Source organism: Lottia gigantea, assembly GCF_000327385.1.
Source record: "Lottia gigantea unplaced genomic scaffold LOTGIsca_3, whole genome shotgun sequence".
In the NCBI taxonomy this organism is placed as follows: domain Eukaryota; kingdom Metazoa; phylum Mollusca; class Gastropoda; family Lottiidae; genus Lottia; species Lottia gigantea.
In genome coordinates, this window is record NW_008708986.1 from 5346841 (window position 1) to 5469869 (window position 123029).

The 123029-nt window shown below is 34.1% G+C and overlaps 5 protein-coding genes across 5 annotated transcripts; 4 read left to right on the forward strand and 1 right to left on the reverse strand.

Moving 5' to 3' along the window:
- Positions 1-55630: 55630 nt before the first annotated feature.
- On the forward strand, positions 55631-56426 carry LOTGIDRAFT_153477 (hypothetical protein; the record flags this gene model as incomplete). Its single annotated transcript, XM_009057362.1, has 2 exons — positions 55631-55876; positions 56364-56426. 2 exons carry the CDS (start codon positions 55631-55633, stop codon positions 56424-56426), a joined length of 309 nt encoding a protein of 102 aa, XP_009055610.1.
- Positions 56427-59562: 3136 nt separating this feature from the next.
- LOTGIDRAFT_153478 (hypothetical protein) lies at positions 59563-60273 on the forward strand (the record flags this gene model as incomplete). The annotated part of the gene is made up of 2 exons (XM_009057363.1): positions 59563-59859; positions 60232-60273. The coding sequence occupies 2 exons, from the start codon at positions 59563-59565 to the stop codon at positions 60271-60273; spliced, it is 339 nt and encodes a 112-aa protein (XP_009055611.1).
- A 4128-nt stretch (positions 60274-64401) lies between these two features.
- On the forward strand, positions 64402-65960 carry LOTGIDRAFT_153479 (hypothetical protein; the record flags this gene model as incomplete). The annotated part of the gene is made up of 2 exons (XM_009057364.1): positions 64402-64668; positions 65811-65960. The coding sequence occupies 2 exons, from the start codon at positions 64402-64404 to the stop codon at positions 65958-65960; spliced, it is 417 nt and encodes a 138-aa protein (XP_009055612.1).
- Positions 65961-79501: 13541 nt separating this feature from the next.
- On the forward strand, positions 79502-91575 carry LOTGIDRAFT_153480 (hypothetical protein; the record flags this gene model as incomplete). Its single annotated transcript, XM_009057365.1, has 4 exons — positions 79502-79762; positions 89441-89609; positions 90358-90417; positions 91145-91575. The coding sequence occupies 4 exons, from the start codon at positions 79502-79504 to the stop codon at positions 91573-91575; spliced, it is 921 nt and encodes a 306-aa protein (XP_009055613.1).
- Positions 91576-93722: 2147 nt separating this feature from the next.
- On the reverse strand, positions 93723-105444 carry LOTGIDRAFT_153481 (hypothetical protein; the record flags this gene model as incomplete). Its single annotated transcript, XM_009057366.1, has 10 exons — positions 93723-94019; positions 94476-94661; positions 94909-95192; positions 95436-95600; positions 96081-96156; positions 96466-97179; positions 99652-101413; positions 101952-102211; positions 103972-105174; positions 105274-105444. 10 exons carry the CDS (start codon positions 105442-105444, stop codon positions 93723-93725), a joined length of 5118 nt encoding a protein of 1705 aa, XP_009055614.1.
- Between the last annotated feature and the right edge of the window lie 17585 nt (positions 105445-123029).

The following is a 123029-nucleotide window of genomic DNA, read 5'->3' on the forward strand; positions in this document are numbered from 1 at the left end:
CCACAATCACTAAACTCAACCACTGTCAAGAATAGGCCCATGGCAGTATTGCAACATCCTGATAAAACTGAATCATGCTAATGATACTTCCGATAAGTTCGAGTCAACCAAGCTCATTAATGAGATTTCTTCAATCAAACTAGATTTGATCAGTTTAAGTGGTATGGAGACAATGGTCTTTTCAACCGTTTTTGTACTTTTAAGGCCACCATATATACGAGAGTCGACCCCTTTTCTCCCGCCATTGCCAGCCAATTGCTTCGAGTGTTGCACCCGATGAACTAAAGTAGACGGACAACGCCAATCAGTGTACAATGAGGGGAATTGTGCCATGACAGCGTTAATAGCTTACTTTTTCGATTTCCAATTGTCGAGGAATCTTAACGTGTATTGTCTGAAGCAACAACTAGACATGTCAATCGCTCCGACCTGCATCGCTGACAAGGGGAAACCGAGTTGAATAAAAAAAAAAAGGGTATCATCTCAATCTATACCAGTAAGTAGAAGTAAGGACTTATGTGGCATTGGCATAATACATTACATGTGCCTGACACTCATGGGCTTGATTTAGAAGAAACACAGCTTCAGATGACAGCACTTCCACGCACTGGAAGACAATGTTGGCATAATACCAAGAAATGCTTTTCTACTTTCTCGTATATTATTTTTAGAAAAAAATCTCAAGGACACACTCGTTAAGTTATTACATGGATGTTCAAAGTTACCATACTTATCGTTTTTATGGTGAAAATGATACAAATTTGCATTTTCTTTATATAGTTTTCCATTTCCAATATTCGTAATTATTACATTCCATTACATCCTATGTACTTTATTTGTTTATAATAGTTACCATGGAATGCTTATAACATGTTTCTCTTTCAACATTACACAATACGTACGGAGTTTTTGTACAATCTTATTAAAAACAAGTATGTCTTGAGATGAAATAATGAAGTTTGTGTGACAAGAAGTGGAAAGTGTATTAGTTATTTTCTAAAGTATTTTAGATATTTTCTTACAAGCTCTTTTTTTTAAACTTTTTTTTAAAAAACAAAATGGATTATATTGATACTAAGAATGATGTAACATATTTCTTTTCGTTTAATTTCCTTCTTTTTTTAAAAACTGGCTTCAAAATTTTGTGCAATATTAAAATATTTTAGAGTTTTCAAGGAAGGAAATTTATGGTGACGGTTATGGTCGGAAATATAATGCTTTTGTTCTAACATGATAAGCTTAAGGTCATGATAATTCCTTAGTTAAGAGAATTTGGCAAACGCGAATTGAGATCTGGTAGGTAGGTACGACTACCATTCGACTACCTATCTAAGGAAAAACCATGATCAGAACGAGTTTGGAAGAATGAAGGAGATCGAGTAACTCGCGCCACACCATCCAGGGCCGAGTTTCACCGCCATGTCATTCGACCCGACCAGATCTAACGTAGAATCAACAACCAAACCAACAAAACAGAATCATCAAATTTGAACCAATCCAACTACCAACTACTACGACTACCAACAACTACCTAGTTTGCGATATCAGCATCCGCTGGAAGCGAACGTTAACTTGTCATCTACCTACCTACCTACCATTGAGATCTGAACCTAAGTTTGGCTTTATACAATCCTCAAATGAAGTGATATGCCTTTCATAAACATTAATGCCTGAGTTTAAGAAAATATGTGGGGGAACGGCACTCCTAGTCTGAATCTAATCATTATTTCCGACTTTATAAGTCAATTGAAATATGTTGAAGAATCTGGTCTCAATCATTAAAACTTCTTCTAGCTATTTCGAATTAATTTTAGATATTTAAAAATCTGAGTTGACAGGAAATTTGCAACACAGTCCTCTCGGCAAATATATTTTGTTCTTAAATTCTTTATAAACCCCATTCCATTTAAAATCACGATTTCTTTACAAGTATTGTCCCGCTGGCGTGTATTTGGTAACTTTATTGGTTCACCACAGGCATTGACATGGCAAACTGAAGCGTTTAAGATTTGTATCGATCATCCCTTTCATGTCAAAACCTTGTTGGTTTAAATAGCATTACATCAGCGCAACTGAAAATGACAGTTACATTGGACATTTTAAACGTTGAAAAATGATGAAAACATAATTTGCACATAATGAAATGTGATGAATTGAAATTTGGTAGAATGGAAATCGAAAATGGCCTGTTTCTGAAAGTAGACTATGCTGTAAGTATCAATCAAGATTAGCTGAGAGAAAGCATAGCTTCATTGTTGAATCCTTACTTCCTCTAGCTCAAGTTTATACGCATGTCTACGCAGTTCTATCCTCGTAGTGTCTTATGTTTACCTATTGCATTTCTCAACGTTACCGGTATCTGACCCTATCGCATTCTCTCAAAAGTACTACTGTCAACAAATAAATCATGAAAAATATAACCATACATGTGACGATGTAGTTAATGTTTCTTACTTTCCTTTATAAAACATCTCGTGTGCCATCGAGATAGGATCCAAGAGCGAGCAAAGCTGTCTGAAGATGTTGCCTTCATTAGCTCTGAGCGTCAAGTGAAATACAGTCTGGATTTGATTACCTGATAAACTTATTTTAAACCCACGTAATGACATTAGAGGCAGTTTTATTTGTATGGATGGGCTTTGGAGCAGGTATTTACGTGTAAATTGCAAGAGGAATTTAGGATAAGGTGTTATATATGACTCTTGTAAACCCCAATACGTTAGACAAAGAATGGTCAGGATTGTTAGAGCTATTTAACACGATAGCCATGTCACTGCGTCAAACATTAAACCCACAAGATTGGTATCATGGAGTAGAGTGAGATAACTTGGAATTGGTTGTACTCGGGTCATTGTTCGGTTATACATCTATACATCTGGTTAAACTTGGTTATCTAGGCTCTGATTCGCTGTATTCTTCATATCAAACAAGGCTTGGTCTTCTGTAGCGTCTAACAATTACTGACAAGTTCACTTGGAGAAAGAGTAAAATAGCTGACAAGTGATAATTTGAAATTGAAGCTTCTAGTAATAGATCTTCAATATCTAGGCATGTCTTGTCTCCGTCTACTAAGCCTTTTAATGTCTGTACAATTCTTATTTGATTTCCATGCCTGGTAGGTTTATCGAAGTAGTAGTAATGAACTCGCCTTGAGTCATTCTGTTAACTAACTGTCTCTATTTCACTCTTACATGGTTATTGGATGAGTATTAGGTCCAAGTCATTACGATTACATTGAACAAAACAAGGTGAGATGTTGTATGAATGTTCAATGTGTTATTTTGAATGATCTTTGATACAGTTTCCAATGTGTTATTTTGAATGATCCTATATACAGTTTCCAGTGTGTTATTTTGAATGATCCTATATACAGTTTCCAATGTGTTATTTTGAATGATCTTTGATAGTTTCCAATGTGTTATTTTGATTGATCTTTGATACAGTTTCCAATGTGTTATTTTGAATGATCTTTGATACAGTTTCCAATGTGTTATTTTGAATGATCCTTGATACAGTTTCCAATGTGTTATATTAAATGGTCCTTGATACAGTTTCCAATGTGTTATTTTGAATGATCCTTGATACAGTTTCCAATGTGTTATTTTGAATGATCCTTGATACAGTTTCCAATGTGTTATTTTGAATGATCTTTGATACAGTTTCCAATGTGTTATTTTGAATGATCCTTGATACAGTTTTCAATGTGATATTTTGAATGATCCTTGATACAGTTTCTATTGGGATAATGTGAATGATCCTTGATACAGTTTCCAATGTGTTATTTTGAATGATCCTTGATACTGTTTCCAATGCTTTATTTTCGATTGATCTTTTAAGGAAAAAAAATGTTAAGTGTTTGGCTTATTGTTTGGTCTGTTGTTACTCATATGCTCACTTCACAATGGTGGGAAACGGACAGCTATCTCTGCGATACACTCATCTAAGTTACACCTTTGTGAGCTACAGTTACGAATCTGAGGCGTCTATATGTATAGTAATGCATTGATCTACTCACATTTGATGTATCTATATCGTATGTGATAACTGTTGGAAACGCCAATAATTGTGATACATCAAACTATAATTTGATACATCGATGTGAAAGAAATTTGAGTAAGTAATAAAAAAGTAATAACATTTTGATTTATCTTTGGAGATTTGATTTATATGGAAAATGTACATTGTGTTTACCTGGAATAATTAAAATACTTAAGAACAAAAGATACGAAATATTGATCTTTATGATACAATGGATAAGCTATTGGAGGAAATTGTTTTAACTTGATGGCTATAAGGGTGCATTGGGTTGTGTAAAGAGTTCTTAGAGAATGTTATTTCTAATGCAGTTCATGTCAGAATGTTCGATTTATATTTGGCAGGGTATAAGCTAGTGGTCTGATGTGTGACTATGTTTTGTTAATGTAAACTAATAACAATTTGAACCATGATTACCATCTGAAAGGGATGCCGAGTTGACAAACGCAGTCTGAGAGTGGTATTTATAGTGGTGTAGATATAGTGACTATGTATCACCGGGTTAGCAATACAGGAATTTTCATAGCAGGTATCAATTTCAGCAATGCTTCGAACGATTGGTGAAATTCCTCATGGTGACAGTCTTGTACACCAACCGAGTCATCGGTGTCAAATAAACCATTTATATGTATTTGACATATATATTGAATTTAGGAAAAGTATACATTACATATAGTATGCATTATATATATATGACTTTTATATTGGAATCGCGGTCACCAGATCGATTTTGTATCGAAATAGATATGTTGATAAAAGGTTGGGACAAGTGTATCGATGATCTCATGCCAAGGTCGTTGTTGTGTAACGAGTTGATTGTAATGAAACAAAGGTTTTCAATCAATTCATTGTGCAGTGTAAATGTTATGGGATACGAAAGTATTTGTATATTTGTGTCAGTGAGCACCGAATAGGTTGTCAAAAATGATCAAAGTTATGTCATACGCTAAATGATTCTTCAGCTAAATTTTATTTTCAATTTAAAAAATGTCAAGATGTCGTCAAATATATATCTTTAAATGTGCAGTTTCCTGGAAATTGTTTGTTTTGGCTCAATGGAATCGTTTAATTTCTTGGATGTGTATCGCTAGAAAATAACCTTTGGCATTGTCATGCAATTTCGAGTTACATTTTCCGACATTGATAAATGTTTTCTTTTTTACACAAGAAAAGGGGTCTCCTGTGTTCATAAGTTCTTCGTAGTCATTAGGTTTGCATGCAAGCGGTGACAAGAAAATTCAATTTACAAGAATTGGGGTTTTGTCGTAGAAAATAACTGTAAGAAAGTTAATAACTTTATCAGAGTTAGGTGAACCTGATTAAACTTTCCTTGGAAATCAGTTTGTTGCTTGGATACATGTTCAAAGAAGTAATGACCTTTTCACGGGCAGAAAAAAAAAATTAATTTGCTGTCACTTTTGTATTAAGGCAGGTTAATTCAGTCTTTTTAACATGGTTACATTGATTGTGATTAGGTTATTAGTTTATCTAATTAGATTTGAGCTCATGTTTGTCACATCATGTCAGATGTTATCGTTCAAAATAGCATGTAATTTGATATTGTCACATCAACCTCCTTATCCATATCAACGTCTGACTCTGTGTGTGTGTGCATTGGACAAATGTACCGTAGGATCTAGATGAACCAAATCCACGAACTCCCACCCTCTTGAAAAAAATGCAGGAGAACGTATGTTAAACAGAAATTATACAGCGGACAGAAGTCCATGGGCCCCACCTATCTAGTTGAGCCTATATGACTAAGTTGTAAGAACTTGTAGCAGATATGGGTGTAACAGAATCAGCGACGGTGCCAGACGGGTTTGTGCTTTCACGAGTTCACCAAAATACTGTTTCAGATTGTTGGAACCCATTGAACATTGAATTCATATGTTATTTAAAAAACTGAGTTAAAACGCATTTTTAAGTAATGGCCATATAATATATAGCAAAGATTGTATTCGAAATTTGTAAAATTTTGCAACAAAGTAAGTCCTTTTTCATAGTCAAATTCCTGAAAAACCATCATTAATTATTTGAAGTTTTTAAAACTCTATTGTTAGTATTTTTAAAAATCCATTAGTCTCTTGATAAGGTTTTTAATGAAGCTTTTTAATTGAATCAATTTTTGATCAATATCTTTGATTTAGAAATCCATTAGCCGTACTAACAATGATTAGTACATAGTTCGACGCCGTATCAGATGTAATTAACTCTTATTTAATCACAAGCCATGTTCATTTTGGTTAGTTTTTTTCTTCGTCGTTCAGCAGAGTATTCTATATACTATTGCTTTACAGCATCTGAGTTGCATTAGGTTCTTGGGTTAAGTCAGCATACCACGTATAGTCAAATGACACCCATTACTATTTAACCTAATTTTAAATGCCACATTAATTGAATATTATATATGCTGTGTACTTTACTGCATCAGGTGCAAAAAGAGGGAGGGGGTGCCCGGCAATGAGATAAGTCGCTAATTAAGATAAGGGAGACCGAATTCAGTATTAATTTTGAACATGGACTAAAAACACAGCTTCGGGTAATTTTGAAAGAGTGAAACTGCCTCGCTAGCAACAGCTACCTCAGTAATTCATATGACATGAACTGAATGGCAAGGTAACCCAACCTTTTGCCTTATTACAGACACAAGTGGGTGATATTTAAGGATAGATTTGAAATATACATGAACAAGGAATAAATAAATTCGCATTTTAATTCAATGGTTGATAGCAGTTTTTTTTTTATCAAATCAGAAGTTATTTTAGGCAGCACAGTTCATAATTGATATTCTACATTTTGCTGTATTCTCGTTGAAGTAATCATTAAGATTGTTTTTTTTTCTTTTCTTTTTCTTTTTCTTTGATTGGATTAAAGATAATTAGTGAAATACATTGCTTGAGAGCACAAGGAGACATGGACAATAAGGTTCAGCAGAATTTAATAAAAGTGTCTTCGTAATTTAAAAACGTGAGCCATCATTATCGAAAACTGTCGAGAAAAGGATCATTTTAGGCCCGGTCACCTGTCCTTAAATTGATTGAAAAGCATTGGTTTGTCGTCCTGTTTTTATTATTACATGTAGATTATTTTTGGCGTATGGTTAACGTTCTATATCACCTGGTTCTGTCAATTCTGATTTCCTTCTTTGAGTCTGTTAATTGTAATCATTGTTGCATTCAACTTAAGGTTTTTGTATTTCCTGTTATGTGGTACTTAACATTGAGTCATGGTAATATTGACGAACATATTCGATTTTTTTTATAATAGAATTAGTTTTGATTGGTTCAATGCATTCACTGGTGCCTGTTGTCTTCGGGTTATTTCCATGTATCACAGGACAATAAAGTCGACCAGTTAGTGCCCATAAATTATGTCAGATTAGGCAGAATTCTCTAAATGTTGGCAATATTTTTCTCACATTTTCGCGTTTGTTAGACTGTTGGGAAATTCTTGAAGCAGGTAGATGGCTACATGTCGTTCTAGGGTCAACTGATTACGATGTATATTCGGCATGATTTTTGTAAGCCCGAAAGAGGCAGAATGTGGCGGCCACAATGAAGCGCACGAAAGTAACCTATCGACCAATTACTATTTCTTGATGATTTGGACCGTTATTGTCCCCTCAACATCACAGTCATTGTAGGGGAATTGGTCGGGATCTGTCGGAAGGGGGCTTTATGATGATTGTCACAGAATTTATTCCGTCATTAAGCATGCAAAGTTATAACAGCCTGATGTTTTTCCTTATTTGGTTGTTTCTTGTATCTAGCACCAAACGCAGTAGAGAGGTTTTACGTGAAGTCGTTAACAACTAGCATCTGCAGTGGTTTCATTCGTGATGAAAGATATTTACGTTCTAATCTGGTAGAAAATATGCATCACGTCTCTTAGGCTCACACCGACGCTAAAACGTTTGGTTTTGGTTCAATCCTATGTCAAGTTATTCTCTATCGGTTCAGTGCCTATTGTAAACCTGTTTACCTAATCTAAGTGGAAGATAAAGAAGTTACTAGACTGAAATTGAAGACGAATTTCAATGAGAGATTGATGTGACATTCCGAGATTTGGTTAGACAGTAAATTTCATTTCTCTCAACTATTCGGGATAATTTGATATGGACAGTTTAAGAATAGATCAGGAAATGTTCATTTTATAAATTGTTACATGGACTTGGTCGTTGTATCGTAAACGGTGACATATTGTGCTCATAACATGCAGAAACTTGAAAAGAGAGGACGCATTCTATTTTGCACTTTACTTTTTTTGTTTGAATTTTGGATTATGGTTTTCTAAAGGAATTTGTCGACTTTCTTCTTGTGTTTTAGTTTGCTATTAGTTGGTGGTTTGATTAAATATTAAGACTTTGGATGTTGCAACCTTGACTAGTTCAATAACCTGCAGTTTTTCAGATTTAAAGTGTTTCCAGTTCTAGCCTTATCGATCATTTTGTATTTTTAAGGCTTTTGTTTGAATTGAAAAGCCACCCCCGTGTGAATAACCCGAACGTTATTGAACCTAGAATTGTTTAATGGAATTTCATCAACGCTTTTATAAGGAAGCAACTGTATTAATATATCCTTCGAAATATATTCTATTAACGTAAGTGTACTATTTCTGCCATCAATACATGCATTAAATCAAGGTGTAAGCAGTTTTAAATTTCTGTATTGCTGGGTATTATAACTTTGTCTCCATTTCAGAAACACATTTCGAAGACGTAATGTGTGCTATAAAATACATATAACCATAAGATTCGATCATTACCTAGATGAACAAAGTGTTATTAGCAGTTTTTTTACTTGTGAAAGTCAGAACATTGGCGATTAATTAGTGTTGATGCAATACGTGTAATCACAATAAGTGTCGGCACAGGAACGGCGCTTATCGACAGCCAAGCTGGTACCATCATTTAAGATCAGTTGAACCGTGGAGATTAAAAATTGAGTGCAATCGTATTCAGAGGACTAACTTTCACAGTATCAATATGATAACTCGAAAACCAACAATCCGTAAGACTCGTAGACGTTCTGGAAGTCGAGCAGCGTTGCGTCGGTGTTCTGCTCCAACTCTTCTACGACCAGCCCCAACCTTTAATTTGTGTAGATCGGATACTAACATTGCCTGTCGGTTTTATCCGGATACTAATCACATATCATACCGTACATCTACTTTGGATAACCTTTTCAGTTATCCCAATAGTGCTACTGGAGAAGCCAAAACAATTCTGAATACAAAGCCGAAGGTAAGTCGCCGTTTTTGATGTAAATACATTTGCATTTTACATGTTTTTTCAGTTCAATACACTATAAACTCCGAACGAATGGACTCCTTTTCTCCTTTGACCTGACGGGGAAGTCGGGAAACAGAGGACTTGTCAAGGATTTAAACACTTTGACATGAAATCTGTGGCCCTATCAAACTTAAAAATGATGCTCTTAGAATTCAGGTGAAGTCCAGCTGATGGAAATTTTAAATTCTGCACTGTATAATTTTGTTACAGGCACTGTTTAGACTTATATAGAGCTTTACAAACCTGTTTTGTTTAATATTTTATTAATCTTCAAGGATATATTGATTTATTTCGTAGAACATTGTCTTCTTAGAATCAAAACCAAATACAATACATAATGCTTAAATACTTATTTCCCAATGTTATACAAACTAAACCATTGTAATACATTATTAATACAATATTAAAGATGAAACCAGACATTACTCCTTTTTGGAGTATCTAAAACATTTTTGACTGAAGAAAGGTTCCCGACAACCTGCTAGGGCGTTGGAATGACTTCATTTGTTTGGTTATATGGAAATAAAAGGTTGGGGTTCTGATATCGTTCTGGTGATTGGTCATCTTTATCAATATTCCTGTAGAACCAACAGTAATTGGGACGTATAATCTGAAAAAGATAAATGCCAAAATGATTGACGAAGGACCTTATAAAAATAATTGTTTCTTGCTATGCCAATTTTCGTTAATGTAACCTCATTCCTTTTAAATCTAGCTATATTTATTAGAAAGTTGTGATTTTTTTTGTATCTCCATTCTTGACGGGATTAAACCCTAGACCTCCCAAGTTTATCGAGTAAGCTTTGGACATACAGAACAAACGGGCTCCTACACAGCCGTCAGAACAGCAGGACATTTTAAATGCTTTCGCTAAATCATTGTCTTTCAAGAAGCCGGATTTATCTCATTGTTAGAGATCAGATCTCACATCGTTTCATTATAGGTAATTGATAAAGGATCAAATAAGATGGAACACAGTGTCTGGGTTAGGTAGATAGTCAATACTCAGGTCATATCGTGGTCAGACTTGTTTAACAGACTTACTTACTCTGGGACTTATCTCCATTTCCTGCATCAATCTTTGAGTAGAAGATTAACTTTAAAACAATAGAGACGTTCCACCGATAGATGAACGAATTGTTTGATATGGGTATTCAATGTTCATTTCGCATGTTATCCATGTACATGAAATAAGAAAATAGGATGGATGAAAAAGATAATTCTCGAATTTTAACATTATTTTGTACAATATTTACAATATAGTAACAATTTAGCATATATTTAAATTAATTATCGGGACTGACTGAAAACACTTTTAAACAAAGATATTACAACCTTATGCAGTCGTTTAAACAACAAAAATGTGAAAGTAGCACCGAACTCTCAAACCACATTTGGCAACTTAAATTGAAAAATAATAATTACAAAATATCCCGGTCCATTGATAGCAGAGCCAAAGCCTACATCGCGGTGTGGCATATTTCCCCACTCAATATGAAGTACGTATTTCATTCTAAAAAATCATTTTGAAATTATCTGATACATTTAAAATATACAGTCTATCCGTGTATTATAATCTACTAAATAAAAGTGGATTGACCTGTCAGCTTTATGGATGTTTGTCTAGCTGTATTACGTATCAATGAAGAACACATTTGATATTGAAAGTAGCTTAATGAACTTACTAGCGGATTTTTCTTTTATAGAAAGGATTTGAAAATAGAATAATGGGTTTTCAGAAACTATTGCATGACAATATAGCTTAACAGAAAATCCATAGACAGATATCCCATTATTGATGAAAACATTATGTGATAATTCGTTTTCAAGCTTTATTGGAAATGATGATCTCAAAGAGATAGGTCAATAGAATATAATAAAGCTAAGCTCTTTTGTCTTTAAGATGATTTACGGAGTTTCCTTTTATTTGTTCATTTATCTTGAAAAGAAATGCACTATGTACGAATTTTAACTTTTCGAGGGCCAATTGAATCGCTTACATGATAAATAGAATGAAGAGTTTTACGGTCAACCTTTTTGCACCTGATAGAGCTAGTTAACACGGGTAACTCCATTTTATGTGGAATTTTCGATTTTCAACAATACTGGTATCTTTAAAGGCCAATCGTACCTCAGTTTCAGAAACGGGAATTTGTTTTAGCTAAGCTAATTCTGTGTCCAGAATTCAGAGTTTAAAAATTAGAATGACTCCTCGTCTTTTCTTGAGACTTCACCATATACAGAAAAGACGTATAGAAATGGAAAATAAAATTTCCTGTTTGAGGTATATTTGAAGGGATTAAATGCGATTTAAGTGCATTTCCAGTACTTCTGATGAATATTTACATATATTCAAGAACAAAAATCAACATGGCCATGAAGGTGCAGTCTGTAGCATGATTTATTGTCACTCCCGAACGATTACCATATTTAACGTTCTTCAGTTTTCCAGGTGTAAATGTTTAATTAATTGATAATATATGAATGCAACGTATTTGTCATTAATACTCTGTTGACACTTTCAACGTATTTTAGTTTTATTATATCTGACCTATAATTACTTTATTATATCTCACCTATAATGACTGTATTATATCTCACCTATAATTATTTTATTATATCTGACCTATAATTACTTTATTATATCTCACCTATAATGACTGTATTATATCTCACCTATAATTATTTTATTATATCTCACCTATAATGACTGTATTATATCTCACCTATAATTATTTTATTATATCTCACCTATAATTACTTTATTATATTTCATCTATAATTGCTTTATTATATCTCACCTATAATTACTTTATTATATCTCACTTATAATTACTTTATTATATTTGGCCTATAATTACTTTATTATATTTCACCTATAATTACTTTATTATATCTCACCTATAATGACTGTATTATATTTCACCTATAATTACTTTATTATATCTGGCCTATAATTACTTTATTATATTTCACCTATAATTACTTTATTATATCTGGCCTATAATTACTTTATGATGTCTCACCTATAATTACTTTATTATATCTCACCTATAATTACTTTATTATGTGTCACCTATAATTACTTTATTGTATCTGGCCTATAATTACTTTATTGTATCTGACCTATAATGACTTCATTATATCTCAACTTTAATTACTTTATTATATCATAATAACTTTCCACTTCCCCGAGGAATTCATCTGCATCTAATATCTGACTTTTTTTTATTGTTTTAATTAGTTTTAAATAAGTTGTTTAAACTCTTCTGATCGAACAACTTGAAGCAGAAAATTAGATTTCGAGTAGATGAAGACGAATGATAATTCGCCAGAATGACCTTAGACCCAACACTTCATTCGAAAGTGGTAATGTTGTATTGAAGGAGAATTGAAATGAATTAAAACTTTGGAGTGACTAATACCACTGTTTTTGCCAAAATGTTCCTACTGCATGGTTGCATCTCATTTCATTTGTTAGATCTATTGCATCTACCGATTGGTTTCATCGACAGGGTTCTGTCCACTATAATTGTTTAAAGTTTTTTTTTTTAAAAAAATAACCATTTCCGTACATTGTATTTATATTTATATTTTGCTGTTTGACAAACCAGCGTTGCAGCTCAACACGTGGCAATAAAGGTTTTTCTTCTACATGTATCTGTAAATTCCATCGATTGCGAGTATCCTTAATGTCAGGATGACATTTTATTTAAAGACTACAAATTGTTGATTCTCTCCCTTGAATTACTTTACTCAACCACACGACATGAATAACATGAATGGAAATTGATGAACAGGAAATGGAAGATGGAGTATTATGTGTTACTAAGCTGCTCTACCTCATCAGCCATGTCACCGACAAGGGAAAACAGGACTGAAAAGATTACCTTGTTGCACTCCTTACCCTTATGTTTGCCCTATGACAGTCTTGCGATTTTAATATTGATGCCAAAAGGTCACAACGGGTTTATGATTGGTTACAATACGTTAGAGTTAAAATTTTCTTTCTATTTGACCGTTGTGAACCATTTATCAATTCCATTTGTGTTGGTTACTTTGTTGAGATATGAGAACTGTCTTCAAACAAAATAAAAAAAATCTACAAGACTAAAAAAAAATATACACTTGAAATTCAAAGATCGATGTCCACACTGCAATTTACTGTGGAAAAATAATCACTTACTTAACAAAGATTTCTTCGTTGTTTACTATCAGGTTATCAGTCTTCATGAGTACATTACTAAGTGAAAGGTAAATTCTATATTTCATTCGTTGGGAAACAATGGTCAAAAATCCGAAGTCGCAAGCCAAATCAGGTAGTGTTATGTAAGAACAAGATAATAACAGCAAGAAGATGGAGATTACATAAATGTTTGAGAGGGGTAATATTGGCAAAGTCTGTTCCGTAATCCTTGTCATAATGTATATTTTGGAGTATATAGAATTAAGATCGTGGAATCGATCTTTCCATTTAAAAAGTCATTGTATATTTTTTGCCTTTTTAGACTCTATCAAATTAATAACACTTTGATTTCGAAATCAAATATGTTGTTGAAAAACCCATTTAATCATAGCCGTCAAAAACAGACCGCATGGGTAAAATAGTTGAGAAGCCATTCTAACCTTACACTTAGACGTGTCTGAACTCGGGTACAGAAAACACCTGAATCAGAATCTATAGGTTTTGCTAATGGAAATATTTCAGAATGATACAGCTATGTAGGAATATATTCACGCCTAACAGAAGTAAAATATAATTACTCACCCTCAGTTGTAATCGTCTGTAAACCAAGTAAATACATTGACAATATAATACCAATTAATAATTCAATGTCAGTTTTATTTCAATGTTCAGCTTTCTTCTTATTTGGTCTCAAGAGACTTTCCAATTTACTTTTAAATGCAAAGACTTTTTTCTCATGTTTTCTTTCCTTATCTTTGATAAAATTGCGGATTGTTTTCCATCACTTACATGTACTCTTTTGGTATCTTTGGTATCCCCATTTCTTCAATGGAGAAGTATGTGTCAGTTTAATGAAACTTTGAATTGTAAATCATTTCGCCCACTGTTCAACAATATATGATGAATGTTTTGTTAATATTGTGAAGTTAATTTAAGTTTGGATTTCTCATTAATGTTAGAGAAACATTCATCAACCATCAAAGAGTTTCCAGGTTCAATAGTTAGAATTGTTTTGTTATCAATTGAACATATTTCCAACTGTAGTAGTATAGTAGTAAGACCTTTCTTACCTTACAATCAAGATAACTTATCGCAAAATCCACCTTTGACGTACACATGTCAATTTACTGTGTCAAATTGGCTCATCCAAATCCATACTTTACGTCACCTTTTGCAATGCGTATTAACAAAGTAAATTACAGGCTCCGGAAAACCTCCCAAAGTTTAATTTATGAATACTATTCAATTGAAACCTCGACTAGGCAGTATGCTCTAAATTATACAAACTTCATTTGAAATTGTAGACATATGACTTTGATATGTTTAAAATAGCAGGAATCGGAATCAAAACAGATCATTTTCAGAAAATTGATAGGAGGAATCCGATTGAAATAATTCTATAATGTCAACACGTAAGAACTTAGCTATACTTTATGTTTTTCTCAGTACGTAATAAACCATAATTCTTACGCTTTAGCTATAAATAAGTGAGATTTTATCGCGGGTTAATTTTCATTCACAGAAAACTGAGACTGTGCAATTCTTTTCCAATTGCACCACAAATCATATGCCACAGATGTATTAGGAGTGTAAATGACTATAAATGTAAAAGCATTACTATAACGTAACAGCTGTGACAGCGCCAGCCCCCGAGTCTGGTCAAATAGGGGACAGACTGACTCAATGGGGTACAATAATTGGAGTTGCAAACCATTTTGGGATAGGAGCAATGTACCTTCGATGGCGCCTTCACTGCCTCATAGGGACAAGGAATAGTATACAATTATAACATCGTCACAAAACAAAAACACGGGTAACACCGGTATGAGATAATAGTTATTTTTGACCATTCTCTTATAAATCTAAAGTATCGCTAGGCGAGATGTCATATTGTCTGCCTAATGTAACAAATGAGTTACACTAGTTTCTGGTGAACTATTGGTCTGCACCTATCTAGTAATGACATTTAAGCTATAAATTTTCCCTTTGAGATATCAGCTGTTTTTTCATTAATTATAAATATTGGTAAATAAAACTGGAACGCATGAGTTATCGTCATCTTCACAATGCCAAGCTTAGTCTAAAACTCTAAAAACCACCTTTGTGTCACAGAAGTTTGTAACTACAGCGATTTGATTGGATTGTACGGAAGTACAGCCAATAAAAAGCTTGATAGTAAGTCTGTAAACTATAAGCCATAACGTTAACAGTCTTTCTGTCGATTGCTCTAATTGGCTGCATTTGCTTGTGTACAATCCAATCAACTCGCACCATTCTGTGATATACAAGAAAGGTGGCTATTATAGTCGATGTATAAAACTCGTAATAGTTAGTAATAGCTTGATAGTGTGAAGATAAACGAGTTAACGTAGTTTACGTCACTTCAATTTAGATATTCTGTCTCTTGACATGACAAAAGCTGCTTCTCGTTCCGAACTGGTTTGTGTCTTTGTCTCAAAGCAATTGAGACCCCTTATACTGTAGACAGTAATTTAAAATAGTCCATTGACTTCAGCCTCATTGTTTCAGTTCCCTTGGCTGCAATTCATTAAAGTTAATAGCCATTGACTGATGTTAGTTAAGGTAAGGCATACACAGTACTGAATGATCAAAGAAGAGTAGAGTATTTTATTTTGTTAAAAGACAGGTTAATTAATTTCCATCCCGGTATAAACCACTTTTACTATCAAATGATAAAAATTATAAAATGGAATAGTTGGTTGAAATGTGATAATAATGGCTAGAAGTTTGAAAAGCTTTTACTTGATAACTCTGATTCTCAAGTATTAAGTGTGGAATTAAAGCTACCATGGTATACTAGAAACTTGGAGAATATTACTGAGTCATCGAATTTTAGAAACAATGAATTAAGAGATTTTACGGCCAACTTTTCTCACCCTGAATTCAGCTTTTCAAACAACTTTCGTTTCTTTTGTTTCGTGGATACAACATTGTTATTTGTAGGTAACGCTTCCCTCTTTTAAGCGGCTTTCCTATTCTATGCGGTTGACTGCCGTATGTAACATTGGTACAACAATTATATATTTCAGAACATAGCTCTTACTTCATGGCAAATTTGCTAAGCGAAGAAGAAATTTTAACGTTTTTTTATATCATTTGGTCTGAATGTTATTTTTATGATGGAATATTATTGATGTGTTTAAAATATATAGATACACAAGATCCATAAAAGAGAAGAATTTTATCGAATATCATCAAAATATCAATATGTTATAGCTTTATCTATCGGCTAAATCAAACTTTACGATGTATTATTGAAACTTTGCGATGCAGAATTAGAAGACATAAAACTATTCTCTGTTATTTTAAACATTAATGTATTTGTAAAGAAAAGTATGGTTTGATAGTAATCAAGCATGGATATTTCCGCTCACCCGGTCCCATTTAAAGCACACGAACAGCCGCTTTTTTGTAGGTAGAATAAATAGTCATAGGAACTATACAGACTTAATTAACAATGTGTTGATACTACTAAAATCACATAAAAATAGAAAATGGCTGCTCTTGTTTATGTTTTGAATTGGAGCAGAAATATGTTTGCATGACTACAGCTGTTACTGCAGTGACGAAACAATAGAAGAAAGGTTTGTACTCACAAAAATTTTATTTCAAATTTTTTCTCGGGGCACTTCCTCGAAGATGCCGAATTTTGCCCCTACCATCACCCTGCCCCAACCCCAATGTCTAAATGTTGGCGCCGCTACTGTGGAGAATCCATAGACAAAGTATGGCGTCCAACTGAAGTCCGGTCTCCCGTATATATTATCATTTGGATTTATTCCAAAACAAAACGACGAAGTAAACGAGCTTATAATGCCATGTTGGCTGAATATATATAATTTATGATATCAGGAGTAAGTAAAACTAACCTTCCTTGATTAATAATATTGATTTGTATATTAGTGTATTTTTCAATATTATAAAGTATATTTTCAGATCTTATACAAGCTTTAGGGTGCGGAACAGTTTCGTAGTTGTAGTTGTAGTTTCGTTTTGGTGATCATAGACAGTCCTGTCTTTGTTTTGGTGGACTTGTTTTTGAGGTTTGAGAAATTCTTTACTGAGCGGTTGCTTTGGAAAAATGCCGGACAACTTTACTCGATTCGTTGAAATCCAAAAAAAGGCCAACCTGAGAAGTTTGTTTACAAGGGAAGGTAAACGCGTTAGTTCCATCATCGAAAGTGGGGATGCAGAACTTTTAAAAGTTATTCAAAATAAACTGGTGGATGCCCGCACTATTAATCAATCAATAGTTTTTAGAAAAAAAAACAAACATCATAAATTTCACGAATGGTCTTAGTTCCAGTTGCTTACAAGAAAAACTAGTTATTTTACATGTCGATTCATCTGGGTTGTTCATATGGTTTATTATTCTATAACATTAACTGTGTTTGGATTTATAACCTTCGTATTCCACACAGATACGGCCCACTATAAATTCACGCACGATCGTCTTGTACGTAGGCGTTCGTTTAAGTTCTGGGGCCAGGATTCGACTGAAATTGGTGTGACGTGGGCCCGTGTACGAGCATCAACTTCCGAGCTTATCTACATTTATCACAAGTAATTTCAGCCAAGAATGACCACATAGACTATAGCTATTATATTAGATTAGATCGTATACTCTGATAAATACGGCGATGATGAATAATTATGAAATAAACAATGTTTTCTCCAATACGTTGCTAAACCAGTTGAAGAGTTGAACCGGGTGTTTAGGAAGAACACGCCTGAATACACCAAACCATGTTTTACTATAATAGATATCGAATTCAATATATGGACTTAAGATACACATCTGTTCCGGTATTATATTTCATCCAAATTTATTCAGCATGAAATACAATAGATGCATCTATTTTGTACTAAAATTCCCCTTCACACCTCTTCATTTTGAAGGTTAAAAGGACGTGGTCTGTTAGTAAACCACTGCTATGTTATTGGATGGCCACAAGTGACGCTTAAACTGATAAATGTGTCGATAGTATTTGACCACCTTTACATGTGATTCTCTAACACCCATTATCTTTGAATGTCAAGACCACCCATTGAAATAATTGTTATTGCAAAATAGACACAGACATAATCTGATGAAGATAATTTAAGTAAAATCGATTATTCGTCAACACCAGCCGTATTGGGTTTGTGATACTACAAAGTGAAGTACAAAACCACATAATGCATAACTTTGAGCACTGTAGGGTTAATCCATGTAAACTGGAAGGTGTATCAAGACATCATACTTAAACATCATGGTTTGTTTGGTATACACATGGAACGATCCGAACGGCAAAATGAAACTCGAAAATCTACAAAAATCAAATCAATGAACTATTCATGTGAGTAAGTATACAATAACGAATATTAAAATAAGACAACCGACACTTGGCAAAGATAATAATTTAACCTTTTGCCACTGTAAATTCAAATCGACAAAATTCTACCCTGCGCAGTATAATTTTGATTCTTTATAGCCATTACACATTTGGCAGGTCACCATATCACCAACCTTGAACCTATGAGATATATCACACAAATGTATCTGGAATACAATACCAGTCTTGGGCTTTGACACGGTCGAGAAGAACCTGAATTGTGTTTTTAAAAAGCAGCTGAACTTAAACCTTTAAATAATTCGATGGTTTTAAACATATAATATATTTACTAGCTCACTTGTGTAGTAACCATCTTTATCAACAGATCGTCAGCAGTTGTAAAGTTCAAGTAACATTTTTAGCACAATGGAAAAAGAGTTTAAAGATAAAAGATTATTTTAACTAATACTTTTCAACAACAAATTTTTAACTGTCACTTTTGCTCAATGTTCAATTACGCAGGTTACACAAATGTCACAATCACTCATTTTGGAATTGCAGAAGAAGGCAACTCAGGGTAAAACTTTGCTATCTCACTAAAGACCTCCACCACGATGTTTAACATTCACGATAATGAGGGTCTGTTGCAGTGTCAATTAGGGCGTTGGATTTTTGCATAACATCACTTGTTTCATTATATCTAACAAATGACGTTTGTGGGTTCGAAAATCAATCGCTGTGTGAAAGACCGATGGCTTTGAATAAGTGATCTTTGCTCATAATTCCAGTCGACAAAACTAAGTTGTTATCCTTGTAAAACACAGTTGTTTCTTTCTTTTTTCTACGACTTAAGGAGTACGCTTCTCGTTTTTTTTCTCTCACTCTGTCTAACTGTCACAATGTCGTATTCTGAAAAGACGAAGCTGAGTTCACCAACTGTGGAATTTCTGGAGCTCTGGGATCAAAGTATCAAATATTTTATGACTCGGCTTCCTAACTGGCACATTTTCTATGATTGTGGGAGTACTGAGCACACTACCTATTTGACTTGTCGAATGGATAAATGATTTTCTACCTTTATGCTCAACTAGAAACTATTTTAGATATTTACTTTAGTGCATATTTTTTTATTTTGTATTTTGTTTCTAGGGATAGGGGCCCGTTGAATTGGTTCAACTGATCTCATGGTAGTTGAGCTATGGCTTATGTTGTCGTATATTTGCTTTTAACATGATGTGTTGCCAAGTTCAGTTAATCTCAATGTTCTGATTATATCTTTCCAATGACAGTTGTCCAGCAGGGTCGATGAAAAGAGTAATAATCCACTGACAGTGAAAAACGAAGTGCACTGTGTCTTATAATTGAAACCTAATTATGGAGGTTTAATTGAAATAGGTATCACGAACGCAACAACATTAATTTCGGTATATCTTGATATTTAAGATTATATATGACCCCGACCTTCTGAAAAACACTCGATCATTACTTCTTAGGATACTTTGATAGCTTACTATGCAGCCATCTTTCAAAATAGTGGTCACTGATCCTTCAAATACCAATTCGAACATCTTGTACAGTACATGTAGATGGACCAGAGAAATATATTTTGCTTACGATTGTGTATTGCCCATGCAGACTTGAACTTGAATTGCTTACCATGTCTGGAAAACTGGCCTACCTAGTGATTGTTCAGAATATTATTGAGTAATTGAGGAAGCAACACGATCTGTAACTTAAAACACACCACCGATTTGTTATATTAATTAACTTCTATCTGGTAGCGTAATGATAACAAATCACTTTTAATGAAATCTGGGTCCATAGTCAATAACAACCTACATGAGAAATCATCAAGATGATTTGCAGATGATTATCAATATAAGAAGACACAGCAAAACTCAAAAAAAGAAGTTTAATTCCACGCCAGACCAATTTGATATCTGTATCTTACTGTATATAACTGAAAATGCTCGACATCTAATTAAAATTAGATCAAACTTTCGTTCCGTTTTTTATTAGCTTTTATTTTCAATTTAGCCACTTAAGTTAGCGTCTAACGATAGCCCTCTTGAACGTTCTTCAAGTTAACCCTTTGACCCGACTATGACAGCTGCTTTAATCAACCAAATTTCTGCCCTCTTCAACTCTGGCATTTTTTGCAAAAGTAAACTGCGAATTAAAAATAGCGGTCATAAAATCCGAACGTATCTCACATACATTATATAGGTTTTTAAACGCTTCAAGTACACAACCAGTACGCAGGTGATCGCAGACACACTAAGAGTAATGTGCCCTCACACCATAGCGATGAGCAGTTCAAATTGATCTTAAGCATTCGCAGAGAAACATGTTCAGTATATCCGAAGTTAGTCTGCATGCTTCCTACGTACCTCAAACCTATCAGTTCCTTTAATTGGCTACTGTGCGTACACGAACATATTTAATCAAACGACCTCCTTACTTGATATTCATGCACCAGTTGTCGCTATACAGGCGTTATCTTACAAGGTTTGGATGTAAGTTGTGATAAGTGGCACTCCTCACACATTCTCTCTCTTATTGCAATAAATGTTTAATAAACTCCATAGTTTTCATTACTTTCCTGTGAATGTAGGAGATTGTATTGGATCTTATTTTGACGACATAACTACAAGCAGGGACTGTCGAGATTACTTTCTTCCAAAGTAGATAGGTAACCTGTTATTCTTGAAACTATTAAAATTTAAATGGTTAAAAATACATTTCAAGAAGGTGTGAGATTTCTTTAAAGGACGTTCATGATATTCGTCTATTTCTGATAAGCAAATGTTACTACATTGGATATCAAGATCTTACACGGCAAAATCGTCTTGGCTGGATTTGAAATTTGATTTTTTTTTTGTGACACAGCTAAATTCAAGGATAGCAGCACACGCCTGTTTCGATTCTTCTATGCCTGTTCAATTCTTGCAGCACACTATATTGGGTTTGTTCTTGATTGTTGCGATATAACTACAAAAACAGCAACACACTATACTGGATTTTTGTATTGGTTATTGGTTAGTACTACAATAACCCCAGGGAGAGCAACACAAAAGATTGTATTTGCTGTTGATTGTTGGGATACAACTACAATAACTACAAGTACAGCAACATACAATACTGGGTTTGGCGATAATGCCTGTAACACGAATGGAATTCATTTCACGAACAGAAACGCACTAGATGGAATTGGCATAGAGTCAATTCAGGGTTTTGTAAAATTGCACCGAAGGACAGCAATGGCTTGTACAAATCAACCTGTCTCCACTAGAAAATGTGATATGTATATCACTGCCAACCTTACAGATTCTGTGTGATAGATTACTTCATTGATATGCTATTACATGGTTTAATGATAAATAGAATCTATTTTCGTGTCCTGGAGATATGGTAGTAGATCTGGGCAATAAATAACACTTCCAGAGATACTCTCCCAGCAAATGTCATAGAAACAGTTGGAAACCGGCAACTGATGCGCCAATGATTACCGCGACTGGAACGTCACTAGCTTATTTTTAATCGACATGGCTGTTAAGGGATGCCTGTGATTTTAGATTTGGATAAAATTATCGTCAATTTCTAATAGTATGGAACACGAATACATATTTTCAGTGTTGGTTGTAAGAAAACATTGTGATGATTGAGAAATGCAGAAATGCTTTATGTGTATACTGTGACACAAATGAAGAATTGCTATCTGATTTGCTGATTTAGTATGGGATTCATAATGTTCTTGAGTGTTGATATAAAAGACGGAATGAATAAGTCTTTTCTAACCATTTTAGTATTTAAATGCATAAAGTGTTATCATTAAAACTTACACATCAGTGAATCTTCCAGATTATAATCCCGTTTGGTACTTCATAAATTAATAATGCTTTGGGATCGATTGTTTTCAGACACAAATTTCAAAATATCATCGCGATTATTCTTGTGGAGATTGGTTGGGTGTTTAAGTGATACCTCGATGCTTGTGAATTATAACGATGATCAGATAATGCTGGGTTAATGATTTGAAATGATATTAAACTTCCTGTGTGTGTGTGACGTGATCTCGGTTGGCCAAATGATGACGTGCAATGTATAATAAGGGAATTTTGCCATAACAACGGCTTTACGGCTATCTCGATTTCCAACTATCGAGTTATCTATGATATGTACAGCGTATAGCATGCAGGAGCTTTTCATTTAAGCCTCTTCGCTACAACACGTGTGTAAAATTTGTATGCATTACCGCAACCTAAATAGTGGTTTTTGACGTGTTTCAGTAATCATTTTCTAAAAACAAAATGTTCACTCGTTCTAAAAATCAGATTTTACTGATCGATGGCGTGACATTTTAAATTAGCTATCAATGAGAGGTGCTAAATGAATTATATCATAGTTGACTCTAATACATGGATTTGTATTCTAAGATCGTATTGTTCTTTATCATCTTTACATGTATTTGATTAACGTCTTAAAACATTATGGTCGTAAGAAGTTATTTCACTTCCTCAATTTTGTCACGCCACAAGATCAGGATTTTTGTCCACGTTTTGGGATATTCACATGTGTATTATTTCAATATATGGCGCGCCACTAGATCCGACGTTTTGTTCACGTAAGGAATATTCACATGTGTATCATTTCGATCTATGACGTGTAATTGAGAGACTTACCACAATGGATCCGTAACCGATACATTTGAAGTCATAATTAGATCGTCTATAGCAACTTATAATCAATTCTGACTGTTCTTAATCGATGAACAATTTACTACATTCATTTATGTAACTTCATTGCCTTAAATGTGAATGCATTCAGTGATCGTGGGGACAAAGATTATGTACTCTGCTTAATTTTGATATGTTTTACGGATATACTGCCGTGTTGGATAATTATTACATCTGAATCCAGGATGCCTGGTCACGTGTCATATTCTTAGTACGATCTTAATGAACGAATCAAGATTACTGTTCGTATTAGAATGATTTAAGGACTTCGTGAACATTGCGGAAAGTGACGTTGGTGTTGTTTTATACTGCGAATTGCCAAGAGTGTCGTATCAATTTTAACACTTTTTTGTACTTTCCTTATACATTTGTCATCTTTAGCGTTGGTTTATAAACGTAATTTCATCGGAACAATGTGTTTTCACTGAATAGTTTTAGAACGTCGATGTATTTGGAACTACGATATTGGAATTCGTAACTTTGGAATTTATATAGAATTCACAGTTTATTATTGGTTTCAAACACTGTTTATTGCATTCCTTAACTCTTAAATTTATTATTTCCATGTCAATTTAACTCCGTGTTTAGATATCCACTGAATACTGCAAAACGCAGAGTTGACTAACACGACATTGTCACATTGTCACCCGCATAGAAGAGAAATATACTTTACTAGTGTGTTAATTATCGGGTTCTTTTGTGTACATTTTATAATTACAAAGAATATCTTGAGTATATACTAAACACATCTAAATTATATGAACAGATAAATAACACACCATGATTCGGACAGGTACAACTCTGCGCCGTAGCCGCAGAAGGCTTAGTGTAATATCTATACCGGCTCAATCAAGAAGGGGTTCAGCTCCTACAGTCCTTCAAAGAACCCCAGCGGCACCTATAACTCATCTGAAGGTATCGCAACCAGATAATATGTCAACTTTGTCACCGGGAACTAATATGCGAGCCAAAAGTGCATCATTTTGTCTGGATATACCGGTAATAAGGATCACTCAACCTGCACCAGTCAAATATGTGAGTATTAGCCAGTTTATATTTAGACAGAAGATCCCGATGAAGTAATCTTTAGTAAACTAGGTAAATGGTCCAAAGACATACATTGGCATTAAAAATCATCTAATTTTATTAAGTAAAATAATGTTAATGTTATTTGATTGTATAATTATATACTATATAAAAAGTTTTATAAGGCAACGATGAAGCAAAATGTGAATGGGTCGGCAACTATTAGTTAGAAATGCAGCCATCTTGTAAGTGGACATAAAATATATTATTATGTTATTGTGGTCTGGTGTTAGGTTGGTTACGAATTCTCTTGAGAGAGCTGCGTCATTTCCGGTTAACTCTTTTTGGGATTGTAGGAGCCGCAGGCATCGGACGGAGAATTGGAATTGTCCCCGATATCCATAAAAGGCTAGAAAACTTTTAAACAATCCCTTTAAGTTTTTGTGGGATAAGTATAATAGCAATGCGGCTGTAATTTGCTCTGTAATTCTGTCGTCCCTTTACAATGTTTTGCTTGAAGTGTGGGGTTTGACACAACATTTTTCATTATTAACAATATATCTTTTTAAAAACTTCGTAAAGGCCTTACTGAACATCTCAGTCCATGGCCCTGTGTACTAAATAGGGGCTGAGATTATAACGATAGCACATTTCAGCACTTGGAAAGACCAAAACGTGATGGACTACATGCACATCTCAAAGGAATGAAATGTGTGTTGGCTTCTAAAGATTACTCATTTGTCGCAATTTACTCAAATAGCATAACCTTAGTTTTGAATAATATTGAAAAGAGATAAGAAACATACAAATAATAAGGGTAATTTTGTATCTAATTATAAACGAGTTATGAACAATTTGACAAAGACGATAAGACACCACCAATGCAGTCAGAAATGAAATGAAATGAATGGAGATTTACGTCCTATTTTTCGGCTAATGAAGACGGAATGCAGCCAGAGAAGAACCTTTTTTTCCAGAACAACTTTTATTCCAAGATTCACGAGTACGTCGTAACTTTGTTTTGCATAAACAAGAAGAATAAGTAACATTAAACATTTCTCTTTCAGCTCCCATTACCCACTTACTACCGTGAATCCATTAGACCGACACCTTAGATCATTTCATTCAGGTTTAAATCTAATTTTTAATCTTGATTTAGAACATAGACAACAACAATTGTTTGATTTGCCGATAGAATTACATTTGTTATTGTGTCTAAAAGAAATATAGCTGTTTTGACTGCTAAGTGCAATAAATTAAACCCGTTTATTTAGTGCGTGTTAATGACACGTCAATTGCAATTGCATTAACAGTTCTAAGAATTAAACTGAGTGGTCTTAATGCATGTTTTCTTTTAAAGTAATTTTTAAACCTGTTCAGAAAGAATGCCATAACTTGTTACTTTTTTTATACTTTTTTTATACTTTTTCTAATTCTATTGATGTATTTTTTATAAATGGAAAGAAAAGGCGACTCGTCTGTTTAAATTTCAAACGCAGATAATTCTGGACACACAAGTCTCTTTAGCTTGGCTAAAAAAATTGCCATTTCTGAAACTAAGGTATGATTGGTCCAAAAAATCTGTGCAAAAACAGTGGTTTTGAAAAAGGTAAAGAAAACCACTTCAAAGTTTTATTTTTCTTACCTCATGTAGAAAGAACATAATTTAAGTTGGTTCATGGTTACATTAACTGTAATGGTGTCGTTCGGGGAACTGAATTTAGGTATAGTACATTATAAGCCCATTGCAAATTATAGACCGTTTGTACATTAAATTCAATGACATGTCACGCAATGTTATATTTAAAACAATTCCTTCAAGCCTTTTATTAAATTGCTTTTAAATTATTCTTAACTGCTTTTCAGAGAGCTCAAAGGACGGTAGACCAGAATATCCAAAGTAATTAAAATATTGAAAATATATTGTATTCCAGCAAAATCATAACGTGATATATTTATCAATGAAAATATCAAGATACAAGATACACCATCTAACACCGACTCATAAACGATTTTAAGAACTAAAAAAGAATATAATTTTCTCTGACCCAGGACATTTTTAAACCAATGTGGTTTGCATTTTGTGTGGGGAAACTCAACCAGTTACCAATTTCAACTGTAGATTAAGTTGGACAATTCTAAAACCTGATTTGGTTGTCTTTCCTTTACAGGTAACTAAATATAACTGATTTCGTACAGGCATCGACAAACCTATTGACATATTGATTGTAAACGACTCTTCTTAATGTTAAAACGATTTTATAACAGTTTTTGTATAATCCATTCTTTTAAGAGTTTATTACCAAGCTCAGTTCAATCTTTTCAAATGATTTAATCGAGCTGGTATATTGTTCTTCGAGGTGATTTTTATCGAGTCTCAATTACATATGACTTAATGATTTACTTATAAATTTCGCCTACTTATAATATTCTGTGATTCCAGCTCTTTTAACACTTCCCACTACTTTAAGCTTTGATCTTATACGTATGGTCGCCTTTCAGAACCAATTTGTATCAATGCAAATCAGAAATTAATTAAATATGAGGAGGGTATTCTTATAGGGGCAATATGCAAAATTTTCATTATCACGTCGTAAATTATGCCCGAAAATATTTCTATAGTATGCTATTTATATCTGTGTTTCTACTTTCTACTGAATTTGTTAATTAAAAACGGATTAATTAATTCGTTTTAACGAAATAATTAATTCGTTTAAATAATTATTTCGTTTAAACGAAATAATAATAAAAAGTGTTGAAAATTGCGCTTAAGGGGCTCCGTAGATTTCAATCCGTACAGTAATTTTTTAACAGCTTCCAAACAGCATAACGAACTTTAAAAGTTTACGAAAACTTTTTGAATAGTTTTTGCGTTAAAGATTTAACGGCTGGACTTATCTAAAACTTCCAGATATGTTAAAGTTCTCACAAATTTGATCAAATGTTTTTTGGTCTACAAAAAAGCGGAAGGCCTTTTTAATGACTGTTATACTGTAGCAACTCTCCGTGTTGTTTATACAACTAGCTCGTTCAGCATAAGAATGATTATTCGAATAGTATTGATTGAAGGACTTGGAATCTTCTGAAACTATGGTTGACATGTCTCCATGTTCACAATTAGCTTTGAAATATTACCTTCAAAATGCTAAAAGTTGTTTGCTATGATTCTTGGCAATTTGAATATTATTTATTTAGTTTCATCTTTTCATATCAACACTGATCGGCTACCAAAGATCTCCAAATTGGTTTCTCTTTTGAAAACTATATCAGGAATATCAAATAAATTTTAGTAATGCTTTTGCTTTTGTTTTGCATATGCCGGTAAGTTTCGTGGATAAAATGGTGAATCGATAGAATTTAAAACGACTCCAGCAGGCTAAACGGATATTGAGATCTGCAGGTGCTTATCAAACTCTGTTGCTGTCGAAAGCGAAATGTGGAGCAATTACCTTATTGACAGGTTATTGACAAGTTTGTCAGTAGTATTATGCACATGGATTGTGCCTGAAGGTTTTACTTCTGTTGAAACATTCCAGATAAATATTTCATTCAAGTTTCCAATAACGGATTGGTTAGTAAATACTGCATTTTGAATTTTTAATTCTTGTTCAGACTAGGTATGACAATTGTAAATCGAATTGTTGGGCAGTTGAAAGTCGTAGTATTTCGAAGCCCTCGATTTACACGAAATTTTACCACGCTTTGGCTGGAGGCCAAAATCAACTTTATTGCAAGCTTATGCTTGCTAAGACGAATGCAACCTTTAATATTTTTCTAAATTCCACGTGTGATTAGTAAAACGTAAATCATTCTCAGTCGACTGCTAAAAGTTTAAAGCAATGATCAAAAGAACCACGATCATTTAAAACCCATTTTAACTTATCCAAATGCATTTTCTATGGCATTATATGACTTCAAGCATAAACATAACCAACAAAATCAATGTACAAAATCAATCTCGTATTATCTGCTAGGTAACTGAAAATCAAGACAAGCAACCTGGATAACATTAGTAATGCTTGTTGGCTTGGATTTTGCAATTGTTAAAAATTGTCAATGTCGAGATTATCGCCTTGCTGATACTCACCTCATTGGGCTATTCTGTTCAGGAAAGGGAAAGCTGTGCTACTATCTATTAGGATGACTGGTATATAATGAAACAAGGTTTTACCTTCTGCTAAAGACTATAGTAAAGGTTTAATGAACACAGGCAAGGCCATGCATTATGCAGTGACTTCAAGTTGCCTGAATAACGCATTAACCTCCTATTTTTCGATTTCAACTGTTGAGCTACATTTTATGTGAAAAAAAAAATGAAATGAAATGAATGGAGTTTTACGTCCTACTTGTCTGCACCATGTGAGCTAATGAAGACGGTATGTGGAAAACAGGCGGGAACTCGGTTTAATTCCTTTCAGAACGACCAAGATTTTTCATTTTCACCCCTTCCGACCTGCATCACTGACACTGAAAACATAATTTCCCAGTTGTATCCTTTATGACCGGAATACATTTCACACATGCGATTTCATTAGAAGTAGCTGTCGGTGTCCCTAACGACAAGGACAATTTGGGATGTTAAAATGAAAACGGGAAATGAATTCTAAGATTGGATGATGTTTGGCTATCAATTAAGACACCGGGTAATTCTACAACTAATTCCTCGTGTCGTCAACTAATTTAGCTATTAACCTACCACAGGTAATGACTGACAGTCAAACAATACCTTAGTACATTAATAGCTGAAGTTGATGGATGACCCCCCTTTGATACATTTATTTATGAACAATGCCTAGGAGTGACTTTGCTTTGATAGTTTCTTTTTTTGTAATTAGATCAAATTTGAATTAATTTCTAATTTCAACATACTCAGATCTAAGTCTTACCAATGATATTTCTTGATCCAGCTTAAAAGTGGAAGTTTCTGCATACAATCGCACATTTAGAGGTCAAATAACTCGTTGGCAGAGGTGAGACTGAAGCAAAGGTGTTCGTGTGTTGATAAAATAACCATTTTACTGATAATGTCTACAGTCTTATCGTGATAAAGGATAACAATTTGGTTACACGTATATTAACATAGATGGAAACAGTCTCTGTGTCCTTGTTTTGTTTTGGGAAATGGAGATGATAATCATCTAGACTACAAAATAAATCTCAGTTCCATGTATGTGGTCATGTGTTCCAATCTTTGGATTTTAATCTTGTGTGAACATCACCAAATCTCTGGATGTCGAAGTCTAGTCGTATATTTCGTGTGAGATAAAAATCGTGAAAGGAAAGTTAATTTGTATTAGTCAGACGTTTAGTCATCAATATTTCAATATTCGTGATAAAGATACACTTTTAAACGATTGTATTGTGAGAACTAGCTTTAGCTGGTATCTATATATCAGGAAGCACACGGTCTTGCAGCAAATAGTTAGCATACAGTTTACTCGCCAAAAGTAGACTATTTGTTGCGTCTAGTCCTTCTAATAACAGTAAAAGTCAACACTCAAAATTTACAATACAAATGTTCCGCAATCGAGTTATCTAACGTTGAGTAACGGTCTGTATTAGCGGAGATAGGATTTGATGTCGACTCTATCGTGCCACAGCCGGCGTTATTAAAAGAAGATTGAAATCGAAACATTAATTGATATATTTTTTCAAGATGTTTCGAACCGGTACTATGCTGATGAGCCGCAGCCGGCGCAAGTTGAGCGTTTCACACGCACAAGATCGAAGAGGTTCGGCCCCAATGATCCTGCAACATCCTACAACAACTACGTCAACACAATTTGATACGAAAGTCCCACTAACATCCGTTGCATCAGTTCCATATACAAATGCATCGTCACTTTGTCTTGACATTCCAATAACTTGTAGTAATCATCAAAGCTCCTGTCCGGAAAGTACTCCCAGTTCGGTAGGTATATTTTGTTATTGGAATTGACAGTTGTTGAATATTTTGTTATGAAGGATGGTACTTCGTTTTGGAGGAGTTCGCTACTCTACAACTTCTACTCTCGATTTTGCCATTCGTTGGACGAGATTTGACTAACGGAATTGTCTTGCTTGTGGGGGGTATATTGCTCACAATCTAGTCAATCTGTTTATTCATCGTCGGGCTTGTCTGTGTTCCTTAAAGAATCCACAGCATCTTGTAATTTTCAGCTTCAGTAATTTACAGTGCTTCTGTGACTTTACTAGATATTTTTGATAGTGTCAAGCAAAATGTATCATCTGTAAAAGAGGCCCTCGGTAGGATCCGTTCGGCATACCATTGGCTAGTCCTTGTGATTTGATGCCGGTCAATGAAAGTTGTGCTTTTTGTTTGGACGCGCCACCGTTGGAAATCGAACAGAAGTAGCCCGACGCCTCTCACGCAAGTTCCCTATGCACGATATTCTATATTTTTTTTAAAAATAATAACGGATCACAATCCTTAATTGAGTTCTTTTGCTATGGTAAATATCACATATTTTCTTAATATTAGCTCGGTTTTGATTCTATTTTAACAAAATTGTAAATATAATCGATCTGTTTAAACGCCACCGGGCTTATCTGTGTATCTTAAACAAGCGATAGGATCTTGCAGTTTTCAGCAAAGGCTCGTGCTTGTCTGATCTTACCATAGAGACCCTTATCAGTATATCTGTCTATCCATTCGGCATACCAATGGCCAGGCCTTGTGATTTGATTTGGTCATGGGAGTTGCGCATATTCATTCAGAGACGCTACCGTTGGAAATCGAACAGAATTAGCCCGAACCCTCTCGGGTAAGTCTATGCATGGTACATGTACTTAAGTCTATTTGTATATCACAATATTAAATAAAATGCCGAATTTAATATTCTGTGGTCTGTTGAAACATTCATAAACGACAGCTTTTAAATGTGAATTTGTCACATTGATATGTTGAAGTAGTCTGAAGATTTTGACATGAATTATATCAAGAACTACTCTATGAATCAGTTTTCTACCGAAGCATTTTGTATTCTCGAAAGCTGCTGGAAATTCCTACGTCTTGAAGCATTCAAAGCATTTGATACATTATTGGAGACATTGCCAAAAGCAAGTTCAGTCAACATTATTTTGAGATAAGATGTGTCGTCACATCGTGAAAGTATTGTGCCCATGCGGTCCAGCGGGCCATAGTAGGCTAAAAAAACAATTTCACTTGAAGCCATATAGTGGCACACTTGTACCCCATATCTATATATTGTTTTCTCTACGCAATGCCTATTCGCCATTATTAGACAGATGTAAGTGAGAAACGTTTTTGCATACGCCAAAAAATTAAAGAATATAAATATTTCAGCGCATGTCAGTTAAATTGCCATGCCATGGGCGTATTACGAACTCAGTATGTGCTTGTCAAGATTTTAAACTTTTCTTTTGTTTAAGATATACGACATCAATTCCCATAATACTTTTGAAATATCTTAATCGCAGGAATCTGCACCATAAGTCTTTAAAGCTTGTTTTTTCACAGCCTGAAAAGGAAATCTCAATATCACTGTATTATGTCAATATTTTTATCGTTATCGTTCATGAAACAATCAGCTAATAGTACAGACACAATTTGTCTTAATTTACGTCGGGCTAGTGTTTTAGATATGTCAGACCTGTCTGTTATGAGACAATAAATTATTAAAGCGGTCTCTCCACCTACATGACTTAAATATAGTACTTCAGACAATCCTGTTTGTCCAGGTTGTTATCTATCTTTGTATCAATATCGGAGCAAAACATGGTGTACCTTCATAATTCAACGTGCATGTATATTCTGTGTCATGAAGTCGTCTGGCGATCCAAAGCGTCGCGTAGACATCTTGTAATTTTTGTCATTGTCGCAACTATTCGCCGAGTCACGGCGATCTGTTCTGGAAGGAACCGAGAACTCGCTGGGATCGAGGTCGTCAGACAAACGTTATGATATCTCCTTGAGCGTTATAAAAGCACAGTACACGCTTAGCAAAGACGCATTAAAGTCGCATAACTCGTGGTATGAGGTTGATTGTTTTCTAAGTTTATATATTTTAGGGACTTTATTATCTAATTCCTCATGTTTGACCGCAACATAGTTCATTAAATTCTCCAGTCGACGTAAGATTACAAAAGTTCGCAGTCCGGTTTGGCGGGGATATAATGACGTATATTAGCCAGAATGACGCGTCGATGCTTTCAGGTATTCTCAATCCAGCAATGGATTCTACCAAAAGCCGCCAGTTGCTCTCGGATGTTGCAAGTCATGAGGTGAATCTTCTCATCCCCTAAACATGTGTGAAATGTTGTACTGAGCTCGTAATAGACATGCGAAATGCAGAAGATAACCAATCTCGGTTTATGAACATCTTTTTATTTGTTATTCAATAAGATCACATCACAACTAATTCAAATATTGGAAAACACTGCAATGGCTTCGCAATAAATATCCTGGCTCAACGAATTCAAACTTAAATCAATAACATTTATCGTCTAAAAATGGCATTATTTGTCTTCGAAATATTAAATAATGTTGAGAACGATATTTGATTACACTTTACCGCCAGTGGAACTGACAAATGCAAGGAAAAATTTGACATAAATGAACATGTCCAACAGAAAGCTGGATATTTTTAACTTAAGAGAGTGAAACAACCATTGGCCATGTTTCGATAGGTTCAATATTTGTTAACATAGACTCCTGATCGTTATGGATAGATAAGAGGTTGGCTCATCGTAGGCTCTTGACATTTTGTGACAGGAATTGCCCGACAGATTCAATCAAGCAGCTGGCAGATAGGATGCAGACATAAGAAACTGTTGCTTTATAAATGAAGTCATTTTGCTGAGGTATTTTAAAACAATCACGAGTTCTGGTGTACTATTAAATATTTAATGAAAAGGTTGTTTGTCATTAAGAGAAACCACGAAATACTTAAAGAGCAAATTAATCAAATGAATAATTCATATTAAGGTCAATAGGTTTAGTTCAATATGTACTTTATAGCATCACACCTAGACATACGATTGGTTATAGCCCCGTCTCTGGACGGTGTTAAGATTTAAATTTGCTGTATGAATTCTAGCTTCCAATTCGAGAAAATAAGCTGGGTGAGACACTGTCTCCATAACGTCTTAAGAAGCAGTTCATTTCGTGATGATAACATTACTTTTCCCCTTGATATGCTTTCATGAACGAAATTGTAAGATGCCATTAACGACCGGCTGTGAACATTCAGATTCACCTTGAAGTGAACGAGAAAAACATTGCCTTTCGCCAATTGTGATTAACTACACGCCGAAGTGCAAGTTTTTTCTGTGTAAGACAATTGCCGCCATCATAACGTATGGAAAAGTTGGTGAACTATGCAATAAAGAGATCGCAAAATTAACCGAGCATAACACAAAATTTGCGGATTCTTCTGATCATTAAACCGAATATTAGCCTCTTTCACGTGGGATGTCAGGTTCATAATTACCTCAACCTTAACTATAGAGCATCATGATATATTAAATTACAAATCGATACATACACCATATATAAATGTCATCATGATAGGTTTTCTTTATTACAAAATATCCGGAGTTTAATAGCTTACTTCATTATTGATAAATATCCTTCTCTATTCTCATGTTACTAGAACATAGGAAATATGCCGGTTTTAAGAGATGTTGTTATTCTTTTAAGCACACGATCTTTGTGTTCGAATAAGACAAAAATTCTTATCCGGGTCTGATCAACTATTGAAAGAGGTTCATGTCGGCACACATGTAGTTTATGATGCACTATACGCCACGTATTTAAAGTTCTTGGACTTCATTTGCCTTAAAGGGAAAACTGTGCCATTTTGAGGGCTTGATTGCAATTTTGAATATAAGTAAATATTCTTCAGAAGAACAAGAAATGTACGAAAATTGCAGAATTTCCTAGATAGGTCTCTATATCCCTATTTTAACATTCAAACGCGGATAATTCTGGACACACATGGATTTGAGGGCTCAAATTTCAACGGTGAATTGTAAACACTATTACTGATTGGCTAATTAAAAAAAAATCCCGTATCTGAGACTAAAGTATGATTGGTCAAAAAAATCGCGTATCTGACCTCATGGATTCAATCTTGGTCGCAAAATAACTTTACAACTGATGTGATACTAGTCCTTGATGCTACAGAGAGAGAGAGAGAGGGGGGGGGGGGGTTAAGGTGGGAAAAAACCGCGGCTAAAAACAGCGAATCATGTAACATTTAAAGATTCCTCTTCCTCAACATTAGTAATAATTCTACACTGCACACGACCGTTGGGTACTTTGTAGCTGTCCTTTCAACGGAGAGTTATTCTGAATTGGTTAATAATCCCTTCTTCGTAATTACCACATGAACGCAAAATAAACATAAACTTTTGATTTTAGTTGTCATCCCGCAACGTCAGAACATGTCGAAATTTCATCTTAGATATTGATTTTATTCCATCATTATTTTGTGTGTTTTGTCTGAATTAACATCTTCTTAATAGTAGTTATTTCCCTTCTATGATATATCAATAGACATCAGACATGCAGAGCGATGATGATTTGTATGTGGTGTTGTATACCATCCTGTTGAATATACGTTCCAAATCCATTAGTAATGCCATTATGTTATTTGCATGGCCAGGTAGGAGAGTACATTGAGCATGTATTGGTTGTTTGCTTTGTTTATTTACATGTACTAGATTGCGGTTTCTAATTATAAAACAGGAAGTTACATCAAAAAAAAATGTCAAAATCTTGTTGAAAATGATATAACAATTCTAATGCATTATTATTTCGAATAAGACAGTAAGGATATATTTACGGATATAGGTATAGGGGAGACATGTTAGTGAATGTTTATCTTTTCTGACCTAGGTCATTTTAAACAACATAATTTCTGTATGTTTAAACTTTCAAAAGACATTTTACCAGAACAAATAGAAATGATAGGTTACTTATGACAAAATTCTAAAAATCCATATTAGCTAACTTTTCGTCGGCAATTAGATATTAATGTATGGTCATATTTTAGAATTATGATGACAAAGACTTGAACTATATATATGCTTTTGGATTCATTGTTAAAGTGTTTGTAAGTAATGCAAGTAATTGCAAACACTTATACTTCAAAGGGAAACCTGCGCCATTTTCGGGGGTTGATTTGAGTATTGAATGTATATGAATAGTCTTCAGAAGTACTGGAAATGTACGAAAATCGCACAATTCCTTCAAAATATTCCAAACTAGAAATTTCTTTTCCTATATATCGCAGTGTCTCCAAAAGACGATTCGTTTTAACCTTCAAACGCCGGATAATTTTGGAAACACGTGGATTTGAAGGCTGTGAACACTGTTACTGATTGGCTCAGGTAAAAAATATAAAAACAATATAAAAGAAAGAAACTATTACAGTTCTGTACATTTGACATTCGACTTATTGAACATTTTTTTAACTGTCTCACCACAATTATGTTTTAGAGCTTTGCTATTTCCATGGGGAATTTTAAAAATCTAATAAGTACATTTGTCACGTTTGGTAAAAGTTTTGATAGATAAAGTAATTTGTAATGAAATTTACTTGGCGAACTTTAATGTGAATCTATTTACGTCTCATTACAGTAAAATGTTTGTAAATCTAATTGACACCGACTTTTAATTATTAGGTTTGTAGGTTCAATAAAAACTAGAACGGAATATCAGAAAACTATTCTCTATCCACGCTGTCGGGGTATTTGAAATCCTCTCTGGATTCTGCCCTAGTGAGGGTATAGTTTTAAGGCAAGTCAAATTTAAAGCTAATTAAGATGTAATCACTAGTTAGAAAGTAGTGTAGTATGTCGTGTCTCTATAGTTTAACCATTTATGCCTGGAAACTAACATCGTTCAAGCGAATGCTCAAGCATGCAAATTATGCTTAATGCTCGACTGGTCGAGATGTACTCCGTGGTTGTACGTTACAGAGTCTACAGATTGATTTAGTTGTCCACGTAGTTGAGCCCGTTAATTGTAATAAGAATGCTAATTCAAAAAGGCAATCTAAACTAAAAGGTATAGTAAGCATAAGTAAGGACTGGGCATTCGAGTGTCTCTGGCTAATAGAATTAACAACCCGAAAGGTATACCAGTAAAACACCAATATACTCCTTCCAAAAATAGAAAAAACAGTAACCACTTCCAATAAACCTCTAAAAGGTTACCTATCCCTGCCTCGCTCGTAATTATGTTATGTTTTGATGAAACTGCAGATGACAATTTTATGGATGGGGGAATATGGAATATCTGAAAGTCATCAGATATATTAAAAGAACATGAAATAGAACATATCTTCCATAGAGATAAGATACCGAACCCAATACTTTTGTCGTTCAAGATGATCAAGTATCTTACAGTAGCTATTGATTCTATGTCTTATGTCATTCAATGCATGGTTCCGGATGGTTTCCCCCATTGTGCAGTTCACTGGATGTAAAATTATTTATATAGAAAATACATGTCGTAAATGTTACATTCCTTCTAGGTAGCACCAGATCAATCAACATTCAAACTGTTTATTGTTATATACGACAAAACAATATGTATGTATGGTATTGAAATATGCATTTCTTCCTTAAGGAAATATATATTCTTGTATTCAAGACTGCATTCAAAGATCAATGATAACCATTGTTCTTTTGACTGCATAACAACAATGCCCTATTGGATTTATTTCAGATAAACATTTCAATCAGATTAATTTTCATGTTTTAGTTGAACTACAACGATATTGGGAAAAGTGTTGGGTTTATCGAATGGGCATCTTTTCGGAAAATCCACAAAATAATTATAATAAAACATTGACTTTGCGAAAATGGGAAAGAGCTTCGAATATAACTAAGACACAATTTTTTTTTCTATTAAGAGGTACTTAAAATACAACTCTTAGCTTCTAGAACGTTTCAAGACGTTTCCTATCTAGATTCAACACTGCTATCCAGTCAATAAGGTTTTAACGTGACCATCTCCATTTTTTATCGCCCTTTCATTTTTTCCTCAAGCTAAATGTTAAAACCTAATGTGCATAAAATCTATAGACTAGTTTCTCTGCTTCACTTCAATAACTCAATTCTCAAGTGATTTTGTCGATAATTCAAAGATTTTTGATCTGCGAGGTGCGGAAATACTGTATTGTTTAAGTTATAAAATGGTCCTTGTTGCCTTGGAAGTTGATGACACAAAGCTGTTTATTGCACAAGTGGGATGATTACCAGATAACGTACTATTGTTGTTAACTTTTGAGGATGTTATATTTAGTGCTGCTACTCTAATGTAACTGTTAATTTTCTTTTTTGGTACTTGTGTTCATCACAAAGAAACATGATTAAGGTCATAATTAGAAAATGAAATGAATCACTGAGTTTTAGGGCCTACCTTTCCGCGCCGGTTGAGATAATGCATACAGGTAACGCTAGCAAAGTGCAGTGAGGTAATGTTGCAAGGGATCTTTAACGTACACAGGTGACAGTCTCCAGTTGACATTCGATCGAGACTAGATCGACTCTTTGCAAGCTAGCCTCCGCCTCCCTTGGCATGCAACACTGACAAAAGGAAACCTGAACGTACCCCAAGATTAGCGTGCAATCGTCTAACTTGCTTGGTCGGCCAAAGTCATAAGAAGAGGGCTAAAAATGAAAGGAGAAATATGAGTGGTTCAATCTACCTTATCCATTCAAATTGTTCGATATTGATCCGCTAAGGCACCAGACTCTTTCCAATGGTCAACTAGGATGAATCGGAGTATCGATTCGGAATTTAAACGCTCATATTATGTAACATCCAATTATGCATTCTGTATTACATACACTCTATACATGTGATCGTATAACAAATGATGTCACAAGAAACATATTATATTCATTGTGTTGTCGTACTGGAACTAGCTTCCATATAACTCCTTCCCTTTATAAACCTACCAACCATTTGATCTTTAAATCATATTTTCATAAGGACTGTATCATTATTGACAATTTTCTCGATAATAGGATAACAATGAAAATCTCATTATTACTATTGGAGCTTGCAGTAACACTAACTCAATCCATTTAATGGTCATTTATAATGTGTTAAGGTTAGCATTTAATTGTATTTATATGCACCAAGGAAATACGCAGTATATTAGATGCATGACGAATGTGATTAGGTGAAATATGTCAGTGATTAGTTTTATGTAAGAACAGTGCAATTACTGTGATAAGTCGATCTCTGAAGTGTATTGTGTAACGCTTGGCACGATTTAAGTCTCCAATATAAATTTGAATTGCTCCAGTGACACTGATGATCTTTTTGCAATTTTACCTTTAGACGAATACATTATATTTAACGCGGTACCTTATAATAGTTACTTGGTTGTGACAGGATTGTGATTTTAGGTTGTGATAATGCCAAAATATATCATTTTGAATTGTCATGCGATGTTTTGATGAAGTAATAATGTTGATCTTTGTGATTGTGATTTTGGGTTGTGATTTGTTATAATGTCAAATTGTAAACCGATCACGGTTGGACGAATGAAGTCTGGTATATAATTTTGAATTGTCAAGCGATGTTTTGATTTAGTGATAATGATGATATGTAATTTCACCTTTAGAAGAGACATTATATTTAGTGCAGTACTATATCAATTTGGTTGTGATAGGATTGTGATTTTTGGTTGTGATTTGATCACGACTGGACACTATTGTGCGGTTTAAATAACCAGCTTTCAGAACTGACATGTATGGAGTGAAAGCTAAAGATTTATATCGTTTTCTTAGTCATCTCTTACCGTGCCTTACGGATTCATTGTCCTTGAGCCTTCTTGTATGTAGAGCTCTAACAACCTTAGAAACTGCCAACATAAGTGATGGCGCTTCTTGTATGATGAACATCAACAACTGTAGCAAGACAAATTTAAGACTCTTAACGTTCGATCACAAAAATTGAACCCATTGATATAGCAATTTGATTTTAAAAATAACAAAGGCGTCATTTCCTTAATGGTATATGAATGTCTGCTTTCTTTGTGCTGATATAATTGATCTATATTTTTATAGTCGTTTAAGAGTGGCGGAATATTAATTATTGTGGATTCAGTTTATTTGTTGGAATTTGTATATTCCGACAGACCATTTAGAAAATATGGCAACACTCGGTCTTTGCAAACTTAGATATTTGCGTGTAAGATTTTGATTTGTTGTTGCTATACAAAACAAGGCAATATGGTGAAAGCTACAGAAAGATCTTGTTTAACTTATTGAACCGCCCATGTTTTCTATGTGTATTGTAAATGTTGGCTTATGGTTTTGAAAGAAGACACGAAGACGAGCACATGAAGCACACAGACAATAACCTTGGTGGTATATTACATTATATAAAGTGATGTCGATGCTAACTAGAAAGGGTACTCTATCTCGCAAATCAAGGCGGGGAAGAAATCCAAGCTTGAAGTCAAGACAAACACCGGGTTTCACTAAATCTTCGAGTAATGCAGATCGTATAGTGACATTTAGTGGTATTGGTAATGGAGGTGTTCCTATTAAATCAGACACTACAGAACTTCCGGTTCCAACTCTTTGTGTTACACACAGTGTATCTTCTAATCTTAATGAAACTACCCTAGTCAAGGTAAGTATCAGATCTTCTACTAAGTGAGGGCAACCTTGATTTTAGCTACCGGAATTAGTTCTAAAACCATTTAATCAAGCGTAACATTTAAATTAAATTGAATCATTGAGACTAGCGCAGCTTTTAAATGAATAAAATTATTGGGACAAGCGTAACATTGAAATAAATATAACCATTGTGGAACTATCGTAAATTTTAATAGATGAAGCACTTCGGACTATTGCAACTTTCAACTTAACAGAACCGCATTGTTTTCATTAAATTCAAAAGTTCCAAGTATTCGTTATTGTACATATATTGAACGTGCACCTCAAACGAATGAAATTGACGACACACAAACAAGCTTAAATCAAATAGGGGGATCCACATCCCACAAGGAAATTTAATTTCTTTGAATTTAGTCCAATTATTCATCATGTTTATGTCAATACGGAACCACTGTATCCAAAAGCATAAGGAATTATCGAATTTTCTTACTCAGTATATAGGATTATGTAGTATTTAACAATGAAATTTCGGAAATCGATGTTGTTTTCACAATACCTTTTGTCTGAAGGCACAACTCGCTCCGAAGACTTTAGTATTTACCGATAAAGTATATTATCTGTGTAAGCTCATTACTCCAATCAGTCAGGTTGAACGTGCTAAGGATAGTAAGTATTCTAGATGTCTTTTCGCTGAAATACTTATGATTGAATAATTTTGATATTTCTGTACCTACCTAATAAGACGAAATTAGCTAAGTACTCACAATAAGTGATAACAATAAGTGTTCAAAGAAGTTATTTACATTTATTAGTCCCACATGAAATCGAATTTTTACAACTTTTCCAAAAAGTACAGACGAATAACAGCCATTTTTGTTTTGTATAACCAATAGCAGCGCTTTGAATTTTTGTCTTATATCATACATTGATTACATATTATTAAAATGACTTTCTTTTGTGCTATTTCATTTGTTATATTTTATGAAAGATTATTATTTCCAACAAGATGTAGTGTCTTACAATATTGAGAGAAAACGATCATCAATCATAATACGACCATCTCAACCACATTTCTTTCTGAAACATTTTATTACCAATTGTAAAAAGCAAAGATAAAAATCATGATTGATTTCATATAATAAAAAGAATTCATTCCGTATATTATAGATGATATTAAAAGGAGGTTTTTAAGCAATGTCTCTGATCCGTAAGCTCTTAATATATCCGAAGAACATGACCACAGCTTCGTCAGTGGGCAAGATTGACAAAGGTAAACTGTTGTAGTCTCCAACACTGTCGTTTCACAATAGTATTGCGAGGTATAAAACATTTGGAACATCAAATGCGCTCTTTGTCAAGCGCTTTTGTTAGTTTCAATTGTTTGTGGGTAGCATTGCGGCTCTAATTTTGTAAGTTTACAAGATAATACATTGTACAATATAAAGGCGCCCATATAGCAATGGTTTACTAATCGAATAGAGTAGGATCAATGACGTATACGGCAAACTCAAAAGATCAACGCGTAGTAGAAATCGGAGTAAAAAGTACGACGAAATGATTTAAGAGCAGTCAAGGGTCTGATGCGGAGAGTAATGTGTTTCGTAGTACAGTCACATATTGAATGAAGATATTTAAAGGATTTTGTTGATATAACTGATCTAGACGAACTAATCGGATTAAAGGCTGATGAAACTGTGAGATATATCACTGACAACTGATGGTCTAAACTATAAACCCCGTCTAATCTCTGAACTGCTTGATGATAGTACTTCCTTACTATTACTTTGAGTGAACAGTACAACGGGTTTTGATAGTTCGATGTTTTATGATAACGGTAGACACAGTTGCATGTCATCATCAACTAAACGACAAAAAGAGAATGGCCCTACCTTATATACTGAGGAATAATGGAATATCCCAAACGAACCTTATTAGCTTTCGTGGATTGTAATTTACGTGACATGTCTTTTGGGGTTTTGGTTTTTACGTGTCATCATTTGCCATGAGGTTTGGCCTCAAACCAGAAGGGATCCTTCTTGAACCTTTGTTGCAATCCTTGTAAAAGAAAGTTGTACCTTTCTTTGTTCTTTGTGCTACCCAACAAAAACTCAACAAAAGCAAACATGCAAAGGTCAGCTTGTAGTTTGTAAAGTGAACATAAATTTATAATTGATGGACTGGCATATGAAACGACACAAAATATTGTGCTGGTCGAATGCAATAATTGATTCATATTTTTCATCATTTATCTGGCTCCTGTGATGAATGGATAATTAGTTTGTGTTTTCTGTTAAAATATTTTTTTTATATTCTGAGTCTGTCATGAATTCCTAAAAGCCTGTTTTATGATACAAGATAAATCGGTTATAAATTCTTAGCTTATGAGAGGATTTTCAATTATAGTGTCGAACGTCCTAATTTGTTTTTTGCTTGTGATCTTTCATCTTGCCCACACGTAAGTCATCAATTTATTAATTTGGAAGTTTGTGAGAGTGGATTTCCTCATTATGTTCACCATCATTCATCAGTCTAGTCTTTAATCTAAGCTTTATTGTTAATTGTCATATTTTATGGAGGCTCTTTCAATTTCTCCGAAAACATGACCAACCTTGTAGTCCTATATTAAGTTTCCGGGTTTTTATTGGACAGATTTTAAGACAATTTATGGCGACGCTGTCCAATTTCCGTCCAGCAACGTGGTCATGTATTGGACGAATGAATGTCTTTGTAAGACGAATGATGTTTTGATAGTGAATTTCCTCGATTTTGAAAGATCAATCGATCACATTGGACAATCTCTATTATAGAGTACCACGGAAGGCCAGAGGTCTGAGACTAGCTAATTAATTGCTGCGCAAATGAATAAGCATTGAACAGATTCAATGGACTGGTTGTGTGACGAGGCCATGATATTTATTATCGAGACTACGTACACTTCTTATCTTCATATACGGAGGTAATGCATTTTCTCACACTTCTTTCTTAACCAAGTGGAAATCAGTACTTCAACTGGGGTGTGGTTTCTTATTCTGAAAGTAAGATTTTGGATTTGATGCTATATCTGAGCTTAATGTCTAATGGACATTTAGGTGTTTTGCCGTTGGTATAATTGGGCGCTTACATTTCACAAAACTGGAACTCGATACAGATCAGTCGTTTGTGTGTGTACTCAAATCCTTAATTGTTTCTCTACATTTGTGACTTTAAAATCGAAATGATAGGAATATGTGTATTTTTGCAGTTGTGAGTAATTGCATTGTAAGCGATATTAAATTGATTTTCAATGGCTTCGTATCCTCAAGGCCATATCAAAGAAAGTTGCCTTGTTACAAACATGAATCGAGATTGCAATTTGAAATATTGATTGGATGCAGATATTGAACTGATTACATCATTCCGATACATCATGAAACTCGAGCTCAAGTTACTGATACTAGGAATTTGGTAAAAAAAAAACGAAACGGAGTATAGAAACACTTGAGGATAATTTAGTTTGAGGGTTTTGACACCGTGTATGAATGGATTGTATAGAAGATTGTAATTTATAGTTGGAATTGGGATTGTGTATCGGATTCTGATACGATCTTTTCCTTGCAATTGACAAGAATGGTGTGATAGTGTAGAAATTTCAATTGAAGTTGCTCAAACTTTCTGTAGTCATATCGCCTCAATAGTGTTCTTGGTGGTGTGATTTTGAAAGTTATTTTACCTTTAACTCTTTGTTAAACTAATGTCGATGTTGTCCCGAAAAGCAACCTTAAACAGGCGGGCTCGAAGGTCGAGGTCCGTCAGTTTAAAATCAAGACCAACGTACATGTTAAGTCGTGTTCACAGACAACTATCTGAACGCAACCTGAGGGATCTAAATGCTGAAGACGTTCTTGAATACCTTGGTCGTTCACGACGATGTTCTTCTTTACGAGTTCCTCGTGTGTCAATACCCACATTAAATGAGGTGACTGTCATAAAGGTAAGTCTGTGTTATATCTACGCCTTCACTTTGAATTCACGACTTTCCCTTACCACAGATGCTTCAGGGCACATATTTTGGCAACCCTAAGAGATCTTAAGTACTAAAATCAGTATACCCCACTCTGTTATTTCCAAACAATTCATAGTTATTTGTAGAATTAACAATGTCTAACTCATCGCACCAGTGTTCTTTAAAGGAGCACCTACACCATTCGTTCGTTTCAGAAACCTTAGTTTCAGAAACAGGAATTTTTTTAACTTACGTAATCAGTAATAGTGTTCACAGCTCATCGTCAAATTTGAGCTTTCAAATCCATGTGTATCCATAATTATTCACCTTTGCAATTTAGTGAGACTATGCCATACATAGAAAACTATATAGGAATAGACAGTGAAATTTCTAGCTTGAGGTATATTTGAAGAGATTATGCGATTTCCGTGCGGTTTAGTACTTTTAAGAATATTAAAGACCCCAATCAATCCCCGAAAATGCACCTTTAAGTGGCCCTCAAAGCGATCACCAGATGAGTATGGTTGGGAATAAAAATATATTATGGCGGTCATAAACTTCGAACGTAACTCTCGTAACAACTGTGTTTGTGAGGGAACCGTTTAACAAATTAAGCTGCCTGTTGATATCTGCATTTGTTGCTAGTCGCCATGTAGGAAATAAACACTATACTTCCCTATAACCTGGTTCATGAACTCCGTGTGCCATTTGGAAATCCCTTTGTTTAAAACATTTTGTTGAGGAAAAGTAAGTTGTTTTAGCTGACATTTAACTGTGTGAAATGACCAATATTGATATTGTATGAAAAATTTTCCCTTTGTGAGTTCAGTAACTATTGTATAATTCATTACAACAAATTCCCAGGTGTAGTCAATTAATTACGGACATGGTATATACATGTATTATCACCTATTAGTACAATGTACTGGTAGTTTCACAAATCGTATCACGCTTTTCCATCATCAACACGCTGGATCCATTTTCAGCGAATATGACGCCGGTTCGGTAACTCATACGTTATAATTTTCAATCCGTTATCCCCCTCAGTGATGTCTTTCCAGTGGCTATCATGGAACAGTAGTCTAGTATTGGGGACAATAATCAAGGTCCTGTGTACTACAGGCTGTTCACGATAAAGATGGCTTGATATATAGAAGAGCAGGGCTTAATGCCACTGCACACTGAAAGGCGTTGCATGGCTTCATAAGCCAGAGCTGTTAGAAAAACTAGAGATCCTACAAAAGGCCAACTCATGCACTAATCACCAGCGCTGACATTTTATGAAAGGGTCAGGAAAATTTCAATTACTGAAAACAATTGGATCTGAGGGAATATCTAGAAAACTTATGTGAATCACTAAAATCCATTTTAAGTTTCATTATCCAATTAGATTACTGTTTTTCAAGAATAAGGCCCAAGGTCATATGTTTTCAGACAGTTTAACTTTATCAATCATATTCTTACCACATATGTTTCATGACAATTTCTAATATGATGAAAAAATAATAATTTATTTCACTAAAGAAATAAACTGAAAAGATTTCAAATACATTCATAGACTCATTCCACTTTATTTCCAAGAAAATGGGTCAGTTGACAATGGACTAATATGAACAGAATCCTATTTATTGAAACACAAATGACGCGTTAAGAAGGTTAATATAGCGGTCGGTAAGTTGGAAAGTTAGATTAAAAGTTCGTAAGGATCTCATTCATTAGAAAACGTTAATAATCAAACCATTCCTTGGGGAGAAGGGTTCGTTAAATTGTCTATCTCCAACCAAATCAATGCAGTCTATCTATGGTCACTCATATTGGGCTGTTCATCAAAATACAGGTCTGGTGAAATCTAATTACGAAACTCATTCTCTCGAGTTAATTTCTAACCTAATCAAGTAACATACAATTGTAAGGTAATATCCAAAACATTTTAAGTTACAAAAGAATTGATAAACATACCATAAATTATGAATCATGTTAGTGATTTTCTAATACTCTTGTGGTTTTTTTGGGAGGATTTTAACTTACAGCAGTCCTAATACTGTATGAAAAAGTGTGAGATGAAAGTAGTTTGCTATTGATATTATATTAAGCATTTCCTGGTAATTGCAGTTACAATTGGTAGTGGTACCTAGCATTATCACGGCGGTTACAATGGACAAACTGATATTTATCCCTTCATCGAAATTCATATAGACCCGCAACTGTAAATATATTTTCAATTTTACCGACAATTATTCAGATATATTTCTAAAAGCCGGCGACGACTGCAACACTGACAATCCAACCAGATACGAGATGTATTATATTGAATTAATTTAGCTAATAGTATGAACAGTATGATGAATAGAAGATATTATCACATTATCCCAGTATTCAATAAAATATCAAACTAGTAGACAGGATTAACCACTAATCTACTTTACCTTACTATCACAGTAGGCGATATTGTCCAGTGATTGATAATGTGATATGAGAATATTTAATAATTCATAATAATTTCATTATCTTTATGACGATTGTCAACATATCGCTGAGAACGATGTGAAGTCCTCTTTGAAATATAACAAAATGAATACAACTACTTGTATAAATTGTCATTGTGACATGTTGAAGAGAAACGAAGGAATGTTCTGAATTATTTTCTTTTCAAAATAATTCGAATCCATATACTGATAAATTTCATCGACGATGTAAGAAATTTTATGGTCGTTATGGAGAAACTCTTTGATAAATACAATAAATCTGCAACTGGCCTTTTGGCCTGGATGAATTGCTCTGGTTGTATTTCATGATTTTGACCATTATAGTAGTGGCGGGTGCGAAAAAAACCAAGCCGTTTGCTGATGAACCTCTAATTGTTACCTGGAAGAAACATTTACATATTTCTTAAATCTTAACTCTTGAATGATATAATTATTCTTAGAAGGAGTGAGAAATATATTTTAAAAGGCAAGAGCTTTACAAGTAATAGCAACAGAGTGTTGAGGTGAAACTAGTATACACATATTTGAAAATTACCAGTAATATGTCAGAATTATGCCCAAGTCAGTATGGCACAACTGGTGAAAAAAGGAAACTTATCCATTGTAAGATAAGTTCATTTTAGTGAAATAGAAACAAACCCCGTGGTTACTAACAGTTGATGCAGCTAATACAAGTGCATAACTGACTGTATCAAAGAAATATACATCAATCTATTCATCTGGGTACAATGTTTCTGGCAGCATCTTCAGGCTAATGCCGCTGTCCTGGCAAAATTTCCCTCATTGCACCCTGCATGGCGTTGCCCGTCTTCATTAGCCCACATGGTGCAGAAAAGTAGGACGTAAAACTCCATTCATTTCATTTCATTTCATTTTCAAATGATACCCTTTTTGATGCAAGGGACATCAAGAATTTTAGTAAAAACAGATCAATGACATAGTCTAATACACTGGATCTCTGCTTCCTATCATTGACGTTTCAAGGAGAAGCTTACAAATAACATTAAGCCCCATTCCAAGTAATTGAATGGAAATGAGCTATTGAATGGCTATAAATTTATTTAAGAGAATCATTCCATCAACAAGGATCACCTTTGTATTGGTTTATATATAGTTCTTAGTCTACTGTTGGGAAGGCAAGATGTCTTTTCTATCTAGAAAAGTTTCTATATCTCGTGTGACCAGGGAGGGAAGGTCGTACAAAATGAGGCCCAGTCCAAGAATGAACTTAATTCGTATGAGCAGTACAAGATCGTATCAAAGTCGTTCAAGATCTGCAGCAAACATTATGGACTGGACTAAAACTAGGCGATGTTCGTCTCTGCGCCTGGTAAGGACTTCAATACCAAATTTATTTCCGGATTCTCAAATCAAGGTAAGACTACAGACTACATTAAAACTTTAAAACTTTTTCTGAAGAAGTTGAATTTGTTCAGATAAAAATTTGATTTCCTTTCATTTCGCTGTTGTCAAAAGTTGCAGAAACACAAAACATTCTCAGAGGATCGAACCGTTTTCTACCAGTCCACAGTACTGAGAAATTTCTACGATAACGCCTTGACCAATTTTTAAGAGATATCAGCTACCTGTTCTGGAATTGTTTTTAGTCTTTAAGTTTTTGGCGACAGTTTAACATTCTTAAACCTGTTTTAGATTGTCAGTGAAAGCTAGCTTTTTGTCACCATAAGGTAAGGTAAGTTAAACCATAAACGAAAGCATTGAATTGTTCTACCATTTTGTTAAGCTACATAAATAATATATATTTTTTATTGTCATACGACCTTGTTATAGTGCTTTATCACGGAAGACCTTTGAAAGTCGATAACCACTAATTTAATAACAGTGCAAAATGACACATAACCCATTATCCTTCCGAGAGTTCCCCCAAAACCTGTAAATGTCATGCATCAGCTTGACATTTAAAATGAAGTTGGTAATTCCCAATGGAATAATCACTGGTTGGATGACAAGAAATCCATCAAATATTTTTTATACAGAATGTCCACGGACAGCATAACAAATCGGTATGTGAAGCCTTAAAGGCGGTGGAAGATAACAATAATATATCGAGTTAAAAACTTGAGGCTATTGCCATACTGAACACCTGTTGCGAATAAGAATAGCTGTCATAGCTTTAGAGTTTCGGAATTCATGACCACTTTCAGTATTCGCAACTGGTAACTATGGTGTGGGTGCACCTTCACGACGTTGTCTGACTTCAGTAGCTCAAAAAGGAGCAGAAAAAATTGAATTTAAAACTCCATATCATGACAAGGTTCGTGTTACTTAGTTATTTAATATATTGGACTATTATTTATCGACTAACATATTCTACCTTTTAACGTTTAGCACATTTTTGCCTTTTATACATAAAGGCGTAGATCATGAATCGAAAATAAAAAGTAACTTAGATAACTACTTCAATTTTCTCCATCTTACAGGTTCAACTGAAATTTGATATTACCGAACATTCATTCATGCAAATTATATTAAGTTTCCAATTGAATTCGTTTCAGAGTTTTAGGAGCTTTTAATTTTGATCAAGAATCATTGATTTAACTTCAATATAGAAACATTTACCTTGATTAAATTCAAAATTAGTCATGTACGTAACATTCCACTTCGAAATGTAATTTTGTCTCTAAATTGTACCTGCCTATTCTTTACAGCTTTATCTCCAAGAAAAAAGAAATGAGAAATTATATGATCAGTGAATCGGATGATATGAGCTCGTTGATTAACTATTGAAATACATTGCTATTTCGATAACATGTTCCAGGTTGCTGTAAAGCGTTAACTATTTGATTATTTCTGCATTAACATTTAACTGCAAATTGTGCACTGGTGCATTGAATTAAGTGAAAATCCCGTCATACATGTAATGAAATGTGAAAATTGTGACAGTTAAAATAGATTCCTGCAATATATTGTTTTAACGAAGGTTTTGATTGAAGTAATATTTTCCATGGTTTGTTGACACTAAATTAAGCTGATAGATATGTTCTTGTACAGCTGATGGGTGTGTTCTTGTTACTGCTGGTGAATATGTCCTTGTTCAGCTGATGGATATGTTCATATTACAGCTGATGGATGTGTTCTTCCTCAGCTGATTGGTATTTTCTTGTGACAGCTAGTGGATATGTTTTTGTTCAGCTGGTGAATATTTTCTTGTTCGGCTGATGAATATGTTCATATTCAGCTGATGAATATTTTCTTGTTCAGCTGAGAGATATGTTCATATTTAGCTTTTCGATACGTTCTTTTTTACAGTTTATAGACACATTCTTAATCTGTGAGACAGATCATTGAAAACCTTTTAAGACATTTTCGTGTTCAGCTGATGGGCATGTTTCTTTTCAACTGGTGGATATAGGCTCAATGGTGGGTATATATTTGTCTGAATATCGTGGATGACCGCTTGAAACATTGTATAACGATATATGACGCGAAATTACTTTTGGAGAAAAACGCAAAAAACTATTTGTACGGGTACTTTGTTAAAATCTTTTTCATTATTTTTTTACCGCTATACGTAGTTTTCACTCTATTGAAAATTTAAACCTCGTATAACAATTTGATACTCCGGCCTATTGAACCAATAGGTTATTCGTTTTCATCCGCAGAAAAAGGAACATGGAACCTCGTATAATATAATATTTTACGAGGTTTTAAATATAACGGTTTATATACGTGTTAATTAATTAGCTAAGAATACGAGGTTTTGATCACAAGATCCGCGCTTTTACGCGCTTTCGAAAGGTTCCAAAAATTATCCAAATATGGCATATACGAGGTTTCAAGCGGTCGCCCACGATATCCCAGAAGCAGTATGTTCTCGCCGCCATTTGCACAGATCGGACGCATTTATAAACTGGCTGTAATTATTATGTAAAATGATGTACGATGCATTTATGCAGTATAAAACATGAAAATACAACGTGAAAACCAATAAATTTTTGTGGAGCACAAATGATCCATACAATGCCCACTGATTTGGCGTAATAAGTTGTCGATTTGGAAGCGTAAGGAAGCTTTGTTAGATAAAAAATTGTTTGTAAAGAACTATTAAAGAAGATATGGAAATCCAGTCTTGGACCGCTTGATTACAGCTAGTCTTGAATAGCATGTTATTTATGGTGGGCCTTGAACGTGACACGGTTTTTTATATCACTTTTATTACGATTAACAGTCGTTTAAATTCCCTAGTCTTGATATTTGTTGATAAAAGACATGCTAGTAAACTAACTGACATACAAATCTCTTTACAAGATTGATTAGAGAAGACTTTAAATAAGCATATTTAGTCATTCGCGTGGGGCGAACGATTACGCGTGTTAAGTTGGCACACGTTCAGAGCTTTTCGCTGACAAACAGCGAATTGATGTTTCAATTTTGCAACATGGTTTTACTTATCCCAGTAATGGTGGCGCAACACGAGCAGTCTTGGTTGGCAATTTTTGTCGCCGACTCAATCATTAGTAAAATCTCGCGTGTGCCCGCGCTTACCACAACAAGATTATCTCGATGCCGACAGGATTTATCATACCAAATAAGGTTGATTTTTGGTCTCCGATTATTTTATAGTCTTGAAGAGAGAGCTTCATCATTCAATCAGATTCATTTTCCTTTCAATTGCATGACCCGCACGTCATTATCGACATAGTGGAAAACGACCAACTGGAAATTGTTGGTCTTTTCGTGTGCCCGCAGCCGGTCGGTGGAAGTCTTCTCAAGACTTCAGTCGCCGACAAAAATCGCCGACAAAGACAGTTTCAGCCTGCACCTTAAGGTGCATAAATTAGGATGTAAAATTCCATATATTTTCATTCTTAAAACATTAATATCAAAAAGATCAGAGTTATCGAAGCTTGTGTTTTGAAACTGGTATGTTTTTCATTTTTAGAGATAACTTTGACGGCATCTAAGTATGACGGAAAAGTAAGGTGTGTATCAGCTAATTCAAACAGAGCTAAGCTAGGGAAATTTAGAAATAAAGCTTCCAATTAAAAAAAAGAAAAATGTAATCTAAAGAAAATAAAATCAGATGTATTCTCAATTTAAATGAATTGTCAATCAAATCTCCCCAGAGCACAATAAGATTATTTAATATTTTTCTAGATACGGCGAGAAAGTAATCTTTTATTTCATGGCCCAGGTCTTAATTGATTTTCGCAGGCCAGACGCCGTTTAATATCGCCAGATATTTTACGATTACCATTTAAAAGAAATATATTCTTAATCAAGTGCTTTGAAAAAAAGAAATAATTTTTAATGAAGTTCCAACTAAAAGAAATGCACCTTGAACCGAATACGGTTTTCAATAGCATGCTAAAATTGATGCATAATTTATTTAAATTGTTTCACTGAATATTGTGCTGACTGTGCTTCCAAGACAAGATTGTCGAGTTGCCGACAGGATTTTGAACATCAAACCATGATATTGATACTTTTCAGCAATTTCTTTTCTCGTCGATAATTACATTCAAGAGAGGGCGTCATCATCTGATCAGATTCACTTTAACTTCAACTGTATGATCATCACACATAGGGAAAACAACCAACTGGATATTTTCTGTCTCCTCGTGTGCCTGAGGCCAGTTTTTAAAAACTATTGACAAGACTCAAGTTGGTGAAAAAAACCGTTCGTGTGCCCGCACCATAATTAACGACGGCCTTCGATTTTTGATTTTAGAGAGTGCCTTGTAGAGCTGCAGCCGACTAATTCTTAATAAGTATAAAATCATTAATCTAGAATTATAGGCATTCACCAAGCGCATAATAAACGTAGCATAAAAAGCCTTCTTAATTGATTTCTATCGTCAATTGAAATATTTTTAAACTTTATTCCCATTTTAACAAGAATTGATGATTCAGCTAGTTTTTATGAAATCTTAATGATTTCCTCTTACAATCATTGACTAAATCTTATTCTAGATTTGCTTGATTCGCAATAATCAAGTCATTAGTCTGCTGCTGATGACGATATGACGACTGTTTTCTTGAAATAGAAAATTATGTAACTTCTACTCATTAAATGCTCAATGCATGGATTCTGGGTATAAAAAGTTGAAGTTGGGTTAAGGTCGATTTTGCGACTGATAGAATTTGAGATGAAATAAATTGAAGACTGTTCGCAACTGGTGACAGTCATACACTGAATTTAATGAATATTGCAGTTGCTTATGTATTACTTGCTTACAATCCGTTGTTTTCACTTGCACTCAGTTTTAGAGACATAAGTGGTTGTTATAAAAAATGTCAAAATAAAAACAGGTGGATCGCTCGCTACAGAGGAATTAAATTGCGAATATCTTTTGATATTCAAACTACGAAGTTGATGAGTAAATTTCATGATTATATTTTTAGATTGACAGTTCAATTTCTCTTGAAAAGTCTACCTAAGTCCATCTGTTTAAAAGGAGGTCTTCTTATTCGATTCCAATTGGAGGAATGACACTTACATGTTTTTGTCATCAGGCTCTTGACAGGTTCAGATTGTTGACACGTTTTTCATTTTAATCCTCACCTTAATCATGTCATCAACTTTAACTAAATCAAGATTCTGATTCAAGAACGGGGATTTGGTTGATTTTTTTAATCATTTGACTATCGTTGATTGAGATTTCAATTTCAGTTCAGCATTATCGTGTTAATTTTGTCACATTTCATTAACTTACATAATCTGTGGTTGATCCAAGATATTCACTAAAAAACTTTGATTATGTGACTATTTATTTCAATTAAAATTTTAATACTTGTTTTAATGATGGATGCTGCAAAACCGTTAATTACGTTTTGTCCTTTTCTTATTTGATGCTTTTTGATGGTTTAGAGATGTTTCATATCGTAATGTGCATTATATTTGCAGTAATTCCCAGAATTTCCAAGAATGCAATATGTTTGGCATTTCTAAATAATGAGTTGATTTATGTGATCCCGGGTTATCTTAATTTAATAGTAACTTTTCTCCTCTCAGCTAATAAGGATTATTTGTTACATTCATTGCCCATGCCATTACCAAAGTAACTCTCGTTTTTAAACACACTGAAGGGGCCGTTGACGAGATAATATCCACTTAATGGGGTCGGAGATATAAAGCTGGTCATTCATAATTATAAATATATATTGATACTTAATATCACGAATCTAATCCATTGAAAACCTGTGGTTATAGGATGACATATGATGAATTTCAGTCTGTTTTTAAAGTATAAACCATAAATAGTTACAAAGGAAGAGATAGAATATTATAGCTGGGCATTTTTCTCATAACAAAAAGGAATTAAGATTTTACAGTGAATGATTGTTGATGTTCAAGATCAGTTAATGTTTTCAATCTTTCATAAAAAGCACTATACATGTATATGTTTTTTGATATGGTTTTGTGCAGGTCGGATCACAATAACACAGTTTGTGGATTTACACGTCGTGAAATTTTTGCAGAAAATAGTTAACAAGTAAACCGAATTCACACATTCACTCATGTGTAACTGAAAATTATATTTTGAATATAAAGGCCACGATGTGAATGGAACAGGAAATAAATGATATGATGGAAAATATGCCAGAAATTGTGTTTCAGTTTGGATGTTGCTACCGTGTTTCTCCAATAGAAATGAAAATTGCCTCATGAACTTTCATTACAATAAAGCTGCAACAATCACTTAAACAGAAATTTACTATGAAAATGGAGCATACTTCGTTTCATTCAATTTCCTGATCATTTTTTTCATGAATTTCCTGAACTATTGTTTTTGAATATTAATCGTTGTAGCGTTGCAACCCCCGAACGATGAAATCGATCAGTATAAAATCGAGAAATATTGGTGATTGTAGGTCTCTGTTGAAGTGCTTGATCAAGTGTGTTTTTCAACAAGGACCATCGAAACATCAATATAAAATTAGTTAAGTTAAAGAATTTATGTTCCTTGCCAAGTTGACATTCAATTGATTACTATCGTTCTTCCTGTCCACTTTTTCACGATTAATTTCATTTGACTTTTCCAGTCATATCAAACTGTAGTCTCTTGGTGATTGCATGAATCTTGTTTTTAAGATTTAATTTGGGCTGCGAATCTTCAAGGAAGCGCTTGATTAATGTGATTTAATCTTGAGGGTCCATAGAGGCACCAAGATGACTATGGATAAGGACGCAGGACAATTTTCCACAACTGACTTAATTTATTTGAAGATTTATAAAACTTAGTAATTCTGTGACACAAGCAATTCAATTGATTTTCCTAAAACCGTTCACACATTTTCCAACGCGATATACCATCGTAGAGAATCTTATACTGCATGTGCTTTTGGATTAGTGTAAGACGTACATACTCTGTAAGCCGAGATCATAGACGAACAGCTGGAGCAAGATATCAATTTTCGGGTTGACTGCCTTTGGTTAATGTTGTTAGTCTTTGTGATATATAATAAGCTGGACAGTGGTCTAAAATGGCACACCAATTATTAAAAGTCAATGGGATAACTGTAAGATGATTGTTAAAGATGACTGTTCAATTTCTGCGTTCTTCTGGTTTAAATAGTTTCTTAAAAGAAATAAAAATGAAATAACTGGTGTTTCAAATCATTTAATCAATGTTCTGGTTTTGAAATTGTCTGGGAATGAAATTAACTGTATTTATTCAGCAATGGGTTGCATCCATCTCACCGTTTAGTTAACGACCGAAGCTTGTCGATTAAAGAAGAACAAAGATAATTCCTTGATAATCCAGCTGTAAACAATAACAATTAGGTTTTATTCGTGGAGATTTATTCGTGCAGAATTAAAGACTGACAAACACCATGAGGTATCTGTATTTGACCTGATGTAGAAGAAAGATTCGGATGTGTTGATACGCGATAATCATTTTATAGTGCTTGAGACGTACCATTCATTTGTGCTTTTTTGGATTAAAAACGGGCGTTAAAGAATGCCTCAAAAATGTCGATGTTGGTAAGAAAGGCAACTATAGCCCGTAAAGGGCGACGATCTCGTTCGGCAAGTCTGAAATCTAGACCACTGTTAAATTTAAAGCGAGTAAGCAGTACAAGGTCTGACTGCACACCAGCTTCATTATCATTAGAAGATTCTACTATGGCATTTAGGAATACCAGGCGATGTTCCTCTCTACGTATTCAACCCACATCGGTTACCATTAAAGAGGAGGAACCTGTTACCATTTTAGAGGTAAGATGGAGTTCAATTCTCATGACTTTAATAAGGATATTCGATGGCTTTATGATATTTAACACAAAGATGATTTACATTTGCGTGGTGCTCATGCAACTTATCGTATTTGGAATTACTATGTTCATTGATCCTATTATCAGAGGAGCGAATTGCATTTTATTCTGGATTATTTCAAGTATCCCTGCGTTCCTTCTTAAAACGTTTTAAAAAAAACCATTTTGTTTTTACGCCCTTTAGTTGCGTTTTGTTGAGAAATGTATACAGGAATGCATTATCATGGTATGTAATGTGCCCCTTTTTCTTCGTTTTTATCCGTCTTCGTTAGCTGAAATGGTGCACAAAAGTTTGACTCAATTCATTTCATTTCTTTGTTTTTAAGTTATGTTATTTGTTTTATGTACACTGGAAGACATCGACTTATCGTTAATAATTATCAACTGTACATCAAGATGTATTTTATTTTTCTTGTGCATTTTTTCTCTAGCATTCGTATTGGAGCGTCAAAGGCATTGCATTGAAAAAAACTCTAACATTATGCAACTTTTGATGGTCGTTTATTTTGCCTTAAATGAAATGAAATGAATGGAGTTTTACCTCCTACTTTCTGCATCGGGAAACCGGGTTGAAAAATCCGAAGATATTATCTCGACCTATGCCGGAATTGAACCCTGGACCTTCAGGTTAGTGAGCAGTCGTCTAACTCACTGAGCCCCCGGGCCCCCCTTATTTTTCCTAAAGACGACATGTTTTGCACAATTCCTAGAGTAAAACTGTATTATTCAATGTAACAACGTTGATTTAAAACGTGAGAACTCCCAATAAAACTTGAGACGATATTGAGACAGTTGCTTTGATACTGTGTGATAATAGTATCAAAGTTTATGGTATAATACCAATAGTTACCTCGATCTTAAGTAAATATTTGTCTTTTGTGGTCGATGAATTAATGAGTAAGGGAAGTTATTTCCCTTCATTGATGTAGCGTGATTTATATGGAAAGTTCCGGTATTAATATCTCTTGCGAACTTGTAAAAAGCATTGTCTTTTAATGACATAAATTTCATTTTATTTCATTGATATTTACTTAATAATGCTTATACGACAACATAAAAAATACATTATTTAAAAACTTTTCGAAAGAAAATTTTTTTACTTCCGATGTTTAATTTGCAATGAAGTATGCAATTTTGACCTGATTGAATGGATGATATAAATTCTTGTGGCCACGGTGTGCAATCCAAAGAAATAAAGATGAAGCACATGTGTTAAAAAAGAGAGTCGAGGAAATGTAGAATATAATGACAGAATTAGTTGTGTCGCTGGTCACCATTCTCGTGGCATGACAAGCTGGGAACGACGTTCAACTATATTCACATCAGTCCGCCCCATTAAACCTACCTACAATCAGGTAAAAAACATTAAAGAATGATAAAATGGTGTTTTTAAAGAATTCCACTGAATGGATATGGTCATGATTTTTGCTTAGAACGTATTTGGTTATGAATATTGATTTATGAGAGGGAAACTGCACAGAGGATTGTAGTGCGGAAAATTCAAACGAAAAAAAGCTTATTATATTTTTTCTGCAATATTTTTTCGTGCAGCTTAGGGTAGTTACTTGACCATTTTTTGTAAGATTTGAATAATCAATATACAGAAATATTTGCCCACACAAATATCTTAACGTTATTAATAGATCTGTTCTATAACATTGCTGTAGGCTCGGAACTGAGAATGTGTTCAATTTCTTTATTTGGCTTTACTAATTGTAGCCATCGGACACAGTCCTGTTCTTACAATTAGTATAATCTTAAGCAAGTTTCTTCAAATAGACTGTAAATTGATTTAAAATTTCACTAAAATTTCGATTGTTTTAATATGAATTTCATAATTCTTTTCTTTCTTAGATGTTTCAGTAAAGTTTATGGCTTTAACCTTCACGATGAGACTTATTGACAGTTATTGAACTTTAATTCATTTTAGAGAAACTGACTGTAATAATTCAATACTAGCGTTGAAATTCTTTATCTTTAATACTGTTGTGGTTTGATTCATGGGTCTCGTAGTGAAATAGTAGTAGCGTCTAACCTTCTTGACAGGGGTTCAGATAAAGATGTAGTAACAACTCTTTTAACAGACTATTTCATGACATTTGAATGAGGCAATGAATCTTATAGACTTGTATGCTAGACTCAAACGAGTCAATGAATCTTTTAGTCTGGTAAGCTAAATGACAATGAGTGATGGAATTTTGTTTAGTCTTGTATTCAATAGTATCGTGCAAGGAGGGAGAGGAGGGGGTGTAATCGACTTCCAGAAATATCTGAATAGATCAATAACCAGCAGTTGTACCTAACGGCCTAAATATCCAGCATGACAATCACCTACAGTTGTACAGCCTCTGTGATTGTCAAACGCTTTTATAAAGAACTCCGGGACGAATTCTCTAACATCAGTACTAAACGTTTGGCGACTGCTTATGTTCTTGTCCATGGTAGATAAGATCCCCTTTCATAAACTCCCTGGAGCAATTGCTTTGCATTTTTTGAATTATTTGTTTATCTTGAAAGTCTCACGAGAAGTAGGTAACTTAAATTGATGTATTCCAATGCTGAAATCCAAAGTCTCCACTTGTGACCAAGGCCAGTGCTTCTATAAGAGAGCACCTCTTATAAAACCTAAAATCAGAATCTAAAGTCAACTTGATTTTCAGCGACTGCAATCAGTTGGTGGCATCTGGAAGAATCTTATCAAGCACTGTATTAACTCGAACTGGGTGCACCAACGACTCGAAATACATAACTGTCGCTATCGACCATTGGTTGGTCAAGTTCTACATTCTGGATAGTTGGAATGACAGAGCCGGTACTAAAGCAATTTGACTAAATAGCAAACTATACCAAGTTACCGACCGTATATTGTCTACTGGAGGTGAAAGGATACATCTATTCTATCACATCTTGAAATACACTGGTAAAAGCAGATGCAACCATTATTCAAAGATCACTTTCCCTGTGTTACGTTGGTCGCATAATTTTGACAAAATGTTTCAATTCAAACCCTTTACGTGGTGAAACAATGGCCTCTTCTGGATGATCCCATGATTGATAAATTAATTCAAACCTTAAGCCTTTGAAATTTATATAGAATTCCTAAGAGGTTTCTACTTAGACATAGTTAAGGTCATATTGCTAATGATAAATAATGATTTATAATGAGATATGTGGATAAATCATGTGTAGAAAACATCTATGTGGCTTTATTCTGTCTGTAAACAGATGAACTAATGAGATCCAGACCATCATAGGGACTAGATGATTAACCCGCGGCTAATTACCCGCAAGGTGGAACTCAACAAGCAAATGTCAAAGGCATGTTTCCATCTTCAAGTACCTCATTAACGTTCGACTCCTCTGACTTTGGCTTCTTTTGACAAATTTCCTGATTTAGAACGTTAGTATCGATATGGAATCTTGTTTCTGTACTGTTGTGTTTGTGTAAAGGTGTTTTTGTTGACATGAGTTGTTTTTTTTTTGTGGATAAGAGTTGTGTTATTTTTAAAAAAATCGGATACTGTCTCAAGGAAAGTGGAATGCTACCAAATTGAAATGCATGAGCATAACTTGTTGACAAAGAACTAGCCTATTTGTGGTCATGTGAAAATACTCCTTAGTGACGAAGCCATGCCAATGATGATGAGAACGGCAACAGTTGTCCGGAAGAACAGACGAAGATCTGCAGCAGCTTCATCACGCCAAGCTCAGAAAACAACAACATCTTTTAACAGACGAGCTTCAGCTCCATCAATGTCACCTCATCACCATCATCCAGTCTTTTCGCCTAGACCCATAAGTCGTAGTGCTGAGACTGTAGCAAGAACTGTAACTCCATATGCATCTCCTAGCAAAAGTGTTACATTTCATACGGAAACGGAGGAAATATGTATCAACTCTCGTCCGGACACATTAGCCATTAGAGGGGTAAGTACTTCTGTGCCATTTACAGCCACTAAATCTGTGAGTCGGTACGAAACGATACGTAGTGTATAATTTCATGACCACACTTATCTGGAAAGTATTCTTCTGTTGGCCATTAATCAACCTTGGAATGTTTTCAATTTCTAAGCAATGACTTTATCATTGTCAAATGTCATGTTCCATTCACACTTATACCTTGCTGTTTCTGTTCATAACTAATTCAATATCACCATAAAAACAGCAAGTAGAAAAATTGTTTCCTTTTAACGTGTTTAAAGATCGTTTTCTAAAACAGAAAACAATAAAAGTATAGATTAATCCGTTAACTTTGAGAAGAATAAAAATTCTCACATGATATTTTCTGATAATTATTAGAAATACATCGATTATTTCCCTTTGATGGAACTCTCTAATTGAAAAGACCCATTCATTGTAACGGAAAGGGATTAGGTTGACAAGCACATTACGTATTGAATACGACAATGATAAAATGTTTGAAGAAAGCTCAATTTATCGAATGGAGGATCTGTCAGATTTCTATAGAAAAATAAAATAGATTGCATTCAGTATCGCTCTTCATTATTGTAAACGTCTTTAAAAATAACTGCTCTTGACATTAAATATACGATTGAGTGGAAGTTCATTTCATGTGTAAGAAACTTGTATAAAGTAAGTGGTGAGGGAAATTGTTAAATGCTTATTGGAGTTTGCTGCTATCAAGGGCAGAGCTGCACAGTGAAGCCAAGCAATTCATTAATAAAGAATCAATCTCTGTTCAATTTATTTATAAACATTCAAATCAGAAATGCCTTGAAAATCACCCGAATTGCATTTTGATAGATATTATGTTTAATTTCGAGCAGGAATAAATGGCGCCAAAAAATAAAAAAAACGTTAACAACCTTCCATATTTGGAATGTTTCAAAATTATGCTGAAATATTTGACATTCAAAGCAAAAACAGTAGTCATTAAAATCGGATTTCAAAACTTTGTTATGATATTTGATAAGAAGGCCACTTTTCAATATGTAATGATATGGGCGTTGACATGGTAAATTTTGCGTCCGTTGAAATTCGTAGTTCAAAAACATTTCGAAAGTTTTAAGATTTCAAGTTATGGAAGTTATGTTAAATTACCAAAACAACTATTTTAAGCATGTGGGACGGTAAAATAAGGATGTTGGAGTCGTGCGAAATTCTGTCACGGAACTTCAAGTTTATGCACTGAATAGTGATGCTAGGAAAATCAGTATACATAAACACATCAACTGGCGTTAAATTTTGTGAGGCACATTTGATAGAAGACAGTCTTTCGTTCCTTATGCAGTGCAAAAACATAGCCTGGCTTCGGTTTCTTCATTCATTCGTTGAGAATTATTACTATTGTTAGTTTTAATGGTGTTAATTTAATTTGAAGGTGATGTCCATTTTCAAAAAATGAAAGAACGACGTCAATGAGAATTTATTGAAAGACTGCGGTTGGTGTTGCTAGCGATGCATGGTGCTCACCCTTCCATAACACCCAACTCAGCGACTTGGTATGTCTTCTCCTTGGTTGAGGTAGTCTGGAAACTTCACAGACAAATTTTGTTCAGATCAACTTAAATTTGTCTTTGATACCTCGTGATTAACGATGTATCGAACATATATCTTTCGCGGCCTACAGACTTTCGGATATGAAGAAAAGGGAATAATCGTCATGGGTTTAAATAGGTTCTTTCGTTCAAGATAATATAAACAGTCTCTTTACTGGAATTTATATTGAAATTCTACTGCTCTAATAAAGATAAGACATGTCAAGATTACTTGGTCTGGAATTCTCAACTTCTTTTAAATTACCTTCATCTTATATTCCATAGTTCATAATATATAGTCGGAATGAAGAGACTTTTCCAAAGTGCTGCTCAGTTACAGCCCGGTCACACCGGACTGCGACCATTCACAGTAATATTTGCGGCCAAACGAGAGAAAAATAATGGCGCCAGTGGCATAATGTCGTCAATGGCATAATGTCTGGTGTGCCCTACACGCTTATGGCGACCTTAACTCACTCTGAGCATATCTTCGATCACGATCGGTATTATATAATGGTTTTGTCCAATTTAATTGGAATTTTGTGAAATATATACGTGAAATCGTTTCCAATGGTACCAGTTAAGTCATTGTATGTTTATGCTCTGGTATTACAGCTGAATAGGTCTTCGTTTTAAACCACAGTGATTCTTGCTTTTGAAATACGCGTCTCATTTTCTATAATGATGTGTATGATTTGATCAATTTTTTTAGCTAATGGATTTTGACCGCAAAACTGTTGTTTGGTTGAGTGTACGAGGGTTGGCTGAAACGTCGAGTAATGAAAAAAGGAATGATGATGTGATGTCCACTGTGAATGCCTTTTTATACGCTCACATGCAATGGGGGCGTATATTGCCGTCACCCATGTCCGTTCGCCCGTCCGTCCGTCGATCCGTCGGTCCGTCCACAATTGCTCGTAAACACTCTACAAGACACAATTCTTGACGGATTTTGACGAAACTTTGTGTGAGTGTTGGTAATCACCCAAGGATGAACCCTATTGAAAATCAGAAGAATTGAAAAATATTAAGTATGAGTTATTGCCCTTGTTCTTGAAAACGCTTTCAAATTTAGCTCTAAAACACCAAAAGGCATGATTGTTGATGGAGTTTGACAATACTTGGTTTTATTATTCAGTCCCGCGCTGAAGATTGAATATTTGCCTTCTAGAGTGTTCACGAGCTAAAAATTTAACACGTTTTCAAGAACAAGGGCAATAACTCATACTCAATATTATTCAGTATCGCCCTAAAGAGTTGAAAAGAAATGTATGACTGAAGGTTGAATATTTCATACTGGTGATTGTTACTGTACAGCTAAATATTTTTATTCAAAATCAAAGCTGCCAGTGGGCGTATATTACCTTGCCTGGCAAGCAATCTTTTATGGTGACTGCATAAAACTTTTTAAACCTGACAGAAGACCACGTAAAGACAAAACTAAAACCATCGACCAGGTACGAGACTTTAAAAGTAAGGTTTAGAACTTTTCGGCCAGCCCTCGTGTGTAGGTTTTCTCGTGTAAATCTCAATCATTTTAGATGATCAGCAATAGGCACTAAAGCTGAAATATATTTTCTAAGATATAATATTGAAGCGGAGGGGAATGTCAGAGGTATATATTAAGATTTATGCAGTTGTTTAATTTGTCAAAGATTTCTTCTTTAAAAATATTTGAAATAAATTGTTATTCGCGAACACTACTTAAAACCATAAACCCAGTCGCCGTTCAATAATGAATCGTCTTGGCGCTTTTAGACGCTTCATATTTCTTTCTGTCACTTCCAAGGGTGTTTGTAATCTGTCGTGGCATTTGATACTGCATCATGATGTGTTACCAATTTTTTATCCATGGATAATAGTTTGATATTGCTGCTGTTTGTACTTTTCCGATTTCTAGTTCGGTGAAATCGAAATGGTATATCACACAATTTATTATTTTGTTTCATTCACAGAGTATAGTTTGTACTTTTTCGATTTTCATTCCAATGTGTAGTTTCATTCGAAAAATCGTAATGATGCAAATAGTAGTTTCTTAGGCTATTTGCTTACGCATATCAAGTGAACGGAATGCTCTTGTGTACTTATTTAAATACAAATTAAACGTATGGTTAACATGATATTGTTTAAGTTACTCGTTTTATTGAATTACCGATTCGGAAACATATTTGAATCTTAAATTGGATATTGCAAAAAGCTTTGGGGTAGTTTATAAAATGCTTGATATAAATAAATTCTCGCAATCATTTCCTGTATATTATTGAACAATTAGACTATCTGACAATAACTTCCCATCCCGATTTCTAAGTCGGAAACAAAATGTCTAAACGTCCAAATTTATTTGTATATATACCACATCAAGAATCTAAACGGTTACTTATCGGCAGATATCCAATTAAAATATAACTAGTAACATTAATTACTAGAATCATTCTATACCAAGACATGTTCAATAGAACCGACTTCACTAATTGACAAATATAATGCTTTAATCCTGCGATATCACTCCTGACCAGCCGAAGGATCTAATAGAAATTGAAAGAAGATCAGGTTATCGGGCGATGATTAGTTCTGAGGTGATGACGGCTAAGGTTTTAGACAGAGACAGTCGATATGATGATCTATCGACCCTACAGCAAGATTGTCTTGTGATCTATACGGTAATGAAGTAGATTATTAGAGGAACCTGTCACTTATTCTGCACTCTATTATTATATATAATGTCTGTATTAAGGGGCGGTAACCTTGATTGGTGTTTCCGGTCGATTGATCCAAAGTCAGATTCTCGTCGTTAAAAGCCAATATGTGGTATTAACTTTGTCGATTTGAAGAGTGTAATCCGAACAGAGATGGAAGACGTTTCTGTTGATCGATATCATTAAAAATCACATATTGATTGCTTTTTACGTTTCACTGTAGTTAGTGAAAGATGTTTGCAATACCTTGTGATCGGACACAATAGAAATGGAAAATGTCTATGTTGGGACGGACTGGAACTACCGTTAGAAAGAACCGGCGACGTTCTTCCAGCAATTCAAGGACTAGTACCTCCTCGGGAACTAGGCGTGGCTCGGCACCTACTGTTCTGGTGCCAACTCAAGGCCAATGTCCAAAATTAGCCGTAGATGCCGTTACTCCGCAGCGTCATTCTTTGACTACCAGTGTTGCGCCTTCTAGTATTAAAAGTGTGTCTTTTTGCCTTGAAGGAAATGACGATGAAAAGACTTGCATTCAAAAGGTAAGATACTTTATCTTTCATCACATGTATTCCATATTCTAAGGGGAAAGCTATGCCTATCATTAAGAAAGTATTAATTTGTTGAAGAGTTGAAATATCAAGAGTCTTGTTTTGCTGAGACCATTGTACGAATTAATTGGCATGTTTGTCAGAAAGTTATATCATAGGAAGAAAGCTTGTAATTTATTCAGGTTTCAGTAAGGCCAACTTGCAAAAAGGCAAGCAGATAACGTTAGTCTTAAATTTGAGAAAAAAGTAGTTCAAATTGACAAGTCGTCGGAATTTTTCCACCGTATTGACTTTTAAGCGAATTAGTCCCATTTACTCTTTATAAATCTGTCCGCAGCTTAAGTATTCATTTACAGATTAATTCGATTTTGTATTAGAAAGCAGTTAAAAGGGAAGTAAGGAACCATGTTACAGACAGGCGACCTGGAACTTGCCAAGTTGAACCGGAAATTTACATCAGCTGTCTCATAGAATTCACTTATTCCGTGGTTTCAGTCATCAGACGTGTTAAGTCTAATTTCACTTTAATAAAACCTGGGAACGTCTTTTTTCTTCTAAAAAATATCCTTAAAGATTGAGATGCTCGTTTATATTCTCTCTGGTAGTGTCATGTTCCACATATGTTTAAATCAGATTGCTGTATAGCAGTGGATCATTGACTTTGCTCATCAATAATTCCACTCTCAATGATGAAGGTTTGTATTACTATGATGAAAAATCTCTATTTTAACTCTTTTAAAGATATAATGAGTTTTTTCCAGAAGTTAGTCTACATAATCTTTACTTATGGGTCTATGGCACCAAGAAATTCACAAGAATTTATGGTCAAGTGGCAAAATTAATCTTGAAACTTGACAAAAGCAGAAATTGCTTGAAACAATGTTTCAAGTTGAATGTTTGATAGAGAAGTTTTATCATACTGGATTTTTTTTTAACTATTGCACCATGAATTGGTTATGTTTTACATTTGTTTGAATGTACATCATAATATAAATGTGTAGCTTGCATTTTTGAACTTAAAATACTTTTTTTTGCTTTAACTATTTTAATAATTGCATAACATAAAATGAATACAAAATCAACGATAGTTGCCATATCGTTTTTATTTGAATAAATATAAATTTTTCTTACAGTCTGTGTGGCACCAAACCTGTGGATGCTTGAAAAATAGGTATCATTATAATGTGACTACTACTGAGTTAGTTGTTCTGAAATTAATCTGGATGTTTATGTCCAACTGTTTAGATAACTATAAAGTAAATAAAGTACCTAGAGAATATTGAAGGCTCAGTTGTTGAAAGCAATTTTAAAACATAATATACAATTTTAATTCCTCATTGCGGTATAGCATTTATATGTGTGTGTAGTTTTACAATGTATTGCTATTACGAACCGCAGTCTTATATCTTGACTGCAATGGAGTGTTTAAAGTTTGAAAATGCAGCGATTTGGTCGGTGAGTGAATACAGCCAATCAGAGTTCTCGACATAAAAATCTGTAAACAATAAGCCTGTATGTTTACAGTCAATTGGCTGCATTCGCTGTTGTAATTGTAAATTCCAATTAAATCTCTGCATTCCGTGCTACAAGAAAGGTGACGTATGCAGTTAAGGTATAAGACGAAGGTCGTGACATTGTAAGGATAATGTATATGATACTTTTCCGATTTTCTATGTCTGTGGTTCCTGAAGTATATCAGAATTTTGAACCGATTCCTACGTAACTATCGCATATGTAAAGCTAAATTATAGATGAAAAGATAAGATATTGGTTGTTGTAGAAAGAAAGAAAATCAATATTTAGATATTCTCTTTGAATTAATATGGTGTTTAACGCCTACTTCAAAAAATAGGCGTATTAAATATGAAAATGCAGAACGGTGAGATCTTTAACATCTTGAATGCTTTTTTAATTATTCCCTTTGACTTTGCTAAAACACATCAAAATCAGCTTATTAGCGCGATCGAAACTGGGTACTCGTTTGTCAAAGCGTGAGTCGCTTCATCTGCTATGCATGGGTATGACAACGTGTATATGGATTGTCAAGATACAGATTTCATTGAAAGCCAAGGGTCAATACTTCTTAGACAATGAAAACTCGGAGAGATCGGTTAATTGCTATCGTACCTTATCTTACGATATGATATTTCCATATTGATATTTTGGAATTTGGAATTATTGACTTTCAGCATGTTTTAAGGCTAAGTTTTAAGGTTAAAACCTAGAAATACTCTGTTATCATGATTAACTAAAGAATACAATCTCAAGTAGTTGTATCATTATGGTAATCAATATTCTTAATGTTCTCTGTTAATTAATGGTTTTCTGCATTGATTGGTTTTAAAGTCTATGAATGGCTAACGAAAATCTAATATTAGAATTTTCACTATTTTATTTGATACTATGCTCATTATCCTGATAAGATCCTTTAATTATTGAACAATTATAACTCAGTTCGATTTTTTAAAATCTTTATCACAATACTTGGTAACTTAACCGTTTTGAACAGTTTAAATAGCCTATGTTATAAAGTATATTTTTGTATATTGGTGACTTATACTTGTGCTACTTGCGTTATAGAAACTTCAGGGAAAGGTAATACCGATGTACTGGCAATATCTCCCCTTCCAGTTTTAATCAACAGTGAAAGAATGCCACACATGGAAAATTTTTTGGCCCCCCTCACCTGGTGTTTCTAGAAATGCCACTGAATATTTCCCTCATTAAACACTCCGTGTGTTTTTTTTAAAGACGGAAATAGTACATTTCAAGGGATTTATAACTTTATAATTGTGAGATAACAGTAAAAAGGCGTGGTTAATGTGTCTTATCATTATATGTTTAAAAAAATCAATGTTTTCTTATCTCCCATATTGATAACTGTTACAGTGTGTCAAATGATATTATTGAAAAATAATTAATGGGCTGAGATTTCTATAAGCACTGTAGATCAATGCTGTCACTAACAATGAGTATATCAATATAGATAAACCTAGTTTTACTAAACATTGTATATATTGAAAAAGATAAACCTAGTTTTACTTTACATTGTATATATTGAAAAAGATAAACCTAGTTTTACTTTACATTGTATATATCGAAACAGATAAACCTAGTTTTACTAAACATTATATATATCTAACAGTTAAACTTAGTTTTACTAAACATTGTATATATCGAAACAGATAAACCTAGTTTTACTAAACATCGTATATATCGAAACAGATAAACCTAGTTTTACTAAACATCGTATATATCGAAACAGATAAGCCTAGTTTTACTAAACATCGTATATATCGAAACAGATAAACCTAGTTTTACTAAACATTGTATATATCGAAACAGATAAACCTAGTTTTACTAAACATCGTATATATCGAAACAGATAAACCTAGTTTTACTAAACATCGTCTATATTGAAACAGATAAACCTAGTTTTACTAAACATTGTATATATCGAAACAGATAAACCTATTTTACTAAACATTGTAAATATCGAAACAGATAAACCTAGTTTTACTAAACATCGTATATATCGAAACAGATAAACCTAGTTTTACTAAACATTGTATATATCGAAACAGATAAACCTATTTTACTAAACATTGTAAATATCGAAACAGATAAACCTAGTTTTATTAAACATCGTATATATCGAAACAGATAAACCTATTTTACTAAACATTGTATATATCGAAACAGATAAACCTAGTTTTACTAAACATCGTATATATCGAAACAGATAAACCTAGTTTTACTAACCATTGTATATATAGAAACAGATAAACCTAGTTTTACTAAACATCGTATATATCGAAACAGATAAACCTATTTTACTAAACATTGTAAATATCGAAACAGATAAACCTAGTTTTACTAAACATCGCATATATCGAAACAGATAAGCCTAGTTTTACTAAACATTGTATATATCGAAACAGATAAACCTATTTTACTAAACATTGTAAATATCGAAACAGATAAACCTAGTTTTACTAAACATCGTATATATCGAAACAGATAAACCTAGTTTTACTAAACATTGTATATATCGAAACAGATAAACCTATTTTACTAAACATTGTAAATATCGAAACAGATAAACCTAGTTTTACTAAACATCGTATATATCGAAACAGATAAACCTATTTTACTAAACATTGTAAATATCGAAACAGATAAACCTAGTTTTACGAAGAAAATAATTTCGATATAGATAATCCTTATTTTTTAATTTAATATATCTATTTATTAGAAAAACCCACTTTAACCAAACAATATACATGTACAAGGTGTGTTAGAAAAGTTCTAGGATTAGTGTCAGTGTCACTATAAATTTATTTCGAAGTAATCCCCCGAGACTGAAACAATTTCCCATCCTTATCAACTACGCTTGAATGCATTTCTGGATTTTCTTGGAGTCTCCGCTGTTCCCGTCTTCGCAGCTTTCTTGATGGCGTCCACGTCTCCAATAGAGGTTCCTCGGCCAGGAACTATTCGGGCATTGGTAACAGTCGCGTTACCATGGTGAATTAGCTACGAGTTGTCCTACCCCAAGCAAACGTAAGAGTAGTATCTATTTGTAAATATACTGATCCATCGTCTCTAACATCATAGAATGTGATCAATATTCCTTTTACTAGGGACTTCGACCGTCTTGATATCTTCGGCTTTGGCAACGTCGGACTTTTAGTATTGTGTCCAGGTCTAACTCAAATGACCCTGATTAACAATTCTGGTTCGGATTTATGACGCTCCAGGATGTCCCGACACACATTAAACCAAGAAGGGCTTGACGAGAGAATTGCGAAGAATCCCAGTAACTTCTTCACGGGAGTGCTGGCAAGCTTTGCAGCGAAGGATGGGAAAGTGCGATTGGAAAAATTTACAGTTTTGCGACACCAGTCCTTGAAAATGTCTGACACACCTGGTATATTATTATTGTGGAATTGTGGAATGCTGAAAAAGCTGTGAATTTATTTTTTCAACATACACCGCACTCGTATTTTCTGATGATGAAAATTGTAAAATCAATATATATTTTCTGCTTTTGTCAATTTTTCTTAAACTTAGCAGACCGACGCTGTACACATAGTTGCCAACTGTAGCGAAACTATTACTTCTGCGGTTACATTATTTGCAGTATTCTATTTACCAAAGTTTTGATGTCATATCTCTGAATTTAGAACTAGTTACGTCAAATTTCAATTAGCATGTCGTAAAGTAATATTAGATATGAATGAATATTATTCTAAATTAAATTAGAACTTTATTACGCCATTACGTCTTTTATTATCAATGTTAATTCTAGAATTTCTTTTAAGATAAACATGAAGATGTTTACTTTACTTGACATAGCACAGTGTGGAACGAATCCAATCTACGTCAGGCTACGTTGGAGATCGGATGAAGGGAGGATTTGATTTTATCAAAATGTACTGGCCTATGGCGTTTTTTGGTTCCTTTATTACATAAAATCATTTGATCAAAACTTACATGTAAACTATTTCATCGTACACATTTTTTCAATTGTGTGAGTTATTTATTATCTTTAGATGCTTCCATTATAATGGTTTTTGGAAACAATGTGCTGCATGTTTTTGTTTGGTTTCATTCAGTGGTCTTTAAGTATAAAAAAATATATATTCACTCATGGTTAATTTTCTGACAGGCTATTGTAATTCAGATGTTACTGAGCTGCTACGGCGACGAAAAATTAGCTCAAAGCGTATAAAGGTCGCCATAAGCGTGATGCAAACGTCAGATATCGTTAAATTATAATCCCTCTCGAAATGCTTTACTTTGAAAATTATGGGCTCTCTCTTGGAAGTTATGCTAAATCTCTGAAATTATGGCCTCTCTTGAAAATTGTGGTTTCTTTCTAAAAATTATAGTCTCTTTTAAAAATTATGGCTTTACTGGAATCTATGCTTTCTTTTGGAAATTATTATTTAAAACAGTCCTACATTTCAACAACTACCTTTCCACAGAGACTGTTATTTATTGCAAATATAACTTGAAATGTGTTTATGTATTTATCAAATGAATAAAACAAGCCATTTGGAAATTAATTACATTGCCATTAAATTAATGAGAAACATTTGACTTCAAGGCTCAAGCAGATTCATTTTGCAACATGTTATAAATAGTTTCCAGTCAAGTAATTTCATTATCATCATCACAAATACTATTTGCTTTGAAGGGAATGTTCCCTGTAATACAAAAAAAATACCCATCCTGACTGACATACACTAGAAGAATAAGTTCCTTAAAATTACAAATTCTACAACAGTCGCTATCATCCTGTGTCATATGCGACCAAATTGCGTACCTAAGACGCGTTTCTAATAAACTATATAGGATTGGTGCTCTTCATTTTTTTTCGTTTATCGAGGTGCTACGACGATTCTCGATTCCGTGACCACCTCAACGGCGATCATTGGCGACAGCAGTAAAGAGAGACAATAATTTTCTAGATAGAGCATAATTTCGTAGATAGTTAAACCATAATTTTACTATAATTGTCTGGAAAGAGACCACAATTTTTAAGAGAGAGCATAATTTTCAAGAAGGACCATTATTCTAAGAGAAAACGTCATTTCCAAAATAGAGCGTAATATCCAAGAGAGCATAATTTTTAAGAGAGACAATAATTTCGAAGAGAGAGACCTTAATTTCCAAGAGAGGCTATTTCACGCGAGACAGACAATAATTTCAAGAGAGAGCATAATTTTCAAAATAGAGCATGATTTGCAAAATATAGCATAATTTCCTAAATATTGCATAATTTCCTAAATATAGCATAATTTCCTAAATAGATCATTATTTTCAAAATATGGCATAGTTTCCAAAGAATACCATAACATTTATTATCGATTCAAACGTCACTTCTGGTCAACCGTCGTACCGCCATGTAGATAAATCATAATACAATGATGTCAAGTACGGAACTTTCAAACATACCGGATGCTACTTACGTCTGGTTATGTAATTGGATTCTACGTTTCTATTATCTATCATGGAAGCTTTTCACTTTGTCAAGATAACATCATGATTATTATCACCTGGAATCTAAGGAAGGTTGTAGGAAACTATTAGGGAACTTGGTTTTAGTTATATACTACGATTTGTGGTGTGATATGTTTTATGCTATTACGATCTTGCTTCTGCACAATGTGTGCCATTTTTTCTTTATTCATTATGAATGATTTAATGAAAGCGCCCACACATAAAGGGGAGGGGTAGATAAAGATAGTTTTTCTGTAATCTTTACAGCTGACACCTAATGATTCTATTTACGCCATTCCATTTAGAAATCCTGCCCTACATCTGTGGTTTTTGAGCCCCCAGAAACCTTGATATACTATCGCAAACACAATTATAAATGACCCTCTTTGAACTCCTTTTTATCATTGAACATCCAATTACGGAATATGAGGTGTTCAATTACATGTCATAACTCTGTCAATTGACGAGGAACATGTAGTAGATTATTCCTATCAGGAAACTATTAGGAAACTCGAGTGGACATAATGAGTTGAAGACTGTCAACAACAGAGTGCGAGTTGATATCATTACCGATCTACCTGATTGATATGACAATAGCCTCTTCCTATCTATATAAAGTAGATTTTAATTACTCCCGCTCTATGTGACCTGTGAACGGATGCATTCGATTGTTTAGTAACGTTCAAGAGGATCAATGATATAGATACTATTGCCATGTGGGTATTTCTACTTTCTTACTTAGCTTGCAGCAGACTGGACCACGGAAAGGTCAATAATTTGGAGCGTTAAAGTTCTTTGAAAATATGAAATTAGATGAAAGGACGCCTCTGTTGATGTCCTGTCTTTATTACCACCATTGCACACCACACACTGATGTTGCCTGTCTTCATTAGTCTAGTCAGCTGAAGTCAATATCTCTGCTTTAAATACTCTTTAATGGTAAGATGGTGATTATATGAAATAAAGGTGTCTTGTATTGCTGTATTTCTTTCCAGGTCTTAAAGGCATATCGCATGTGTGTTGCCAGAACCCACCACTAAAGTAAATCAAAAATAGATTTAGATTTTCTGTTGAGTTTTCAATAAAAAAGAGTTAAAATCAATGTTTCATTACCGTTATAAATAGCTTTTATCATTAGTTGAAGATATCAACGTCATTTGAAAGTAAAGTTGATATCTTAAAATCTAATGCAAATGATGTGCAACTTATCGATACATTAAAAACATATTAATATTCTGCAGTTCAAAAAGAATGTTTTCATAAGCAACAGTACATTTGTTAAAGGCCAACTTGAATGATATCGGTATCATGTTGAAGATAGATCAGCCAGTCAAAGAAAGACAATTAATCAAATTAATGTACATGCTACATAAAATACTCGTTTCTCAGCGAAATAAATGCATAACCCTGAACGTTTTATCGTACGAACGAGACAATAAACAGTTCGATTTCCTAAGTATTATTCCTTACATCACCTGTATAATAATAATATGGATAGATCAAATTGGTTTTGTGCAATAGTCATTTTTTAGAAGTTACCATAAGGAGTTTCAAGTATTCGTATCACTTTTGAAAATGCAACAGGGGATAATTAAGTAATATTTGTGGCACAGTTTTTATCGAATTTTTTTTTAACGAAAATGATCTTGCATCCACCATTTAAAATTGGCATAGTAACGAAACAATGCTCAACACTGATGGGTTTGTTTACAATACATAGACATCTCAGGAACATGAATACAATTTATCTTGTTTTGTTTGTTGTAGCACGTGCTGAGGATGGGGCTAATGTGTCGGTGATGATCTGTGCAGACAACTATAGTCACTCCCCTCTCTGTATACATTTACAGAGCAAATCGTGCTACAACTTCGATTTAAACGATTTATACAGCGGCTTAGCACCGCCCATCGGATTATACAACGAAAAGATCAAAGGATATCAAGTTTTCATGCTTATTTTAACAATCCCTAACGGGAATATTCTATGCAGATATTCCATATGGCTTGAGTCAATTGCCATTTGTACTAGTTATAAGAGCTTCACGTGCAGTGTTCATTCTTAAATGTATAGTAATAAAGAAAATATGGTTTAACAAATATTTAGAAGTCTACACATTTTACACAAGTTAGTTTTACGTTTGTCATTTGCTCCTAAAGTACATAAGCCATATATATAAAGTATATACTTTCTTTAAAAGTTCATATTAGTTAAGTGAATAAATTATAGACCAGAGTCTATTACAGAATCTTATTTCCTTTCAATTTAAAGATGGTATTATGATAATGACAGTGATTACTGACGACAAAACTTGATTATGAATAGGATCTGTCGACGCCAGTGATATTGTCTACTAGTACCAGAAGTCTAAAGAGTCTGGCATCGTCTGGGGGAAAACTTATAAACGTCATTCAACGCCTTCTCTTAGCGTCTCAGAAAGACGGAACAAGTTCATAACGTCATGTCATACAATTACAATACGCTTTTTAATAATAATAATAATAAACTCTTTATTTTTATATGGGTCAGAATTAGGTCCAATACACAAGGACAAGATCCAGTCTAGCATTCATCCCTTGAGGACAATATATTGAATCAATCAAAAAAATATATATATATACAATACCTCGATGAACAAGTTGTTTAACAAATACAAAAGTACATGTGTGTTAAATGAACAGACAATGTTGCTGTGATCAAGTATATAACCACAAAAGAAGTACAAACTCTCACAATTTAAGCAATGCATATATACAGAAAAATACATGTACACAAGTACATGTGTATGGGATGGACAAGTTAATGCTAATGTGATCAAATAAATAACCACAAGATGTAAAGGCACCGAAATACTCATATGAAAATATAAATTCAATTCCAAAATGTAGCCGTATAGGCCAGCGATGTAAGACTACACATTGAATTAATCTAAATATCAAAATACATAAACAACCATTTGCTTGAATGACATTGCAAGCCTTGCAGGATTAATTGTGCAACGAGCGAGAGTCTCTCGAGTACAGTTAGATATAATCTAGCGCTTTAAGTCATTAATACATGATGAAAACATTAATACATGGGAAGATTTATGAGAGGTTTCAATCTAAATGGGTATAAATAACTTCCTCACACTGCTCTTTCTATGCTGTCCATGACGTAATGACATGACTGTGTTAGCAATTATGTCATGACTTGATATTATTATATTCTGAGAATACAAAAATTAAGAATGCCTTATTAAAAATAACCTTTGAAATTATCTCCCTTGAATTCTCGTAACGCCATGTGTATTCACCTTTTTTTAACAAATGCATAACGGCCCAATTTTTTTTCAAACTGAGGCTAGCTAAATGATAATTATTTGTGTGAAAACTAAGTCCATGTATATTTTATATTCTACAGTACGTACTATTCTCCAATTAATGTCTTTGTTTCCCTAATGAGCGCACAGGTGAAATATAAATACATTAGACTTTAATAATATCCTTGTAGAGTTCAAATGGTGGAAAGAGCAACATTTAATCTATAATGTCTGTATTTGATGGTTATAAAAATTATTTCCGACATATGACTCGATGTCTATTAAGACAGGATGGTAATAGGAAGAGTACAGTCGAATATACCTATTATATATTGGATATCATTGCTCAAAAATTGAATGGTCAATTTGAACTCCAGCAGTAATTTTTGGGTCATACGCCCCTCCCCCAACCATATAAAAGGATACTTTCACTTCCAAAATCTCGTTAAATGTTTTTAGGGGAGCACCCCCAATTGAATCCACACCACGACTAGTGCCCTCTAAAATCAGATAATCTAGATGGCCGCCCGCAAATGTAAACATCGCTACGATACTGAAAATATGATCCAACTATCATTCTATAGATACACATTTAGGGAATCTGTAAGCGAAGCCGAGTACATTTGGCCGATTTAACGGAATAAAAGGAGGATACGTGAATTCCTAAATCTATTCGTTTTAGGTTTTGGATTATTAGTTTGTATTTGGTTTTTCTCTAACGGATCCTATCTTTCAAATTATTCTAATTTCAGTTTTATCTCTTGTCTTGTCTTTTAAATTCTCTCGTGGAAACCATGTCTATAGATATTTAAAATGGGTTAGAGAAATGAAATGGAAGCCTTATCGCTGATATCCAATGCATTTTAAATACACTGGACACCATTCTTGTATCTGTTATACATTTCCTGCATAGTACATTAAGAGTTTATATCGATTACTGTGATTTTTTAGATCGAACACTCCCCCATTATTTATTGTGATAGTTATTCACATTCTGTATGTTAAGGTGTATTCATTCAGTCAAAATACGTCAGGAACTCGGCAAACCGATTAACTATTATCAACTCAAGTTATTAATCAGTTTAAAATGCACCATTCTGATAACTCTCGAGTCTTGAGTAATATATGCATACTTTAGATACGGATATTCTGCTCCTTTCTTTAATTTTAGCAACGTTTCAATACACATACATTCTTTATCAAGCATAATATATAATGATCGAAACGCATGCTGTTTGTTTGACTAAACATGAAACAAGATAACCCTGGTCTCCACGAGAACAAAAGATTGTGTTTTCCTTTACCTGAACAATTCCAGCACCTCTCTATCATGTAACATTTAAGCTTTGTATAAAATGCTTTCAGACCGAGTTTATGCAGTTATAAATTGAAGTTTCCACTGAATTAGACCTACATATTTAAGCTGATGTACGTCAATCAATCGTATTGTCTGTGACACAAGCTTTTATCATCGTCATACATTGAGGTTGATATGATGAGCGGGACAAATTGTTACTTTATTATCTTGAACATTGTGTCGTAGCTAGGAGACATTTTGCTTTAATGTCTAGTGCAATATAACGGCGTTAGTGACGGTATAACAATGTTGACTAAGAGTATGAACCAGGATTTTTATTATGTCCAATGTGTTATATAGTGTTTAGAAAAGACTTAACATTGAATGAAATAGAAAGTCTGATTCTGTGTTGGGGTTGCTTTTAAGTTTTTGATGCCGGTGATTTCTTTGAAGAATTTGATTTGATCTTCGAAATATATGACGTCATCAAACTCACAATTGCATATAAGTAACGATATATTGTTATTTAAAATTCTACAAAAGTGTTTGAAAAAATATTAGGTTTGGAAAGCTCCGCCTTATAAAAGATATGGAATCAGGCGTGGTAACACTAAACATACGGATGTAACCTCGATAACCAAAATGAGGAGCCTATATTTTGTGAACGTGAATTCTTCCCATGTTAGCACAATTATATGATCAGTAAGAGAGTGTTTTTTGGTTTAAGTCTGGGTTGTACTTGTCTGTTTTGGAAGTAAAGTACGTAAGTACTCTTTCCTTTTCAAATGGTTAAGATTGTCGTGTTGCTTGGGTTTTTATAAACTTTCATTGTGTCCATTGTCAAGTTGTCATTTTGTTGGTTCTTTTTTGTTCCTAAGGTGTTTGTGTTAGCGAAACTAAGTCGTCAGCCGGAAGAACATATTTATTGCTATACACACTACATTTTCGGAAAGAATATCCAACCAACCAGCGGAAGTGCAGATAGTCTATGCCTCAAGGCCATTATTCTTAATTTTATGGAAATGTCTCTTGCAGGTTGGCTCATAACGGAGTCGAGTCTTGTTCATCTGTATTTACTTTCCGTATCTAGGTACATAGGAAAATAACGAGTCGTGAGTTGAATAATACATAATGTATTTGTAATAAAGAATTGAATCCACATTCATCCCAGATCGGAGATTCATTATCTATTGTTCATCAAAGATTACTTGCCTAACCGCTGTACAAGGAAAATTCATTTATGTCACCGCCTAGTAGATTTGAAAACTTATGCAACTCTTGCACTCTTGAAATAGAGTTCAACTCGATAGCACTAAGTCTTAAGCTATTTGAATTGATTAATAGAAGATCACGCTTGCAAATCTTCAGTCATTACGAGTAAGTCTTTGTTAATAAAAAATATGCAAGGTGCTGGATTGAGATTTTGATTTAAATCTTAAGTTAATAAACGGGAAATCTTGTGAATGTAGGCTGAATAACGCTTCGGGAAACCGAATAAAAATACGTCATAGTTAATCATACACAAACAGAATGTCTTTCATTTTTAATTTGTAATCTTCAAACGAAGAAGATAAAAAGCATGTTTAAACGCCTACTAACATATTACTTAAACCATTGATTGATCTATGACGACAATTGAAATTCCTAAACAGTATGTTTATTAGTATTTCAAGTCTTTTCTGTTTTTCTAAGACGATAAAAATTCATCGAGCTTCATCTTTCATCAAATGATTTCGAAATATATTACTGTGCTTTAGAATCCATTTAATTTCCATTTTGTAATTTCGCTTTGATTTTTACCTATGGTTGCGCATTGGTGATACATCTCTAAAATTTGCGTAATTTTAAAATTTATTGGTTGGTATTGGTTTCCTGGACAGTATTCCATTATGTTTAGTATTTGAACAAGGGTTAGTTTTTTGCAAGAGCTATGGTGAATATGATTATTAGTTTTGTGGTCTAATGATAATTGAAGCAGTAAGCTTTACTTTCCGTGAGATTCAAAAGACGTTTTGTAGACTTAGTATGGTGTTTGGAAAGAAGTACTATTCCATTATGATGTCACAATAATAAATACTAGCAAAAATATTGCATTATGTTATTAAAATTGGTATATATTTCATTGTTTGGTGAGATTGCTGATATTTAGCATTGTTTATTCCATCAGTATTGTAGTGGACACCTATTACAGCTCTTGTTTAAATGAAATGAAATGAATGGAGTTTTACGTCCTACTTCAGCTCTTGTTTAAGACCATTAACAATTGCTTTTTGCTGGTATAACTACTTGGGTGTTCAAGTATTCTGTTTACCAGATGGTCATTGGTCAATGTTTTTTTCATATCATACCCAAAGATTCTTAGACGGGAAATTAGAATAGTGCAAGTAGAAATCATAAGGGCCTTCGATATTCGAATCTTTGTACATGTCTTCAGTAAAAATGCACCTAATTTCCTGTAAATCCACTTTGATGTTTCAAAATATCTTTTTCGCAAGAGGAACATTTCCCGAAGGAAATGCTGGTAATCTAATGGTGTTGATCTGTCAAGTTGAAGATCAGGTTAAGCTGAGATAAGCCATTTCTTAACCATTAGTGACCTTGCATAAAAACTGCTTTTACATGAACGTGAGGTTTACAATATTCATCTAAGTAGTAAGAAAAAATATCTTTGATAATTTCTTGTCACAGGAAGAAAAGTTTGCTGTTGTAATGTGCGTGTTCTTGAAATTTCTAGTACATTTGTATTTTACGTAGGCCGTTGTTACAGTTCCACTGAAAGGATGTTATTAAAACTATAAATATGTTGTAAAAGTATTCCAAGTTTCATTCTTTGAAAACAATTGTCATTTTTAAGATGTTCTATAGAATAATAGCGTGTAATGGAAGCTAATTATATACAGACTGGCTGTAAATTAAAATTGATGATGAAAGAAAGGAAGGTAGAAAAGACTCTGGATTGAAACTGTCATTTACACAAGTGAAGGGATTAGCGGAGCTGGAAATAGCGTGAAGTTAGAAAATACTACCACTTCGTCCTTATTGGACAGTGGTTTGACATAAAGATTTTAATTGCTCCGGACATTAACTTGGACCATCCGTGTTTGATATTTCCGTCATTAGTTCATGACATTAATATTAGTAAATTTGGAGTAAGAGGTAGTTAATTTATAATACAGTGACCGCTTAGTACATCGAATCTTACAGTGAATGTAAGACAGATATGTCAATGTTGGGTCGTACAGGAACTACAGTTCGTAAAAACCGGCGTCGATCATCCAGTAATTCCCGTTCTGGATCTGTATCACGAAGAGGATCTGCTCCAACTGTTCTTACACCCTCTCCAAATCCAAGTCAAGTAAACCTGACCGTAGACTCTATAAGTTTACCAAGATCCAGTATCTCCTCTGTTAAAAGTGTGGCTTTTTATTTGGGCACAGACCCACCAACTACGTCACGCGGAGAAAAATTACACATACAAAAGGTAAGGCACTTTGAATACATTTGTTGGACACAGTGCATGTGTAAGTAACTGATTTTATTTGGTACCGCTGTTATCTCTATTCCAGTGGCGTTTCTGTTCTGTTAGGTGGAGGTCGAATTATTTAAATAGAATTGACATGGCTCACACGCGTTTCTTTCCCGAAGTATAATTTTTATACGCCCACATTTCTTGTAGGCGCGATAGAATCTACAGTTTTTATCCGATCTTGATGAAACTTGGTATGCATGTATATACTTATGAGATCTCGGTCAAGTTCGAAATTGGTATTAATTGGATGACCGATTTCAGAGATATTGCCCTTGACTTATTAAAAACACGCCAAATTTGGCTTGCAGGCAAATAGAGACTACAGTTTTTATCTGATCTTGATGAAACTTGATATGCATGTATATACTGATGATATCTCAGCCTGTTCGAAATTGGTAATAATCGGATGAATGGTTTCGGAGTTATTGCTCTTGACTTAGAAAAAACGCGTCAAATTTTCCTTGTAGGCGCGATAGAAGCTACAGTTTTTATCCGATCTTCATGAAACTTGGTATGAATGTATGTATTAAATGAGATCTCGGTCAAGTTCGAAATTAGTAATAATCGGATGAACAGTTATTGCCCTTGACTTTAGGCACGATAGAGACTACAGTTTTTATCTAATCATAATGAAACTAGATATGCATGTATATATTGATGAGATCTCGGTCAAGTTCGAAATTGGTGATAATTGGACGACCGGTTTCAGAGTAATTCCCTTGTGAGTAGAGGTAATGAGACATTGTTTGAATTTGATGATAATTTGATTTACTGTTTCAGGTTTTTGCCTTGACTTATAGATGATATTAAGATTACTTGAAAATTCATTATTAATTCGCTAAGGATTTTGTTATCATTTCTGACAGCTGGTAGTGGGTGTATTTTACCTTGTCTGGCAAGCTATCCTTTTAACATGTGAAAGTGGTTAGGCGAAGGCTATTTCGGGGATGTCTCAGCTGGCTGTACTGTACTGTACTGAAGTTCAAGAGCCAATTCTGACATGGTGCAACGTCCATCCCCACCTTCTCACGCTCAGTTGATTCAATCAGCAGATGGTCTTGTTTTGTGATAAACCGGGTTGACCTTGATGTCCATATTAACTTGTGTAGAGCATAACAAAACGTGACAATTATTTGATTTGATTAGAAGCTGGTAAGAATCTGCTTCCTGTTTTATCTCTTTTTTTGAAATTACTTACATGTGGTTGAAATTTCCGAAGTTAAACAAAAGCGCTATTGATTTTACACAGTTTACGTTCTTACTTGATGTGAATAGCAACATCCGGCTTGGAAAAAATGCAACACAATTTCAATAGAAATAATGCACGTAACATACTAAGGTTATTAAACGTTTCTATGAGATCGTTGAACTACATTTTATAGCAAACCAGAAAATTGTCAAAGAGGGAATTATGATACAATGCAATTTTACTGCAATGCAACTCCTTTTCGATAAGGACCTTTTTTCCGAAGCTAATGTCCTATTGGTTACCTGGATTTCCGTCGCTCGTTTACATTTCTTGTATGTACAATGGAGATTACAGTTTTTATACAATCTTGATGATATTTTGTATACATGTATACGTTTATGAGATCTCGGTCAAGTTTAACTTTTGTAACAATCGGATGAACGGTTTTTGAGTTATTGCCCTTGAGTTAGTAGAAACGCGTCATGATAGAGACAACAGGTTTTATCTGATCTTAATGAAACTTGGTATGCATATATACAGTGATGAGATCTCGGTCAAATTTGAAATTGGTGTTACTCAGATAAACGGTTTCAGAATTATTGCCGTTGACTTAATAAACACGCGTCAACTGCTGGCTTACAGGAACTATAGGGACTACAGTTTTTTTTTATCTCATCTCGATGAAATTTGGTCGGCATGAATATATTGAGGTACGTTGATGAGACATTGTTCATGTTTGAAATTGGTTATGTTTTGAATGAACTGTTTTGAGGTTTTGCTTTGACTAAAAAATGTTTTTATGATCATTTGAAATTCATTATAAAGTGACCAAAGACTTAGTTAGCATTTCTGACAGCTGGTAGTGGGCATATGTTACCTTGCCTTTCAAGTTATCTTTACAATATTATTCTTTAAGTTACACAACTTTCTGATCGATGTATCTAACTTAAGACAGATATACATTTAGACATTCTTTTCTTATTGTTTATAAAGGATTTAACAATAATGCATAGAAATCAACAAAATGTCAAACTAACTTTTGTATTAAATAAGGTTGTTTCATGGCACACATTCAAATGAACCACAAATATACTTTGAAAAATGTCATGACCACGAATATGGCTTCCCACGAACATAATTGACAAAGCACTAAAATGATTTCAACCTATTTTGGTCTTTGAGTCCGTTTACGGTGTCGTAAATGTCACACCGTACGTCCTTTTTAATTGTCGTAGTGTATTAAGCAACAATATTCAGCAGACAGTGACGTATTTATCATTTATTATTTATTGTAACTATTTCTGATATATTGTATTCCTTGAGCCTTCTTGAACCATAATTATTTCACAAGTTTTTCATCAAATGTTTCTAATAATAAAGTAATGAGTCTTCGAGACATTTCTCTATTTGATGTATTGAAAAGGCATGGCACGTATTGTATTGGCATATAAGTTATGAAAAATGTACTTACGTCTTTAACGACTATTGTCTCGTTTTTTATAACCATAATGGCAAGGTGGGTGTCTTCCTTTTGTTCTGTTTACTTAATTTCTATAATAATCACCCAAATTACCCACTTAGCAACTGACAGTTGTTTATGGTTTGTAGCAAATACTAGAATTTCCTTTTGTTTAAGGTTGTTTTCTTGCCTGAGCAAAAGCTCGTTTCAGCTGCAGTTTTAATTCCCATAATGACCCTCAGTATTAAGCACAAATACATTAAACTTTTATAACTCAAGTCCCTCATATGGAAATGTTACAGTATACTTTGTATGTGTGTTAAGTCTGTTGTAAGGAGGTTTTCTAAATTTTGTTATGTGTATCGGACTGATAGCATTAATTTGCACCATTCCAATTTTCAATCAGACGTCTGTGGTTTCTGCAATTCTACTAAAACTGTGTTTGATGGCGCCATGAAGGTTCTTCTAGATTTTATAATCTCATTTAATTCAAACTGTTTCATATTTGCCTTTCGACGAGGTTGGCCTTAATGCAGTGTCTTTCTCTGAGTCTTAGTCTGAAGTTTATGGCTATGCAACACTATATACCCGTCATTCTTAGGTACATTACACTTCATATTATCAATGTTATGTCCACCTATACTTTATCGTTAACAAGGAAATAGAAATAGTAGAAGCTCGAGAAAGGAGGCGTATCAATACTCCAAATAGAGCTTCTGAAAATGGCCTTTATTTTTCTGATAGTTCGCGCTGGTACTCTCGGGGTAAAGTATGATCTTTCGACTGTTTTTATCATAAAATAGGCGAATTCGTGTGCTTTCAGTGCACAGCTTGATCAAATTAATACGGAATAGACATGTAGGAAGTAGACCTGTGCCTTATTAACTTATTCACATTTTATACACGACAAACTGCATGAAACTTGAATTCTAATAATCTAAGAAAAAATAATAGAAACCTAATCAAGCAACAAGAAGAAGACGTTTGTTTTCATGTCTGGTTCACGCATACTTTGTGTTAGTCTATCAAGCCTTTTCAAGGAGCAAGTAAACTAACTAGAACAGGTTTTGATTAATTTGTTAGAAATATGACAAAATATATTTATCTCTTCGCTCGAATAGGTAACGTAAATCCACACAGCTTTGTTGCAGCGTTGATAAATGAAGAAATCACATTAAAACATGTTGGTTTTACAATGTCTTGGGTCAGAAATGTCCTTAGTGAAAACATGAAATTAAGTACACCGAGGACCCTTTTAGTTTTGTCAGTGATATTTTTGTTTGTTTATATTTTAATGGTATATTTTAAACGGCATAAATCTCTCAAAGTTTATATTATTTGAAAGTCTTCCTTATATAACTGCATCTTCGATATCATTTAGTTTATTGTTCCGTACCATTTGTCACAAACGTCTTGTCTTTCTTGTATTATACTCCCATAAAATAGCTTCAATTACTTTCTTAATTGCTTTGATAAAACATCAATATACTTTATGCAATATTCATTATTAGAATTTCGATTCTTGAGATATTTTGTGTCATGTTTTTCTGTGGGTTATTGTGTTCGTCACGCATGATCTGACGAAGTTCTTTGCAGTCAATTTGTGATAATCTATGCATGTATACCCATGTCACCTGCATGTTTCTTTCTTGATTGTTTTGATAAAACATCAATATACTTTATGCAATATTCATTTTTAGAAATTAGATTATTGAATTATTTGGTGGGGTGTTTTTCTGTGGATTATGGTGTTCGTCATTCATGATCTGAAGTTCATCTACAATCGTCAAATAATTGATTACCTTTGCAAATATCTCACCTGTATGTTCTTTCTTGATTGATTTGATAAAACATCAATATACTTTATGCAATATTCATTATAACCATCTAGATTGTTGAGATATTTTGTGTTTTTCTGTGCATTATTGTGTTCGTCATGCATGAATCGGGTCAATTTTTTGTACAATCGCATAAAGTCATTTTTTTTTATAACCTCTGCATGTATACTCATGTCAACTTCATGTTGATAACTTCTATGACTTTATAATTGTTGGATGGATTGTTTGGTACCAAGTAACATTACATAATGACTAAGAATTAATTTCATAACAAAACACTATGTTCTTGTCATAATTGATCGATGTGGAATTACGGTACAAGTAATACCTTTATCAAGAAAGTAAGGGAGTACATTGAAGAACAGTTGACTGACTCTGTGGATCGTTAAAGGGGTAGGTTCGTTATTTTCGAGGGTTGATTTGGGTCTTGAATGTATATATATTTCTATACATGTCAAAAATGGCAGAGTCTTAAGAAAAGACGAGTCGTCTTTTTCTATTTCAAACGCTGATTATGCTGGACACACATGGATTTAAAAGAAGAAATTTCGACTGTGAACTGTTATTAACTGATTAGGTTATCTAAAGAATTGCCGTTTCGAAGACTAAGATACGATTGATCAAACGAATGGCGAATCTGTTACTTTAAGGTCAAAGTAGATATCAGGAAGTTATGTTGGAAAGTCACTTCTAGTAGTGATCAATGCCGGGTGGAAAAAAAGAATAGAACGCTCTGGATCAAAGGCCTCCGCATCATTGAGTTTGTATGAAACTCACTGAGGCGTAGTGACTTCCTTGATTGTTATTTTTGTAAAGTCTAACTTGATTTCGGTCCAAGAAGAAATATGATTAATACCTTGTAGTCTCAATCAATTTAATTATCTTATAGACTTGATTATGCCAGCATGCAATTGTATCGGGAATCTGTGACAGTTGAATAGAAGAATACAATAAGGGATGTGAAGATGTATAATATAGCCAAATTGAATTTATAGATTCTGATGTCTTGATCAATGAATGTCGTAATTAATGTTAAAGGTAGAGCTGAGACTAATTATTATTAATTTCCACCATGGCTATTCAAATCTTCAATAGGTAATATAGATGTCTGGTACATGATTTTTGACGTCAGCATTTCGAATGATAACGTTGGAGAATATTATGAACGGATAAACTTTAAGACTTAATCTGGTGGACAAGTTAAACATATAAATAGGTAATGGTGTCGAAAACACAAGTTGCAGAAAAGAGAGAATGTGTTTCTAGTGATGTGTTATCAAATCACAATATTGATATTTCCATTGTGATAACACATTGTATTACAACACATGCAGAACACTTCTCAGGCCTTGGAAGATGATTTATAATAAAACACATAAATGGTTAACGGTGTCAAAAACACAAGTTGCTGAACAAGAGAGAATGTGAAGTATTATCAAATCAGAATCTTTTTGTCAAAATATTGATGTTTCTAATGTGACGTAATATTAAAATTTATATAACAACACAAGAACAAAATAACAGTATCCTTTTATCAGGCCCTGGAAGATGATTTCATGCATATAAACAGGTAACGGTTTCAAAATCACAAGTAAATGTGTTTCTAGTGAAGTAATTCCAAATACAAGAATCTCATAACAAAATATTGATGTTTTCATTGTGGCGAAAATGCATTAAAAATTTATATATATCACATGCACAAATTAGTAGTATCTAACATTTCTGTAGCAACAGTCTTTATCTATTGGTAATTTTTCCGGACATTAATTGGTTTCGCATTATTTTTTCCAAAATTACTTGCGAATTTTATATTGATATATTTTGCAGTAAGGAATCGCTCTACAGAATCTAAATCTCTTACTAATTCCAATGACTTTTGATTTCCACTTGTTGACTGAGGTAGATTGTCTGTCAAGAACTTCAGTAAAAGTGATGTTACACAAACTGGGAATTTAAGATAAAAAAGTCACCAGATTAAGATTATGTCATGAACAAAGTTGATCTCTTCGGTTATAATCCTAAATCCCTTCCAATTCTTATTGATTTAGTCTGGTTTCATCTTCTAGCTCATCTTATAGCAACCTTTATTAAGTTGATATAGCAGGAATTTCATTAGTCCGAAACATCTGCCTCTACTCCAGCCGATGATGGAGCACCGACACCAAGCTTGTTTTTTTTTATACCAATTGTATTTTTTTTTACCCAAATTCAAATCTGATGCAACAATTTCAATATTCATATATTATATGTACCAACATATTCGCAAACATGCGTTGTTTGTTACTTTGGAGATCTGTTATTAAGCCACAAACGACTAAGTTTATCTCTCATGGTAATTTCTAGCCGTTCAGTTCACCTACTTGGACAAAGGCGCCATGGGTTATGACTTGGTCTGAGTCTCTGGATTATCATAATAGGACAAAATTTCAAGGTTATTAGACTTCGCCTAGGCAGTTGTTTTACCTGGTGAACATCGCAGGGGCCATTTGGGTTTCATTTAGACGTGTTACATAAGTATCAGTAGTGCAACACATTTATATGTGGGAAACTACGCATTGCTTCTTCACTGCACAGCTTTCATATAACTCTTTTGTTTCAATTTCGCTTAGTAGAGAGGTCAAATGGGCATTTTCAAAGAGGGGTATACGGGATCTTTGGCTCTTTGGGCCCGAGTCCACCTATTTGAGAAAAGATGACATTAGCTATACAGGGTTTCCCAGACTGTCCAGGGTTTCCCACAGTAAATGATTTCACCTTATGGAAAGAATATCGGCTTCTTAGATCAATGATAAGACGACTGATACAATACAAAATGTGGTCTACTCTTGATTTAGCCATTGCTCTTACGTTAGCCTCCTTAAAATCTTCGAAAAGAACTTAATTATGTGTATTGATGAGATGTGATGAAGTCTATTAACATCCTTCAGTATCGCTCTAATAGTCTCAAGTTTATATTTAAAGTGATTCTAGCGTGATCTAAAAACGCAATTCGCATTTCTTTAATGAGCATCAATTATGACTTGAGAGTTGTTCTCAGCTATATTTAGTCAAATGTGTCATTTCTCCAGGGAGTCACGAAACTAAAACAGTTTGCAATTGCTTTAATTCTAGTTATCGCTCATTGTTTAAAGTTTTATATGCCCATTAGGCTGTGGAGGAGAACATAAAATGAATTGAAACTATCTCAAACCTTCCGATTTCAGAACGTTTTTAAACTGTTCAAACGCTTGTTATAACATATCTGGAATTTATTTGTCGATAGTTATTCAGTCTTATCTTGACAATGGCTACCTGATCAAACTAAAAAAAAAAACACAATCTGTGTGCCTTAAGGAAAATCAGAATCGAAGGTCACATTTATCTATAGACAATGATATACAGACTTTTGCCCAAAAATAAAATAAAACTGTGTTGTTATAATTAATTCCTGTTATCATAATGTTATTATAGAATGCGATAACATCAGTGCTTCCAGATGAATAACTCGGATATTATACTGAAAGTAATTAAATACCTTTTACCACTATTAGTTCTACACCACACGAGTCTGGCTTGTACGTTGTCCAAACTGTGACATGTAGAAATTAACCTAATATTTCCTTTGTGGTGTCATATGCAGTGATGACATATAATGATTGCTAAATATACATTAGGTCAACCTAAATGTCTTTGGACAATTTTCAATGAAGATAAATAGTGAACTCTACTCCGAAGCATCTGCCTCTATTCCATCATCTGGTGGATACTTTGACAGTTGTCGACTAGAGAAGAGTACTAAAACATATACCCTGTTAATTGGAGATTTATCACACCTTTCAAGATGCGTTTTTTCTGACACAATATTGAATTACCTTTAGGATGACTGTGAATTAATGTTGGGCATCACCGTATCACAAAACACAATGATAAATGGTCAACCTTGCAGTATCTTACCTAACCTTTCACCCTATACCACTCACAGCCGTCACTACCTGTGGCTCATTTCTGAACGACTCACCTATTGGGCACTTCATTGGGAGCTGATCCATGGTGTGAGATAGCTGGGAGTGACTCTACCTCAAGCCATCCTTTGCATTTCAACCTATGTGCATATAGGTGTGTGCTGTATGTTTACATGTTTATGTATATGTCAATGGTGTATCACAATTAACCGCTCAGTGAAGGTTGGTTTAATGGGGTAAATGCACCAAACAACCAAAACTTTGGACTCTATATTTTCAAACTTTCGCATAGAGACCAATGATGGTATAACTGAACTGCAAAAATATTCTTCTTTGCAAATATATCTGGGTTTTGCAGATCCGGGATATCTAAATAGGCTTAAAACCCCCGCCCATTTTACAGGGCCTAGTTTTTCTGTCTCTAAACCAGCCAAACATCTGTTCAAATAGCTTTCAGAGGCTGAAATAGAAACAGATGTTTCGGTCTAAGAGAACTCGTATAATCTTTTTTCATTTGGATGACATTATAACTTATTGTATTGCTCAAAACTAAAAAGATGTATATCCTGGTTAAATTTACTAGAAATAAGATTCTAAAATCTACGATGCTTACGGCTTTTCTTACCATCTGTCACATATATTAAGGATTCTCAATCTTCTAAGTATTTCAGTAATATCACATCGTTTACATACAGATGTACAATATGTTTACATTTTATTGTATAAATACAACCCAGAAACTCATAACGTATTAACACATTGATCATAAAGCATGCATTATTCAACGTACATAATATGATTCATATAGGACTACTTTGTAATACCAAATACAATTCAAGGATATTCACACAAAACACTTAATGCCTTCAGCTTATTGACTATGTCACAGAACTTTGGAGAAAATAATCAATTAACCATCAAAACACCATTTACAAAAGACAAAATTCACAAATCGTCAAATTAAATAGTTTCACCATTATTTGGAATATAACCCTAACTGGGGACTGGTATTCTGAAAAGAAAATAGGCCTACTATACAGTTGGCGTTGTCAACACTTTGGTATTAATAAGGATGAATCCACTGTCTGTTTTTTTCTTACAAATCTGCCTTACTTCACCAGAAGTTACTCAAACGTTCAATCAACAGAAACAATATAATATCAAACTCTTATTTAATTGTGCTTTCATTTTGCTGTATTTCAGAACACATCGCCATTAGAGAAACAGTTTTATGATAGTACCGTAATATGGCCTGGTGTAGAAGAATGTGAACAGAACTATTCTCTTATGAACTCTATATGTGAAGCTGGTTCCGAATCATCAGGACTTTGTGAATTTTTATATCGTGCCTTTACCATCATTAGCACAACGTGTAAGTAGTCATAATATGGTATGATCTGGCACCATCAGTGCAATTTATGGATTAGAATTAACATTTGCATACACAATCGTGTACAACTACAGTTTTCGGAAATTCGTTGGTGAATTGAAATTTGACGAATTGTTAACAATGCGTAGAATTCGATTTACCAACAATACGCGAAGACAGTAGGTAGCAACTTGGAAAAACATTAAAATTTAAAAGCACATGGCGTCCAGAATGCCAACGAACTTCATATGTGAATATACCACCTGAAAAGAAGTCACGCACCAAACACAAACGCAAATAAGAAACTATCGAAGGCAGTGATTCTTTTCCCATATATATAAGCTTACTGAAATTACGATTCTGATACAAAACTTCGGTATGCAATATCTATTCGCATTATTCTAGTACTTCTATGCATAAATCCTAACGCGTTATTAATTAAATGTGCCAATTTACAAAATAGTATCAGACATCAAGGACACTCTAATGCAACATTTCCCAATCCATGCTATCAATTTTGTGAAATCTCAGTATTTGGCTTAATTGTGATCGACAAATTAGGGTAATTGCTATTGTAATTGATCCTATAAGCAACACAATATTGGATACTTACTGCTGATGGCTTCCGATAATTCTATACCAACAATTATTGAATAACTATTGCACGATTATATCAGCCAGATAAGAAGAATTTTTTTAGCATTACTTCATTGTACCTATACTCTATATGTATATAAATTAATTTTTCCAGGGCCAGTAACTGTTTTATTAGTGATCCTTCTAGCCTTACCCCTTGTTATGACATCTATTGGTAAGTAAGCTCACTGATCTATACAACAAACTACAATTAATTTCTATTTTACTCTTGTATTTTGTTATAAAAGCCTTTTACAAATTAGTATTTTAAGAGTTATGTCCCATGTAACAAATAGGTACCATTTAGCTTTTGTAAACACTACAGTAAGGAGTACGGCCCTTAATTCTTGTGAACTGACAGCTAGAAAAAGGTTCCAAAATAACTCGATGGTGGGTTAAGAGCCCTATATGAGACGGTTAGACCCTTTATACACCAGGGCTTTGTTCTATGTAAATGATTTCTAACCCCTTGTACCATTTACTTACCCTAGCAATTGTAATATATTTGGTTGCAGTTGCACAGCATTTGGATTTTATAAATCAAATTGATCTCGACCTCTTTTAGTGACCAGAATGTTTTCTCGCTGTTTACAATGTAAGATGTCGTCGAACTAACTTAGCAGGGATATAGTCTTGTAAATAGTTGCATTACCAGCATTTAGAGCTCAAATTCAGCTATTTAGAAATAAATCCAATGCAATGTTCTCCCGCGTTTCAACTTAAACTTATTGCGTCAATTTATAATGTCTATGTCGTTACTTCCAAGGCGTTACACCTCCTACGTGCATTCATTACCGAATTGAGAGCGGCATTGGTAATATTTGCATGACGTCTTTAAAACGGCTATATTTATTTAAAGTCTATTCGTAAAATTACAACTTTATTTTGATTGAATATTCCAGGTGTTAACTACCTCCACGACTGCCCTAAAGAACCTAAACTGCCCATATATCAAGTAGTTGGTGGAATATTTGGTATTATCAAAGTATTATTTTTATTGTGGAAACAAGTCAAGAAACATAAAGACGATGTTGGTGAGGTACACGACGAAGATGACCTTGGAACAATGATTCGAATGACCAACATAGCATTAAATGTGTTTCTAACTTTATGGTTTATATTTGGACATTATTGGTTGTTCAGTATCTGGAAACCACAATTTGAGGCGCCCCTTCACGAACCTAGAAATTGGTGTGATCATACTGTGTTCTTTTTTACTTTTTGGCAGATTGTGATCTGTCATACTATTATTGCCTGTTTATTGGTGGTTGTGATTATTTTATTCTACTGTTTCTGTTGTCTTAAATGTTTAATGGATGAAAATAAAAGCTGATATTCAACACTTATTACTGGGTGTTAGTAAATTGGTAAAGAGAAAACATGTCCGATCCGGTAAAAACAAAGTAGTAATGAGTTCGCATTATGGCCTATACCCTGGTTTCACAAAATGATAACTTGCCAAGCAAGGTAATATACCCCCACTGGCAGCTTTGATTTTAAATAAGAATATAAATTTTGGCAGTACAGTCTAGTAACCTAATTTCGTGCTAACCTATTTTTCGTGCATTTCCGGAAAGGATTAATAATGTACATGTGCGACCTCGCGTGACCTCCGCATTTGCTTATGGGTTTTCTGTACAATGTCAGCTAGTAGAATGAATCCAGTAGTTTTAAGCAAGGTAAAATGTATCAATGTATACTTTGACAAATACAAAATGGCGGATTTTAGTTATTACCAAACGTCAGCATTTTTTATAATCCCAAGCGGTAATCGGAATTTTAAGTGTCGTCTGCTAGAATGTAGTTCAACGAATGAAGTTACGTGCGAGTTGGTTGCTAATGAAATATGGGTCAAATGGTCAAATATAAATTCATAAAGAAAATCGAAACAAACCAATTTTAATTATTTTGTAGAATATCTGAGGAAACATCTATGACATAAATTTTTTTTTTTTTTTTTTTTAAATTTGACGAAATTCGGTGTTGAATCCTTATATGCACGAAAAAAGGTTACACCACTGTACAGTAACAATCACCAGTATGAACTTTTAGTTATAAATTTATTTCGACCTGGTTTTTTTCTTGTGATAATTTTGTCCAAATATTGTAAAAATTGTATCTACTAGAGTGCTTACGAGCTAAAAAATTGGAAACATTGTGAAGAATAATGCTAATAACTCATATAGCTGAAAATATTTTTCGGACGGACACAGTACTGGTGACGCCAATATACGCTCCACATTCCATGTAGGCGTATAAAATGTAGACAGTCATAATATTTCCTAAGAGCTGGTTTTAACACGTAAATATTCTCTTCTTACAAACACAGGAAACGGATCCTGATTTGAAAAGGTTCTAATTTTCTATTCATTTCTTTCTCAAGACACTCTGAGAATGTTGTCATTTTTGTTTAACATCGCCGGATGTGCATTAATATTTTTGTCTTTACTTCTTAGTATAGTCGTAAAACGACACGAACTTTCTGGGATGAAAACATATACGCAATAACATTCCTTTTTGAGGTCGATTCAGTGTCACAGATACTTCCCAGATACAAAAAGGGCTGATATTGTTTATGTTCGGAATCATACCTAGGTACTTCTCTTTGTTCAAATGTTATTGTTCTCTCATATTGCCAGGATGCACGAATGCTTTCACCCTTTTCCTACATAAGTTTACACCCAGGAACGAACACATAGGTAAAAATTATAAGAGGTACTAAAATCTCTCATCGTACATCAGTCTCACTCGAGGGCTAAGCGATCCGAATTATTGTAGTTTGAGGTGTTCCAAAAGTGTAAGCGAGTTGACGCCGATGTTCTTGTAAAATGTCGTTTCACGTTTGAATCAAACTATTCCCCTCAAATACAATAAGTAAAATCTTATCATATATTAGACAATTTATTTATGTGTACAGAATCTTTTTTATGTTATATATAGCATTCTTGTATAAAATATATTTACCTCAAAAATATCAATTTAAGATAACCTTAAACTATTAACAGAATAACAGAAAACAGAACAAATAATAACAAAAATACAGGTAATTATCAAAATATATATCACAGTCTATAGTATCCATTATCATTAGTATAAATTGAAAATTATAAAGATTATATAGTGAATTTAATAACACAATTTGGACGATTGTTTGAACTTGTCATTCTCAGAAAAAAAATCGACACTGAACAGATTGTGCCTATCACACGAATAAAATAATATTGATATAAAATCATTAAATTTCTCAAGCTCAAATCACTAAATGAAGACGATAAAAAAACAGCGTCAATTTTTTTAATATAACAAGAGAAATAACTCGATATATACAATATAAAGTCATGATTCGAAGGCCATTACTACATTTTATAATCTCCAATAGTAAGTAACAACACAACTTGAAATATGGTGAAGTTTGTAATTCGCCATGAAACAATTCATACAAGGTTATCACGCAAATAAATACATACTTAAAAAATTACATTAATGTTTGAATTTCTCTGGACTTTTTGAACGAGCTCGTGTCGAACGACTGCGACTTCGTGATTTCTTATCGTCAGCAAAACTAATGGATTTATTTGGGTTTCTGCCTCTACCTTTAGTTCTAAAATGAGATTGAGTTTTTTCACGAATGACGTATTCTCCAGTTTCTCTGGGCGAATCCTCACTTAGTTCAGTTGCTTCACGAAATAGCATGTTCTGTTTTTTCCTATGGGCCGGTTTGACAGGCGAATCATCATCCTTCTGACCATCTTGCACGGCACTAATTATTTGGTTTACCTGAAACGAAATAAATTAATAAATTCTGTACTGTAGAAGGCCATGGTTGTATAGATATTTTAGTGAGTGTGCTCGGTGTTCATCTACAATCGTTTTTGAGGTAATTTACGTAAATTGTATCAAAATTCAACACCATCAGCATATACCAACGGGAATACTTTGTAGGCTTTTAAATATGCAGCATGGAACAATAGTACAAGAAAATGTCAATACAAAAATCAACGCAGTCGCACATCTATAGATATTGGTAATTTTATGGATCACATATTTTTCTGCATGGACTGAAACAATTGCGTTTGCAAATTGTAATCTCTGGCACATGCGAATACAATATTTTGTAGAATATAAAGATAACAAATATAGAGATATTTGAAAATCTGTGATCAATAAAATTAACTATATCTAGTTTTAATCGATGAGGGAATACCACAAAATAAAGACACACAGGTTACATACCCAACGGAATAAAGCACCAACACCAGGACTAACAGAATACGCCTCAGCAGCTGTGTGATCTTCTATTATTTCTTGAGCTCTAGCAGCTATAGATGGGTCGATTTCGTCTGGATCTACCTCATGAAGTCGACTATGCAGACCGTATTTACCAGATACTACACATCTTTTCTGACACTTTTTCCATTTCTGCACAAAGAAAATGCGTCTGTGCTATTGATAAAGCAAATGTCAGACCCGTATGTTTCCAAAATATAATGTTTTCAAAATAGAAAACCGATTAAAAATAGTATCCTAGGAATGTGATATAATTGGGAAATACATATAACTCCGATAGCTATTGTATTATTCTAACCAATTCCAATGGAAAATCTACAGAAAAACGCCAAGACAATGTGATATAAATGGGAGATGACTCCAATAGTCATTCTCTTACCTTTGTATTTTTCTCTGGACAACCTATCAGAAGAAGCATGGCAACTACGATCTGATGGACGACCTCTGGCGGACGACTATAGCTTCTTATCTCAGCTAAAGTCTGAACATCAATAGTAGGCGAACGATTGTGATAATGTATGGTAGTTTTATCAGCAAGTTGTATTCGTGATCTTGCTTGAGACACTTCGTAAGGAATTTCACTGACATAACATTTGAATTCTATTTCTTCTAATGTCTTTTGTAATTTAGGCAGATTCCTGTTTTTCAAGTGAGTATTCAAATCTGGAAAAAAAATATTGTGCAAAGATAAAATAAAAATTCGAATGGTTACATAACATAGTGTGGATCTGTCGAGTGCAGGGGCAGCTTTTTCTGCTCTTTTCATTGCAAACGTGGATACATGAAGCTTAATGTCTGCACTGCGACGATTTGTTGCCATTGATTCGGTCCTAACGAAAAACGTCTCGTGCCAACACCTTAATATTTTACATCCCTACTTTTTCAAGCAATAATATGAAAATTTACCATCTCTTAAATTGATAACATCCAACATCCGTTCAGCTTGTATTAATTCTTTGGTTTTACGATTCTTCGTGGCTTTCCAATCATCTATAGCTCGAATTAGCTCCAATTTATCTTTTCTTCTTGTAGCTGCTCGTAATCGGTTCATGATCAATTGGGTCTTCATGGCTAGAAAAGGGTGATAAGTAAGATTAAACCACCTTTTTGTTGATCAACCTTGGTAATGTGATCTAATCGCGATAGATTTATGTTAATAAAAAGAATGTGTGTTTTCAGATCCACATTTTCAGTATGTGTTGATGTGAGATGCTCTCTCAATTTAGAACAAATTCTTCTCCTACACCAGTTGACCACACCCCTGACATCCTAGTCCCACATCCCCAGGGGGTGAAAACACCCCAGGTAGGGAACCGGGGATCTATGTCGATAAGATTTTTTAACAGCTGTCCGGTAAGGGAATTCATTTGCAATATTAGGACTAAAGATATTATAATAGCGTAATAAAAGTAAATCTTCAACAAGTAGCGTTTAACTTGTGTATACGAAGACTGTCGAGCATGTACTTCTACACAGGCACAAAGATAACTCGCGATGGGTCATTATCTACTGAACTTACCAGGATCACCAAAACCACATATCAAGACATACCTTTAATTTGTTTCTGGTCATGTTTCTTCTCATCCTCTTGTTTCTTCTTGAGCTCTTCAAACTCGACCATTCTTGTCTGAAAAAAGAAAATATATACAGCCATGGTCTAATTTTGTAAATTATCTTCTGATTCAAATGTATTCATGTATCCTTGCTTTATTTATCGGAACTTGGGAAAATCATTTACAAAATATTCTGTCTTTAAACTCAGGCTAGTTTTGGTTTTGAAAAGCGGGTTAGCCGATATTGAGACTTAAAGCGTGGAATTTGAAATATATAATCAAATAAGCTCTGACATGCTACCTTTACATTGCGCCAAAGAGAGGAAGAAGTTTGCCTGTGTTGTATTCTAGGGTATATAATTTGGAACTGTTAAAAAACATACCTCCCAACTATTATTAGAAACATCACTTCCCTCGTAATCCTTATCATTATCAACATCACTAGTTTCACTTTCAGATGTTTCTTCTTTCTTTGATGGATTAGTTGAGGAGCTATCAGACTTGGAGGAACTAGCAGATTTAGTTCTCCGTCTATGTGATTTGGGAGATTTAGCAATCTCGGTTTCAGATGAAGACGCAGCATCGGTAGCAGATGCTGATATGTCAGCTGATGACGCGTTGTCGTACTTTGACCTAGACTTGGATCGGTTCTTAGTCCTCTTATTTTTATCCTTACGACGTTCTGACTTGTCCCGTCTATCTTCCTTGTCTTTATCTGTATCTTCTTTCTCCTTATCTTTACCTCGCTTATCTTTATCTTGCTTGTCTTTATCTTTATTTCGTTTGTCCTTATCTTTCCTACGTCTTTCCTTATCTTTCTTAGAGGATCTCGATTTGGATTTATCCTTTCCGGATCTGCTATTGGTGGAGTCTTTTCGCTTTTTACTCTCTTCTAGGGATACCTCACGAACAACAGGTTCATCAAAGACTATATCTGAAATTCCGTCATCTAATTCATCTTCAGCCGGGGCTTCTTCCTCAATCTGAGGATCTACCCATTCACCTGTTTCTTTTAGATTTTGTACTCTTTGTATGGCAGACTGATAGTATTCCTTCTGAATGTTCTCCATCTCCGTCATCTCCTCTCTGGATACAACCTAGAAATATTTCAATAGCATTCATATTTAATAATGGATAATCGATAATTGGAAAGTCCAAGAGCATCTAGGAGCCCAACTTGAGATATAATTGAGTCACAGTTGGAAATAAAATGTATCGGCCTTATTCAACATTGATAAATGCAAAAATCACCTAAATCTTTCTGGTTTTGGTAAAAACAATATATTGGTTCATTGATATTTTCATTTAATTTTATTTTTGTTGTGAAAATAACAAATTAGATATATAGAATCTCTAAGCAAGGAAGCCTGATTGACAAGATAAGCATGTCCAGCTGTCATCCACCACAGCAATTCATTCAGTTCATTGACATTGACCATAGACTTGTGATTCAAGGCAAGGCAATCCGGCCAATCGGGTTTATCGTGTTTTGTTTGCATAAGTCAGAGTTTTCGGACTATTTAAATGGCGGCTGTATGGTAACTAAGGAGGAGGTCTGTTTGAGAATTAATTAAAGTCTCCCAATGCTTAATGAATAGTTAAATGAAGTTTATTTAGGTCAGAAGTTTCCTTTCTCGTTAGTTACTATAAACAATTCATCAAAATAGATCTGATCGATTTCTTGCAGACCGTAAACAATGCTATAATGGATTAATATAATCTAGTATAGTTGCAATATACTACAGTCAACTATGATATATGCGATTCATTATTAAGAAACGGTATTTCATATTTTACGTCAACAGATACGGAACAGATTCAGATAGTAGAGGAAAAGATTTCTGAAAAGTTATTTTACCAAGAAAGTCGTTCCAATCATTGTATTCGTGGCATTTACAAATTTCACCAAATCAAATATATTCAACATGTAATTTCTTTTAACTTCATATTCCCGATGGAAAAGGCGTTGGTGGCCACAATGAGCATAAGTTCAACTAAAGAGTTATTCATTTGGGCATTATATTCTTAATAATGACTCTTTTAAAAAGCTGGTATTTTAATGTAGTTCAAAAGCTGCAATTTGGTGAAAAGATGTCTAATATATCTTATGAGGTCAAAATATATATTGGCTTTAATACTTTATAAATAATCCTTAAGAGAAAAGTGTTATAGTATTTCTGGGCCACCAGATATATTGAAGTCTTTACAAATCTCATAAAGGTTAATCGAGTGGAAAAATATTTCATACATGTGCACAATAAGTATATATCAGGTGCATTTGTATTGTCATTCTCTATACGGTTAATACTTTAACTCTGTTTTATTAAAATATTGATATACAATAAACCAATAATCGTTTAATTAAATGTGACTACGCCCTTATCGTCCGTGTTATATAAAGTGTTTTATATCGGTATAAATTTTAATCAAAGTTAAGTTCAATAAACTTTTAGAAAAGAGTTTATGTAGTTATTATTATATGATATAATGTACGTTCATAAAGAGTGAATGTTAAAATGGGTGATCTGACCCAGTGCTTTCACTTGCCGATTACTCAATGTTGAGAAATGCCTAATATAATGGTCATAAAATGTCAAAACTGAAACAATTTTGGGGGAACTCAAATATTGCTATTTGTTTTCTAGTTCAGAAAGAAAATATTTTATTTTTCCTCAAACAATACGAAAATAATACGATTTCTCCAAAAGAAAATATCCAAGATTCTTATAAAGTCAAAAATTATCCGTTTTAGTATAAATAAGATCTGGAATAATTTTGTAAGTACCAAGATCGCAAAGCGTCGAATGTAAGGAGTTTTGTAATTGCTCTTAAGATAGTTTCTTTCAGATCACCTCAGTTGTAAATGTCAAAGTTCAAATAAGGATTGGCAACGCATAGTTTATGGCAGACACATAACGTATTATGTCATTAGAAAGTGGTATCAATAGAAGATATGGGTCGTTACTACAACAGAGTACAATAATCCCTGGTACATAGCCATTATGAGTTTTAGTGCACACAGTCGCGAAAAGAAACTGTCTAGCTGTACGACCCTCAGGGCTCGCCTTCGTGCACTAGTTAAAATATGACACAATGGCTATATGGTGAAGTGGTCCTATTGAAAAGTTACTAAGCTGAATAGTTGTCAATAGCTGGAATTGGGTTAATTATTGAAATGGCAAGTAAAAACCCCACAGGTCAAGGTGATCTGGAACTCATACTGCTCCAGATCTATGGCTTCCTGGATACACACGTATTGTCAAATATTTTGACGTAAACTAACATTCCATACTTTATTTTAAAGAAATCTGTTTAATGTTGGGAATTAACTGGCATTTTGCATCCTACTTTTCTGCAGATACGTAAACTAATTAATCCTGATAAAGCTGTGTAGTATGCCAGTTAAATAGGCCTTTTTTCCCAATTGTCTTCAGGCAACATACAGATCCTTAAATTTACACATCAACCCAGTGACCTTCATTAATAGGGAGATCGGGTTCAACTGATATTTGTATGAAAGGCCCCGAAAACATGGACGATGTGGGGAAATAAAACAGATTTAAACTTACCTTATATTGAAGTAAAGAGAACATAGACTTGGAACCATCCTCTATAGAAGCATACATTTTCATCAAGTTACCTTCCAAACCAGGTTCAATAGAGATATCGTTACCCCATAGACCATCCTCAGTCTTTTCTAGATGCTGCCAAGCGCTATTCCCAATCAAACTCACACGAATTGCGTCAGGAACGTCCACAACGAACTTGACAACAGTGCCAGCCACTAAATATACTTCCTTGGGAGAAAGGAGTCTGTAGTATGGAGTCCAACTTGCCAGAGATGTAGCATAAGGGAAGCACCTTTCACGGGGCCAATTACAAAATACCACAGAATTATAAACAGAGTTTACTTGGTCACCCTGGTCGGGTAATATTGCATACAGAGAAAACAGATAAATTCCTTGTTGAGGGAAGTTTAACCTAAATGTACCCATCAGACCAACCAGCGACCAGGTGGTATACTCATGCATGGCGGTTTCTTCATCACCACGACACAATTTAAATTCTGGAAGATAATGTACGTTAGGAGCTAAATTAATTTTTAGTTTCAGTTTCCCAGTTTCTGGACAATCCAAAATACACATTTTAGGACGAACATTTTCCATGTCAAGCTTTTTGAAAAATTTGTTTGTACCCACCAAGCCATCATCAATTTTTGGATAAGGCAAAAAGTCTTTTGGTACGTCCTTAATCGCACGAACAAGATATGTACAAACATTTACAAATACCCCTTCCTCCTCTTCGTTCCTGGCGAAAATTTTCAAAGCATAATCACCTTCTTTAGGAACACGGATATGAATGTACAAAATCTTATCCTCATATCGATGAATCACAAAATTGGATAATTCAGAAGAAGATATATCTCTATGAGTTAATGTATGTAGAATATCCAGAGGGGTTTTCATTTCGAACTCAACAACACCTTCACCATTTTCTATTATCACATCTCCACCAGGATGTGTCACTGGTTTTAATCCTATAATGTAACAGTCAGACCCCGGACCCCATTCTTCGCGGTCGTTTTCTGTGTATGGTTCAGAGTGGAAGGTCCGAGCACACTTAATGACATAACTTACGATACCACTGCTTTTTTCTGAGGTATCCCATCCGTTGCGTCCATTCACTTCCAACACGTACGTCCCTGCTTCTGGAACGTTCACTCTAACGGTAAAATATCCAGTTTTCATGTCACTTTCAAGATACACATAATCTCTTAGTTCCTTGGTACTTATATGTTTATGAGATTTTCCTTCAACCTTATAAAACCCACAAGCCAACTTTCTAATTTCGGATTCAGGAGACCTAAACAGATATTGAGCTTTGCCTTGCTTTGCCTCTGTAATAGATTCATACTTCTCTACCTCTTCAAATCCAAGAATAAAATAATGTGGCTTGATGAAAGGCAGATATGTGAATTCCGCATACGAAACTGGGCGAGGTAAAAGCTGGTAATTCTCTTCGTCGGGTAAATTCGAAAACACGAACTGCTCTGGATCCGTTAGGAAGTAGAAGTCTAAAATATCATTTATGGGAGACTTTTTGCTTCCAAACATCGATTCAGAACTGCTCTCAGAGTGCAGTGCCATACCTAGATTCTCCTTACTATCTTTATAGATAGCTGCTGCCTTGGCGACATCTACCAACCTCCATGACTGTTGGATCACGACCGTTGACCAGGCGGTAGTTGTCGTCTCGGTAACAACGTTTGATGGTTGTTCTATATATTCTCTTGAAATACCCTCTATAGTTTTACATTCAATTCCAGCAACTCTGAAATATGTGATAAGAATTCTAATAACAATTGGGTTATTTTCCAAAGAACCAATGGTCAACGCTATGACGCATGGACTTTATGATTTAAGTCGTTGCGATGAAGTCCATCGTGTATAAAGCTACAAGGATATTTGAATCTGATGGCTGTCGCATAACGACATTAAAGGGATTGTAAAGAGGTTTTCTAAACTTTTTAAGTGTATCAGGGACACTGAAAGCATCACTTTGAACCATTCCAATTTTCATTCCGATTTCTGTGGTTCTTGCAATTCCACTCAAACTAGCGTTTTATGACGTCACTAGAGGGGAGCTGCCGGAAGCAACTATCAATATAATATGCGTCAAGTGGCGTCATAAAACGCATTTAATGTCGTTATGTGACAGCCTTCAGATTCAAATATCCATGTAGAGGATAGCACATATCAACAAGGATTACACACAGCCAATAAATATTCTAATTGGAAACATTAATATTATTAAAAGATTTGAAAAAGTAGTTTTGTTTTGGAGAGAGTTTGGGCATATAATCACCTACTTGCACATCTTCTGGAAAAGCTCAGCGTGTGATATTTCGTCATCTTTTATATTCTGAAGAAATTCTTCTACATTATACTGAGTTTCATCTTGATCATCATCCGTAGCTGAATCATCACTTTCTAAATCAACAGCATCTAAATCAGTGGTAACTAACCACACGAATATAGCTCGAACTCTCTCTATACGGCTGCTTCCGGCTGGTTTTATTAGGAACCTCGTCATTTCTGCTAAAGATTTATCCATCATTTTCTTTGGAACCTGAAATCAAAAGAATGATTTGGAATTTTGACACTGAACAATAGAAGTGGTAATTAATGGTAAATCACTAGAAATGCTATCTTGGCGGGTGATGTTACTAGATAGAAAATGCTTTTTTGTGGGCACCGTGTTTAGTCTAGGATGATTACCGGTTTTATATATCGTCAGCGTGTGAATATTGACTTGTAATGTGAAGGATTTCGAAGATCAGAACGCAACGTTGATGGTGTAGGTTTAAGGGAAGGCACTATATACCAGATTAAATCGATTAAACCTTCATTATCCAGGAGATATCTCAGACATATAAAGATTTTATATTTCACTGTTGTAATATAATTGTTGGAATTACATTTCAACGAACGTCGATCATATATAATTTCACATAAACAATATTAGTTACGTTTACTGGTTGATACGCCCCGTCGCAGAGTGTCATCATGGTGTACTGGAAGTCTGAGGTAACGTCCAGCGTTATCTGCCAACCCGTTTCGGAGTACGTAATAGAGCTTAGACTTAGAATACCGTCATTTCTTGGTGTTATTTACTTTCACTTCATCAATAGTTAAAGAAATAGGAAAAGATTGGTAAAAAGATAGCATTGGCGTATATACGTAAATCATTAATAATTCAACTTGAAACTGAATAGCAAAGCGACCTTTTCTTTTCCATTTTGTTTCTGGATGTTCTTCTTTAGGATATATTTTTCAGTCGCAAGAGCAGACCTTGAACTCAAAGGGGTTATATGAATATAAGTACATTATCAATTTCATTTTTAAGTGTATTTAATGCATTTTCTTCATCTGTCATGGGGTTCAGAAAGGCATCCTAAAGCTTCAAATTATACAAGAACCTTTAAACGCGAACATCATCCAAACCCCTTCAAAATCTTTTTGAAATATAGGTCAAGATGCTTCGTCAAATGTTTTTTTTATGTATAAAAATCGGAGAAATTACGAAACGGAACATCAAGATTTGAATTTCAATCAGACCGCTCGATATTAGTGATTACGGAGTTTTTGCATCATCATCATCATTATTAATATGCTCTTTGTTAGATTTATTGTATTCATTTCCCAAGCGTATTGTGATAAATATCTATATAATAATAATTATTCTCGCTTCACTGCGTTTATTGATTGAATGGTGTCATTATATGTAAACTGTTGTTACAAACGAAACAAGTCTACTTAAAATTTCATATTGTAAAATTCGAAACAGCCTTGAATTGAAATGCATATAAAGTGGAAATGGAATTACACGATCAAATAATGATACGATCAAATCTTTATCGGAGATTAAAAGGCATCATTAAACTGGCAAACAGAACAATTTCTAATTTATTGCCTTACTTAGCGTAAGAAATGTGACCCAAATAGTCATCTCTTTAGTATATAAGCAACTAAATAATTTCCAACAAATATTATGAAATCAAGCCAAAATTTAGTTACGACTAATATTTCAACCGTTCTACCAGCTAACACTAAAAATTGATAAACAAATCACATGGAAACATGCTGTCCTGGTTCCAAAAATATTACATAAAATATTTTTCTTGCAAATCATTTATGTGTTTTATTATGGGTTTTGATGTTTTGATTGAATACAGTGTATCTTCAAAATATTTTTACATCGTAAATTTTGGGATATCGTCGTAAACATGACAAAGTAATTTCGATTGACCCATAAAGGTACCATGACCCTGTCTAACGTGGTTATCGTCCTATAAATAATTGGATAAATATAAAGGTCTGTTTACTTACCCTACTGGCATGCAAGTCTATGGTTGTAAAATCCAACGATTTTAATAATTCAGCTTTCTTGGTGGTCGGTGGGCTAGGAATTACAATGTTGTTCTCATCTTTGGGTATAGCAATACCCATATCCAAATACTCCTTAAACGTTTTCTCAAAAAGAGTTACTGAAGGTATCTCCCGTAGGTAACCACTTCTGTCCATTCTCATGGATAGACGGTTGTAAAAATCATCAGCATCCTTCACAGGATCGGTCGAACTAATACGAACTCGTTTTTCTGGGCTAATTCTGGACCCACCTTGTCCTTCTTCATCGGTACCAGAGACTGCTTCTCCACGTTCATCAATGATGATGTCACCCTGCTCTTTATCACTGGTTTCCACAGAATGGGTCCTGGTAACACCATTAGATAGTGTCTCTGAGGGCTCTTTTGATGAACGATTTGAATGCTTGCCCGCATCTCCATTGGCCTGAGCTGCAGGATATCTCACACCGGTTATAACTCTATTAGGTGCGGCTTGTGATTCTATGCTTTTCTTACGTTGATGTGCTTTATCTTGTGATGTTCTATACAAATACTCCATTTGGACTATATCTGTGGAATACTTCCGTTCTCTGGAAATTTTACGATTGTTATCTTTATTCTCCTGCAACTCCATTGCACTTACGTTGGTTCCCATTTTTCTGTTATTCTTTGGCTGTGCTGTTGTTTTTTTCGTTGTATTTGAATCCTTGCTTTGTTTGCGTCCCTCCACTTTCTTGGTTGACGTCTTGGCCGACGCAGAGTTTTTAAAATCGTTCTCTGGCTTTTTGCTTTTGTTTCTTTCCTTTTTCGGTCCTTTACTTACACCAACATATTTGTTTTCTTTTGCGACCGAATTTTCACCATTCTCGGTTTTTACAGCTTTTGTCTTTGGTGGTCCCAAATTTTCCTCACTTGCTTTATCTGTGACCTTACTTTCCGGTTCCTTGATCTGATCCTTTGTTTTCTCTGGTTGCTCGGTATCTATGACATTCTCGTCGTTTTTGACCGGGCTATCTTTATGCCGAAGTAAAGGTGTAGACGTTTGATTGTCTGGAAGTGTAAATGGAATGGAATCGGAATCGTATTCGGACGTATTCGAAATAATGATTGACACTTCACTTTCTGGACATAATGAAGACTGCGTTGTGTCCTTGGTATGAGTCTTCAAGATTCCATTTGGTACTCTCTGAAAAAGATAAATACAGAAACTATAGAATTGGGTATATAGGAACTGCAATTTAAAATTAGTACCGATAAACTCCACCATCTACTGCTTCATTTGTACCCCTAAATCTCGCTGTTCTTGTATCAGTGAACCTTCCACCTCACCAAGTTCTGTTGAGTAGTCATCATATCGTGTCAAGTAAATAGACAAATAAATTCCAATAGGGTCACGTACTTGACATGATTTGGACATATCGCCAGATCTTCGAAAATGTCTGTTTTTAGACGGCATGGTTAAGCTTTATCTAATAGATCGACCATAAGGCGTTTTTCACTAATCAGATATTTGTTATAGCTACCAATCTTTAATACGTGTATAAATGAATGGTATATTGTACTAAAATGCAGGGTCGATCCTTTTTTCGCTAAAAAATTTCACATGTAGATTCACAAAAAAATCTAGTAGTTCAGAGGTTCAAAGTTAAATGGGGTATAGTATGATATATGCAGTATGGTATGTCCATTATTATACCACTTCGTACATTAAAATGTCGTACTGACCCATTGTCTTGAGAAATATCTTAGAGACGGTCAGTCAACAAAAAATGAATAATACCTCTCATTCATTGAAATGTAATTAGATTTAACCTTTTTCATAAGGTATTGGAAACGTTTCTTTGTTGTGTTTCTATACCACCTCTTTGTAAGAGCTTATTTATTAATACCACACAATATGTAAAAGAAAGGTCTGTTAGCACACCCTTAAACGCCCTTACACATGCTAAGACAAACAAGAAATATTTAAGAATTTGAAGATGCAATTAAATTAACCAACAACGTGACATATAAGCATTGGGTGGTTCCAAGTGTAATAAGTTAACGTAAACAAATTGACAATTGACCATCTGATTTTTTAATTTTAGATTGTAACACCTATCCACACCCCCAACCAAGTCTTTTTGTGATTTTAAGCTACAAAATCCTGACATGTAAGGACAAAAGAGCAATGTTCGAAATATGAAAAATTTGTTTTTTCTTATGTACAATTTTTCACACTGAATCCAGAGCTTGAATAAACCAATTTTCCATATTGATAGATTTTTCATGTGAACCAAAATTGAAAACTCCATTCATAATACATTATATTACTAAACTGATTCAAAAATCAAGCAGGAAATTTTTAGTCCCAAGATCTGAAATTAACAGACAGACAAATTTCACTAGTGGGTGAAACTTACGCAAATAATTATAAAAAAACTTAACCAAAATTCTTCTTGACACAGATGTTTTAATTCTTTAAATAAAAAAAATGGTTATTGTCTAAAAATTTGGACCTAATATAGCTACAGCTAATAATTAATGTCTTGGATCAGGCGAAAAAGGGTTCTTTTTTGTGAATAAAGAATTTATTTCATAAAAAAAAAAAATGAAAATCTTACAAATTTTCCGACCATCATTTTTTTTTAAAATAAAATATAACAAAAAAATGATAAAAAAATTTAAAATAAAAATAAATTTTCTAGGACTTTTTTTCAGTGTTCCATGCTAAATTTTTGACAGAATAAAATTTATTTGCCACGTCATTATCATACAATATCCTTGAAATATCGTTCTTTAATAACAACAGTTATCACTTCTACTATCGAATTAAAACATGAATATTCCTAGAAGAAACACACATTTTCTGTCTCTTGAATAATAAAAGCGTGGCCATGCTTAATCTCAGTTTAACTGGCTACCTTTTTACCTTAACATCAAAAATCGTCCAGAACAAGAACTAAATAATCCCAAGAATTAAGCTTAAAACAAAAACACGTTCCTTCAATTCCTTCTTGAATAAAGAAAATTAATTCAAAGCTAAATCTAAAACTAAGAGAAGAATGTTCTTTTATAAACAATACTCACGTGTTAATATTATAACATAAAAACACAATTTCCTATACAGATAAAGATCAACTCGCTATCAGCACCTATCAATGTTAAGGAACACAATGGAATGTTTGAAGGATAATTTCCTGATCAATGAGCGAAATATTGGTTTTCCCTAGTTACCACTAACAATACTGTAGTCACAGACTTTGTAAAGTTGCACTCTGAAATAGTCTGAATTCCAGACCCTACGCCCACGTAAAAATTTGATAATCATCGTGGTTTTAAACGGTATTATAATCGGGAATACAGACAAGTGCAGAACGAAATACGCCTATAAGGAAGGGCACAGCATTGTATAATGCAAGGAGTGTAATTTTGTCAAAAAAGGGAAAGTCACATGATTGAATAACAAAATTTAAAAACCCCATTCTTGGTAGTTTAGTCTCCAATCTTCAGCTTTTAAAATGGTTATTGAGACGCCTTTTATGATTTGGGAAGTGCAGAACACCAGTCTTTCATTCCCGGTAGCTTATACCATAACCGGGTTCTGAACTAGCTAATATTAAAGGTATCTTCCTCCGGTTTTTCGTACAGCAGCATCTTGTTGGTGTCATTAGAAATTTCAAATTTCTCTTGACGCATTTTATACATTCTTCGGTGACTTCAGCCTTTGAAAATTTTGATAGGACAGAGAATCGGACTTCCATTTCCAGTACCTGTTATCGTAACCAGGTTCTGAATTATTTAACTCTTTCTTCTTAGAAGTCAGATATAAGATTAATTAGCGACACGCACTGGTTGGCAACCAAACACACAGTAGAACTCTTCCATACATCAAACTGCTAAATATTCTATAGGGACTTCCAATACAATGGCCAGAAAGAATCATAGTTATTCAACACAGGTTCATTATAACCCCTAGACAATGGTAGCGTAAACGATTATATGATCTAACCTATCATAAGATGACTCCCTTCTGGAATAATTCTTTGTCCTCGGTAGGAACACCATGAGATGAAATGGGAATAAACAAATTAAGCATTTATTAGCCTTATTAAAAATGGTAAAGATTCTGATTAGGCAATTGTTCAGAACCAGATTCCGTAGATACCAAAATTTTCAAGGTCAATTTCAAATGAGTTTCACCTCAGTACTAATATAGACTACATCGCAAACAGTGGCGGCGTCAGTCGTCTGAGGCTGGGGGTACGAATAAGGAGCAGATTGACTTAACTGGTTAGTTTTAGATTCATAAAGCGGAAGCTCTGTGGAAGCCCCAAAATGTGCGAACCTAACATGGAGCGTCTGGTAAAATCAAAACTTAAAATTGATTTGATGGATTCTGACAAATAATTTAAAGCAAAAACGTATAAAAGTGATATTTTCAAATTAGTTTGAACTCAAGTGGGAGAACACTTGGGTGTACAAATCATTTTGCTATCCGCATTGGAGTCGCCGCTGTTTGAAAACTACATCAAAAGTATGAATGGTTAAACAGGAAGAGTTGATACTGAAAATTAATGATGTTACATATGCATGGCTTGTAGTACAGATTATATAGTTAGACTATATCTCTTCGAGCTTCACTTAAAATAAACAAAGACCCAACAATCGATACTTTGCCGACTTAAAATAAAACGAAAACTTAAGAGACATCACATTGAAACCAAGCATTAACTAATCAAAAGTGTTGCGTTTAACCAGAATAATAGCCAAACAGTTTTTGGTGCGGCTCTGCATTAAACTATCGTGATGAATTATTTTCCGGAATCGAATAATACTCGTCCGAGTCCAACCGGTTTGTAAATTCTCACATGTTCAATATAACACACTGAGAATATCACAAAATAAACTTGTAAACAAATATATTTGTCTGAAGTAAGACGAAGTTAAGTGATCTTTACTGTATTGACCCGTCATATAGACAATAGATAGCTATATATTACCAATAAGTCTTTTTACAGCGGTCAGTTATTATGATAAGAATATTATTCTTTCTATGAATCGATGGCAATACTTTTTTGACCAAATTTTCATACTATATTGTCATAGTCTAAAAAAATATTTCAGTCGACCTTGCCAAGAAAATGCCATTTAAACTATTAATGATCTTCGAAAACATGAAAGAATTATTGGAAAACAGTCTACGTTTATCAAAATCAAGCAACAATATGAAAAACTCAAAAAGATCTCAAATAGATATCAATATCTCAATATAGATCCTTATTTCCACATCAATTATCACAAAACTTGAGTGGAATGACCGAAATATTACAAAATGTTAAAATATTTTTTCCATTCAAAACATTTCTTATCGATTCAATATTTTAACATCAAATCCAGAAATGGCCTGGCAAGGATATTTTAGGGTAGCCTATACACATACATCACATTAGACATAGAGAATATACGCGTGGTTTGGGATCAGCGACTTTTTTCGGATCTCAATTACACGTGTATTTAAAAGAGAACACCGAAATCTGATTGTACCAAATACTAACTGAGTTATTATAACAAATAGAACTCGTGATAAAAGGATAGATCGTTTGAATTTGGCAACTCACCTGTGAAACATTGGTACCGGAAGTGGATACAGTTTCAGTTCCGGGTTCTTCATCAGTTTCCGGTACAGAAGGAAGAGACAATCTCTTGCTGTTAGAATCTTCTCTCTTCATACCTTTTGATGATCTGCGTTGATGCCTAGTTTCTCCAGAGACTTCGGGCTCAACCCTAGAATTTGTTCCGCCCATTACTTCTCTGAAAGGTGCAACACAGAAATAAAAAAATAATTTGAAGAAAGCAAGGGAGAATAATGCTCAATATGTAAAAGGCAAGCCAGGATTATAATTATTATGTAGGAAACTTGTGGAAATCATAACAAATAACTATTTGAAAGGAGCAAGAGAGAATTGAAACTAATCTGAAAGGAGCAAGCGGGAATTGAAACTAATCTGAAAGGAGCTAGAGAGAAGATGAACTAATCTGAACGAAGCTAGTAAAAGGGAATCATAACTAATCTGAAAAGAAGCTAGTGAGAAAAATCAAATAATCTGTAAGGAGATATCAAGAGGGAATCGTAACTAATCTGAAAGGAGCGTTAAGGAATCATTACATAAAATAACCAGTCTGAGAGGGGCTAGATAAGAATAAAAAACTAATCTGAAAAGAGCAAGAGAGAAAAATGAACTAATCTGAAAGGAGCTAGAGAAAAAAAAGAACTATTCTGAAAGGAGGAAGAGGGAATCGTAACTAATTTAAAAGGAGCTAGAGAGAAAAAAGAACTAATCTGAAAGGAGCTAGAGAGAAAAAAGAACTAATCTGACAGGAGCAAGAGAGGACAATAACTAATCTGAAAGGACAGTATAATAACTACATTATGCTGCGTTGTCTGAACAATTGCAACAAAGTTTAATTCTATGTTAATACGGAAGTATGATCGTGCTTTTACGAAACTAATCGATTTTTATATTCATTTCATTCTGTTTACATAAATGTTATAATATTTGTTTTTCGATGCTCATGATTGCTTAGATATGAAGGGAATTAATTTGATTCATGTTTACCGATTTATTTGAGATATACCGCAATATATCGATTACCTTTTATCTAATGACAATAACGTAAGGTATGCTCGCCCTAATATACCAGTGGACCAGTATAAGGCTGAAGAGGTTTGGCGCTTTAGCTAACGGAAGGGTGCGAAAGATTATTAATTAGAATTACATGCAGTTTGTAATAGCTCGACATGGTGAAGATGCCTTTATGGACATTTTTACCAACAGCATGATAAATATATTACACAAATGTACACAAAAACTAGTTGAAACAAACAACAATTTCAATAAAGCTCCTAATAAAAGATAGGATAGAAATAATTGTTTATGTGCTAAGTACTATAAGAATATCCCTTATAAAGTCAGTGTTCAGAGAATACCCTACTCTGAAATTCTAGTTGTTGAACAGCTTCTTGCATAGGTTGAGCCGTTCAGGGTGCTTAAAATATCGCCACGGAACTCAATTTTTAAAAGATGGATGCCGAGACTTCATCTAGACAAAATGGCTCCTTAACAATGTCAACAAAATAGGCCCCTGTTCCTTCTTTGTTATGTTGTACATACTTTTAATGATTATTTTTTGTTTATTGACAAAGGTTTCAGTCAATTTTTGTTCAAAGGATGATTAACCGTTTGAAACTCTTCAAAATTCTAATTAATTTTACTTATTCGGTTAATACCCTATCGATGTACCATTATAACTATGGTTACAGTACAAATAACCTGTCGATATTATCACATAATCAATAGATAGATGCAATAGATTAATTTACTGCTACAAACAACTTCTGGACTTCAAAGCTTCTATAGCAAGGTAACAGCTCTCTTACATTGAAAGACTTTTGAAAAAGTTGTGTGGTCAGCACCACGAGATTATTGACAAATAAATTAAATCTGTTTCTTTCATGATTTCTAATATACTCAGCAACACTCGATATTTAGTTTAAAATGTAGTGACTTTCTTTCAAATGGACACCTACCCAAATTAATGCTTGCACAAGTTATTTAACTTAAGTTGTGAAATTACTTAATTTTAAAGAAACATCATTTTACTTTTTCGCAGCTCAGAAGAAACTCGAGTGTCTTTTGTTAACTTGTCTTTTCCATCATCCTCGGGTGCCGGCATTGGACGAGGTGATACCGTCGGATTTATCAACTCGGTTTCCCCTTGTCAGTGATGCAGGTAAGAGGGGACGACATTGAAAAAGCGTCTGGTCGTTCGGATGGGACATTAAACCGAACCCCAGCGTGCTACAGGTTGTGCACGTTAAAGAACCCTCGACAGTTGGAAATCGCAAAAGAGCAGGCTAATGCAGCTGGTCTGACAAAATCTCCCTCATTGTACCCTGAGTCTGTATGGCGTTGCCCATCTTCATTAACCCATGTGGTCCAGAGTAGGACGTAAAACTCCATTAATTTTTTTTATCATCTTCGCAGGTGACATTCGACTTTGGTAAATAGTTAGCACTTATGCAATTGTTTTGTTATCTTATCTAGAAATTGATTACAGTAAGTGTAGCATTGTAACTCTTCAAAGTAAAGTATCCAATCAATGTTCGGTAAGTAATTGAACTGATGGTTTGTGGGAAAGTCTTTGTGATGTTTGATTTAATAATTATTCTTTTTCTTATGTGTATGTTTATAAACCATTAAATTGAATTGATGTGTCAAATGTGTATATAGATTCGATAATACATGTTTTATGACTCAATCAAACCGTAATTGCAAACTTACATAACGTTAAATTGATTATCGATTCATCTCCAAAAAAGTGAATTCCACTCTTCTTGTAATGATTGAACAAATAAAGTAAGCATTACGTCAAAAAGTAAATGCAATTTTCTTTAAAAGCAAGGTACCTGCTTACGTAATTAAGTTAGGGAAGACTCTGTTTCTGTCATTGCTTGTCAATCGGACAACTTTCATTTCTTGAGTTCCCCTTTTATTATGTGTTCAAAGCATGCCCTCAAATTAGTGCAAAAGGTGGTTGCTCAATTGTTACTGAAAAAACTTGCTTCTAGATTGCATTCCTAATTCCATGCGATCCCCTTAATATTTAGATTGCAATCGTACCTAAAACAATAGATATTAAAGAAATAAATACCTTTAAAACTGTAAATGTCCATATCGTGTTCGCTAAGCGATCTCACATAAGAATGAATATTAAAAGGATATTAACGTCAACATTGAACTAAATTGGCAATGCCACTGGTTACAACAGCGATCCGTTGTCGAAAATAAAAGGTAATCTTCACCAGTCCTATCTATCTGTTTTATTTTGTGAAGACATTGAGGAGCGTTTCGCTATGCCCCAATCATAGCACCAACCGGAAGTCAAAATTATTTGGAAATGAAGTGCAAAGATGGATAACAAACTGTAATATAACGCACCAAAATAAAAACTTGAAAATGACACGTTTTGGGATATATGAATTCAAAAACATAACAATAATATTTATTTGTTCATTATTTGTTCATTATTTATTCATTATTTCTCCAATCATTTCTGTCAGATGTATAGAATTCTATGATACACAATATTAGCAATGGCTATTTTTTTGTTTACATCGGAATCAATTGGTTTGATTCTGATTCTGTGTTCGAGGGTGGATACAAAACCATGTCGGAGAGTCAAAACCAGGTTGACCTTCGAGAGGGGGCGAAATATCTGAGGTTACCCCCCCCCCCTCCCAATACGAAAGTGACCTAAATAATGGTATATGTGAGTTTTCTTTCGATGTCCTGGTTTAAAAATTCACTTTGCACATGCTGCTAATCCGTGTTAAATCATAACAATGTACAGGGGCAATGAGACCTCAAATTCCATTTCATTTTAGTTCTATTCAAATAAATATTTTTCAACAATTCCCCTCTCTGCCAAATCGTATTATAGATTGATTTTCAATGGAGTTTGACTAAAACGGGTCAATACCTATTTACATCTCTTAGTGAAAGCCTTATGGTTACCTTGGTATGATTACAATACAAAATACTTTCCTTTTTATCTCCTTTAAACCATTCACCACACTCTTTTACAATTCATAGTTTGTCATTGACCCAAGCTATTTATTCTTAGATTAGCATTCTATAGTTTGGTCGCCTCATTAAGACTTTTCTAAACCGCCTTTCCAAAGTAATCATTGCACGTGGATAGCACAAGCACCCTAAAATAGATACTTCAAATATTCATAATTGAATATAGAAATCGGGTATATTAAAATTTGACTCAGTTTCGGTACAGTTAAGGGTTATATCGTGCTTTCTGGGCTACACTTCGGTCATTTTTTATTACAATATATCCTTTGATTTCCGACAATCTACGCATTCCGACATATTATTTTGTCCTGATTAATTCCCTTCTTGTCAGTTTGACCACTTAACCATCTGTGCATTACGAATTACGACACTAATCAGCGGACCCAACAGGTTTAAAAATAATTGTAATAATCGGAAAAGGTTTTGTTTATTGCATGTAAATGTAGCTACGCAAGGCGTCGAATATGTCCTTTGGAAGATAACTGGAAATGACATTGTAAAATGAGTAGGAGAAGGAACCCAACAAATCCCAACCCCAAAAATGCTTGATCATCACAAAAATTGAAAAAGCTCATCGGATAATTGAAGTGTGAATTTTAAATTGTTCCAAATTGTAAGAAATCGAAATTTTGGCCAACGTTACTTTTGAAGATTTTTAAATTTCATACAAGGAAACAAAACTACTGACTTTGTCCTACATGACAATTTTGCTTTATTATAAATAAATAGTGCATTGAAACGATATTGAACTCAAGCTATTCCCAAACTGACATTGTTGTAAATGATCAAACTGGCAAATTTCAATGTAATTGTTGTACTGGTTGGTGTGCGTTTTGTATGTATATAATTACCTCCCTTGAACTAGAATATTCCCTCATGGGTATGTAATATCTAAGAAATTTGGAAATGAAATGCAAAGAATTGAGCTTTTGAGATACCACTCTTAGTAGGTAGAAGATTGGGGGAAGTATTCTGTACTGTAGAGCAATTTGGAGATAGTTAAAGCATAAAAGCATTGTGACATATGGGAAAACTCTTTCATTTTGTAAGATACTTAGCGTACCTTCGTGTAATGCTTCTAAGTATAGTGGTTAAAAGACTTTTTACGGTTTGTTATAAGTCGAGTTCGATAACCGACATAAAATTAAATTTCCTGTCGCTATTTATCTTAACAATAGTTCATAACTGACCACAATGTTTGAATTGACCAAAAATGGTAAAATTTTTAAAATATACTATGAAGCGTAGGTTAAACGTTTAATTTTTTTTCAATTGTTTGGAATTTCTGTGCTTTATTTCAATAATGTAATGCAATTAATTCATATTTTTCCACTTATTTTTGTTTCAAAATGTTTTTTTTTCTACATAATCGTTATGCTTGCATCTTAAAAAGTTCATTCGAGCTTTTATGGGCGCTAATTAATGTTGACGTCAATTTCCAGAATATTAATTTTGTTGAACGAGTTCTCCAGAGAGGTTTTCTCTTGTCAGTGGTGCATCGTGTTTGGAAATAATCAAGCATCGAGTTAAACTTTAACTTAAAGCGTCCATCCAGTCTGTAGCACACGAGGCCTCGATTTATTATCCCACCAGAACGACTACACATTTAGATGTTTTTTTCCACGTCAGTCCCTCCGATCTCCAGCAATTTGAAAAAAGCAAACACTAGTAAAGACTATCGCCCTTTCCTGGGCGTTATAAGTACTCTCGCGTGTGGTTATCCACAAGACAGCAAACAAAGTTGATTAGTCTGGTGTGCTGTACAATATTTCATATTGTTTCTTTGGGTGACATTATCAATTGCAACCATAACCCGTAACGTCTTCAAATAAAACATTTTAATGTTCATATGGTGGAGCAATCGTTTCTTTGTAATAAAATATAACATCCGACCTAAAGGCAGATGAATATGTTAGAATTGTAAGGGATCAGGCCACAAAAATTCTTCCAGTATGAGTTGTATTCGTATTCGAATATAATCCTTGTAACGTTCGAAGAAGAAAAGGATATCACAGTACATGGTCAGAGAAAGGGAAAAAGAAAAGTCCGTTCCATTTTAGATTGGAATGAAAGGGCATAAAATGAAAATAATTGGAGAGAAAACAAGATGGATACAGGGAAATAAAGAAAAATGAGTGCAGAGTATAACGGTCATATGACCTATTTTCGTGCGAACCTTATTTCGTTTAGCTCCGGAAATGATAAATAATTTACATGTGCTATCTCGCTTGACCTCAGTATTTGCATGTTTTGATAAACATGGGTTATCTCTACAACGTCAACCTGTAGAATTTTTCCTATCGTTTCAAAGCAATGTCAAATTTATTATCTATTTCTAACATATACAAAATGGCAGATTCCAGTTATTGGTAAATGTAACAATTTTTTATCAGCCAAATTTTCTTATAATCCCCAACTGTACTCGAAATTTCAATTTCTGCTGGAATACATTTCAGACAAAGTCACGTGACAAACTAGCGGATTCAGCAGAAAAATTCTATGGAACACTATGTAGGCAATATTCTTATGTTTCAATGACTTTTAGCAATAGATTACTCTTCTTTTGACAGTCACTAATTTGTTTTCCAAATCATTGTTTTTTGAAAGAATTGTCATTATCAATTGATATTAAAGATAAATACTAAAAAATTTACTAAAATATATTTATAGATTAAACATTTTACACGAGAATAGGTGACGTATTATGTAGCCGTTGTAGAGTTGGTTACCCATGAAATATTGGTCAAAATGGAGGATTCATAAAGAAAATCGAAACAAACCCATTTTTAATTATTTTATAGAATATACAGTGGTGTAACCTATTTTCGTGGATATAAGGATTCAACACCGAATTTCGTCATAGTTAAAAAAAACGAAAAAAAAAAAATTTATGTCCTAGATGTTTCCTCAGATATTCTACCAAATAATAGAAATTGGTTTATTTCGATTTTCTTAATAAATCCTTCACTTTGACCCATATTTCATGAGCAACCAACTCGGGAACGGCGGCAGAATGCGTCACCTATTTTCGTGTACAATGTTTTATCTATAAATAAGTCTAGAAAAACACGTTGTATGGATACCGGGTGATATAATTAACTTCTCTTAGTATTTATCTTTAATATCAATTCATTATAACTAGTGACAATTCCTTCAAAGAAGCACGAAAAAAAAATAGTGACTGACAAAATAAGATACGTAGCGTGATTTATTGCTAAAAGTCACTGAAACAACATAAGAATATGGTCCACTTTGTGTTCCATAGACATTTTCTGCTGACACGGAATCCGCTAGTTGATCACGTGACTTCATTCGTTGGAATATATTCTAGCAGACGACACTTGGAATTCCGATTACCGCTTGGGATTATAAGGAAATTCGTCCGATAAAAAATGGTGACGTTTGGTAATAACTGAAATCCGCCATTTTGTATTTGTCAAAGTATACATTAATACTTTTTACCTTGCTTGAAACTAATGGATTCATTCTACAAGCTGATATTGTAGAGAAAACCCATGTTTATTAAAACAAACTAATGCGGAGGTCGCGCAAGGTCGCTCATGTAAATTATTAATCCTTTCCCGAAATCCACGAATAATAGGTTTCCACGAAATAAGGTTACTTGACTGTACATTAAAGCATGGCTTTTTGATTTTGACGAAGTGTTGAATCGTTATATGCACGAATATAGGTTACACCACTGTATCGTTGTGATGTTTAGGACAAAGAATATCTTCATAGTTTTTGTTTTCTTGTCTGTGGTACATCATGTTCAGTTGATGGCTTCGAAAGTAATGTTGTTTCATGTTGAAGTGTCGGTGATCTATCCACATAAAAAAGAAAAAATACAATCCTTACAATGGTAAAGTGCAGGAAAATGTGTGTCTCTTTCCTTAATTGCGAACTGACGGCGTTCCCCGTCTTTATTATCCAAAGGCATGAAAATCATTTCAAGATCGCAAACTTTCCCAGGCTTTGTGATATCTTATAAATAATTCCCTACAAATTTCAGGGTTATGATTTTTGATTTTGACGAAGTGTTGAATCGTTATATGCACGAATATAGGTTACACCACTGTATCGTTGTGATGTTTAGGACAAAGAATATCTTCATAGTTTTTGTTTTCTTGTCTGTGGTACATCATGTTCAGTTGATGGCTTCGAAAGTAATGTTGTTTCATGTTGAAGTGTCGGTGATCTATCCACATAAAAAAGAAAAAATACAATCCTTACAATGGTAAAGTGCAGGAAAATGTGTGTCTCTTTCCTTAATTGCGAACTGACGGCGTTCCCCGTCTTTATTATCCAAAGGCATGAAAATCATTTCAAGATCGCAAACTTTCCCAGGCTTTGTGATATCTTATAAATAATTCCCTACAAATTTCAGGGTTATGATTGCGATATCATTTGGAAAACACAGCATTTGAACTTACATATTTATGATATATTTTGATAACCAACATTGATTATCAAACAAGTTTGACATGCCCTGGGCCTCGTGATAGTATCCAGTATCTCCTCGTATGATAAATTTATTGAATATGATTTTTCTCTGATTAAAGAAATATATAATATTACTTGATATGACTAACTGATAAAGCCTTCTCTGGTGACGAGTTGAAATGTAAATTTGAACATGAGTTATTTTTAATGAAAGTAGGTGTTTAATTCAAGGTTGATAATTCATACTTTTTTTCATAGTATATGCATTGCAATATATTATTAAATTGCAGACGAATCATCAGGTGAGTCAGATTATCAAGTTTGGTAAGTGAGACATGGGAATCAAGATAGCTCAGTGAGTCATGGAATCAAGGTAGCTCAGTGAGCCATGTCTCTCATTGAGCCATGGAATCAAGGTAGCATAAGGAGCCATGGAATCAAGGTAGCAAGGTGACGAGTTGAAATGTAAATTTGAACATCAGTTATTTTTAATGAAAGTATGTCATTAGTTATCAGAATGTTAAAGATGTCATTAGTGATGAGTATGTATTTCAAGTTCATCATTTGTTTTTATGCAAGAGATTGTTTTTATACGCCCACATTTTCAGTTGTATGTACAATTAAAGGTGTAGTTAACATCATTTTCTCTGATTATTTTAAATGCACAAATAATACCAATAAACACATAAAGTTGAAATGTTTTGTTATTTTACAGTAAAATGAAAATGATTTCTGGCAACAGATTTATTACCAGAATATCCTTTTTAAAATTCTGTTTTTTTACAGAACTAGAAGGAAAAATTCCGGCAGCAGATTTACCAGAATATTCTTCTTATTTTTCTGTTAAATTACAGGAAATATTAGAAAAATTCCGGCAGCTGATTTACCAGAATATCCTTCCTATTTTCTGTTAATTACAGGAAGTATTATTAGTCATTCTGTAATTTAACAGATTTTGTCGTAAAATATTTCTGTTATTTAAAGCAAATATTTTACAAGAAATTCTGTTATATAACTGAAGGCAAAATTTAAATTCTGGTAAATCAGCTGCCGGAATTTTTTCTGTTAATGGCTCAATTGCGAAAGAAAATCATGATAGCACCAGCAACAAATATGAGCAAGCACTAAGAATCCTGAAGAGAATCATGTAACAGCGATGATTGGTTTTAACCGCTTTATTATCCTTTATTCTCTCTCTCTCTCTTCCTAACCCAATCTAACAAGACTTAGCCTTCCAAGACGTTCTTGGAAATGATCTTGTGTCCGATCCTAAAGATACTGTACTCTACTCCCGTACTCCTTTATATATATTTTGTTATCATTCTTTCTGAATAAAGGTTAATACCAGTTACTAAATTTAGAGAGATAATATTAATCTGGAAATGACCATTGGTATGGGTCAAGTATATATCAGTAGATATTTAGAGGTGATTCTGATTTTTAATTAATTAAGTTAATTCCCAAACTGATTTACGAGAGCAAAGTACAGTTAGCAAAGTGTATGGAAGACCAAAATATGGCGAATTTGCCGAACAGGTTGAATTTAAAATAACCAAATTCTCACCTTGAATAATAGAAATGGACGGTGAATTTCTACGATTTAAACAATTTATGTCAAGGTCAAAACCAAATGGAGAAAATACATACCAATGTCCTTCGGTCAAATATTTAACAATAGGATGAGCAGGAATTTCATGTTGCGTATTTGTACAATACTTAACAATATTCGGATAAAGATCATAAAGATTAGATTTCTTCATCAATGACAAAGATAATATTAAATTAAAAGAGTCTATATCAGGAAGTAAAGTTACTTCAACATACTTGTAAAATTTATGCATATTTGACAAGACAAGTGGATAGGGTAATTCAAGACCAGGGGATAGTTTACCTTGAATGGTTAACAAAGCATTATATAAAATTTCAGTAGGTACAAGAGACATTGATAAATATCCACTTAATGAACTTAAGACACTAGTCTGAAGTTCCAAAATTGCATTATATAAATTCTGAATGGACATGTCAAGCATTTGAAAAGCACTGTTATAAAGCAGCATAAGCTCAAAATAACCAATTTCGGGTTGCAGACGTCGAGTAATTGAATCCATTATTATTAAAATTTTATCATTTAAAACATGAGTAGAATTTATTAATTTGTTTATTGCCAAACGATTAGTCTGAATGTTTTGATTAGTTACCATTAGAATAGATAAGCTTTCACGTAAAACATGAATAATTTGTTGTTGTGACCTTTTTAACACCGATATGTGGCTCTGCAAACGATATACGTCGTCCTCGGAAGCTTTGCCAGTCGAGAAAAATCCACCCAAAGGTAATAAGGAACGGGATTGGCGACCAGGTGACGTAAAGTTTACATTTCGTTTAGGTTTAGTAACCAATTTATAAAACCCAGTAAAAGTGCTTTCTAATCGAGATAAGCTGGCGGAAGACTGAACAAGTTTATGTGAAAATAACTTTTCTAAAGACCCATGTACTCTAGATAGTTCGTCATAAAAATCCTGTTCCTGTTCATAAAAATGTTTCTGAAAAATATTATGAATAACTTTGGGCATTCTACCAACACGAACATGTTGTGGAGATAGCGTTAATAAATTCAATGATCGTTTGACCTTTTGTATATTAAGTTCAATATTGCTGATTTGCAGGGTATAATCAGACAAATCAAAATGAAAATTAATAATCCAATTGGAATAACTGCATAAACCTGATTTATGTGCACAAATTTTATTCCCTCATCTTGCGGTAATATCATTCCTTTTGTGATTCCAGCCGACCATAATAACCAAACTACAATAGTTCCAATCATGCTAGAAAGAAAAAAAAATAAATCATAAGTGATGTTTTGAGTGAGGTAAATGAAAGAAACGCGTGCTGTATCTTTTCACTCTCAAATCGTGCTGTATCTTTTCACTCTCAAAATTCACTTATATCCCCTCCCCGTGGTAAACGAAAGATAAACGAAGATTATCTTGTCACACAGAGAGTAAACGAAGTAAGAACTCAAGCGAAATGCTGCAGAAAAGACCACAACGTTTGTATGAGACTTATTTCTACCTTTGGACGCTTGTCGGACACAGTACTAGAGTCTGAGTCTGAGGTACAGGCCGACAAGGAACGTTTACGGCGAAGGTTGGCCGAACTTTCATTCCGTAAATCCGCCAGAGGCAACTCATCGGAACTGGACCATGGATCATCCGATTGTACATCCATGTCAGAGTCCGACGAGTCCGGATAAACGAAGGTGTTGGGAGCTACGTTCGGCTCCCGATACTCTAGGTCTTCGTTTACCACGGAGGATGTTGGTTCACCCACTAAACGGGTGGAATCCTGTGCAGTATCCTCCGACAGCCTTTTTGCTGAGCGATGTGGTTGCTGTCGAGATCCAGTCGTGATCTTTGGTTCGGTCCGTTTCACATCCCATGAATCATCAGGGAAAGCTGGCTGTAAGTTTTCTCCATGAACGACCTTGGTTTTTCCTGTAATTTGATTACGAATTTTATAATTAATAGGAGATGTCTGTTCAATTATCCTAAAATGAGGCTGCCATTTCAATTGAAATTTACTAGATGTATTAGGTGTAACAGAAGGGTTAAAACAGAATACTGGATCTCCCACTTCAAACTGTAAATCTTTCGCTTTCCTATCAAAATACGTTTGTTACGTAATCTACTCTTGTTCTCTCTGAGCGTACGGAAAGCGATATTCTGTTTTTGCAACATACTTGGTACATAATCATCCCCAGAATATTTAACCTTTGGCCCCAACATACAATCGAAAGGTAAAAGAGGATCACGACCATATATAATAAAATATGGCGAAAACTTTGTGAAATCATGTACTGATGTTCGATAGCTAAATAGTATGCCGGGTACAAACGTATCCCAATCGTTATGTGATGAGTTGACATATTTGGAAATGCAACTATTTTGATACCGATGAAACCGTTCAGTGGTGTCATTAGTTTGAGGGTGATATGGACTGGTTTTCAGATGCTTAATACCTAAAGACTTTGTAATGAGTGTAATAACCTCTGAACAAAATTCAGTACCTCTATCAGATAAAATCACTCTCGGACATCCAAAACGAGGAATGAACTGCTCCAACAATACCTTAGCAACTTCCACAGTACCTTTGCTGGAAACGGGATATACCTCTGGCCAACCAGAAAAGAAGTCCGAAATGTTGAGCATGTATTTCATGCCTTTTGGAGTTGGCGGATATGGTCCACATGTATCAATACCAATCATTTCGAAGGGATATTCTGGTTTTGGCATGGTCTGCAACGGTAACTTTTATTTGCATACAGCATTTGTTACAACGGTGAACATGTGTAACAACGTCTTTGTACATATTGACCCAAAAATATCTTGAACGTAAGCGGTCATACATCTTGTCAATACTAGAATATGAACTAAATTTATGCTCATGAAAATTGTGTAAAATATCCTTTTGCAAACTGTGTGGAATAAATAATTGTAACCGGGGATTTGGGTCATTGACGGTAGGTTTAGATATATGATAAATAGTTTTCGAGGCCAAAACATACTCTGCAGTCTCTTTACTTAAAATGCCATCCTTTAGAAGCTTATATAATGATTGCAATTCGGGATCTTTGCGCTGTGAACGTGAAATATCCACTGAATCCAAGTCATCGTCAGACTCCGAATTGGTTTCTTCTATGACATCTTTTAGATCCTTATCATTGACATGTTTTAATTGATCAAGGTCAATGACATCTAGTTCTGCATCTATTTCATCCTTTACGTACGGAATATTATCATAATTTAACCTACTAAGCATATCAGCTCTGGAATTACTGGTGCCACTAGTATACTGTACGTCACAATTCATCTCATCCAAAATAATCGCCCATTTCTGTATTCTGTAATTCTTCATTTCTGACGAAAAGAGAAATCGAAGTGGTTTGTGATCTGTTAATATAGTTAACTTG